At 41.5% G+C, this 144,179-nt stretch overlaps 2 protein-coding genes across 3 annotated transcripts; one reads left to right on the plus strand and one right to left on the minus strand.

The window, feature by feature from the left end:
- Positions 1-232: 232 nt before the first annotated feature.
- Positions 233-51,745, plus strand: NRAP (nebulin related anchoring protein). Of its 2 annotated transcripts, none has more exons than XM_075717388.1 (42): positions 233-304; positions 571-665; positions 1,367-1,454; positions 4,598-4,702; positions 5,246-5,350; positions 6,015-6,122; positions 6,978-7,082; positions 7,699-7,806; positions 9,368-9,472; positions 11,393-11,497; positions 13,408-13,524; positions 15,290-15,394; positions 16,340-16,447; positions 17,141-17,245; positions 19,630-19,728; positions 20,248-20,352; positions 21,942-22,049; positions 22,895-22,996; positions 23,506-23,703; positions 23,928-24,032; positions 26,302-26,400; positions 27,937-28,041; positions 28,508-28,615; positions 29,235-29,546; positions 30,593-30,697; positions 32,860-32,958; positions 34,783-34,887; positions 35,285-35,392; positions 36,186-36,299; positions 37,738-37,935; positions 39,796-39,900; positions 40,941-41,039; positions 41,821-41,925; positions 42,283-42,390; positions 44,044-44,355; positions 46,286-46,390; positions 47,076-47,174; positions 47,291-47,395; positions 48,959-49,066; positions 49,719-50,030; positions 50,251-50,403; positions 51,644-51,745. In XM_075717388.1, exons 1-42 carry the CDS (start codon positions 233-235, stop codon positions 51,743-51,745), a joined length of 5,214 nt encoding a protein of 1,737 aa, XP_075573503.1. The 2 variants fall into 2 exon arrangements, with proteins under 2 accessions (XP_075573503.1, XP_075573504.1); XM_075717389.1 differs by having other exon boundaries at positions 50,251-50,400.
- Positions 51,746-53,350: 1,605 nt separating this feature from the next.
- On the minus strand, positions 53,351-75,291 carry HABP2 (hyaluronan binding protein 2). The gene is made up of 13 exons (XM_075717905.1): positions 75,211-75,291; positions 66,899-66,935; positions 61,777-61,905; positions 60,716-60,826; positions 60,144-60,260; positions 59,640-59,759; positions 58,485-58,656; positions 57,957-58,045; positions 57,575-57,821; positions 56,562-56,704; positions 56,076-56,210; positions 54,427-54,572; positions 53,351-53,524 (listed from the first exon to the last, which is right to left on the minus strand). The coding sequence occupies exons 1-13, from the start codon at positions 75,289-75,291 to the stop codon at positions 53,351-53,353; spliced, it is 1,701 nt and encodes a 566-aa protein (XP_075574020.1).
- Positions 75,292-144,179: the final 68,888 nt, after the last annotated feature.

The raw sequence follows: 144,179 nt of genomic DNA on the forward strand, positions 1-144,179 counted from the left end.
CCACTCTTACTAACTGGCGGCTTTAAAAGCCAGCCTGCAGCTGACTTTGAAACAGAAGGTCAGCAAACGGAGCAAGAGACTTCAATTCAGAGCTTTAATGGGAGCCATTGACCACAGCAAAAGGCCTTGACTGGAGCGTCTAGAGTGTGCTTTGCAGAGGCCAAAAAGTCACTTTCATACTCTTTGAACCTTTTGTATAAACCTATATATTTTTCACTCTGTGGATTTCAAGATGAATGTGCAGCCGTGTGCTAGATGTGGCTATGGGGTTTACCCTGCTGAGAAGATTAACTGTATAGATCAGGTCAGTTGTCTTTCTTTATTATTTTGGACTATAATAAATGTATAGATTAGCACTTTTAACACAGTGCAAATCTCTCAGTTCCAAAAATTCTTTACTCATAACTGGGTTCAGAACTGAAGTGAGTTAATAATAGGCATATATTTGAAGAAGAATTCTTCAAATTCATGAAATGAATGTTAAGGATCAATACTGAGATTTAAAACTCAACAGAATAATAACAAAATACAAATCGTGTCTCTCTGGTTTCTGTTTTGCGGTATTTCCAGACATGGCATAAAGCCTGTTTTCACTGCGAAGTGTGCAAGATGATGTTAACAGTAAACAACTTTGTTAGCCATGAGAAAAAGCCTTACTGTCAAGCGTAAGTGTGTTTCCTTTCATTTTTTTTGAGGCAAAGGTTTAAAATGCCAAGTCATTTTAATGTAATAGAAGATCACCATTTGGACTCAGCCTGGTCCCATGTGTGATGTGAAATTATGTACTGTTAGTGCCTTTGTACATATCTTTGGATTTATATGAATTGCAAATGATGGGAAACTCTTGTTACTGTATATAAAGCTTCCTCATTTGTCCAGTGCATTAAAACATACCAAATTAAGTTCCATTCAGTATTGTGGGAAGAAAATAAACCCAACCATAACATTCAGTGCTTTCCAAGTCAGCAGTTAAGAGTTAACAAGGGTGACCTAATCATCAGGAAAATGTATAAAATGCAGATTTTGGATTTTTTTTTTTTTCTAGGAAGTTTTTATTTTATAATGATCAATTCCTGTCAAATTTGTCAGCAGAAAAAGGAGAGATGACAGTTGTTTTTTATTCTATTATTCTCTTTTGTTATTAGAAACACAGCATTGATATGACGATCATTAAAATTAATTTTGCTCTAGGCACCTACTCCATACAATAATAACTTGAATGTAATCTCAGGTCTGCGTATGAGTGGGGGAAAAGTTATGTATAGAGGTGTGGAGGCTGGTATTGTGTTTTTGAGTGCTCAGAAAGAACCTTTCTGGTGGACTGTCCGGTACATTCCTAATATCCTTTTACACTTTCCTTTTTTAGACATAATCCAAAAAACAATGCGTTCACAAGCATATTTGAGACACCAGTAAATATGAATGCAAAAAAACTGTCGGAAGTGGTAAGTGAGGTAAGAAGCTTGAGGGCCAAATGTATTTAGCTTTGTTTTACATTTTGAGATCATATTCATGTCTTGTTTTAGAAATGTATTCTTTACGTAATGTAGGTATGTATTCTTTACTTACCCTCCTGTGTTCTTTTAGAGCAGTAAAAACTCAGCCTGGGGTTTGAATCATAATTTTTAAAATGCATTCTCTCATAAGAAAGGAAGGTTAGATCTGAATTTGCTTCTACTTTTGGAAAGAAAAATGGGTAGCAGTTTCTCACCTGCCATATCTGACAATCTGCATGGAAACACTGTTCACATAAACTGCAGGAGATACTGCCCAGAGCTATGTAAACTTAGTAACTAAATCAGGGGGGTTTACACAGCCATTTGAAACAAGAATGACCTACTTGCTTTATGATCTCTTCTGAAACTGATACCAAAGGGCACAAAAGAAAAAATAAATTCTATCTCGGTAGGATGTAGGCAAAAGTTCTCATAAATACTTTGTCAAGTACTTCCAACAAACCTGAGATGGTATTTCCCTTCTGCGAGAAAACACGAAGTCCGGGGAGTTTTGCATGGTTTTGCTGAAAATGTTTTGCTACAACTTTAAGGATGGACTAGCTCTCCATGCCCTTTTAACTGCATCCATCCTCTAAAAGGCTGCTGTGCCCCGGCAAACCTCTAGGGGTGCTCAAAGTCGTCTTTTTTTTCAAATGCCATTCTTTTCTGTCTTGCATTGTTTTCCTCCAGATATATTTGTTTCAGATTTGCATTTCTAAGAATTTAATGAAACGAGAAACACAGTAACAGCCAATAATTGATAGCTATCTCATCTCTATGTGTAATACTATTTTCTTGAATGTCATGTCTTTCGATACTCTAAAGTAGTACTATTCTTTGCATGACTATATTTAGTAAGCAAACCAATGTGTTTCCATGTGAGTAGCCGTCACTAAAAGAAGGAAGTTGTGTTTCTTAGATTACAGCGTACTATATTCATTCTGATGTTCTGTAGTAGCTGTACAAAGTTGATGTACATTTAATAGCCTTTATCAGGCTGTAATAGCCTGTATCTTTTCTTTATCATTCTTGTACAGTACTCTTATGCATCAGGATTTGCAATATCATAGGCAGTAACTATTTCAGCAGTGACTATTACACTTACTTGAAAATGCGTATGACAGATCTGGTCAGGAATGAGTTTGGGATTACGGCAGGTTCTATTTCTGTTTTTAGGCAGTGATATGAGACTCTGATACTTCCAGTGCATGTGAATATACACGCCAGACAATTTATAGCTCAAAGATCACTTTCCCTTGTTTTTTACACCTAAAGCACCTTCTGTCCTTTTCAATCACATAATGAGGTTCTGCTTGAGAGAGGAAATTGCTAAGGGTAATAAAGAAGCTGATTCTGCAGTACTTACTTAAAGGGAGTACTTCTGTAGAAATTTTAAGTGTAGGAAAACTTTTTCATTGGTAAATGTATAAAATAATGCTAACTTGAGAAAATTTTTCAATTGCTACTGTAGTTTGTTGGGGTTTTGTTAGGTAAGATTATTTCTTATGTAACAGATGTCACATGTTTCTTTTAATGCTAACATAATATGCTCACATAAGTCTTATGTTGAGACACCAACTTGAATGCAGATAAAATTGAGCTCCCTCCCTCTACACAGAATTTCTGTGTGAACAGACAAATCATTCATGTCTCTGTACTTCTGTACTTAATTTATAAAATGAGGATAATGGTACACATGCTCACTGATTTTTCTGTCCAGCCAGTTTAGACTTTGCACCCTTCAGGACAGGGACTGTTATTTTTTGCATCTGTTAGAGTGAGCTGTAAAACAGAGCTGTGATTTCAGTTGTATTTCTGTGTGCTGTCATGATAAAATTAACAGTAGGAAAATGATGACCCAGGACTAAATATAGTAGTCATTTACATTTACACAGTCATGATACTTCATGGCCACTGTGCAGGGAAATAGGACAGTAAAGTATTACCCACCAGGTAGTTCTTTCATCTAATGCTGCATTGATGTGTTCTGCTTAAAAATTCAGTCCTCATAGATTACTTCCCCCAAAAGTATTATCTAAACACCAAATTATTCTTTCACAACTTCATGCCAGATTTCAGGTCTAATATGCTGCTCCTTTACAGATGTGCAGCTCCAATAATAGCAAAAAAAATCTTAGGGAGAATCTGGGTATGGATTAGAGAGTAGAGTTTTGACCTTAAGGCTAAGCCCAATCTTCTCTTCCATGGAGACTTCTTTTCCAAGAATAGGTGGCATGGAGGAAGTACTTATATAGTCTTTGCATGACATAGAGCTACAGGCTATGTAGCCTTTTTGTACATAAGCAGGTTGTAAGTGCTGTTGGTCTAAAGAGGGAGAAGGAGGAAAAGATGGAGAGTTTTGCAGGCTTTCAGAAGGTAGTCGGTATTTTCTTGTGGGCTGTGGAGATTTGGTGGATCAGGCGTACTTGTCATAGTCCCTTGGATTCTGCATTCATATCTTATATAAATGTGTCTTCAGGGCAAAATTACTAGCTGGCACTGAAAACTAGTCTGGTCTGTAGCAATTAGGGATCTAATGCACAGATGCAGGTAAACATTATGACTAGACAAAATCATCTTAAACCGAGTCGTGTTGATGCTACCACCCAGAGAATTAGTTCTGTGCAGTTACATTGTTCCTCTGCTTCTCTTGTGTTGGTATTGATGATTTTTGCAGTGAGACAGATGAAGGAACTGACATAGCTGAAAGCTAACACAGCAAAAGGCTACATACTAATTCCCTGATATAATTTTGCCAACAGCAGCCTGTCTGATGGTGTCAGTGTGTGAGAGACAAGAAGGGTCACCTAGTAGGGCCAGAGGTGTTTTTGGAAGTAGCCTTCCTTTAGATTGGTTGAAGGTGCAGCCAAAACTAGGAGGCAGTGAAGTGGATTTGTTATGGTGGGAATTGCACTGTTTTTGTTGTTTTGTCTTGCATTCATCTCCTTTTGTTGCTGCAGATGATGCAGACTCCATATCACTGTGGACTAAGAGACTGTGTTCACCTTGTTTGTCTCCCTTCTTGTTCTTCTCCTAAGAAGGGTGTGTTAGTCTGTACTAACAAACTACTAATACCAAGTCTTTTTTTTTTTTTTTTTTAGATAAAATATCGAGAAAGTGCTGAACAATTCAAATCAGTCTTTCAATGGGATGTAAGATCCAGAGAAATTGAAGCTGCCTATAAAGCCCAACAACTGGCCACCCAGGTAAGAAATATCCCTCAAGCCTCCAAGCCGCTAGCCTGCAAAAGACCAAGGATGGGCCTTGGCAGTCCTGATTGTTAGGATTTTACTCACAGTGTTTCAGTGGTAAAAAAGCCATTGCCTCTCATTTGCCTAAACTTTTCAAAGCTGCATAGCTTGATTATCTGATAGGGTGCAAAAATCAGAAGATGAAGAAGGAAGAGTGTATCTATACAGTTAGCTGTTTGGACTGTACATGTGCAGCCGTACGCAATGTGTCTTCTTTCTGCTGACACTGTAGCTTCACAACAAGTGCTCTGATTCCTAGGGGGAATTATTTGAGTCTCACTCCACTCACATCCTGACATCTTGATGTCAGTTCTTGTTATACAAGCTCTGCCCTGGTATTCTGAAGGTATGTGGAGTATAGGCCTTGTGCTGTATGTTTGCAGAGAGTAAATTTCATTTCTACAGCATTTTGTATGTTTACTTTTTTTCTGTCAGATCTGCTGTTTGTGTATTAAAACACAGGTGAAGATTGGTAGTTATTTAACTTTTGTTTTGTAGAATGCTTACTATGCTGCCTATGAGGAGGGAAAATCGTGGTACTCGGGAACCATCCCAGATCCTGACATGGTCAAGATAACACAGGCACAGAAGACTCTGAGTGATGTAAGTGGGCTGATGTTTGGAATAGCTTTATTTTCATGGGCTATCATATTCTGAAGACTTACCAGTGCATCAAAGCCAACCTTTGGTAAGATGTTACCAAAGGAGAGACTGACATGTTTACTTCTGTCAATAACAATATTTAACCATGTAAGTGATTAAAGTCACATAACAATGCTATTGCCCATCCTGGAAATCAAACACTTATATAGTTATGTAATTGAGAAGCACTTCAACTACTGACAAACGATATCTGGGGTGACCTTGGTTATATCCTGATCTAGTGGGCAATGGTGTTTCCCTCAGTAGAGCAGAACTCATGATGGAAAACGTGTCTTATTTTCCACAGAGGAGACCTTTCATTGACTGTATTTCCATGACTGATGAAAATCACTTTTGAATTATGACTGTCTATGCCCATACAATGGGTTAGTGACTCAGTCAACATAGCCAATTAACAGTGGGTAATTGATATGAATGGGGAATGTTTTCTGTTGTATGTAGGTAATATTTCTACCTAACAAACTTAAAAGGTATAAGTTCTTTAACTTGTTTACTTTTAAATAAAGTGATACATACCTTTAGGAAACAGGCATTAAAAGAGGAATCACATTAAACTACAGTGGGTTCTTCTGTAACAACAAAACAAAAAATGTTCTTTTTCTAGTTTCAATATACAGAAGAATATGAGCCGCGGAGAGGCAAAGGCAGCTTTCCTGCTATGATCACTCCAGGTTATCAAGTTGCTAAGAGAGCCACCCAGCTAAGCAGTGATGTAAGTCACAGTATTTTTAATTGTATGCTAGACTGCTGAATTTGGAGAATCCTGGGTTTAGGCCACTCACTTTAGACAGTAGGTTCTATGATGAATATTTGTTGTAGTGTTAATTCTACAAAGTGAGAAAGCTTTAACATGATGCAGGAAACAGTGTTAACAAACTACTTGGCTTGGGAAGAGAATCATATAGGATATAGTTATTTCCTGAAAGCTGTAGCCACTTTTGCTGTAATTTATCACAACTTAAAAGAGATTATAAGTCACTCTAAAAGGTTTATTTAATTCATTACCTGTATTTTCACTTTATGACTTTATGAATCTATTTATTTACATCTGACGTTTTTCGCTTTATTATTTGAAGTTAAATACCATAATATTAAATAAAAATACCATAATATTCGATTTAATTAATATACAAGCTACTTTAAATATATGCACAGAAAATTGCTTGTTTATAAAAATAACAATTTAACTGAAAAAGATCGAGTAAAAATAAATCCTGTAGAAATTATTTTAAAGTATTTTATTGTTTTCTGCTAACACTGTCTGCGTTGTCATTGCGGTATGATCTTAGTGTTTTGGGCCATTAATGACTATTCTCATAATATTTTAATCAAATGTATGGCTCACATAAATCCAATATAATTTGAAAATTTTATTATCTCTGTCCATTTCTGTCTCCTTTTGGCATTCACTTTAAGGAAATTGGGTCTTAAATATACTGACAGCATGACTGTACAATGGAGAGTGTCATGACTGCTGTTGCTCATTTTCTCTTGAAGCCTTCTGATAGAAAATGCGTATTTCCTACTTATTGTTTGTAATATGCATTTTATATGTTTTCTCCCTCAGGTAGAATATAAGCGGGGACATGAAGAGAGAGTTTCGAAGTTCACCTCTGTGGTAGACACTCCAGATATACTTCATGCAAAGGTTGGAGGACAGCTTTCAAGTGACGTGAGTGAAACAAAACAGGTTGACCTGTTTTTGACTCTGCAAGTGGCTTTTAGGACATTCATAAATCACTTAAAAATATGAACATAAAGAAAAGTAAAAAATTAATATCTGAAAGGCAGACTCTTTAAATGTGTATTACCTTAAAATATTCTTGATACATTTTACCATTAAGTATTTAATACTTCCAGTTATAAAGACCATATCCAGTTCTAGGCCATTTTAGGGACTAGCTGGCTGTCAGAACTGAAGGCAGAGAGCTAGTCTGTTCTATACCTAGAAACTGGCTGCCATGCAAAGTAAAGGAGGAAGCTGCCTGACTCTAATATTAATAAAGCCGGCATTGTGCAGACAACTTTGGTATTTTGTTTAAATAACTGTGATCCATCCTATTCCCTGAATGAGACACAGAGGTCCTGCAGAAGATACGTGATCATGTGGTTAAAGACTACATTGTAAAGCATACAGACAAGGAGGTAGATTCAGACTTCATGGTTCGTCTTCCTTTTGGCAGATGACAGCCGTTGAATGCCTGACTTTGCAACTTTAAGAATTGATTATGTGTGTAATTAAGATACATGTGATCTAATTACTGCTGAATTGTCTTGGATTTTTACAGTTGAAATATACAGAAGACTTTGAAGAACGGAAAGGGAAAGGCAGCTTTCCTGCTATGATCACTCCAGCTTATCAAATAGCCAAGAGAGCAAATGAATTAGCCAGTGATGTAAGTGTCCAAAGCAAGGTCTTTTTTTGGGAAGAAAATAATTAATTCTCACACAAAATTTTTATTAAAATGTTTACCAGCAGAAATTCTGTGAGCATTGTGGAATTATGCTAGCAGTGCACTTCATACACAGATTTTCAAGTGATTGTCTTTTGCAGGGACAAAGTTGAGTTTTATGCACAAAAAGAAAATTAGGTGGTTTATTTGTGAATGAACACTGGATTTTTGTGGGCAAAAGTGTCCCCTTTACCCAGCCTCCTGTTGCATACAAATGAGAAGGAAGACAATAAGGAGTCAGCTGGAGGTCTTTGATTTCATTCTGCCCAACCCAGCATGAGTTAGAGCGGGTGAAGTGCAGCTCTAACTTAAACATCCACAATATTTCTGGGTGACCTTGTATCAGGGGAGGGCTGTGTTTGCAGAGCTCTGCTTTGCCATGACTTTCCATGCTCCCGGTGTGCCTTACAGTTCATTCTGCTATTCCTTCTTTTGTGCTTTTGCAAGATGAGGCTTTTATGAAAGTAGCTTCTTGAATAGCAATTATATATGTAAAGTATATACAGACACACACACACACACAAACACATGCATACATTTGACATAGATACAGATTTATAAAATACAGCTTTCTATTCCACTTTTTACTTCCCTTACTGTTGTTGGTTTGTTTTTTTTTTTTTAAACTCTTTGGTATACTGATCCTTATTGGCTTTCTTTTCCTCTCCAAACATAACAAAACCACAACACCCCTGTATTCTTTAAAAAGCATTGTAACAGGACACCAGTATCGCTTCAAAATGTACAGTTAATTGTGTTTTGTCACTGGAGACTGAAAGGAAAGCTCTTTTTGTTGGAGAAGATAACACATTGTGCTAACTCAATGGAAGTGAATTTAAACATTAAGAGTCATTGAGGAAAATAAGAGATCTATAATTTTGAAGGCAAAAGCAACTGACTCTAAAATATTTAAATGTTTTTGTTTACCTTTGATCTGTGGAAAGCCCTTCATTTGTGTCAGCAAACACACATTGTGGTTAAAGGGCAGCATAAGGTTATAGGCATTATTTTGGCTTCAGCAAAGCTAGTGTAAATCTTGGTCTAAACTTGAAGGTTGATTGCCTAAAATTCCCTTGATCATTGAGGATATCAGCATCTTTCAGAAACAAGCCCATTTATTAACAGTGTTCCGATGACCCTGTGGTAAGAAAAGTGCTCTATGGTAACCATGAATTTACATTACACTCAGTTTTATTTTTTAACCTGCTGGAGCATCAGGAATTAGCCACTGACAAGCAGGGGGTGGTGAACACTCTGAACTAATGGTCTGGGTTGAACTGGCAAGTCCTATGTTCCTAGTGCATTATTAAAAAGTACACCACTAGTTTTGTTTTTATATCTTCAAGTGGCATATTTGACTTCTGTAGATTGGTGGCAATGGGAATTTTGACAATCTTTTATTGTCAACATGTGTGTGTCATTGATTATTATTTATTATGCAGCATCTGTGTACCAGACTAAACTCATCCAGATGATTCTTTTCCTTTTCTTTTTTTTCTGTTAGGTAAAGTATCATCAAAGATATGAAAAAGAGATCAAGGGAAAAGCCAGCCATACAGCTGGAACAGATGTTACTTTTGCAAGAGAAAATGTAGATCAATATGGCCAGGTATGCAACATCCGAGAGATACCCATGCTGATGTTGATCATTACTATGGCTGGTTGCTCAAGACTTTAGAAACTGCAGTGAGACCTGTTTTCACTTTGCTTTCCTGTATGAGAAAGCAAGGTCTCAAAGGAAAAGGTAGTATGCAACAGCACCATGCTCTAAATGTGTAATATATTTGGCATTGGCACTTACAAGATGAGACTACAAGGTGCATGCACTGTCACTGCATGAACCTTATGGTGGAGTCATTCCAAAAGGTAAGCCTTACCTTGGCAAATTTGGTCTGTGTACATGTGTGCACTATACATTTCTATGGCGGTGTTGTTACGTATCACACTGAAATGTGTTTACTTGTGGAAACTTTCCCAATCCATGAGCAAGAAAATGTAAATTCAATTGGGAGAAAAAGTGAAAGGGCTGTGAAATGGTAGAAAGTTAGTAGATAGTCAAACATCTTTCCCTGCCAGTATTTTTAGAAATCTTAGAAGCTTTGCAGCTCTAAATATGTGCAAGTGGCACTGAAGATCATACAGGATCTCTTAGATTTCAGCTTTTCTACAAAAGTGGTGTTGTAAGCTTGTCAAGTTGTAGTTCTGCATCTGTGGACCCAAATAATCTTTAGTTCTGTTTTGGTCTGTCACATTCATTTTGCTTTTATTTCATTTTTAAGAGAATGCAATTATTATTGTGGTCTCCCAAAATGCATCCAAAGTTGTATTCCAATTAAGTTAGGGAAATAGTACACCTAAATAGAACTGAATACAGCTAAAGGGAATTTGAAAGGAATTAAATAGTGTGTTTGTATAAACAAAACTGTATGGTTAGTCTTAGGTTTTTCATGCTAGCTCCTCAAGAGACCCATATACTTTGGAGAAATGAAGGAACAGGGAATATATTATCCTAAGACATTTGGGAGTTTTATGTTTCTTCACTTCTTCTGTCCAAACCTACATCTTGTAATGTCTGAAAAGCAAACCATCCTTGAAGAATATGAGTTTAGAATATGTAGCAATGAAGTGTTCAATTAGTTTCTGTCTTTTGAACTACTACAAGTTTCAGTAAGAATAAACAAATAAAATGAATTTGAAAAAGTGCCAATTGCATTTTCAAGCATTGGAATGCTGATATCTTTAGAATTAATTTAAGTTTTTTTCTTTGAAAGTATCTTTGAAACTTCAGTCACAGACTTCAAATTTAATTTGATTTTTAATCTTCATAGATTGAATTCTGATATTTTTATTCAAATAAAATAGAGCCACTGAAATTAATGGATCTTTCTGAGCGAAGCGTGCATTAACATGGGTAAAGGGATTAGATTTCTAACTATTGAGATCATGAGGGTACATCATACAGATATATATATAACATGAGACAATTTAAGGAATCTTACTGTAAAATCCCTGTGTGCTGAACACCTGCTTTGTTCATGTTTAAAAATCTTAGAATTGGCTAAAATTAATTATCTGGAACTTTGACAATGCTGTTTTGTAATATGGGCAATATTAGAAATGAGATAAAAATGTATTTGAGAAAGTTAGAAGAAAAAGAAAATGGCAAGTTAGTCTGAAGAATTCAAACTTATGAATGGGATTTTAAAAAACTAACTCAGCTGATTGGTCAAGGATATTTTTTTATTTTATATAGAATAATTTAGATCCAATAACTGTAACTACATTATATTGTTCACAAAATTATGATATGGCCTATCTTATCATGTGACATTGATGGTGCACAAAATGACCTACACTGGATTGTTTTGCATGAGAAGTCACAGGAGAGATACCCCCAAGTGTTTATAGTCCTTTCTATCTGTACAATGAAGCAATGAATTTTCCTACTAAAAAGGACTACGGGGATTTATGAAATCACCCAAGGCCCCACCTGCTCTTGTACGATGAGTAAACACTGAATTTTCTTCAGGATTATATGGATGAGTATGAAGAACGCAGAGGGAAAGGAAGCTTTCCTGCTATGATCACTCCAGCTTATCAAAATGCCAAGAAAGCAAATGAATTAGCAAGTGATGTAAGTATGAGACCTGAATCAATACAATTCATAAACAATTAAAACCAGCAGTTTGTCAGAGCAGTGCCTAGGAGGATAATGCTAAAATTACACTTGAGAAGTAAACAACAATGACATTTCACTGCATTGCTGGGAACTGGATGGCTCAGGGGATTAATAAATATCCATTAATAGAAGGGGACACAGCTCCAACTTGCATGAGGGAGGAGATGGATGTAGCAACTAATGGGGATCCCTACTGTCAGGTTAACCCTCCTGGCAAATCTGCACCTGTATTATTAATGAAACCTTCAACTGCCTTAATCATCCTGTGGACTACAGTGGTATTCCCAGTAGTGAATAAATGGAGGATGAATGAGCTGAACTGGTTTTGATATTTTGATGTATCATGCCTCTAGCGCAAAGCAAGTTATATGGAGGAAAAGAAACCATAGTGTATGACACTGTCACTTCACAAGAGTGAGCTTATTTCTAGGCTGGGGATTTTTAGGTTTGGGTGGCAAGCTAAAGAATCGGCAAAAAAGGTGGTGATTTGTGATTCTTGCATGCAGCCCATTGATTAAAGAGCCTCAGTCCTATTTGAGGAGACCATTTCTGGTAGTGACAAAAAATGGGTCAGTCTGTGGGTCATTACCCTGTGGCTGCTGTGAAGGGTTCCTGCGAGTGACAACCTTTGTAGTGTGGACACCTGTCCCCCACAGGGCTATCTGAGCTGATGGGCTCAGTCTGTTTTCTGAGGAGCTAACAGATGGTTGAGTCTTTCAGTTTGTACTAGCCTGGACTAGACACTAGCAGTAAACTAGAGTGAAAGGATCAGTCATATTCTGTCACCTGAGCTTATGACTGAGAGAATATAAAAAACCCGAAACCTTCTGTGACCAGTCCCTATTTTGATGACAAACTCAGTGATCCCCTGTTTAAACATGAAATATTTAACCTTTCCAGATGAAGATGGCAGTTTCATAGGTTTTCAAAATGCTAATGGTCAGCAGTTTCCTCATTAATTTGTAATACCTGGAGCAAGGAAAAGCGTTGGTTCATGGCAGTAACCTTAACTCACTAGATTACTTATCAAGCTGCTTCATATCTTTAAAGCCTGAGAAACTGTGTGCAGACTTGGAAAATGAAATAAAAACCACTTTGCACTTCGGCACATTTCAAATAATTTGTTATTTTTTTATATTATGAATCTGATTTTTAAAGCGGTGGCATAAAATGAAGAATAGAAGCGTCTCCTTGTATGCAAGAGATATTGAAATATATTGAAATATATTCCCAACAGGGTTTTTTCTGGACAACATTTGGCAAAAGGCCAATATAAGTATTACCTCTCTTCACCCATCCTAGCTCAATTTAAGTCAATAATCTGAAGTCTAAATTAAATTAACAGATCCCTTATTTCAATATTGATTTGGTAGAGAAATATAATTGTCTTAAAACATTATAAGTGCAAAAGGAGACAGCTCTCTCAAAAAGCTGGTTCCTACAAAAGGAAAAGTTCACAGAGCACTTGATGACTATCTTTACTTCTCTGAGTAGAAGTCTAAAATTAAAGTACTGAGAATTAACTTCAGTAATAGACGAGCACACAAGCTCCAACCAGTCACTAGCCAAGAATCTGCTAGTTATCTGTTCAAGCTATGAACAACAACCAGTGCTGTTCAATCTACATAAAAAATTGATTAAAAAAATGCTGTCTAGTGAAGTGGCTTGGCAGGGATTGTTAGGGCTGTGGTTTTATATGTGGTTTATTTCAGGAAATAACAACTTGCAGTGTTTCAACTTAGCAAGTTCTATTTGCTTATCAAAGCAAGAATAAGAAAAATCTTATCCCAACTCATGAAGCCAGTCTAAATAGCAATGGTGAAAAGGTAGACATCTATTTTATAATTTTCCCTACTTCTTTTCAGATAAAATACAAGAAAGATCTTTCCAAGATGAAAGGTGCAGCTCACTTTCACTCCCTAACGGCTGAAGACAACTTAGTCCTTAAACAAGCCCAAAGTGTTAACAAGCTTGTCAGTGAGGTAAGGGGTTGAATCGATCTGTTAACAAGTTTCAGAGCAGCTCATACAAACATTTGTGTCTGACGGGTAAGGACTACAAATATAAGAAGCTGTTGTTCTTATCAGCCTGTATGTAACAATTATCTGTGTGTAGCACAGTAAGTGGAGAGAAAGGTGCAAGAACAGATCTTCAGGTGCTGTTATCTGGCACTTCCAATGATCTATATGAAAGTATGGGAAATTAACCCCAGAAGAGTAATTCTAATTCTGGCCACATGAAGAATAGAAATCTTAAAGAAAAAAAAACCCTTAATTGTGCTGTTAATGTACTGTGAAGTTATAATCATAAATGCTTTAGGATGACTTGGGTGTGTACCTTAGAGTGTTTCAAAGAAGGTTCTACTGATAGTTAAAAAATAACACCAACAGGCCCAGATTTGTACTGTTCTGTTAATGGAGGTTTCTTTTTGCTTCCATCATGTGAAAGACTGTGAGTTACTGATAATGCATTCTTCTTCTGCTTGGCAAGAGAAGATTGCTACGGAATTCTCAGCAGATTCTGAATTATTAATTTATTTATAGTGTCATATCAGCTATAAAGCTATTAATAAATGTGAGTTTCTAGAGCTTCCCCATGGCAGTTTAAAAACTTAATACTCCTGAGATGTCAAAGTGTAAAACCTTCAATAATGAAAAACCCCTGGAAGTAGGACTGGAAGGGGCCTCCTGGGCCAATGCTTCCGGACTCCTGCTGTTTCGGCACAGTATCATATAATCCTCTTTTTCTAATTTCTAGTTTATTCCTGTCCACTTTATTACTACTGTGTTTTGTGCCGACGTTGCCCTTTAGTTTAAAAAGTTCTTCTCCCTGCATGATTACCTTTCTGAGATGTTTACAAGCAGATATCATTTTCTTCTCTCTGCCTTTGTTTTCCTAGTCTAAGCAAGCCAAATTCTTCTCATCTCTCACAGTTTTCCTTTGCAGCTGTTACAGGCTGAGTGCATATTCCTTAAACAAGAATGACTGTAAGAGTGTGTAAGTTCTTGATAAGGTCTTGCTGGAACCTGGTACATAGCACGCGCACTTCCAAGTGCCTGCTCAAAAGTCTCCTCTTGCTCCTGCCTTGGCCTGCATTTGCCTTTTTCATGGTTGTGTTACTTTGGCATCTTGCCATCTTTCTGTGGTCAGCCTACATGTGAATAGTTTTCTCTTTCTTGGCCTTTGCAGGTGATGAGCTCTTATAGCTGAAATTTTTATGACTACTCCCTATGTATATTAACCCCTATATTGCTGAATTTAGTCCCATTTCTATTACCCCTTTTAATATCACCCCCAAAATTCCTACTTCAGAGCAAAGGTACTTAATGAAAATATTAAACAAATTCTGTGTTTAAACTTACTCTTAAGATTTCTGCTGGTAAACTTCTCCCTGTTCAATCCTGTTGAAAAACACCTATTGCTTTTTCTGCTTTCATTTGCTCCACACTCCCCTTAAAATTCCGTCGTAGATCTTTGTTTTTGCTAATAATTTTCCCCATGGCACTGTCTCATACACTTTGCTGAGGTCCAAATTGATGAAATTGATTGCATTTCTTTTGCCTATAAAATGAGAACAGAGTATATGAAAACCATTTTCACAATAATTTTCATCATATGCCAACTGATGAAAGCCATGTATCAAAATCTCTGAACAGTGGGTCTGGCTAGTAAAAAGTATGTGGAGGACCTTGACAGAGCAGGTTAAGGTTTTACCATATCTTTCCCTTGTGCATTTTTGTCACTAAGGTAGAGTATAAGAAGGATCTTGGAAACAACAGAGGCTACAGCATGAACTACTGTGATACTCCGCAATTCAAGAATGTGAGCAAGATCTCAAAATTCACCAGTGATGTAAGTTTTCAGTACTTCATAAGTAGCTTGCTTAACCTGGTAGCTGCTGGAACCCCAAGTCATCTGTGTATGTGTTTCAGATAAGTGTGCGCTGGGAATTTGATTATAACTGATTTTAACCCATGTCTGTACAGCACCTGGTCTGTCCTTATGGATCAGTGGGGCTCATTTTATACAGGATTATGAAAAGAACATTATGATGTATGGAAGTGAGGTTACTTACAGTGGACTGCTAATCTATACAAGTAGCTAGCAGTTGTTACTGTTATGTATCATAATTATTACTTATTTCATTGTGTATGTCCATTTCCTGACTGGAAGAGTAGGCAGAAGATACTTTACCAGAGTTAATGTCAGAGAGGAACAACTTTACTGTGTGAAAGTAACCAATATTAGTAATGATACTGCTTGTATCTCATGATATTGAAGTATAATTTTGCTTTATACTGCTTGCTATCATTCTCTGAAATCCAGGAGGAGTAAATCTTTTGCCGTACAGATGAGATGGTAGAATTGTTAATTTATCTTGTTGTCGAATTCCCTACTCTGGGCTTGGTGAAAGCTGCACCAAAACAGTCCGGTTTTGGTAGATGATTATGTATTCATTTGTTTAATGTATAAATAATGCTTCCCTGCAACTTCGTTCTAATATTTATTTCTGATGAAATAATACGCAGCAATAGAATACAGAGGTGTCTCCTTTATGTTACATCCAGGTGATCTGAAGAATATGTAAATGACGTCTTTTAAAATAGGAAACTCACAGAGCATTTTAGTTTTTATTTTTTAAAGTACCAAGGTTGTTGTGGACACATGAGTTTCTGTAGTGGTGCAACACTAGTAGACAACAGCTGTAATAATTTGTCTCACTGCTGTAACACATGGGAACTCATAGAAAAACTAAATATATCTTCTATAAGTATTTTTGCTTTTTTTTTTGTACAGCTTAAATACAAAGAAACCTACCAGAACCAGATGAAAGGTCATTATGTAGGTATCGGCATGGACAAGCGAATGCTACATGCTATGAAAGTTGGCAGCTTGGCAAGCAATGTAAGTCTTTTTTAATCACACTTGTATGGTTGTTGCTTTCTTGTCTTTAAGTTTTTCCAGAATTAAGTTGATAGAGAACTTTACATCATATTGTGCTGGGGATAAACATGTTGAGAAGAGGGGAAATTCTGGAAACCCTTTTGTACTGATCTATAGCTCTCTGTCTGGAAGAAGTTAAAATAACCAAATTCAGTGATCTGGCGACATACTGAGCTCCTTCAGTTTTCTCTGACATCAGTAGGATGCTGAAGGTTGCTTGCCACCACCCCCAGGGTCAGACCTTTTCTTAAAAAACAGTCTTTAATGAAGATTTCTGGATTCCAATTTAATTTACTGGGTTAGTCAAGAAGCTATTTTGTTACCTACCATTCCTTCAAGTATATTATTTACAAATCTGTAAGAAGCTTGAGAACTAAGCAGAAAGATAAAAGAGATGTGTCATAGGTGGAAGTTAAGTTAATGCTCCCACTGTTGGCATTGGATTAATTGAGGAGCTGAAAAAGAATCAATTAGTGGCTAAACTATGCAAATAATTTCATTTTCTTTGTCACTCATGACATTGAACTTACTTTGTTTCCTGCATTTAATATTAATATTATTGTTTCTCCTTTCCTCTTGACTGATAATTATTCAAACAAATGACAGCTTAAAAAAAAAAGAATGATTTTTTTTTTTGTTCTCCCTGTGTTTCAGATAGCCTATAAATCTGATTACAAACATGACGGTGTTGACTACAATTACCCAGCTACTGTCACTCCTTCATATCAGACAACAAGGAAGTTGGTCCCTTTGAAAGATGTAAATAATTTTATGTTGGTTTTTTTTTTTTTTCCTATGACTTGCATGGCTCATCATCTCTCTGTAGGAGAGACTGTGATACATTGCATGTGTCAAATGATGATTTAATCATGGGAGCAAACAGCTAGTGATAACAAAGTTAAAGCAAAAAAGAGCAGGGAGTCAAGAGGGCTCAGAGGAATAGAAAGTGCTGCCACCTCCTGTCATTGGCTTCAGTTCAGCACAGATTGTACAGTCATGTGAAATGAATGAGTTCTGCCCTGTCCCTAGTCTGTGTTGCAAAATGTCTCACCATCCTGGGCAGCTTCAACACCAGCATCAAGCACTGAAAGGACAGGGAGACTTAAATAGGCTTCTCATCCTTTGTGAATTCCCTGAAGACAGGGTGTTCACCTTCTTTATGCCTGTGGTCCGTGTGAGAGGTGCCATCTGTGCTTGGGGTTGAGTTACTGATGGAACAATGTGAAGAAGTTTGTGTACTGCTGTGATTATATGTGCTCTGCAGATAAATAGAGGATGTCAGACTGTAGAGGATACTTTCACCTCTCACAAGCATTAAAGGCTTGATTGATCTCCTCTACCATTGGGAACTTAACCTATGCCTTATTTAGGAGCACAGTCACCAGGCATTACTTATAAAATCAACAGAAAGAGAGCAGCACCTCTGCAGGGCATTTCGGACTACTTAAGATGTGTATAACCCCGTCTTTCCATTGAAATTGCAAGAAACCAGGGGCAAGATGCCTTAGAGAGGCCATTAACGTTATATGAGATTTATCTGGGCCTAAATAACTCTTCCAAGAAAAAGACGGTAGCATGAAGAGGTAGAATTGAGAACCCTGATGTTTTTGAGGAAGTACTTGATATACTTCAACTGTAAGATGCACTATTGGATCTTCAGCAGTAATTTCAGCTTTGTCCTTGAAAAAGTTTAAAAAAGTAAAGTTCAGTGTTTGATTGCTTAGTGTGTGAGAGAGTTGTACTCTTAAAGAGTTCCAAGTAAGCATGAATTCATGTCCAAAATGTACAAGTTAGTTCTACCCACTCTAAACATTTCAGTACTACCTGTGGCTGTATGATTCGTAGTCAGCATCTGCGTTTGGAGCACATAAATCAATTGGCCACAGAGACTCAGCTGCACTAGTCATGATTATCATCTAGTAGTTTGAAACAGTCCGAGGACTCATCTGCTCACTGATAACCAATCAGTTACTTTGAACTCTTTAAGAATACAACTGTCTCACACACTAAGCAATCACAAGTAGCAATAAATACACAGTTTCAGTTAAAAAGAAATGATCCCTTTCTGTGGAATTGACATTCTCTCTGTCTCTGCAAAGAAGCAAATGAACTGTTTTAAGTACTTTGATCACTTTGGACCTGTGAGATAATTCAGGCCTTTTTTCCTAGTTTTTGTCATTATGACAGAAAGAACAAGTTTACATGAAGATACCTGAGATAAGAAAGTTTGCATTAAAATAGTTTCAGTAACTCAAAGTCTCTAGAAATATACTCCACTTTACTGGAAAAAAGTGTTCTTAAGAAACTAGTTTTAAGCAATGTGATTTGCAATGTTTGCAAAGTGGTGATTGTCTACAGTGAATGCTAATTAAGGCCTACAGAGAATAATAATTGTGTCCTGCAGTGTAGCACTGAGTCCTTTGGCAGCAACAGGTTTAAAAGAAAGCTTCTCCATGATTTTTTTATCTTGCATAACTTTGAGATATAATATATTTATTTTATAGCCTTTTATTGCTGCTACCATATTAATGTTAGGAATTTAGTGGGCTCCAATCCTATCAATGGCTGACATTAAAATTACTTTTTTTGTACCATAAATATGTACTTTTCTTCTCTCATCATCCACACACACCTCTTACCACACAGGGAAATTCTGTGATTAATTATTACATTAAAACTCATTAAATACAAAGTGTAAGGGAGTTAATTTGCTCTGCACAGCGTTGCGCTGGACAGACCTCTTAATAGACAGTTACAATGTTCCTTTATAAAGATAGTCTGATAAAGATAAAAATAGTCTAAGTGGTGGTTAAGATTATCAGTTCTATTGGAATGCTTTGGGGGACCAGCAGAAACTGCATCTTTTTAAGAATTTGTGGGTTTGAGGGGGAGGAGTTATAAGTGAGTTCATCTTCAAAGTGGAATAAAAACTGTGACCTCAGAAGGAAGGAAATTTTCAGAGCATTAACTCAGATCTCATGCAAGAGATCCTGGCATTTTTCCTTACCTCAGTTTATTATGGTTTAAGTAATGATTTATCCAGAGTATTAGCTAACAAAACTTTGTCTACTCAATCTCTCATTTTCTAATCTGAACGTTTCTTCCTAGATTAAGTCTTTTTTTTTGATTTTATCTTAAATTAGGTAAACTACAGGCAAAGCATAGACAAGCTGAAGTACAGCTCTGTTACCAGCACTCCACAAATTGCTCAAGCCAAAATAAATGCGCAGCAGCTCAGTGATGTAAGTTCTGTTGTCATTAGACACCATTGTTTATTAGAATTATGAAATAATTATATTTCATAGCATTTGTAGCACTTAAGTGTTTTTGTTCTTGATAGTCCATCAGCAGATTTACAACCAAAACAACAATAGAAATTGAATGAAATCACTTCCAAAAATGTGGCAAGCATACCAGTAGATCTAATATTCTCCTCCATTTTTAAGATTTATATAAGTGTGCTTTCTTAGGGATTTATCTTCTGTGTCTTTATTAATGGATGGTTTTAATAATGTATTTTCTTCTTACAGATAATCAGTAACTATTCTATTTATAGAATAACTGTTCTACTTCCTAGTACCTAGGAAAAAGTTATAATTGCCTTATTGCCCTCATATTTATGTCAGCCATACCTATAAGTGTATCTGTAACATATGGTGCTAATAGCCTGAAATTCAACAGCAGTCAATCAGTGTAACGGTCATATTTTTAGTGAGTTAAAAATAACTGAGTTTGTTGTTGACTTTTTCAATATATGGCAGTTGAACTACCGAGCCCAGTACGAGAAGACAAAAACAAATTACACTCTACCTCAGGACGTACCTCAATTAGTCAAGGCAAAAGCCAATGCTGAGTTATACAGTGAGGTAAGCCAAGCAATGTGGAAATATTAGTATTCATGATGCCATTGACAGACAGAAATGAATGTAAAGATGGTGACACTCTTTCTGGAAGCATTTAGCCTTTATCAGCGGTCTTTACTAAACAGCATGAAGATTGGTAACCAGAATAGATAGGGATACAATCTAAAGTACAGTGAAACCACTAGACTTTTTTTTTAAGACCTTTTCAGATGATTTGAATTTGTTTAGTAAATCAGTGTTCACAAAATTAACTGATTTTGAGGCTGTATTTGTATGAAGTACCAACTTTTGCACAGTTCCAATAACTCAAAGCCCACTGGAATCAATGGAAAGAAACACAATGACTTCAGTGAACTTGGATCAAGCCCACTGTTGCTGCCATTCATAATTCATGACAATATGTAGTGATTTACTTAGAGACCTGGGTGTTAAAATCAAACACTTGCAGGAAAAGTTTAACTTCTATTTAATTTTTAAAGTATTTTTCAGGCCTCCATTGTTATAGATAGTTTTGGAGGGAAAAAAGCCCAACAGGACAAATAAATACAAAACCAGAAAAAAACTCCAGACTTATTACTGGTGTGACTGTTACTTTTGAGCCAGTTTCATAATTTTTTATGGTTTTGAGTCGGCATTACTGCAAGTTTTTCCTGGCATATTCATACCTTGTGTTCTTCCCCTAAGTTTTATTTGAGTTGCATTGGTGAAGTGTTGTGGAGCAACACTCTTTGTGACTATAATGTGTTGAGAAGCATGCTCATTGTTAGATATTAGTAAAATATAACCATATGAAAAGCCAAATCCAGAAATCAGGCCTTCATCGATACTTCATTAGGTACATGCTTAGTATGGATGAATACTTGATCCTGCTCTAATGGAATTTCAAGTGGAACCTTGAAAAAGAGCTTAAATGACTAGTACTTCAACTTCCATTAACTTTCAGCAGTTAAGCATGTGATTCTCATGCATTTCATCTACGTTTGTGATCTAGTGTGGCTCGTGAGTGTGCTTTTGAAGCAAATCTCCTGATCATAAGGGTTGCTTCACTGAGCTTTGCTTCACATTGTGGGGTGGTCTCAGAGCACATGAGCTGGGTTTCTTTTGAATGAAGCCAAACTGAAAGATGATCTCCAGCAGCTCAAATAAAGAACTCCAGCTACAAATAGGCATTTGGTGCATGGGACCTGACTAGCTCTAGTTTGGGAGGGGGGTAAGAAAAATTCTGAAATGAGTAGTGCAACGTCTGATTCTGAGCACCAGCTGTTCTGCCCTATAGATCAGCTGCTATTGATCTACACTATTTGCTTATGTAGACGTAACCACAGGCACTTTTGAAAAACCTTCCCTCCCCCATATCTATTTAAAATTGGTGCATGTTCTGGGATTTGAAGTGCCTGTAAACTTCAAGAATAAAATTCTTGACTCAATTCTGGCCAATTAATTAGCTCAAAATGGTAATGAACTGTGACTTAAGAAGGTTCTGGTTTGTGGACTGAGCATATTTATACTTCTGTTTTGCTCTTAGTCATTTTCATGTTTTTCTGAAGATCTTGTGTGTTTATGTGTTAGTGACATGTTGCTGTCTTTCTCAGATAAAGTACAAAGAAGGCTGGGAGAAGAGTAAGGGCCGGGGCTTTGAAATGAAACTTGATTCTCTGCCTTTGCTTGCTGCCAAAGCTTCAAGGGATCTTGCCAGTGATGTATGTTATATTTAATTACCTAGGAATTATTCTTTATAGAAGTTGCTACAGCACAGGGGAATAAAGCTTAGGTCACTTCATCTGGATTTTTAAGTCCTGGATTTGGCTGTCCATCTTTCTCAATGGCTGATGAACAGTTGGAAACTTTCTCAGACTCTGCTATGAAATTTCACTCTCTGAAAATTATTTTTTTAAATACAAGTGTACAGAAGGAAGCAAAATTTGCAGAATAATGATGGTTCAATCCTCCCATAGTAAAATTCAGTGTTTTGAATTGTTTATAGCCTCAAAAATACTGTTATCATCCACTGCAAAGGGAATGCATATTTCTTTAGTCTGCTTCTTTAACATAAATACATGTATATAAAAAATTTCCAGACAAACGCTTTTTAAACGACTTATCTCATGATTCTTAACGTGCAGAGAGGCAGAAAAGGAAGAAACTTTTCCTGCAGCTAGAAAGTGTTCAGCAATGATGGTGATTCCGAAATCCAGCCTCATTAAGAAAATAAAATCTTGAATTTCTTGCTTGGTTTTTACATGATTGATTTCTTATCTTTTGCTTTAAGAACCACATAGTTTAGCTAATCAGAAGACTTTAAGTTTATAAGCATATCCACCTCAGAGGAGTGATCCTTAAAGAATGAGGTTAAAGACCACATAAATGAGAGACCAACCTTGCACCTTTGGGAATTCCTGAGAAAATCTGGGAAATCTGAAGTGACAAAGTGAGAATCAGACTAAGCCCTTGTAAATTTTGGCCATACAAATTGCCAGTGAAAAACATATTGCTTATCTCTTGGGTAATTGGAAATGTGCTTTGACTTAAAATATTTTTTTCACAGATTAAATATAAAGAAGAATATGAAAAAACAAAAGGAAAAGCAATTGGAACCAAGGATTCAAGACTTTTGCACTCTCTGCAGGTGGCCAAGATGAGTAGTGAGGTAAATTATTTATTTCTTTTACTGAAAAGGTGTTTTTCATAATTATGAATCTTTCGGCAACAACATACAATCTACCACTGTTACTGCTTTCACTATACAAAATTCTTGGAAGTGTTTAAAAAAAATTGGTTTCCTTCCTCCATCTGTTAATCTGCAATGATAGCACAGTCTTTTTGTTCTCGTAGGGAATTTTGGGTTGATGGTGTCCTTATTTTGGGGCAGGAAAATAACATCCTATTAAAACTGCAATATAAATACTTCTATATAAAACTTTCAAGCAGATGAAAGTATGTTTAAAAGTAAGAGGTACTGTAAGAGAAAAGATGTCTCTAGAGTCTGCAAAATTCATCCTGCCATCTGTTTTGTGGATCCCTTGTAGGACCTGATCTCTACATGTGTTTTTTGCCTACTCTGCATAATAGGCAGAATGCAAGAGTGGCGATTTAAGATAGCTTTGGCTTTGCAAAACACTGATACAGAAAACTTATTTTCATTCCTTCTATTTCTAGATTGCCTACAAAAAAGATTTTGAGGAGAGTAAGACCCATTTCCATCTACCTATGGATATGATAAACTTGAGACATGCTAAGAAGGCCCAGGCACTTGCTAGTGACTTGGATTATAGAAAGAGACTCCATGAATACACAGTGGTTCCAGAAGACATGAAGACCAAATGGGCAAAGAAGGCCTATGGTCTCCAGAGTGATGTAAGACGCTGTATACTCAGTTTAACTGTTATAAGCAGTATGAGTGTTTATAGCCTTTTTCAGTTTGACATTAATTCTCGTTTCATATGGACAGTGTTTGATTTGCACTATGACTTTTTAAAATGTCTTTGCAATGTCTTTGAAACTGGAAAAGGTGCACACGTTCACATGCAAACATTGTACCTGTGTTCCCCCATGTCAATAAGTGTCATTTTCCTCTACAGCTTCGATATAGGGCAGATCTGATGTGGATGAAAGGAGCTGGGTGTATTACAGAAGGAAGTCTTAATATACAGCAAGCCAAAAAGGCAGGAGATTTGGTCAGTGAGGTAAGTAAAGTGCTCAGGCTTCTGTGTGTTGTTTATTCAAATGTTTATGCACACTTATTCCACTACATTATGTGGAATAGGTAAGGAATTCGGAATTCCTAGTACAGAAAATCTGAGAAATGGAAGAACTGATGGACATCGTTTATTTATTCTGCAGTTCAGGAGATCCTGGGTTAGTGGTTAAAAATATTTTCCTGTTATATGATTATTGTGTCAAGTTTGTGAGGCAGAAGTCCCCATAATTGTGCTTCCACCTCTTTTCATTTGCCTGCCCATTTTGTAGAGTGGCATTGGAAGCAATTAGAATTTCCTATGGTACATGCTACACAAAATACATAGAGTTTTAAGGAACGGTGTTGAAAAATTAGATATTTGTTAGCCATGTCTGGAAATTTCTTTGCTCTTTGGCTAATAAAGGCTGTGACTTCACTGGCAACTTCAGCTTGTGCTGCTTTTCATTGCTTTTGCTTGATTGCATGGTTTTGCACTGCCATTAACCTTATGGAAGTATACTTCCTCAGCTGCTTAGCTATGGTTGAATTGTCTCACTAGTGCTAGGAAAACTAGAGGACAGGTAGAAGAATAAGTTAAGGGAGGTTTGACAAGAAGGATAAAATCCCTCTTAGTGCTGGAGGAAGGAACAGAAGCCAGTTAGTTACTGGAGACCACACTCTCTGATACTTTGGGTCTCTGACATCATCTCGCTGCTCCTTTTAGAAACAAAAGAAGAGCAGCTACTCTCAGATTGGTGTCTTGCTAGGGATAGACTGACATCTGCTGCTGTGTAGTGCAGTAGTAATAATCACTTCCACAAATATTTAATCCATAATGATCTGCCTTTTTATTCCAGCGTTGTGTAAGGCCAAGATATGGCTGACAGTCACTTAAACTGGAGAATGGTGGATATTATTTTAGAGATCTCTATTGCCATACAGAGCCTGGCATTTTGTCATTTCTTTGCAGAATGTCACTACATTGTGTTCCATGGGATGTGACAAAACATGCTGTTTTTAATCTGCCTCCCTTCCTTCCAGGTTCCTAAAATAAAACGATGAGCAACTCTTTGAAGTGCTGCATGCTTTTTTAACTTCTGTTTTGTGTTCCCCTAGCAGAGACACAGTGTAAACTGATCTGTTCACCCATCAGCTCAAACAGAAGGATTTCTCTCCTGAAATGCCAGATAATGAGAAAATGCATTTACACCTTTTCTAGGTGGAATGCCCCACTTCATAGTTGAACTGTTAGAATAAGAATTTGACTAAAATATATAAGAAGTGTTTGCCTGGTCTGCTCTATTATACTGTGGTCTTGTAGGGTGCTGCATTTCCTTGTACTGTCTCAAAGATAGAGATGGTTATCTTGCTCTCCAATGAGTGATGCAAAAGGCTCAGGCAGTGACCTTGATTCAAAATAGGCCTGATCCAAAGCCCATTCACTTCGGTGTGTTTCAGATGTAAAGTGAAAAGTAAGATGGAATAAAAATAAGGGAAGTCATATTTACCAAACTAGAAATGTTAGCCTCTATGCAAATTTGTCCGTTCAAATAGATTTTATATAATACTGGTACCAGAGAACGAATGGAGCACAATGTTTCTTCCCACATCCAAGACTTGAACCTTGCAAAAGGCTCTCATAGCTGCTGCTCCCAGGAAGGCTTGACTGCAATATCTATGCTAAGCTCTGCTTTGAAAAGAACTGGGAGATGGTGGGGGAGATTTTGAATTAAAATTGCTTTCAGGACACTGAAATTGCCCATTCTAATTTAATTGATAATTTAGAAATATCTTAATAATTTAAAAATTTCTCAGTAACACACGTTCAGTGGTTTGAACAACATGCATAAGCTTGAGAAGTCTCATGTAAGAAAATGAGATAGTAATACTGAGTGTGTAGCTCATGAGCTCTCTTGGGCACTGACTTAAGTCATACACAGTTTGTGAAGGACACCCATCAGTTGGTGTGCAACCTAGATCTTGTAAGATATATAGCTAGTACATTTGGCACCAAAGAGTATCTCTGCTTGCTGTGTCAGCAGCAATGCCTTTGGCATACTCTTGCACTACCCTCCTCACCACTGGGGTCCTCCCAGCAGAAAATACTAGGGGTAGTATTTGGAAGCTTATCTTGCTGATACCTGTGCTAAAATTGTCTTGGGAATTTACAGGGGACTTCTGGCTCTGTCAAGTTATGTATTTGTTGAAAGCACTACATTGTTGGAGAAGGTAAATATTGTAGCAACTTTTGTGTAACCTGCTTTAATTTGATCTAGAAAAAGTACAGACAGAAGGCTGATGCTCTGAAGTTCACCAGTGTGGCTGACAGTTCTCAGATCAAACATGCCAAGAAAAGCCAGGAACTGCAAAGTGATGTGAGTCCTTCACTCATTTCTCCATGCAAGTAGTTTACTCATAATGTGGTCATTCCTGATATATGTACAGTGGGAGGGGGCGGTGGTGGTGGTAGAGGACCCAGGCATGAAACATTTCCATATATGAAATTTCTTGAGATTTATTTCTAAGGGTTTTTATTTGTTTGTTTGATGAATTCTCTCATTGAATTCTCTGAACTAGAACAACAACAAAAAAGCAAACCCCAATGGGTATTAGCCTTGTTAGACCACATGTTCTTCAGGTGTTGCTGTCAAGGTACTTCTAGTAAAATGATAAAATAGGCATATTTTCCCAAACTGGGTGACTTCAGAAAGTTTCCTATTCTTCCTCGGGGCTGGGAGACCCTGGCAGATGGTATTTCAGAACTCCCTGGCAGGACTTAGCTGACAGCAACTCACTTTTAGGTTTCCAGGAGAAGGGGAACCTGTTGTTAAAATTGCTGACCAACTAATTTTGGAACAGTAGAGACTTGCCAAGCTTTTTTTAGTTATTTTTAATATGTTGTGCTTTGAACTGAAGATACTGTCAGCTTCTCAGCTGTTACGTGAATGAAGCATTACTGCTTCTTGATTGGTCTTTTTCAGGCAGCTACCATGTTTTCTTTTTTTGCTCCTCTATGTCAATAAAAACCTGTCACTTACTTGGATGAGTGTTGTGTGTCTCAATGATGACACAAGATTGAATCAGAGGATAATGCTGGTCTCCTGACCCCCATTACTTATCTCCTATGTACTGGACAATGCTGCCTTTCTGTATGTGTGTTGAAGTCAGAACAGTAACCATGGATTTAGAGCTTCATAGTAGGGACAATTTTTTTTCTTTTTCTGTGAGACGTAAGAAATGTAAGACTTTCTGAAATGGGACATCTTTCCATAGCTTTTCAACAATTCCTCCAACAGCTTTATGGGCTTCTGAAACAGAGCAGTTCATTTCTCTGTTGATGTTGCCCTGGGGTATAAAATGGAGATGTTTGCTACTTGGATCATAAAAGGTCCTTGATATTTTCATTTAAAGTTGGAATGTTAGTCCTCACTGGAGTATTATGTCAGCAACTGCATTTAGGTCACAAATTTTCTCTGCAGATTCAATTGCTTAGTTTTCTTAATTTCATGCCTAAAATTCACTATTTCTGTGTCCTATTAAAGACTTTCATTCCACCTAAAAAGTAGCTGCAGTTTAATATTGGATGAAATACATTCTTGCATACATTTTGTACTGAACATGAATTAATGTCAGCCAGTTAAGTAGCTAACTTTAGGAAAGAGAAAGTGTCCTGATATGTATGTTGTTTCACTGCTTCTCTGAAATTTAACCATGAGTAATTTGGTCTACCTGACTCTGTGGGTCAGCTTATAAATTCAGATTTGGCAAAAAAAGTCGTGATGCTAAAGATGAACTCACCAAATAAATTAACCCTAACAAATCCTTGAATATTTGGGGTGTCTTAATCAGTATTCCTTCAACATTAAACATGGACTACTGCTTGTTAACCCTGCTTTGCTTTGTGTGGACAGGTTGCCTACAGGTCAGGAAAAGAGCAGTTTCTTCATCAGTACACCATCAGCAAAGATGATCCTGTCTTCATACTGGCCAAAGCAAATGCTGCCAATATCAGTGAGGTACTGTGTGAGACAGAGGTTTGGATTCCCTCACTCCTGTGAATAGTTACAGCTCCTCTTGAAATGTTTGTTCTGTAGGCAAAAGTTAGGTTCTTTCTCTGAGAAGGTCCAAATGTTTTAGATGTAAAAACTTTATATCCAAATTTAATTACTTGTTCTTAATTAAATACTAGTCACATCTGGTGTTCCAAAGACTAGTCACTTTTCAGTGTTTGAAGCTATGTATTTTCCACATGCTTCCAGATGAGTCGCACATTGACAGTTTCACTGGAACCAGTGAGATAATGGGGTTACATTATCCATGGTTACAGTAAGTGAAGACACCAGGATCTGATCCTTAGACATATGGTTGCTGGGCACAGAGTGTATGCTGGTCAGATGTTACTTGAGAGCTTTCACTGTGACTATAAAACAAATAGAATATATTGATAGTAATAAAGAGGCTGTGTTACTGTCATCTTTTTAGAAACTGTACAAGAGTAGCTGGGAGAAGCAGAAGGAAAAAGGATTTGTGCTTCGTCTGGATGCTTTGTCATTCTTGACAGCTACGGCAAAGAGGGATCTGGCAAGTGATGTGAGTATGGACTCCATCAGCCTTCTTTATTCTTGGGATAGCTGACAGTCCAGGTTGCTACCAGAGTGTTGGGCATGTGTCACATATGTCTCGGTGCTCTGAGCCACCCTCACTTGATCCATGCTGAGGAGCAGTGGAAGAGATGTCTGGGTGATTGGCATTCCGTAATTAGTCAGAAGGTTTGCTCTGAGCAATTCAGAGTTTTTCCTGGCATGCTGACTGTGTTCTCCTATTCTCATTTTGACCTGAGGGTGAATTTTAGAACTCAAAATGAAGTGGAAATCACCTGTGAAACATTGTAACTTAATAAACCTATGCCTGGCCAGAAAATTCCTAAAAGAACCTTCTGACCTCAGTGGTTAAAGAATGTTGTTTTTCTAGAGAGAACCAAAAAGAAAAGACTTCTTACAGGTTTTTGTGAACATACTATTATTGAGAAAGAGTTTAAAAAACACTAATTTCTAAGGCATTCCAGTTCTCTGTTGCAAATGGACTTCATACTTGCTTGTATTGAGGACCAAACATGTCAAAACACTGATAGACCATTGCTTTACCACTAGCAGAGCTGTCAGTTTGGCAGCTTAGGTCATTTACTCATGGCCTATTTTTTTCTTCACAGATTAAATATAAGGAAGATTATGAGAAGATGAAGGGTAAGCTGATCGGAGTAAAAGCTGTGGAGGAAGATTTGAAGATGGCTCATTCTCTTCAAATGTCAAAGTTGCAGAGTGATCTGGAGTACAAGAAGGCATTTGAGGATACAAAGAATCAGTTCCAGGTCTCCATGGATATGGTTAACCTTGTCCATGCCAAAAAGGCTCAGAATTTGGCTACAGATAGAGGATACAAGACAGCTCTCCATCACTACACAGCCCTGCCTACTGACATGAAAGTGGCATGGGCCAAGTGGGCCTATGGATTGCAAAGTGATGTAAGTCCAGAGCTTCATGTATTTCAATACACTTGCATTCAACCCCTTCAGACACTTAGGGCTGAGTTTCTTCAGATGTTTATGCTTTTAATGCCATGACATATTTATGCACCTAATTTTTAAACTAATAAACAGTTAATATTAAACCAGTATATATTAACCACTTATTTGCTCAAGAGATATATTTAAGGTGTGCAGTGTTTTTGAGGAGTGTTATAATCCTATTTATGAGCATGGCTTCTTCAAAGCCTACTTCAAATGTTAATAAAACACTAGGATACATTTATTTTTTTTTACCTAATATGCAGAGAGGTTACATAATTTTTGGTGATAAAATTGGTGATAAAATTTGATATGGAGACCACATGCTCAGATGCTGTAACCATCAGATGAACTGTCTGGTGCTGTAAATGGTTACTATAAGTCAGACTTTCCATTCTGAGGTTTTAAGTCAGAACTTTTCAAGGAGACTCAGATACGCGTACAGGTCTTGTTGAGGTATAGGCACTGAAACCCTTCTGGCTTCTTTGAGAAACCCAGATGTAGAACTTGTATAAGCTTTTGGAATTCAGTAGACTGTTGGTAGAGGAGATTTTGTGAGGAAAGTGAGAAGTACTCCTGTACTCTTCCTCCTTAAAGACACAAGGAAAAGACAAAACAAAAGGATAAAACAAAAAGTATAGGGGTTGGGAAATGCTAAGTATCATTTTCTTATCCCTACAAATCATTAATGGTATTTTAAACAGTGCACTATGTACAATAAAACTGAAGTTTTTGCTATGTTAGAGTAAAAACGACAAAGGACAGTAAGGTGTAGACCGCTTCTAAAAATTACCTTGCAAAGCATATTGCACAAGTGCTGGTGAGTCCTGATACTTCTATTTCATTCTGTAATTTTTTTTGCTTTCCTTGCAACTGTGCAATAGTGAATAAAACAAAAGCAGGCACTAATTTCACTTCATTGTTGTTCCTGAGATGTCTGAATCCTTTAATGGCATTTTAAGTGTATGAATACCAACAATAGGACTTTTTTTTTTCTTTGTCAGAACCGATACAGAGCAGATTTGAACTGGATGAAAGGAGTTGGATGGATAGCCACTGGGTCATTAAATGTGGAGCAGGCTAAGAAGGCAGGAGAACTCATTAGTGAGGTGAGATTTCATGACAGCATGTAACAGAATTTGCTGCATAATGCGTGCAAAATGTCTGTATAAAATTAAAATAATTTCCACTCAAAGGGGAAAGAAAAAGGCATATCACATGAAAGCCCTCAAAACCAGGGATAGGACTGGTAATTAGAGGGAAACCAGATACCAAACACGCACCAGTAGGAGTCCATATAGCCTTTGCAAAAACAAAGTAGGTGACAAATGATATTATGAATAATAATGGCAATCAAACAGTGCTCAATTGCTACCCACTAGCCTACCTTTTTAATGAAGCAAAACAGGAGAGGTGATGAAAAGATGCAGTCATTGGACCCAGAACCTTCTTTTGTAACAGATACACATTCCTTCTTGCTCCTTTTTCATATATAGTCACATTAACTATTGAAATTCACATAGATATCTCTGTGGCTATCTATCGGCCCAAGTAGTTTTCATCCTCATTTATCCTTATAACCAGTATCACTTACAGGAGAAGGAGAACTTTAGCATACTTTATGCCAGTTGCATGAGGCCTTCAAAGGAGGTTGTAGTGGAAGTTGTTAAAAGGTTCATAGTATTCTGTGATTTCAGAGGGAGTCCTACTGGCCAAATCTGCTGCAGTTGGAGACTGAATCCTGTGATTTTTTTAGATAAGCACTGATGATGCAGGAATCACCTGTCCATTCACTCAATAAGAATAATAGCATAACCACTGGTGTAGTGTCTCAGAAAAATATGGTCATCCTTTCACTTCTGCCTGATTGCTAACACTATTTTTTCCCATGTAATAATCTACAATGAAGAAGGATGATTTTTTTAGACACAATAAACTACATCCTCAGTTAGTGTAAAGCAAGGTAGCTTCATAAAAGCTAGTACAACAATGCCATCTGGAATAATAACTGTGAATCTGTATAGGTATACAATTTTGATGTTATAGCAGTGAAAACTGCCGACTAGAAATTTGACCTGCTAGGTTGTTCATCTCAACCTTTTTGTGAGTGCTAAATAATTTTAGGTGGCTATGAGCCTCCTCCCTTCTTGCATACACACAGTGACTAGCCCTTGTAATACTGCTAAAAAGCAATTGCCAGAATATAATTTCTAGGAATTTTATGTAGAGATGTTCTGGTCAGCTCTTACTTGTCTCTACAGCTAATCAGGACAAAGTGTAAACCACTTTTGTACCCAGTTAAACTTAGTAAGATTACTCATTTTTAACAGATTTCTTTCTGAAACCAAAACATTGCTCATAAGCTTGTAATACCTTAAAAGAGTTAATGTGTTTTACATTGGTGTTTTGAGTCCCCAAAGAATCAAGATGTTGCCTCAAATAAACTTCTATGGATCACAGCTCAATTTAAAGGAGAGTGACATACCTTTAGACTTGAACACTGAGATAAAAACAATTTCCAGAAGAGCCATGAACATGCTTATTGACTTGGGAGTTCATCACAGGCATCAGGAAGATTTAGTATGCACTACTTGGAGAAGAGATAAGAGTGTTGATGGGTATAGGACAACTTATGCAGGAAGGGAAGATTTTAGTGACCTGGCCATATGGAAGAAGTGTCAATTTGCCATCAAACAGCTTTCATCTTAATTATGTATATATAATAAGATCTCTCAGAAGCTACTACGGGTCCTTTCAAGCAAGCAGAATTAATACCATTATCTAGAAGATATACCATAACAGCTAGGCACAGTGTTAATGGCTGCAAAGATTTGCTATAGGTGTTAGGAGGAAACATAAACCCTGAAACAGTAAGTTAAATGGTTCCCATTATTAACACACTACAATTGTATATCATTTCTTGCTTAAAAAAACCATAAATAAAAAATATAATCAGTCATACTGTACTTGAAGTAATCTGAAAAAGATTTTAAAATCCTGAGTTCTGGAGTATTTAGGTAGGCAGAATCTGATTTTGAAATGTTTTCCTTATATTTAGGGAGAAATACTTTAATATTAATCAGCAAAAGGTTATTGTTAAATTGAAACAAATATTAATCTGAAAGTACCTAGGACATAAAGATGAGGAAAGAGGAATAATAATTATGTTCACAAATTCACTCTAATCTCCAGCAACCTATGATTTTTCTCTTTCAAATAGCATGAAAGAGCAGCACAAAATTCACAGCTTTGATCTTTTTCTGCTCAACAGAAGAAGTACCGTCAGCATCCATATGCTTTGAAGTTTACCAGTATTAAAGACACTCCTGAGATGATCCAGGCTAGAATTAGTTATAACCAGGCTGTGGATGTAAGTTATAATGTATATACATTATGATTATAAGAGTGGTATCCTCTTTGAACGACCTGATTGAAGCACTGGCTTTCTCTCTTTCTTTCTCTGAGATTATCTTTGGGAACCATGAAACTTCTGTGTTCTGGTGTGGTGCATCTCACACAGAGCATGTTTCTAACTTGGAATGAGAAGTCATAGAGATCCCACTGAAGTGAATGGGAGTTTCATGTAAAAATGGCTTTCTGTCCAATTTTTTTTTCAGAAGTAAAATTTAGGAGTAAGACTGACCTTTGACCTTTAGAGACTTTTGGCCTTTTGAGATTCATTGAGGAAGAACACATTTGGGGTTCTTTCCCCTTTTCAAACAGATCTTTCAAATTTTGGTTTCTGCATATTCTTTGGAAACAAAATGTAAGGCAGCATGACAAGGAAGAGAAAATAAATTATTTCAAGCTGTCATCCTGCTGAGAGAGAAATCCAGGAGTGGAAATCTTAAAGGGAAGAATTGAGGCTGTTTGGTGTTTAAACATGTTTATTTTTAATAGAAGAGCGATTTAAAAATATTGTAGACTTAACTGGGATAATACAGAAGTGAATAATAAGCAAAAGTCACTCAAAAAAGACAAGTTTCAAACATGAGAGGGTGTTTTATTGTGAAAATAGATATTTCTAAAGTGAAGAAGAAGATGAAAGACTTTGTGTAAAACACATGCTATTGTAATACTTATAGTGTCTATGCCTTTGGTTTAATTAATAAGATCCAAAAGGCTTACATCTCATGCAGGATAAATATAAGTCATTTTGTTCCACTGAGCCACAGTCAAAATCAGTCTGCTGCTCTACTTCTTTGCACATGGAGTTCTCATTAATTTTCCTCTTACGGAGCTGCAATACAAGTGGGTCTACTTGCTAAAGAAAGTGGCAGCAGGATGAAATTGAGAGGTTCATTCTAATCTAGAGGGTCTCAAACCCTCACACAGAAATAATAGCCTGGGAAAGGCAAGTCGGGTGGTCAAGACATGGGTCATATCTCAGGCAAAAAAAAATGGTGGCTATCTGTACTCATCTGAAAATTATGGTGTCAGTGTAAGAAACTAAACTAGGAAAGAAAAATAATGTGGAAGAGTTGAACTCTGCATAGCCATTGTAGCGGAAGTTCCAGTTAACTGCATGGAATTCCTCTTATCTGTTGGCAGACATCCAAAAGCTAGTCCTGGACCAACCCTATATACTTCCTCCAAGGACTGATATGAGTAGCCCACACAGACACCTGTTTCACTATGGGATCAGTCACCTTCTGAGTGTTTTTTAAACCCTTGCCATTGACTGTTGAGTACCCCCTTGCAACCAGCTCTGGAAAGAAATTTGGAGTAATTGCACAGATAATTGCCATCATATTTATCTGCTAAAAATGAACAACTTTGGAAAGATGTGTTTGGGGAACTTCAACTCCCCAGATTTCTGTGGAATTTCAAAGTGTTGGTGGGCCACTTACGGCTGCACATCCTTAACAAATGCTTATTATTCTTCCTCTCCCTATTCACGTATGTTGGAAGTCTTATCAAATGAATATTCAAATATCTGAATTTTCATATACATGGATTTATACACTCAAAACTTCAAGGAGTTCCTCTCTAGCATACTCTAGCTGATAGGTGTATCAGACTCCTAAAGCTTCTTGAAAACTTTTTGACTGATACAATTGCCTGTATTTATTAATGCTGCTGTCACTTTTCTCTAGCCTTTGCTTTCCGTAAACCTATTTATTAATGTTTTTGACTGAACTAGTGATTGAATGTGTAGTGAGTACTTGCTACTGAAATTCATCTCTATTTGCAGAGGCTGTACAAGGAGCATGGAGAGAGTGTAAAGCACCAGTATACACCAACAACAGATCTTCCTGAAATCCTTCAGGCCAAATTAAATGCTATGAATATCAGTGAGGTATAAATCTGACCTTTAATATTTTAAAGGAAAGTTAAAAAGTTGATAGTGCTTTGCTGTTTGTCCTACACAGGAAATCATGCCAAATTTCTTTCCTTTCCCCAGTATATGATCATTCTATGGTCTAAATGTTTCTGAAGTGTTATGAGAGATCAAACCTCTTATCAAACTTACGCTCCTAAGTTAGAAAGATTAAGAATGAACAAGCAAATATATTTTTATAATGGACATTTGTCATGTGATTATTCCTGTTATGTATTGATAGTTTCATTTACGTTAGCCCTTTGTGTTAGAATAGAATGAAACTAATGTGGTAACATTGCTAGGATAGCAATAATGCTGCAGTGTCAACCCTCTGAACAGCAACTCTACTTTATTCCTGTTCCGTATTTCCTAGATTCGCTATAAGGAGTCCTGGGGAAAGATGAAAGATGGTGGCTATCAACTGAAACTAGATGCAATTCCCTTCCAGGCAGCAAAGGCTTCGGGTGAAATCATAAGTGATGTACGTGAACTTACTGCTGATATTGTCCAGTAGGATACGTCAGTCACTCCAGACTGTTTCTGCTCTACTGAGTGACTCTTGAATGGAAACAGCATGTCCAACCAGCTCTACATCTGGGAGACATCTGGTCTCAGTCTAGTTAGTTGTGCTTTTGGAGGTGCAGACACAATGAAGCATTATTGGTAACTGAGCAAAGGAAGGTTTGCGAAAGCAAACAGCCATTAGCAAAGTTGACCAACTTACCTGCTGAGTGACTGGGCAATCATAGGGATTGTTCAGGAGCTCTCAGCCACTGTTAGCTAGGCAAGCTTTGGAAGAGAGAGCTTATTAAGAAAGTTCTACCCTTCAGGGTTTGTCTTGTGTGTCCTTTACAGGTTGTAGAGATATACAGATTAATTTCAAGCGTAGGAGACTAGTTCTGACTTTGCTAGAGAGCTGATGGAGAGAGGCTCCTTAGAGGTTGATTCTGAGCACCTGCACTAAGTTCTTGTCTTCCACCACCTGTGTAATAGCAGATAACTAACCAAAGCTATTTGTAAGGGTTCATTGGCATATTTTTTTATGTTTTTTTCTCTAAATAGGATAAAATACTAAAATGTTTGCATAGGTGAGGTCTTCCTAGTGTCCACTAAAGGTTCATTCAGATTTAGTATCATATTGAGTATAGCCAGAATTTATTGTCCATAGATCTCTTTCAGTAGTATGAAAACCCTTTTATTCAGATTTTAACAATCTGACTAATACTTACTTCTGTTCACTTCTATTCACATTTCTAGTCTTATTTCCTTTTTAGCACAAGTATAAGGAGGCATTTCAGAAAACGAAAGGACAGATGGTTGGCTCACGTGGCCTGGATGGTGATATTCGTATTGCTCATTCAGTCCATGCAGCATCGCTACAGAGTGATGTAAGTACAAGAAAAAAGATGTGGGCATTTTGGAATTGGTTTCCTAACAGTGAGTAGTTCCTCACGGAAGATGCACTTAGCTGTGGACGAGCTGTGAAATAGATTATGATTTAAAACTTAGGGCTTTCTCTCCCCCTTTCCAGATATTTTGATATAATATTACCATTCTTTTACATTATTTACAGTAACATTAATTTGACAATAAAAGACGACTGTGCATTCTTGCACAATCCCCTGCTGCATGCCACTGTTGTGTAGTGTAGAATATTTTACACTGTAAAAGTATCACTCAGAGACAGGTCCAATTGAGAATTAGTAGTGGTCTTTGTATAGAAGTAAATTAAATTTGGTAGAGATACAAAGTTATTCAGTGATTATTTTTAATTTACAGTTTTCCTGAAAGACTAAAGGATGAATGAGTTTATGGAATTTGGACTTTTTTGGTTGGGGAATGGTTCCCACTTGGTCTTGGGATATGCTAAGAATCACGTCATTTTTTCATTGTCTGTAAGAATTGTAACTGTTCAGTGCATTTTGAACACTGTGGCTTGATCCAAAAAGCAGTGAAATATTTGTCTGACTTTAAGCACATAAATAATCCAAGAACTATTTATCTTCTTACCAAAACTATCCATTGCAAGCCTTATTATGGGTATAGATGGGAGAGTGTTCATGGATTTCAGTGAATACTGGGCTTGTACTAGGATTCTTTCTTGTGTGATGGTATGCTTAGACATACAGGTAATAATGTGTCTGAAGAATTCATCCGTCAGGTTACTCTAAGTCAGTTGGGTGATCATCAATAACTGGATGTTCATTCTCTGGATGAACAGCCTGAACATCTCAATTTTGCATAATCTGCTAGGGAAATGTCATGTGAAAAAAATTCTTTGAAGATTCCTATGGCTTTCTTTTCCTGGACAGAGACGAGAAGTGAAAAAAAATCCAACACTAAAAATAACATTTAAAACTATGAAATGAAACTGGCCAAATCAATAGAGACCAACAGATATTTTGACTGAGGATTTGTACTAATTCTAACATAAATATAACTGTTTGCATTTTATCCTCAGGCAGTAGCTTCACCTTTTTGCTGTGCTTTCTAGAAATGCAGTGAATTAAGAATTCATTTATCAGTTTGTTAATTTTATAGATTCAATGTATCTGGTTTTAACAAAAATAAACAGTATAAATAATATCTCAACTTAAGTGAATATAATGTAGATGGCTACTATTTTGATGAAGAATAGGCTGCCCCATGTTCTAATTTTAAGTATCGATCATTCACAGTATAGTTAAATAAGTTAAAGAACTTACTTTTTAAAAGAATAATTTATACTGGAAATCAGAAGAAATATGGAGATTGTCTCTTCTGATCAAAACCTGAATTCTTATTACTATGTTGTGATATCTATGTGATCTGGTTTTAATTTGATAGGTGAAATATAAGCAAGGTTTTGAGAATACAAAGACTCACTTCCACCTGCCACTGGATATGGTAAACTTGGTACATGCCAGGAAAGCCCAGTCTTTGGTCAGTGAACAAGAATACAGACAGCTGCTACACCAGTACACTTCTTTGACTGATGATGTGAGATTGCGGTGTGCCAAGAATGCATACAAACTACAGAGTGAGGTAATTGCCTGATATTTCCCTGTTGGGTCTGGTGCAAGATAGTTCTTTTCCAACTCATGACAGCTGATGGCATGTATTTGAGCAGCAGCTGAGGGATAAACAATGGCTATTCCCTCTTGATTACATTCAGAAATGAGACATTTATCTTATTGGGCAGTTCTACAACACGAGTGATCTCACCATGCCAAGAGATAAAGTATAGTAGTCTGATGATTGGGCAGAGAAATGTTTGCAAGTAGGGATGATTGCAATGTTGGTGAAATACTCTTTTTGAAGGTCTTGCTGACCATGCAAACTGTTTACCAACTGGTATTTGAGTTGGTTTGCATCTGAGTGAAATTCATGTGTACTGCCGTAAGATAGATGTCTCCTGTTAAAAATAGGATTTGTAAGAGACTTCTAAACTCTGGCCCAAGACATAACCATTGAAATTCTGAGAAGAAAGAGTTTAGCTCCCTACGTAATCTTGAATAAAATTAACTGGATAATGCCTTACGAATTCAAGGTTAGGTTGTGTCTGTAGGCACAGCCCTGAGCAAAGGGCTTTAATAGATTACTTTGCCTCTGGAGACATCAAGAGGGGTTGCATCTTAAAAACAAATCTGGCCCCAAAATGCTACTGTATATCAGTAACACTTTCAGCCAACAGTCTCAAAGATGGCAGACTGTGTTCAAACAAGTGTAAACATCAGATGCCAGCTGTGCTGCCCTAACTCGGGTGAAAACACATGCAATCAGAGATTCTGAGGCAGGTTTCCACTCCTGCCTCTCTTCTGAATTGGGAGTGAAATGCTGGTTGCCAGCAATATGTCTCAGAGTGCAGAATTTAACTGTCTTACCAGCTGGTGCTAATAGGTGGTGCTAATAATAGCTGGCAAGGGGTGAGGACCAAGCTCTAGCACTGGCCTCTCTTAACCTTCCAGCTCACAAAGGGTATTTCCTATACAGAACACTGTCATGCCTTTGAGTCTAGAGATGAGCACTGGACAGACATAGATGGAAGAGGAGCTGGTTCTGTTCCATTTCCATTTCAAGTCGTTGGCTGAACCAAAATACCTCATTAACTAAAGCTAGTTCTTCCCTCAGTAAGCAGTAGCAGTTTCTACATATCCATCAAGTAGGCAAACCTATGCTTTACTAGTTGTTTGGTCTTTATAGCTCTTCTGAAGCAGAAAATAAGATGATCCTCTCCTCCTTCTCACACTTATTATCAAATGAGATAATATTTGTCATAATGTATCTACTGGTAACTTACTGGTAACTTTTGGAAAAGTAATATTTACAATGAGTCACTGCTGGGTTTGGTGGTCTGGAAAATATTTTAATAAGGTCTGTACAGTGGCTTAGTGCTATTTTTCTTTAGTGTTCCCTACTTATATTATGACCATTCAGAACTGTTTAAAAGCAAGGCTATTTTGTCTGCAATTCCACTTATTAAAAAGTTACCAGCTTTCATTTTAAAATATTTTCATAGAGTTTTCTAAACTGGTCTTATTTTATATATATTTATAAATAAATAATATGTAGCTGTGATTTATCTATTATATATGAAGAAAATTATTGTATCTAGGAGAAGGTTTTTCAGGGTTACAAATGGAATTTAGGAACCCAAGACCATTCGGTGTTCATGAGACTTTAGTACTCCTCAGAATCTTACATCTGTGCTTTAGATCTGTCAGTGCTGTATGCGCATGGACACATACATAAAAACAAGAATGTAGGATAATGTAGATGAACTCTCTGTGGTAGATACTAATTTTAATGGATTTATTTGAATACTGTTATTGTGTATTTTTGGATGAATAAATATAGGGCATCTCAGATGCAAACTTGTAATTACTTCTGCTTGGTTTTCCTTAGAATTTATACCGGTCTGACATGAACTTTATGCGAGGAGTTGGATGTATTACTCCAGGGGCCCTAGAGATTGAAGGAAGGAAGAAAGCTTCTGAACTCATCAGCGAGGTAACAAAAGAGGGTTTTGATTTCTCCACTACAAACAAGAGTTTGCCAGATGTCTTTCTATTAAACTGGGCTGGCAAAATGGCTCACTGGATAATGCTAGGCTCCCTCCCCTTGTGTTTGATCATTCCATTTGTGTCCTAACTGCAGATGGGTGAACCTGATGGAATTCAGGGGTTTGCAGACTTTGCTAACTGGTTTTGCCAATCTTTTTTCCTGTGTTTCAGACCCAGGAATTTGTTATTTTATGTTATTTATTTTAAGTTTAAAATGGGCTTTTTCAACTAAAAATAAGGCTGTGCCTGTCTCTAATAAGTAGCTTGTACTATTTCTCCAAAATTAGACTGACCTGGGGAGTGTCCAATACATTACACTGTCCTCAGCTTTGCTCCTGCTGTAGAGTCTTTGTTTTTCACTTGCTGCTTTTGTGTGCTATTATTTTTCCCCCTCTGTAACAAGATTTTTATTTCCTCTGTCATGTTCTCTTCTTAGAGTCTCTCCTAGTTTCAAATCTTGGATCTACTGCCCATATTCACATAGATGTGAAATTAAGAAAAATAAGAGTGCTCTTCCTAGTTATGTTCTAGTGAATGGATCCCTGCTTGCAGTGATCTTGCAGTTATTTTGTTCACAATTCTGACATAGGACCACAGGCCAAGTGGAACCTCATTTTTCTTATAAAAATGTTTAGTGGGCTTGTGCAGACCTTCTCTCTGGATTGGATTGTCTTTACTGTAATTCCACTAGCCAGGGTTAATGACACCAAGGATTGAAATAAAACCTCATTACTGTATTCAGCATAGCAGTGCTTTTTTTTTTTCACCTTATTCCTTATTTACTTTTCGTTTCCCCTGTGAGACTTGAATGCATCAAATTCAGAGTAGCAAAAGGTAAGTTAGTCTAACGGTTAATAGACACATACCCTTGGCAAAGTAGAGTTTTAAGCACAAGAAGCAATACTAGACCACTGGTATTGGAAAAAGTCCCTTATCTGACAAGACAATTTAGTTATTCTGTTCATTTTTCTTTGTGTGTGAACTCAGAGTAAATATCGTCAGCAGCCACATTCCTTCAAGTACACATCGGTGACAGACTCTCCTGGCCTCCTTCATGCAAAATTCAGCAATATGATTGCTAATGAGGTAGGCTCTCCTAACGTGAATCAGAAAATACGCTTTTCAAAATGCAGCAAGCTAGGGATGGAGGAGTGGGAAAGAGAAAAGCCTGTTCTGAAAGCAAAATGCATCAAAAAGAAAGCAAGCATCACTGATTTGTGCTTTTTCACAGAACACATTTTATTATTTCCAAATATTTAATACCATTTTCAATTCAATCTCTTTTAAAAAGCTTAAATAGTACCCATGCAATAGAGTCCTGTTATCAGATTTTTTTACATGAAACAAAGCCTCAGAAGATCAGTTCTGCGGGGTGTTCTTGAGGGAGCTCATTTGCATAGTATGTTCCACTTTAGAGTGCTCCTAAAAAAAGAATCACTTTTCTAATATTTGAAAAACAAGGCAAAACCCATAGGCAAATTATCAAAATCATCTGTAATAACATAAGGAAAAATCCAAGCTAGAAAATATGGCCAGTTTACCAGTAATGCCTCCCCTTTTATTTAACACACATTCATGGTGCCCTTAATGATCTTAGGTCCCCTTTTGGCCTGCTGGGAACATACCAAATCAAGGCTAAGAATGTAGTGGGTTGGCGTCATGATATATGTATAAAAATTAATGTAAAAGTTTTTTATGCCCAGAAAAAAAACCCCATGCAATTGCAATTGCAATGATATATTCTTAGCTGGTTTTTGTCCTGGCTGACTGTAGTTGTCATAATTATAAAAAACTTAAGTACTGCTGTTATGTTATTGAAACAATAGAGAAAATTAATTGCAATTGTCTTTTTTGATCTCTTTCCTAGCGCATATATAAAGCGGCAGGAGAGGACAGTCAGCATCACTATACACCAACACTGGGTCTGCCTGAGTTTACACGGGCAAGAATAAATGCAGCCAACCTCAGCGATGTAAGAATTTGTTCTGTATTTCTTATACTAATTTGGAGGATGAATTGTGCAGTGGCAAGGAAGATGGATAAGTAGAGGACTTTTTAGATCTATTCTATTTATGCTTTCCCTGATTTGATTATAATGATATTTATCTCCATTAGCATGTATAGAGTTGTGAGTAAATTAAATCTACATAAAGAACGAGACATGTTTTGTCTGAGTTAGTAGGATTTCCCAATGATAATTTGAAAAAATCCTTTGATTATGAAGAATGAGACTGTAACGCAGAATAACAAATGAAAGAGGGTTCCTTTGTTTGTTCCTTTGTGCATTTAAAAGTGAAACAGCAATCTACATGTGCCTTTCCTACTTTAGGCAAAATACAGGGAATCTTGGCATAATCTACGTGCTCAAGGCTACAAGCTGACAGCGGAAGCACTCCCATTCCAGACTGCCAGGGCCTCCAGAGAAATTGCCAGTGATGTGAGTTGAATGATTCAACCTTCCTTCTTGCCTAATTTCTGTTAACTTCATGTAAAACAATGTCTAAAGCAGATTTTACTGAATTAAAGCAACTCCATAACCATGTGAGACAAGTGTGAGACAGAATATATTACTTATGAATGAGATTCTTTGTGTGAATTAAAAAAAAAAAAAGAAGAGGAAGAATCACTGCTAATCGGGAACCAAGCTCGGTTAAACATCTTCCAGTGGGAAATAACTAGTGAATTAAAGTATTTGCAGACAGACAAATCCGAGGGATTCTGCTCATTTCCAGGCTTTCAGGTCCTCATATAATAAAGTACCTACTAATTCTGTCCACCCTGCTTTGAGCTTTTGGAACTGCTTAGTGCTCCTGAACTGAAATGAAGTCAGAAGCAGCTGAGCGTTCTTTGAATCTCTGAAAATCTGGAGCTACCTGTCTGATTAGGAAGTGAAAATTAGTGGATGCTCTTGTACATACATGTCCCTTTAATTTCTGAAATAGAGGAAACAAATCTTGCCCTTAAACATATCCTCTCATCTGGCTAGCTGTTTGCAAAACACTCAAACATGATGGGATCCATTTCTCACAAAGCCCAAGTTCATCTCTTCCTCACAATAAATTTAATAAATGATAAGAAAAACTGATGATTAAACTAAATTTAGTTTAAAAAGTCTTCATTTAGTCTAGTATTTAGTTGCATATTTTATCTCTAATGTGATAAAATATGAATATATTTCATGTGTATTTGTTTTATGAAGCAACTATTTCTAGCTGTAATTTATAATGTATACTTAACCATATTTTGCAGAGTGCTTTTGCTTACAGCTTCAGATCTGCTCTAAAGGGTACAAGTCCATAATAGAATTACATCCACTTACAACAGATCTGAATTTGGCCCTTCATCTTGGAAGCACTTTATAAACATTAGCTACTGTAATTTAATCCCCACAACTCTCTTGTGTGGTAGATAAGTGTTATTATCCCATTTCAACTACATTATGAACTCTTCAGGGCCCAGGCCTTCCCTTTAAAGTTCCAAGCACCCTGTTGATGCTGTATAAATAATCATTATCATCATCATCACTATTTCACAGAGAGGATAAATGCGAGATCATAGGGAGAGTCATAGTCCCAGCTAAGATGAGAATGAGGGGTTGCTGGTGCTTATTCTTGTGCTCAGACCACCATCTTAGGCTTCTCAACATAGTTATTGATCCAGGAAAACTGAATTTACTCTTTAAAATAGCTGGGTGGCATTTGCAAATCTGAAGGCTACAGAGTGCATGATGTTTCTCTTTTGTATAGATTTTTTTCTTCTGTCTTTTGTTTGTTTCTCTTATGTTCTCATTCCTAGCAATGGGAATAAAATTCTATGAGATAATAAAAGTACATGATCTGAGGTTAAACATGATCAATGCCATGGGCATATTCAGAGAATATATTGAGATGTGCTTAACTTAAATGTTGCAACTACTGTGGTATTTAAATTTGAGATCAATGAGAGATTTAGACAATTACTTTCTAGTGCTGCATATGTTGGTTGTTTTTATAGACAGAATAGATGTTTCAGTGACTTATCCTAAGTTAATTAGCTAGAGTAGCCAGTCTAAGTTTGGCACTTTTTCACTTTTACCCTTCTCTATTTTTAGTACCAATATAAACACAACTTTGTGATGGAGAGAGGAAAGCATATTGGTGCCAGAAGTGTTCTGGATGACACCAGGTTGCTGCATTGTTTGCATGCTGCCAAATTACAGAGTGAACAGGAGTATAAGAAGGGATCCCAAGAAGTGTGGTCTCAGTACCATCTGCCCATGGACATGGTGAATCTTGTCCATGCCAGGAAAGCCCAGGCCTTAGCAAGCGATCAAGATTACAGAAAGAGGCTCCATGAATTTACAGCACTCCCAGAAGACATGAAGATGAAATGGGCCAAAAGAGCCCACATGCTACAGAGTGAGGTAAAGGCTTTCCTTCAATAACAAAGCTTTGAGTGACTGGCACAAACTGTATGTTGACATTGGGCAGTGTTTTTAGAAAGACCATTTGGGAACTTACGTATGTGTAGCAGCAAGATGTCCCATTGCTCCTCACATATGGAATACATGTGAATCAGAGGTTCTTGTGTTATGAACCTGATGGAAAGTCACTGTGGTCCATGTCACTTATTCTAGAGCTGAGACATACACACAGTCATCTCTCAGCTGTTTGGATCACAGCCAGTCAGTGGTTTGACAGCCACTGCTCTACATGCGGAATACTTTGAGCAGAAGGTTAAATGCTCAGAGGTTGATTTGGGATATGTTAGGTCATTTTGCAAACAGAAATGGTCATATCAAATAATCAGTTCCCCAGATGTGTTTGCAGAAATTGCTCATGCAAATGTAAGTTCAGACAAACTTTGATGACAGAAATGATGGAATCTCAGCATGGGACACGTCCATGCTCACTTTGCCTTAGTGTGTACCTTTTGTTCAGGGACAAGCCATTATCTGTATGTGCTTTCAAACAGATGTAGGTGTTGAGTGCATGCATAAAGCTGCGTGGATGCAGGTAGCTGTATCTTGACGGTTTAGGGTCCAGTGTCATTAGCTGTTCTGTAGCAGGAAGCTCTGTTTGGGCGGTTTTTGTTTTGTAAGAAAAGAATCATTCAGCAGGGAAGTGAAAAAGGTTGTTCAGAAAGTTGTGCTAACTCTTTGTAGGTCTTTAGAGAGCTGATCATTTACTGAGCTCAGGATTTTATTGTGAGACAAAGTGATGGGATATTTGTTGGATTTAGTCAGGTCTGATGAGCACATATTAACAGATATTCCAGCTATGAAAGTCAGAGTGGCAATCAAAGCACCAGAGAGCTTGTATCCTTCTTTCTTACTCAGTGTACTTGCTATCTGGCATCCCAAATGTACTCTTCACTGCCCGAAATTTTTTGGGATGCAACTGGGATGGTACAGAAGCTGTTGCTAGATGCAGCTCTTTGCCTTTCCAACTCCCATTCCTGCCTTCTCCTGTAATGGCTAACAGATGGCATACAGGTAGTTAGATCCAGAAAGGCAGGATTTTTTACTATTTACTGATGTGTGATCGTGGCTCACATGATAGGAAAGTGGCATTAGGGGGACAGTCCTCTGAAGCATGTACTTCAGAGCTTGCCTACAAAGGGACAGGATAGGAGATGAGTAAGAACGTCAGCACTTGGCTCTTTGCCTTTAGACCCCACAGGTTAGGAATCCAGAGAAATGGTTAAGGTAGTTTTGTCTGATACCCTCACTGTCTACTAGAGTAATGTACAACATGCTTGAGCTAGCTGGCTGTTATGTCCTTTTGCATATAGGGGAAAAAAAAAACCTGAAAAAATGGATGATTAGATTAAAGTCACACAGTGAGCCACTGTCATTCTGAAGGAGAAATCAGAATTGTTGGGATTGCGGATACTTTACTGGCTTTCACTTTTTATTGGGTCTGCCTTGTTTTCTTTACTGGATTAGGAGGTAGAGCAAGCCTTTAATGTGAGTAAAGAAAGAGTAATGTGTCCTCCTAGAAATGGGGTTAATGAGGAAGCATGCACCAGATAAAATAATTAGTATTCCTGACTTGAACTCACCTCAGAAAATTATTTCAAAAGGGGTTCTTTTACACCCAGTACAAACAGGTTATTACTTACTGCTTTGAGTCATACTAATTCACTCGTGGGGCCTTCTCTTGTAACTTGCATATGATACATTATTTAATTCCTGGTGGAATGAACAAATGCAAACAGTTTGGCTTTACTATGTGATATGTGCATGGCAAATGAAAAACCTCAAAATGTTAATATGAATCAGGGAGTCTTTTTAAAAAAACTTAATAGCTGTGGATACAAAACTGATAGCTAATGATTTTCATTTTTAACAGCATCGCTATAAATCAGACCTGAACTTCATGAAAGGAGTTGGTTGGATAGCTCTGAGATCTCCGCAGATAGAAAGTGTAAAGAAGGCTGGAGAGCTCATCAGTGAGGTAACTGATAAATCTTTCATGGGATAGCACGTCTGTAGGAATTGTTTACCATCAAGGCTCCTCGTTACATGACACTTACGAATGTAGCTTATCATTTCCTTTTGATGTGGGAGCCTGTTTATACAAGGTGTAAGTTACCAAGAAGCGGTATGGGAGATGCAAGTCCACTGTGTGACACCTGCTGAATATTTTCCATTCCAAATGAAACACAAGAGTATAAACAAAACATGTAGCAATAAATAAATGCAGTAAACTCCATTATGAAATTCTAAGCAGGTGGTTATGGAAGTGATATAGAAAGATACAGCATTGACAACACACTGAAGGGGCATTTGCCTGCTCAGTATCATGCATTAATGGAGAAAAATTATGAGCTGTCAAAAGTGTAGTGTTCGAAAGCTTTTTGCATGTGAGTTTTCAGTGGGAAGTCCTTCTTGCTCACACACAAAAAAAGAAGTTTGGTGCCTGGGCACCACAGCAATGATGCAGCGGCATCCCCATTCCCTAGCTGAAAGAGCAACTGAGGCTAAAGCAGAACAGTATGTTTTTAATACTGTGGCTTCAGGAAGGTGGCTTTTATGTTTTACTCCAAGTATCACACACTTGGAATTGTGATATATCATTAACAGAAATGTCCTGTGGTTTTTTTCCTTTGTTTGTTTTTGTTGCCTCCTCCCCCTCTCAGATAAAGTACCGTCAGAAGCCAGAAAGTTTGAAGTTCACTGCTGTGGTTGACTCTCCAGATCTGATCCATGCTAAGAACAGCTACCTCCAGTGCAGTGACGTAGGTTTCATTTTACTATAAGTGATCTTATCTTTTGTTGTACTATAATGCATAAAAGAATTGATCTCGACATCGCTTCCAGTATCAGTTGCATTCAATGACTTTTGACTCCACAGAGACTGTACAAGGCTGGAGACTCCGAAGCCAGGCACAGGTACACCCTGCCTCCTGATCACCCGGATTTTATCCGAGCCCGCCAGAATGCACTTCACATCAGTGATGTAAATAAGCCTTTTACTTTGGGGAGTTGACCTGGTAACTGTTATCAAGGAAAACAAACTTGCTTGGGAATGAAAAACTTTCATGTATATGTAGAAGCCAGGTTCTCTGAGCCTGACCACAACTGAAAAAGCCAGAGGCTGTGGACAGCCAACATGTTGCTAGGTTTGGGCTGGAGGGATCAGGAAAAGTCTGTTGATTTTTCTTTTGAGAACTGGTTCTGCTTTCTAGGGCAGTAAGCTATTATTAAGGATTTCAGTCTTTCAGTATAGGTATGGTTAGTTACAAATTTAAGTCTACATTTGGGTGGGGAAGGAGGGAGAATTGTCTTTCCTTGACCATATAATCTACCTTCATGAAGCTGCAACACTGTGTTGAACTGATCCCTTAGGCACAGTTGTCATCAGCCTGGATGCAACTGAATCAGTGAGTGGAATTGGTTTAAAGGGATTTTGTTTCCACATTATCCCAGACAGAGGCACTCAGTCTATTCCTAATCTACTGTCCCTGATTAAATAGCTGTTGTCCTTAACTGTAGGGTCAGAGTGACCTTAGTTTATAAGAAGCTTTGAGTTCTTTGTTTGGTGGTAGGTGCTCTGTAGGTGAAAGAAACCATTAGGATTCATATTCTTTGAAGCAATAGAGGAAAAGGTAAAAAGGAAAGTGGCGATTGCACACAAATGAAAGATCAGACCTAGACCTGTTAGCACGGTGTACAGTAATGCTTGCATTGCTTCTACCCGGGCTGTCTTGCAGGATTTCTGGCATCTCAGTTTACCTTCAAATTAAGCACCACCTAGCACTAAATTCACCAGTGAAACAGAAGAATATAGTTTGAAATGTGAAGTGGATTTTGTGCTTTTTTTTCATATGGTCACAAACCCCAGAAAGGATGAATCAAAGTCTTACAGACAGCAAATGAATAAAATCAGAAAGGGACAGCCAAAAGTGTCAGCTAAGACACCATGGCTGTGTAGCACGATGCAGACTGGAAGCTATTTCAAGAAAGCTACTAATGGAAGAAGAACCAAATCTAGAGCAATTCCTCTTCAGAATGTAAATGTATTTCACATCCTCAAAGTCACATTAAATATGTTAGAACTGGCTGTTATTCCATATGAGTTAATGAAGCCACATGTGGCTGGGGATAGAGACAGGGATCAGTTGAAAAGCTTGAAATAACTGGTATTGAAATTATGATGCCATGAAACCCAAGACACTGTAAGTGGATGCATCAAAAGAGAGAATAAGGGCAATATCAATGCAATATTGATGTGACTGATGCATCACAGTTTCTAATAGAAATTAAATCACATCAAAAACAACCACATTCAAGTACAAAAGGAAACCCTGGTGGCACTTTTCAGATGAGGCATTTTATCATTATGGTGAATAGAAAAGAAGTTGAAGTGCTGTAGAACTGGATCAAAACCTTGGGGATGGTATTGATGACTCTTGATACAAATAAACCCAGTAGGATAAAACATTTATTATTGCAGTTATGGGACTGCGTTTAAGAAACTGCAGGGGGAAATGACTGTTTTGTTCTTTTCTTTTCAACACAGAAATTGTATAAAACATCTTGGGAACAGACAAGGGCATCTGGCTATGATTTTAGGATTGATGCCATCCCATTCCAGACAGCAAAGGCTTCAAGAGAGATTGCTAGTGATGTAAGAATTGTTCTGTTTCAAACACTTCCCAACCCTCTTCCCATGCCACCCCCACCCTGTAAAAATGGGTAAGTGAACCTTGTTCTGGTTTGGAAAATTGGTGACCCACTGAAACCAAATGCTCATTAAGTGCCAAGATTTTCAACTAAAGGCTCCCATTAATAATGTCCAATACCACACTGCTCTGTTTCACTTCAAAGAGTTATTCTTGTGAAGGAAGCATATTATGATGTAGTTAAATAAAATAGGTACTAGGCTATGAATAGTTAAAGCATGGTCTAGAATAAAGTGGGTCAACTTTGAACACAGAAGACCACAGTTGGCAAGAAAGCTGAAGATGGAGGAGCTTCATTGCTTGAGCTGTGTATTGGGTGCGCCCAAGAGTGCAACAGTAAAAGGACCTCTGATTGCTTTTGAGAGATGAGTATTTTGGGCTTCCTAAGTCTTTCTACTCCTTTAAAAATTAGCACAAAGGACATTCTTCTAAAGTGTCTTGTTAGATTAGGAGGTGTAGTTTGATATCAAACAAACCTTTGGTCTTTGTGCACTACAGGAAGCATTATTGATAGCTAGAGGTGGGTAAGTTATTTCATAACAGAATTTGAAGGTAATCTGAATGTGAAAATGAGATTTTCCTCTGCACTTCCTGCAGTACAAATACAGAGAAGCCTTCCTGAGAGACAGAGGGCAGCAGATTGGATTCCTCAGTGCAAATGATGATCCCAAAATCAGGCATGTCCTCAGAGTGGGGAAACTCCAGAGTGACAACCAATACAGGAGTGGATATGCCCAAAACAGGGCACAGTTCCAGAGTCACCTCAACCAGCCAGGATTCCTCCATGCTAAGAAAAGCCAGCAGCTTGCAAGCAATGTTAACTACAGGCAACCTTTGCACCAATACACTTGTGATCCTGAGCAGCTAAATGTGAAGCATGCAAAGCAGGCCTACAAACTGCAGAGTGATGTAAGTATAGCTGAGCAACACTGTCCTTCCAAGTGCTAGGAGCTGTCTGCGGCAATGTGCTTCGCAGACCTTAGCTATCAACAAAATCACATTCTTGAAAGAACTATAGTCTGTTTGCTGAAAATGAATAATTTCTTTATTATCGAATCTGTTGCTCTTTATATGCTCTCTCTTGAGCCAAACAAAATAATACACACTGGTGTATGCTTCATTCCCTCAGGTAAAATACAAGTCTGACTTGAACTGGCTCAGAGGCATTGGCTGGACTCCACCAGGTTCTCACAAAGTCGAAATGGCAAGAAGAGCTGCTGAGTTGGCATACATTCAGCAAATGGGATTGCAGGGTGCTTCTGCTCAATATGGACCTGGAGTTGTAAGTAGAGTAAACTGTTCTCACAAATCCCAACAGCAGACAGGCACACATCCTGTTTAATACTTGTGAATGCTGCCTGGAGTCTACAGTTCTCCCCATTATTTGAACAGAATATATATACTTCCCTCACGAAGCTTTGTGGCTTTGTGTACACCTTTAACTTGAAGGAACCTCTCGAGAATTCAGCGCTGTCATGGCTGAGGAATTCCTGCAGGGACGAGGAATTGCCATGGGATAGGATTTACTTATGCTATGGGATGTGTTTCCCTTAACTTGTGGATGTTGTCAGATCTCCAAGTGTCCTGGTACCTCCATGGAAAGCAGAAGTAGGGGTGGAAGGCACTCCCTGTACTACTCCCCTTCTCTTTTCCTAATTTCAGCAAGACACGTCTGTGTTGCCGTGTAATCTCCACAGGCAACTGTATTGACAGGCTCAGTATAGACTCCTAACAGCATAATGTGTGCTGTGCGAGGCTCCCCAATACTGTGGGAGGCTTTTTGCAAAGGGGGAATGCTCCAGCCTCTTCCATCTCTGTCCAGCCCAAGATGCAAAAAATTACAAGCTGGGATCTTCCAGGTTTTCCTTCTCCATACTTCCACAGGGATGACTCCCAATCTACAGTGTCTCAGCATGAGAGAGCAAAAGTCCATACAGGGAATTTGTAGACCCAACAGTTAGGAAGCATTAAGTTACAATAAGAGAAGTTCTGCACTTTAAATACTTGTTTCATCTAGGTTTTAACTTTGGCAACAAGCCAGACAATAAGCCAGCCCAAGAGAAACAGGGCATAGCCATGATTTACATTCCCATCTGAAAAGTTACTCAGGAAAAAAAATATAACTCTGTTTGAGGAATGTAGGCAGTGGGGAATGTAGGCAATATCTTCTTAAGTCCTACATGTGATAATGATCTGATGGTCCCAGGGCAATCTACAGATGTGCAATTGACCTGCAACTCGGGTGTTTGCTGGCTTGCTCTTTATTTAGGGCTCAAATTAGAAATTAGGACTTGAGCACATTCAGGCCTTCGATATATGTAGTATCTAACTTACATGAATGGCCATTTTTTGCACTTTTCCATTGTGGAGATTTGCTCAGCACAGAGCAGTGATTCAGATTTTGCTCATTGGTTTGCCAGTTGAGGTAATTTTTAATATACAAATATTTTTATAGAATAATTGTTGAAACCTTCTCCTGTCCACTGGCTGTCCTCACAATTTAGTTGGGTTTGATTTAACAGGACCAATTGGAGACGGAAGGATCTCAGCAGGTCACAGTCAACCCTGACGCTTCAGAAATTCTGCAAGTCAAGAGAAGAAAAATGCAACTGTACCAGAAATAAACAGATACATGACATAACACAAATAGATTTTCATCCTGTCCTGCAAATCCTGTAGCTTTTCCAGTTTTCAGAGAAGCACAATAGATGGCGTCTAAGAACTTACTGTTTTAAAAAGCAACCTAAACATTGCAATTTATAACATCTATCTATTTTTGTGTGGATATTTTATCACTGTATGTATTACAGAACCTGATATTTATTTAAAGCTGTAAATGAAGTTAGTACTAGGTGACTGGCAGGCTCAGCTTTGTACTACAGATGAATGAACCTGATTGGTAGAATAGAAAGTAATTTGTAATGAATAAATCAGATGAATCTTATTCCATACTTGTAATCTTTGGAAATTTTTATGTTCTTGGATTATTGGCACCGTTGACCTGAGAGAATACAAAAGTGTGATTCAGGTGGCTTCACAGATGAACGAGAAAAAGGCCAGTGGAAGCAAAGTTATCACTGACTGTCCAAGGGCACGACTTTTAGTGAACATCAGAGAATTTGTTCTTGATTAACAGGATGTATTCAGATCATAATTAGTTCTTCAGTCTTTTTTAAATCTTCCAAAGCAAAAAATCAGAATTAGTTTGTTAGAAATTATGGCAATAGGGCTACCCCTATTGATAGATCAGGTAGCTGCTTAGAGAAGGTTGTAAACCCTGGAATTCAGATAAAAGGGACATTACTATTTTCACAAATTGACTCTTCGCAAACATGCCTATTCTTTATATCCTGATTTAATACCAATCCTCTGTTTTTCAAATTTCTGTATAAGGTTGCAGAATCATTGGGCAAAAAAATACACGACTTGCAAAACTTGTGGAAACCCCTGAATTATCCAATAGCTTTAGACCCATTTTTTAATGATATTTAATGTCCCCTGCATCTCACTGGTATGAATTGAAGTTAAGACCATATATACAATTGTAGATCTGTAGCATAATAAGTCATTATCTCTAATCAGGAATAAAGTGGATAATTCTAATAGTGAAAGTTTTTTTGGTTTTTCAATCTGGAATGCATCACTGCTGGAATTTGTGGCTATTTGCCCTACAGAAGTGCTTTTAAAAATAATTCTCCTGACTGATCCTCCCTCCTCAGATAATTGCAGTGGCTGCAGTCTTGCAAACATAGGCATATGATGATTTTTATGTATGTGAAAAACAGCACTGGCGTTAGGAGCACACACCAATAGCTTTGAGGTGTCAGGGGCCGATGAGTGCAGAAAAAACACACCTTAGCCAGGGTCATGAGGGGAAGAGGGAAAGGTTGGCAGCAGCTGAGCCTGCAGAATTTTCAGGGCTTGAAAAGCAAAACTGGAAACATTGGCAACTGTGGCTCTGATTGATTTGGGGAAGAACTGGAGCTGCTTTACTTTCTGATCTGTTTTGGCTACAAAATGTGGGCTTATTTCAAAGCCCCCAACAGGAAAACTGTCACTGACATTCTAGAAAATTCTCTATGGCTATTTTCAAGATGGTGATGAAGGATGTCCCATGTAGGCCATGAGGAAATATCAATAACATTTTTGGTTGAAAAGGAGATATTTGGGGAAATGATAAAAATAGGTAAATATCTCAAGCTTACCATTTGCCATTCCAAAGCTGTCTCCTAATGAAGTGACCTTGACTCAGACCTAATTTTGGATTTAATCCAATTGAGAAATGTTGTCACCTGGGTATAAACTCCTGGCTTCTTTGTCCCGCACTTATCACCCCAGCTCACAAGGCCATATACATAGTAGGAGCCGTTTTCTACACAAGTTAGCGGGCCTCCGGAGTCTCCCTGATGAGAAAAAGTGCACATGTTCAAAACATGAAGCAAAACGTTAACCAAAATACGAATGCTCCTCTCCTATCATAAGACTTTAAAGCTATAATGATGTTTTTCTCCTATCGGATGTACCATCAGATGCTGCTCAGTTCCTGAGTAGGCTTGCAGTTCTGGAACCGGGTCAAATGATACCAGACTTTTTTTGGATGTAAATTTATGTTTGTTCAACTCTGTGACATATATCTGACAAGGTCACATGAAATTTCCCAGGCATGGAAGTACCAGGCATTCAGAGCCTGAGCTTAGAAAGATAAAGATGTGATCCTTCGCATAAATAAAAACACTTGATCCCTCCCACACCCCTCAAAATAACTTTATTCTGAGCTGGTTGGTCTCATTTTTTGTTTTACTGGTGATTTCTATTGCAAAGTATGCTTGCAGTGGTAGTTTGCAGTTCAGGAAGCATTGTTCAGACTCTTCCCTGTCTTATAACAGTATAAATATAAACTTGCTTTACATTTGCACTAGCTGTAATGAAAAGAAATATCAATCCTGACCTTCCCTGCAAGTCTTAGCTCTGACAGTGAAAATCAGATTAGAATTGGTGCTTATAGCAGAGGCCATAATAAAATTGAGAGAAAACCAGCAAGTTTTCAGGTTATGATGACCTAACTGCCTTAGAAGCCAAACTTTCCAAGCTAGTCTCTAGCTTCCATAGATCTGCCTGTGGCTGAAGGGACAACATTAGCTCTAGGGGTATACATCTCAAACTGTGCTGAAGACAGACGATGGCTGTTGAAATACACTGATGGAAGAAACAGATACATATGCAGCACCATGCCAAAGCTATTACTCTGCACAGCCTGACTATTTACACAAAAAATTAGTGTTCAAATACAGAAAAAGCAACAGACCTGACAAGAATCAGCTCTGGGTCTCCGAAGACTTCCTGCACAAAACATGCTTTCATCCAGCATGTGATCATATGCTCCGGGTGCATTGCATTTCCTCTGCAAAATCAGCTTGACATTGGCATCTAACAGCTGATGAGATACTTCATCTATGGGATGTGCACCAAAAAAATTGAGTCACTGTCCTCCCAATCCTGTTACATGTTATCTTTGTTCAAAATAGGAGCTTGCTTGCCATTTGGATGGGAAGGGGGAAGAGCAGAGGGGATGCATGGGCTAGCCTGAGAAGAAAAGAATGATCTGTCTGAAATGATAAGGGTTAGAGTTGGAGCCTGGAAGCTTCACTCAGGATACGGAGTTGTTGCCTGAACAAAAGCAAAGTCAGGTATTCAGAATTTGGCTCTGATCAGCTCCACCCATGTAATCCTGCTTTTCAAAGGTGCTGGTTGTCTGCAGCTCCTGTGGGTCCCAGTGGGACTTTGAGCTGCTCAGCATTTCTCAGACTGGTGCCATTAGATGTTTTAACACGCAGGCTAATGAAACAGATGAAAATTGAAAATCATACAATATTTAAGGGCAATGATTAATTATAGTGAATCTAAAGACATAACTTGACATCTAAAGGCAATAGCCAGAGTTTCAAGGCACTACATCTGTAGATAATTAAAGGTGGTTTATAAGTTTGGTTCTGCTTGAGTTTCAGGAAATATTCCATTTCTGCAGTGATTTCCTGAAATGCTAATAATAGCTCTGCTCAAAGAAGGAGCCAATCTAGTTTGAACACGTACAGGGTACTTGATATTCTTTGTTGGGGGAAAAAAATTTACCTGTACCCTTTTTAAGAGAGACTTTTTATTTGGAACTTTTAAAAAAATGTCCATTAAATTCTGTTGGTGCATTCTGATCAAATGAACACGCTTGTCTCTTGTGGACTTCAATGAGAGTTACATCAGAAGGGAGAATTTGGTCCTATGTATCGTATCAGGCTGTATCAGTCACAAAGCACTAGGACACCTACTGCAGCCTCAGTGACACATTTTCCTTCTGCTGCTTTACAGCAACACATCAATCAGAACATGAGAAAATGCATTTTTCAGAAAATTGCCATTATCTTTTTTTAAGCATAGTAATTTCTCCCCTTAGGATTTACTGCGGGCAAGAAAGGTTTTGGATAGAGCTGGTTGAACTTGAAAAGCTTTGGATTTTTTTTATTTTTCAGCGCATCTGAAGATCCAGATGCTGCTTCTGAAAAGCTTTATCTGACCCAATGGGCTGGAAAACCATGTGAAAATTCCCGTCTTTCTTGGTCCTGTCTTGAAACACACAAACTATACAATAGCCTCTCTCTTGATACCTTCTTGCTTCTATTGCTGGCTTCAGATGAAACCATGACATGGTGTGTCAGATGGCAAGCAAAAAAAAATGCATTGGGGATTTTTTCAGAACTCTGAAAGGTTTGGTTGGCCTAGCAGTTGGAGATTTCTGCTAATGAGTAATTTCCATGGCAGGGTTTAGCTGTCCTTAGTTTTGAATTCCATGTCGTGGTTTCACTAAGTGCCTAGGCCCACATTTGGGTCTGGCAATTGCTACTGAAAGTACCAGCCCACCTTGCCATGGAGGTACCCACCAAAATCCAGCTAGCCCATAAATACCTGTCTCTGTTTCGCCCCATCCAGAAATGAAGCAGTCAGTCCCAACGGGAAAGAAGAAGTTAGGCAGACATGCTGTTTTCACATACTTTGTTTCCACTGCACAGTGACCATTAACTGGCTTCAGTTTAAGTAGGGCTGGAGAGAAGATGAACGACAACAAAAAGTATTTGTAACTAATTTTAATCCCTAGCCATCATTACCAGTCTATAACCCAACCCTCTGCAAAGCTGCATACATCTGATGTGCTATTTGCACAACGTGCTGAACCTGCCCCTCTTTTTTTAGCTTTTCTCCCCCCCAGTGACTTCCGCCTGCCCGTCACAATTCACATCCCAAAGATTCAAATGGGTCTAAACCACAATTTGGCCTGATTATTTCCAGAATATGTTCTCAATGGGAATTTTACATTGACTTTAGTTGGAAGGAGGTACTTCAAACAACTGAGGTTGGAGGTGAGCACATGAATATTCAACAAAAGGGATTTACCAATATCATTGTGTGGGACGCCATCCTTCTCTCTGTATTTGTTATGCACGATGGTCTTCTCCACATCAAATATTTGCTCTTGATGTTCTCTCTTCTTGAGGTCTTGCTTTCCAAGGACTACTTGGAGATTTTCTGCTGGTTGTCTGAAAAAAAAAAGTAAATTACATGCAGACCATTGTCTATCAGTGGTGGACAAAACCTGCATCTTTAGTATCTGGAAGTGAAGATATTGGTTCCTCTTGTAGAGCACGGCCAGAAGATTTCCTAAGATCATTATAGGAGGACTTAGGCAGGGAAGCGGTGGTGTTGGACAATACATGTGATCTTAACTTGTTGCAGTCATGAAATAAAATTATTTAAAGCTGCATGAATACTCTTTGCATTTTGGGGCAGAGTAGCAGTGTGCACACAGTCTATTACTGTGGCTGTGATGATGAGGGGTAACTCATGGAGCCATGGGAGTACAATTGCTTGCCATTGTCTGGGCATACTTAAAATCATCTCTGCTGGAATGATCTCCAGTGTGAAATTTACTGATTTCCAAGGATAGTGTTTTCCAATCTGTTCAACAACAATGTTGAAGGAAACATAATGTTCTGAGCTAGCTGACACATAAACAATTGAAAGCGAAAAGCATATTTTGGCTGTTCTGGAGATCTTAATTATGATGCAATATGTGATGTTGCTTATGGTATCCCAATATCCCCTGAGGTTTTCATGGACTCCTTCTTTCATACATTGCAAAACTTTGTTACATCCCTCTTCTTTTCCTCTCACACAACTATTTTAGCTCAATTTAAGTGAGTGGGGGGTAAGTTTAATTTGTTATTCTAACAAGCACCAATTTTAAGTATACATATATTTTCATGTATGTGTTCATTTTTTCACATTTTCCTTTCAGTTTGATTCCCAGAAATTGATTGGATTGCAAATAATTTGGATTCCAAACTGTCTTTAATAACCATCCTGATTTTTATACGTTTATCTACCCTAGGCATAGGACATGCACCTACTGAATGCAGTGCCCAGCAGTAAGAACCCAGCATGCTTTAATTAGCACTCCACCACAAAAATGTCTGCTCCTTTTTGAAGTCTTAATCTGCAGAGATGCCATCCAGGGATGTTTGCCAGCTGTAGTCTTAGCTCCACCATAGATCTTCTTGAGTGTGCTTTGAACTTCTGGTTGTCCACATGTTTCGAACATTTCATTTGATCCAGGTGGGTCTATTGAGCTGTCTGTTGGCCATGGGCTCTCTTCAACTGCATTATAAGAGACAGCAGATGTATAATACACAGATAATATCAGACTGGAGGAGTTAAGTAACAGGAGGTCACCTGCTGCTCTGGACCACCTACACACTGCCAAACAGCTTACTTCTAATTCTTTACCTGTACCTGAGCAGGGTGAAATGTCACAGAAGTCCCATTCCACTTTGTGATTTTTTCTGATGTAGCACCAGGGTTTCTCATCCTCATCGGGATTCCTGAAGGGAACAGTTGAGAGCATCAGCCAACAGGAATAGGGAGATGTCCACGAAACCAGGAAAGGAGCTGAGGATGCTTAGGGGAGCAGCCTCATGCTCCCATATGAGAGCCAAACTTCCAAAGATATTCTTTCATAAGATTTGGCAAAGAAGGTGCCTGAGATAAAGGAGTGGGGCTTCTGCGATTTTACTATCCCCATACCTATCTTAACCCTGAGAAAAATGAGGAACTGATTGGGGGAAATGAGGGCTGCTTCTGGAAGCCTCACATCAGTACAATGACTTAGGGAATGCGCCTCTAACATCCTGGTACTTTATAGACTGCAGCGTCTAGAAAGATGTGAGATCTTAACACCATCAGTTTGCCAAATTAATGAGCAGTTTGTCCTCAGTGCTCTCTTAGTTCTAGACCTCTACAGTTGCTTCTTCCAAATATTACCTGCAGAAGTTATGTTCACCAATGCCATAAAAGTCAGCATCCTCCATAAAGGAATTAAAAGGGTAGTCCAACAGAACGTGGGAATTCCAATGCAGGCAGGTCTTGCCATTCACTGCTTGGTTCACTCTTCCTCTGTACTCAGAGGAGGCCTTTTCGTAACAATCATCCAGTCCTGTAGGAAGAAATGCTGATATGAAAATGACATTTGTGTTGTTCCTTGCCCAAAGTGGTTCCTCTTCCTTCCCTTCCTTGCCCTATGTTCATTTTATGGAGGATAAGAAGGACCTGCTGGTTCGTGTAATGATATCCTTTATCCTACATAGGCCAGAAATAAGAGTAATGTCCCAACATCTGTCCAGTTTGAAGACTGATTGACTTCAAATGCCTGAAACGTCTTTGCATGGTAAAGACCTGGTAGCTAAGAGGTGTCTTAATGCCAAAGCAGAATCTCTCCATCAGTGGCCTGGGCAAGAAATGGTATTGGCAGAGCTGCTATTGAGCTAGGGCAATGGATATGCCAAAAGGAAGGTTGTGGGGTTGTGAACCTAACCTGTAGGCGAGGTGGAGGAAAGTCACCTGCTATGTGGAGCAGGTAGTGGTACATGGAGTTTGAAGTGCCATCAACTTTTAAAAGAGTAAGAAACAAATCCTTCTCCTTGGAAACCTGTGTGGGGTGTGGTGCCCATGGTGGTGCTGCAGAGGCAGAAGTCTCTCCATGAAGGCTGGGGTAATCCCATGCCCTTAGCCACCCATCCATGCTTCAGTGGCTGTCCCCCCAGCCTGGGTAGTCTCAGGCAACTGGACATGAATCTTCACTATATCAGCTTTTGGGTGTTTAAGGAAAGCCTGATGTTCCTTCTCCATGGGACACGTGCAACCTCTGGGAATTGTGTGTTCACCCATTATATACCAGTGGGACCTTGCTGAAGCACACTTAGAAAACATCAGTATGGGGACTGTTGTGAGCCCTTTTGCTGATGGTGGCTGCAGAAGTCAGCCTCTTCCTCCATCACTCTTCCCAAGGAGGCTGGTGCCCCAGGTACAGTCAGGTACTTGGTGCGATGATGGCATCAATAGGTCTGACTGCAGGGCGAAGCCAACCCTTGGCTGTCTGGAGGCTTCGCCCTTACCCTCTCCCCTGGAGCTGTGACATACCGATCTCACAGAATCTCCCTCTGAAAGGCTCAGGGCACTCGCAGGTGAATTTTGATCTGATTCTGTGCCGTATGCAGATACCTCCATTTTTGCACGGGTTTGGTTTGCATGGTGAAGATGCTGTCAACGTGGAAAACAGAACAGCCTTGTCACTCTGCTGAGCATTATGCAGCCATTCACATGCCCGATGGAAACTGGGGAGAGCTCCCACTTAGCCTGTTGGCTTCAAGTTCTTATGAACTCTTGAAAAACACTTATCATGGGGGGGCTCGCCAGTGAATGAACCACCACCCTGTAAATCAATCATGACTTATCACTGCCCAGCCCCACGGATGGGAGCCATAGCAGACTCAGACTGGACGACCAGGGCAGGACCGGCAGCGGGCTGCATGTGAGGTCCCACTCCTGACCGTCTGTGGTGAGGCGACCTCGCCGTGCCATCCCCACTGCAATTCACTCAGCACCCCGCTAAGCGGGAGCCTTTTCTGATGGGGCTGTGCTCACCTCGTTGGCAGTCAGGTATCTTGTAGGGGTGATTGCAGCTGCACTGAAAATAAGGTGGGGTTAATGTAATCAGGCAGTCTCCCCCGTGGCACCTCTTCTCCAAACACATGTCCTTCACTGTGGAAAACAGAGACATGAGGTACTTCATCAGCATTTGTGTGTGCACGAGAGCTGTGCCCTCGCAGGGATCATGGGAAGACATGCTTTCTCCTGGTGCTCTGAGGAAGCTTTCACCTGTCTGGTGTGGACTTGAGATTTCCCTTCTTGTTCACACTATCTACGGAAAAAAATCTGCAGGACCGACGAACAGTTCACCACTGCCCACCTGGCAGGGGATACAGGAGCGCTTTCTGCACACCTGAAGTTTATTTTACTGGATACCACTTCAGACAGACTTTGGTCTGGACAGGGAGCTAAGGGTGACACCTATGACATGACTGCGGTGGGCTGTCAAAACCCTCACCCCAACAAACTGCGGGTTCATAAAGCCCTGTGTTTGTTTCCCTTGACAGAGCTGTAACAGTAACATAGTTGCCAAAATAAGGAGGGTAAGTTAACAGAAGAGCAATTACCTTCCTCGCATGTAGTCCCAGCATACGGCTTGGGGCAGAGACAGCTGAAGCTGCTTCCTCTGTTTTCACACCTACCGTTGTTCTTGCAGGGGTTGGAGGAGCATGGGTCCGCTAGGGTAAGGATGGAGATCTTTTAGTATAACTTTCAGCTTGTCCACCTCCATCACCTGCTTTTTCTTCTCACATTTTCTGTCTGCAGAAGGCTGCCTTTCTGGCCACAGCATATCGTGTAGCAGGTACCGCATTTACACATCAGCTCATCAGCAGCAGGAGCAGCTATGAATTGCTGCAGAGTCTCTTGAAAGCTGTAACAGCTCGCAGCTTTGGATCTGGAGCTCCTCGGCTCCCTTTGCCATGGCTGGAAAAGCCATCCACCACCATTGTACTCTATAATACCCCTGGGTGGCTATTGCTGCAAGGGAGCAGGCATCTGCTGAGAGTCACCTGAATGCTGCTCCTTACACCACGCTGAACCTCGCTACTCCACTCCAGGCTGCCAGGAGCAATTGGCGTTGGGGCCAGCCACATATCAGCTCTGCTTTCTTTGTACCAGGGGATAACCCAGGGGATGTTACAGGCGACTTCCCTGTCTCTCCTTTTGTGTTCCCTGAGCAATCTCAAGGATCTTTTCCTGCTCTCCAGAAGTTTGGCAAAACAGGAAAAGAAAAGAAAAAACCCTGCAACTGAGAAAAAAGAAAAGAAAAAAAAAGGGAAACCTGCTCTACATTTGGTTCCCAGCATAAATACAGAAAATATATGTCCCATGAAATCAGCAATTACATCTTACAGTGTCTATAGACAAATAAGCCTGTGCTTTTTTCTAGTAGCAATCAGAAATGTTCTGCATGATCAGAATCCATCCTGTGAAACCCAGAGATAAAACACAAGCTCCTTACAAGAGAAATACAAAGGAGAACACTGCAAACAATCTTCCTAACTCATCCCTTTGATGCAGGCATTTCAAGAGCAAGCTGGCAGCCGAGGCCTGCCACGCTCATGCTGCAAGCACAGGGTTGGGATTTTACCCTTTACTCGCCTCCCTGCCCACCCCTCAGAGGTACCTTCTCTGATATCGCTGTAGCCAAAATATGCCTCAAACCAGTCAGGGTCCTCCGAGGACTGCTGCTGGTGGAAGAGGTCTTGCTCCAGTTGCGTGTACTCATCATCATACTCATAGTCGTCAGCCTCGTCTGCAGGGAGGGGTGAGAAGAGGGTGGAAGAACAGAGGAATTGAAAGTGCTAAAAGGAGAGAAGGTATGAAAGAAGTTATTCCCTGGGACAGACAGTCCTCTTCTCCTTCTGCTCATTTGGGATGTCAGTGGGTCTAGAGTGTGCATCATCTTGAGGAGCAAAGGTGCCGTTCAGCTCTTCCTTGGTGTGGGCAGAGCTCACGCAGTGCCCAGCATGGCCAGCCCTGCGCACCGCTGGCCCCAGCTCTGCCCTCGCTGCTGCTCCTGGAGGGAGCTCAGCCGGCTCCTGCGGTGGCAGCTGGGACGCCCCGGAGGGGACACAGGCGGGGGCTCTGCAGGCGTGGGCACGAGCCCCCCGTGCGGCACCACAGCCCGGGGAGATGCTGATGGCTGTTGCCAGCACAGGGACAAAAGGAGATTTGGCTTCCTACAAGAAGGTGCTTTCGTTGTCCGGCTGCTTTGATCAGCAGCATCACCGCTGCTACAGCACGAGGCAAGACCTTCACTGTCGTGTGGGTGCCTGCTGCGCGTTGGGACACAGAAACCCATTTTGAGGGAAATTGGAGGGGAGCGAGGGCCCAAGGCCCCTGCACACCTATGGGGCTCCCCGTGCGCAAAACCCCTTTTGAGGAGCGAGGGCCCAGCGCAGCAGACACGTGCTGAAGAGCCCGTCCTTGCCTCAGGGGAGCCTGCAGCCTCCCAGCAGCCAGTGTCCTCCCCGGGAGCCCGGCACCAGCGGCTCTGCCAGCCCACGCCTTGGGGGGGCCGCTTGATTAAAGTGGGCTGGCAGCTCCTTGCACAGGTATGGCTGCTGCTGGTGGAAGCCACTCCGGTGTTTCAAAGACAAGCTATGGTAATGAGCAAAGCTAAGCTACGTACAGAGACATTTTAAAAAGCTCTCCCCTAGGGCCGGACCGATGGCCCCATGGATAATGCTCTGCCTTGAACTGATTATCGACCGCATTATCTTAGTTTTCTCTCCTCATTCATTTGCTTGCAGCCTTTATCTTTATTCTTTCTTTGCTTCTGGAAAAAAAAAAAAGAAATTCCACTTTTGTACAATGGGTGCTTTATATTTCATATTAAAATAGAACCGTCTTTTTTTCTTCTTTTTTTTCCTACATGCCAACTCTCGCTTCTCACCAAAAAAAAAAAAAAAAAGAGGAAAGTTTCACCTCATTTATTGCTATGTCAAGTCAAGACTCCTTTTCCTGAGCTCATTATTTCCACAGGAGCTGAGTCTCGACAGTGTGCAAGTGTTGCAGAAGTGTGTGCCTTGCTGAGGAACAGAAGGATCTTGCTGGAAGATAAGGACATTGTCTACAGTGAACAAAATTAAATTTAATGTGATGTAGTTAAGAAAGGAAAACAAAAAAAGGGTTTTGCCTGAAATGCAGCCTGCAAGCTCACTTTGTTGAAGGGGAGATTTTGCAAGCGGGCTTGAGTTTGAGGGAATTGTCTGAAGGAGTCTGATTTTATTTCCCCTCTTTATTTTCAAAATCTTAGTGGGGAACATTGGCTTTTATTCCACAGATGCTTTAAAGAAGTATTCTGAGGGATGGGGTAGCCTTTTTTGTGGAAAAATACCTGCTACAAGTTATGAAGGATGAACAGGGGAGTTACAGCTGCCAAAAGCAGACTGCAAACACACCCAGTGTGCTTTACAGAGGCTGGTGAGGAGTCTCTTGAGTTGACAGAGGATAAACAAGTGCTCCAAATGAGCACAAATAGCTAAACCGTTGTAGAAGCATCTACTATGATTTTTAAACCAACTGCTCAGTGTTAAGAAATGACAGTGCTGTAATTTCATTACATTGGCATTATTTCCTAGCAATGGATAAATCATTTATTAACAACACTTATGAAATTACTTGTTGACCCATTATAGACTATTTTAAGTGCATGTCTGTGGTAAAACCTACTTGGCCAAGACACAATTCACGTTTTGCAGGATGTCTGCTTCTGGCAGCTCTGCGAGGTGGAGGAGCACAAACCCCCATTTGCACTGACAGGGAGATGACCCCCCGGGCAGTTTTGGGACAGGCTAATGCACACCTGAGGCCAGGTTGGCACCTGGCAGCCCTCGAGGAGGGGGCGGCACAGAGCAACCCCTCATGGACTAGCAGTTACCATTAAGTGAAACTTTATGACTGAGCCGTGGAGTTAAAGGAAAGGGCTCAGAAAACATCAGCAAACCCTTTTGGGTACCCTAGCCCCCCGTGTGAATAGTGGGAGTCAGGGAGCTGAGCTGCCTGGCCAGGAGACCAGCCAAGGTGATGTGAGAGTGCAGCCGATCTGAGAAATCACCAGTGTCCCTGCTTTCTCCATCGCCATCCCTCTTTATGAAACTGTGAAAAAGAAATAGCTTCTACGGGTCACGTGAGTGATCCTTTCCATCTCCCAGCTACTCCGTGTCCTCCCCAGCTGCATGAAGCAGTGAAAAACAAAGAACAGAAAACCCTGACTTGGGCACATGACATCAAACTAAAAGATGTCTTCTTATTTATCATTGCCTCGACACTAAATATTTGGCTTCCACATCTCTTATTTAAGAAGTGCTCCCATTCCATTTTTTTAATTATTCATAACAAGCCATAGGTTTAGCAAAGCAAAAACAACACTTTTTTTTATCTGAGCACATAATTAATGTACAAAGTCTGATACACCGGTTGATTTAAACATATTACTAAATCAGAGTGTTCATTCTTTGTAAGTGCTGGAAAACCTTAACATGCTTAAAAAAAGCAGTGATCTGACATTTGTCACTGAAATGTGACTATTACATGAAATTAAATTAGACATCCTGCATGCAAATTTTCAAAGAATAACTTTCCTCTGTGTAGTACAAAAAAATCCCCCCATAATTGATAGGCAGAGATTGACTTTTAAAGCTTCAAATCAGCTTTGAGGTCTGGGTGATCTTTTAAACTGCTCAAGCTTTCATCTGCAGTTTTTCACATTGCCAAGAGCCGTCAATCAAGCGATGGATTTCTGATCAATATCCCCTTGTTCATTAGCTTACATGGGCTCTCTGTTACGGAGAGAACAGATATCCCAACGCCGGCAGTCACACTGTTTTCAAAACCTTCACTGGATCAAGTCATGACTAATGTTCCGAGTGGGAAAGTGATGCATTAGGATGCCATCGAGTGACCTGAATTGCGAGGTAACTTTGTTGGACTGCAGTTGTCAAGATGAGTGATGTGCAAAGTTAAAGTCTATTGCCAACACACACCAAGAGCGCCAGAAAGTACCCAGCATTTATTCAAGCTCTCTGAACCTCTGGGGATTGACTGAAATCTGGCCTAATTTAAGCAGGATGAGTTTTCCTGCCACCTTTTTAAATACTTTTTGTCTCTAGCTCTGAGAATAATGTAGTGTTATTTTCATGAGGCTGCAATCCTGACTGTAGTTTAAATAATGAGATGTCCCCCATTTAATTCTGCAGAGATGAGTCCTCACGGTATTTCCTCCTTTCCACGCGGGCTGTGGCTGGGACTATCTGCAGCTTCAGAAAGAAATTGCAAAAGAAGTGAGAGCAGCAAGCCTTTCAAATAGCTTTGGGGCTGTTACTTAAAAGCAGTTTTGCAGTGCCTTTTCCTTAAAGGGATGGGTGCTGGGTGAAGGCAGATGATGATGGGCTGAAGGAGTGGGGACTCGCAGGAGGATGGGGAGTGGGAGATTGCAGGGATGGTGGAGGGACAGAGGTAAGGACCATAAAGTGTAGGGAGAGGGAATGAATTAAGAAGTTGTGAAAGCTCCACCACTGAAACACAAATCAGCCAGTTTGTGCAAGTCTTGTGTGTAAAGCCTGAAGCCAAGTACATGACTCTGTGGTCAAATACTTGCAGAAGCTAAATACTGAGCTCAGATGCATAAATGATTTGGAAATTTGTTTTCCACATACATCGTGTTAGAAGAGCAACATTGATTTGGGGAAAGAAGCAGTGCCATATGAGCTACATGGCTGCTGGACTCGCAGGTTTGACCTGGAAGCCAAAACGCCACTGGAATGAACAGGAATGTGGCCAAATAACGAGTGCATAGTAAAAGCCACACTCTTTTTCTTTTTTCAGGAAAAGGAGCAAAATTAATTTAATATTTTATTAGCCATAAATTATAAACTCAGATCTAAGAGCCACTGAAATCAAGAAAAGGAGGAGCAGGGCTTAACTGCAAAAATACTAAACCTAGCAATAAAACCATAATCCTCTATGTGGACCAAGTAGGCTGCAAAAGGACATAAAAATCCTCACACAATATCTATAGATCCTCACACAACATTCATCACAGCTTTTCTCTTATCAGCATCTTAATGCTACGTCACTTTCAACAACTTTTACTTGCATGAGCTTGTAAACACTTTTTGAACTTTCTTGCACTTTGGACAAAACCTTGCAGAAATAAGTTCCACAGTTAGTTGTATGCTGCAAGGGAAAGTTAGCCTTTGTTTACCTGACCTTCGATTTGCATGCACGGATAGACTCTTTGCTTATCCTTCTGTGAGGTTTGCAGCCCAGCACCATGACTTCTCCTCCCACCCATGACCCACTGTGTCACCCGTGGGTCCCCAAAGCTGTGTTGAGCACATGAGGCCACAGAGCAGCAGAAAAGTCCTGGCTTGAAATAGAGCTGTGAGTTGCAGGTGCAGTCTAGGAGTACCCCATGATCAGCTTCAAATTGGTACCGCTGCTATGCCTCTGTTTTCGGCTCCAGTGTGCCAGACCTGCGCCTGGCTGGGACCTGATGCAGCGTTGTCTCCTGCTCCACTGACACAGAGCACATGTGGAGGTCTGAAAGTGCTCACCATATCATTTGTCCAAAGCCAAAGAGGCTTTCTACTTGATCACAGCCTGTGTTTTAAGCTCAGCAAAGCTGTGCATGAAGTAAAAAAACCTCAGCACTGGGCATAGCTAAGTCTCTTGATGGACCAGGTCACCAGTCTCTTAGTTTTGTATGCAGAAGTTAAAAGGAAGAAATGGAAACCACTTACCATTCAGCAGGTCATCCAGGAAGAAGAAATGGGAAGTCTGCATGAGATAAAAAAGGGTGGAGAGTCAGTTTCTGGGGAAAAAAAAGCCAGCACAAGATTTCTTTTTGCCCCAGTGCTGAACATCCGGATAAGCTTGTTACCCACTTTGGTCCTAACAGGGCTGGATTTTAAGAGCTCTTTCAAAAAATTATCAAAATGTCTTAAAAAGCCCACTGCTCTCAACAGCCCGCGCCAGACCTCTGGTTTTTCTGAGCATCCAGCCCAAGCCGCAGGGCTGGTGTGCTTTGGGAAAAACCTGTCCTGAACGCGTTAAATTGCCTTTTTGTTTATTAAGTGACCGCGCAGTGGCTATTTGTCTAACTCGTCTGAGGTACAGACAGAGGCCACATTCCAGCCAGCTGCCAAAGCCGGAGGCTGGGACATGCTTGGGCAGGGCAGAGCTGAGGTCGGGCAGCTCAGCACAGCCCAGGAGCCTGCGCCTGGTGCAGCCGGCGGGATCTGGACCTCCGAGCTGGAAGGCTGTCAACAGCCTTTGGATGGAAGAGAACATTTCTGGCACTTCCTGTGAGGAAATGCCATGTGTCCGACCTCCGACATGGGGCTCCAGCCTTTCCTGTTTGGCTCATGATCAAGGGCAAGTGACAAAAGGGAACAGAAGAAGAAGGAAAACAGCTCTCAGCCTTTGAAGAGGGTGAGTGAGGCTTGTCTGAAAGGAGATGCACTGACTCCACACCAGGACACATCCCCCCACGTGAAGATTTCAGCTTTCTTTCCCTCTTGCTCTAAATCCCAGCTGCGGACAGGATTACCTGCCTGCGATGAGAATACACGTGCTAACAGCGGGTGTAAAGAAGGAGATTTGGAGCTGCTATTCTTCATCCCTTACATGATTTGTGAGAAGAAAATGTATTTCCAAACAATTAACACACATAATGAAGACAGTATACATACACACGCACTCACGCATGATTATTATGTGCACCTACGCATTGCCACAGATACAATTAACTGTAAATCTACGCCCTGTTCAGTTGTGCGTTATATACAAACGGTACATAGAAGAAAGGCAGCCTCAGCTAACACTGGTTGTGACTAAGAATGAATGAATCAGAAGAAATGAATAAGAAACAGGACAAAAAAGCTCAGAATCTACATTTGCGAATATTATCTGGAATATATAAATGAGTTTTTGCTCCAGGCACGTTTGTGTCCCTCTTGTGTTTGAGCCAGGGAGAACAGACACTCCAGCACTCCCTGCTGACTTTAATGAGAGCGATGTCCCCTGAACCGCTCAGCGGAGCCCCTTTCCAGGTGCACGTGAGCGAGCCACACACATACATAACTAAATGCTTTGCAGCTGCAAGGACACACACACTCACACAATTGCCCCCCCCCCGAATGAGAGCAGAGATGTTGGTAAATGAGAAGGTTGTAAAAGTTCAGCCCTTGGCGTATATGTTTCTAGAGTGCAGGTACAGGGTTCGTCAGACCTTTTGCCAGACCCCGGTGGAGACTGTAGAAGGAAAAGGTCTAATTGCTCCATTTACAATTAGTAGTAGCACTCATCCATAAACACAGACCAAAACAAACCCTGCAAGCGTAGTCCTTTCTTTTGGAGGAATAGATGAAACAAAGAACAAGGAAGCAGCAACGGGAGCAGGATGAAGCAAGAAATATTTCATCTCCCTCCGCAGCTCTCTGCGGTGCCCTGTTGTGCTGTTTGCCTGATGGAGTTGGAAAGGGTTTGGGGGCAGAAGGGTTTGACTTCAGCGAGGGTGCTAAACTTTCCCTGCACTCAGGGCAGCCCTGGGCACCACACAGGAATGCCAGAGGGTTTCAGCCCAGGCTGAGCGAGGTGCAGGATGTGACCGCATCATGCTCTTCTGTGCCTCAGTTTCCCCAGCTGTAGAGCAGAGATGATAGCCTCACAACACCCAAGGGGATGGCTCACACACCAAGAAAAGAAGACAGACGAGAGACCTAGCACTTTGCTGTACTACTTTCTTTTCCAGGTTACCCACCTACCCCTCCCATCCAAGCACCTTCCCGTGGGCAGAGCTGCCTGCAAGAGGGCAAGAGGGCAGAGATGTTAAACTCCCTCTACCAGTAAAGTGGTGCCCTAGAAAATGTGGAGGTTTCCAGTAACATCTTTCAGAGTGGGCAGTAGCCTGTACTCTAGGGTGGCTGAGTCCCAAATTTTGGTTCTCAGTTCCCCGTTACTGGGAACAAAATCTCCTGGAGCACCTGGCATGGAGAGTCCAAGAGTTAAACCCGATCTTTACAGTAAAGCTCTGGTGTCCCGTTTTGTTCTGGGGCTTTTCCCCCTCACGTGCCTGTCACAAGCTGCAGCAGCAGAGCCGTGGGGGACAAAACCCCAGGCAGAGCTGACCTCTTGGTATGGAGACTTTTCTCCTCCCTTCTGAGGTCCACTGCACCACCCACCAGACTACACTGGTTTTGAAGCCTTTTCACCCCCGCTGGTCAGCACAGGGTCAAATTTTAGCCTTTTGGCTCCCTGCATGAAGCTTTCCATGGTGGTGTGCAAGCAGGGGAGGGAGAAGCGCTTGCCTCCTTCCCTCCTGCCCGCTTGAGCCCACCCTTTTCTCCATGCCATGAGGGGCTGTGGGATGCAAGACGCTGGATGTGGGATGTGGGATGCAAGATGCGGGATGTGGGATGCAGAAGGAGGCTGTCAGGAGGGAGGCACAGGCTGGGGGCTGCAGGGTGGGGGATCCAGGAGGGGGCTGCAGGTGTGGGGGGGCTGCAGGATGGGGGCTGCAGGAGGGGGTGCACCAGGGGCAGTGAAGGCAGGGCCTCCTGCCTGCCGTGCCGTATTTGCTCATGGCCAGCAGAGGAGGATCTTGTCCTTCCGACGAGGTGCAATACTGCGCCCAACCAGGAGCAGTATTCAAACAAAAGGGAAGGGGGGGGGGGGGGGGAGGGGGAAGAAATTAGACTGTGGGGCTGGTTTCACCAAACAGTCTCCTTGCTGCAGCTCGACACCGATACTTTGTGTGCTCTCTCAAGAGGGAATAAAATGGCTGGATCCTGTTCGTAGCAAGTCTGCAGAGACGGGAGATGAAGCTGGAAGAATTTGTGGAGAGCAATTTGAAATTGTATTACTTTAGGCTCATAAAAAAGAAACCCTGAAAAAAACCCAAAATCTGGGCGAGACATTTTATATGGGTACCAGTGCATTGCTGAGTGTGGAGCCAATTACATTTATAGGGGTCCTAGAAAAAAATGGAGGAAAAATTACTGAAATTCAAAATATCCTAATTTCACCTGACCTTTGTTGTTGTCATCATCATAATGATTAGCACTTCAACAAAGCTCTTCCTCCAAAGAACCATCAAAACTTTGCTAATTAGGCTTTGTACCAAGGTTAAGCACTGCAGATACATGATACTCTCTATTTTTCCATTTCAGCTCCTCAAGAGAGACTAATGAAATAGAATAGAATTCAAACAGTAATGCCAGAACCATGAGCTTTCTGGTCTCAGGACAGAATCCTACTGCTCTTTCTCAGACCAAAATGTTCAGTTAATCTCCGGCGATTCTTTCTGAATAAAGCCAGGAAGATTTTGACCCCAAATTCAAGGGAAATTATTTACAGCTGCCAAGGGCATTCTGCAGTTGAACTGTTTATTGTGTCTTGGGTACATTTGCTACCCCTTATTACAATCAAAATGAATAATTAAAACACAAAAGCAGGTGGAGAAACAGGCAGCACAAAGGTGACAATCCAGGGTTAGGCTGTGAATTTACATGTGTGCAAAACAGAAGTAATTCCAGAGAAAACAGTGTCGTGTGACAGACTAGCAAGAGGGATGGAAACTACCTCTACACATACACACACTTTGCAACAAAGCACTACAGGAGTTCAAACATTAAACTGCATTGGTAGAAATTGGCCTATTCACTTTATTGCACTAGTTTGTGCAAATTCTCCTGCAACTTGCCACCAAGTGGCCTTCAGGGCAGAAAAACAAATATTACCCCTTTCATTTGTTCTTCTGTGCAGTCACAGCTTTGCAGCCGAGAAGGAGGTGGGATGGGCATGAACTGGAGAATGAGGATGGATATTTGATCAACTTCCATCCACGACTGACATAAGGCATGAAGGAGCCATGAGGGCAGACACAACTACTGCCTTTTCGTAGTGAACCCCTTGATCCCGCTGACAGCTCTCAGTGGGAACCTTTGTCTGGGCTTCTTGCCAAAGGAGGAGGGAATCGACAGTTCTGATGCTCTTACAATCGGCCAGATTTTTGCCTGCAACCATCTTGGGTAGTGACAGTCTTTGAACTTCAAGGGAAAGTGGCTTTTCCAGCAATGACATTGTATTTCTCAGCCAAGGCCATGGTTGCGGTATAATGAAAGCAGGGCACATTATCATCTGGAGCACACATGCAACACATGTTGTATTTTTAGCCTGGGAAATCATTCTCTGAAAGGATTCCACCAAAATGTCTGAGTTCTTCACCTCTCTGCTAGCAAGACATCTCCTGCCTCCACGCTGAACTACAATGTGTGCCTCAGAGTAAATGACAGGTTCCTTATCCACTGATCCCTGGGTACCCAGAGAAGTTTACATTTAAAGCCTTTATTTGGCTGATTATTCAGTTGTGAACCTTTCCCATGGTAGCACCTGATACAAAAACCACGGGCATCCGGGAAAAAAGCAACAGCCCTTAGAGGTGCTGCTGAAACCATCTTGGTTCTCTGCACAGGAGTTACCTGCTCCTGTTTTCCAAGTGACCAAAGTTTCCAAGTTAATCTTTGCACTGTGAGAGATGGCCTGGCAGCAGCTGGCTGTTTTTAAATTTGCTCACTGGTGGATGAGGTGTGCTTGAGCTCCCTGGTGGAAAACAGGGTCAACCTTGGATGCCACAGCAAGGAGAAGCTACAAAATCTGTTTCAAGGAGGCTGCAGGAGCCAGCCTTGTCACACTAACACAAGTGCGCTGCGCTATCAAACGCTTTTGCAGCCAGTGCTGGGAATGCAGGTTATATTGCTAGACTTAGAGCTTATGCAAAGTCATTAAGTCCCTTTAGTTACACGGGATATCAACCTGCATGCTTCAGGGCATAAGCTGATTGCCTTCGGGGGTCAGCGAGGAACGCTTCCCTCTCTGAGAGTACGGTGCACAATTAGCTGGGGGCGCTCCCAAGGCTTTGTTGCTTTCCTGCTGCATCAGGCAAATTTAGGCGAGCGCTGCAGAAGGGCATTACACCTGATGGGCCACAAATCGAGACGGGCTTGACAGCATTTACTTCTCTTTGCAGTGATCGGTTCATGATGCAACAGAGCATAAAGCCCTCACAGGAGTGGTGCGGCACTGGAGAGAGGGTGAGGGGAGCAGAAGTGAGAGTTTAATACAGGAATAGATCCGTTGGTGGGTAGAAAAAGATGTCAGACAGAGTTGACTTTGGGACACCCTAAAATGTTGGTCTCCAAGCACCTGAGGCAAGGAAAGACCTGTACTGCTGGTAAGAGTTTCCTATCTGCTGTGGGCCAGCTAGGAAATAGGCACCGATGATAAGTTTTCTTTGCAATCGTTTGATCTTAATGTGATACTTTAATCCTTCCCTTTCCGCTACTGAGTGTACTTGGTTGTTGGACTGGGCATGGCTGGTGACTTCAAAACACTTTCCATTACAACTAAGCACACATCAGTTTTTTGAAGTTCCAAAATATTCAGCAAAGAGCCACCTTTGCTTTTCTGACTCCTGCATTTCATCCTCTCTGCTGCCAGGGGTGTTGAGTTTGGAGGGATACGATACGGTACACTGATATGAGGAAAAAAGCCTGATCTGAACACCTGTTGATTTAAAAAAAAAAAATCACCTTTTTTTTTCCTGCAAGCATGTGCTGAAGTGCTTCAGAGCGTTGCTAAATGGGAGCTGCAGCCTGGTGTATGAACAGCTCCATAACCACAGTGTTGTAGGACCCAAACTGGTCTCATCCTGTTGCAGATTTCTCTAGTCCAGCTCAGCACAATGTTTAAGCATATCATTTAAATCTATATGTATTTCAGAAAAGTTGGTTCAATAGAAGCCCAAGTCAGGGAGGATAGGCAGCTGAATGGTTGTGTCTGAATGCTGATACAACCTGCTGCAGCAGGGGTCTTTGCATTTCTTTTTGGCAAAGTAACAAACACTTTATAATACAACACTTTATGGCAGGCACATTTCTACTACAGTATCTTGCTGAGCAAAAGTGTATTGATTTCTCTAAAAGTTCCTGTTCATACAACACTGATGTGTGTGTCAGTGAGGACCTACTGTAATTAAAAGCAAAAAAAAAAAACAACCCAAAACCCAACCTGAGAAGACCTGTCATGTCTGAAGACAATCTTTTGTGCAGTTGCATCACCTATGCTAAAATAAAGGACCAAATTTTGTTTTCCCTTGCACTCATCATGCAACTTCCTGCTTTTTATGGAAATAGTTTGGATTCATACAGGTGAAATCAGTTTCTCTTCAGGTAATCTGAAAGAACCAAATGGAATTTTTTTCTTTAGGGTCCTGCTCCAAACCCGCTGGATCCATGAATGTCTGAGTGCTTTCCTGTTCTATTTTGACTGACTCAATATGAGTTACTGCCTAAACCTGCATTTGACTTCTGCTATATTTCACCAATAACATTTATTAATCAGAGCATTACTTATAAAAACTCCTAAACCCAGATTCAAATAAAAATGAGAATGATGAAGATAGATAGTTCTGGGAAAGTATGGAAATAGGAATTTAAGGGTGTTTTCCACGTTTCAGCAAAATGCAAAGTCTATTCTTTTTTCATTCAAGCTACGTCAGTGTAACTTTGGAACAAATCATTAAGGCAAAAATGTCCTCTCACAACATGTTTGTCATGCAATGGTCACGTCACAGCGACTCATTCCCCTATTTTTTTCTGGGATCCATGCCAAGTGCTAAGCCAGAAAACCTTGTTATATTAATTATGAAGAAAAAACATGTTTTATTAAAAACTAGCCTGCTGAATATTCTGTCGTGCTGCTTTTCAGTGACAGTAGAATTGCTTTTGCATTTTAGTAATGTTAATGAATTTTCAGGGGCAGGGGGAGATATACATTACATTTTCCACAGCAATATTTAGAGCAAAGTCAGATTAGGATTGTCAAAGCTAATGAATCAATCTAACACTAAGGACTAGTTGGGAAAAATCTGTGCAAGACTTTGTGTTGTGTAAGACTGCACCTACATCTTCCTCACTGAGTGTGAATTAACACAACCAATTCATTATAAGCTTATTTATATTAGATTGGGTTCCCAAAATGTCTCTAAAACTGGCATTGAACTACCTTAGAACTGATCCCCTCAGTAACCTGCCACATGCACCGGTGGATCAAGTGCACCATATCCACTGCTGTCGGTGGATAGATAATCCTGGTGATACACTAATTAATAAACACCATGTTGTTTTGCGGAAATCACTGATTGCAAATTCACTGAGCTCTTCAAAAAGATCCATAACCCATTAAAACTCCTCACTATATATTTTTCCCAAAGGACTCAATTTAAACATGTCAACATCTGAAATTTTGCGACACATTTCAGTAAATACGAACCTGCACGCATAGGAACCATCATTAAGAAAGCAGAGGTTTGAAGAACCTCAAATTCCTTCATAAGAAAATCTGCTTGATCGCAGTGCTTGGAGGAACAAAAGAAATGTTTTTAAAACTGACTTTTAACTTTGCTTTGGTTACAAGTCATTCTTCAACTTCCTTTAAAGAGGAGATGAATAGATTTGGGCAAGTATATTAAGCTCTGCTGGAGCAGGGCTCTAGCCATCTCTGGCTGCGTTGAATATTTTGCCGTTAACCTTCCTTCAACATTACCGGCAATGATAATTCAGCCATCCAAAACATATGGCTGGGGTAAATTTTACCTTTGACAAAAGAGCTTGCAAAACTGCCAAACCAGTGCATACTCCTGACCTGTTTAATCTGATATCTCGTCCCTTCAGCATGGTGATGAGCAGCCCATGCTGCAGCCCAGTGGTTTGGAGCATCGCTCAGCACCCAGGGCTGGGGGAGCGAGTGCGCTCCCCATTGCACACCCCTGGGAGCTGGGTGGCCACTAAGTGCACCCAGATGGGCCATTCCTTGTCACTGTAGATATCTGCTCCAAAAGACACATGGGGCTTCCTTCTTATGCAGCGTTTACTTGGGCACCTCACTGTCCTGAAATGCGGATACTCAGCTAAATGCTGCAGCTGCCCGGGAAGGGCTCAGCAAGGAACAGAGCTGGTATGTTGCAAGAAAAGTAATATAAAAACATACTCACACACAAATGGGTGTTCGCTAGGAGAATGACCAGTGGAAGAACCTGAAGGGTCAAAGCACTATTAACCATCCTTACACTCATTGTTTCTTGAAATTAGCTTTTTCTTCTTGCCTATGTTTTTTCAGACAAGCCACAGTCATTCGAGGGTGAGCTAATTCAGTGCAAATAATTAACTGTGCTTCAAATATTGTTTAATGTTCAACAGATTGCCCTGATCAAATAAGTGCAGCCTGTCCAGATAATCACTGCATTGAGTGCTGGCAAATGTTTCAAATCAGTAAGTATCAAAGATGGGAATAGTATAAATTAACAATGAAAAAAACCTATTTTCCTTCTATTAGAACTATTTTTTGACAATTATTGTCAATTGAAAAAAAGTGTTAATCAGACTTACCTCTCTCCCTTCCACCTGAAAAAATAGCGAGATCTAGTTATAAAATGAAAGATTTTAAAAAACATCAACACCTGTTTTTTATTATTGTCTAGATTTCAAACATCAAGGTTCATGTTCTCAAGCATTTGTCCACAAATGTGAGAACCTGGAATCCTTTTTTTAATAAAAATTGAAATTTGTGAGTAACTGCCAGCTCCAGAAGCTGAAGCATTTGTAACAACAGTAGCAACTGAGGAAATCACAATATTATTGCAAGAATAAACAACCGTCTATTGTGAAAATGCTGACAAACTTTTACTGGTCAGATCTTGTTTGTGCTACATGTTACGAAAACAAGTGAAAAGACATATTCTTCCTCCCAGACAGTTTAGAGCATGAGTAGGAAGAAGGAAGAGGTTGATAGAAATACAGTGTTTTCAGATCACAGCCCAAATTCACAAGGAAGTCCCTAGCAATATGTTTTCTCTACGGTTGTAAAGCAGTTAAACAGGATAGTGCTGAGCACGTTACACAACACCAGGAGGAAAATTAATATGGTTGTTTGCTCAGGAGGACCTGAATAGCGCACAGTAAACAAAATTGATGGGTGGGGTGTCCACATGTTGAAATATGAGGAAGAAAACAGTGAAATCACAAGGGCCTCATCATTTCCCATCCTGAATGGGATTTTCTGGTGAAAAAGATAAGATGTGAGCACTTGGTTACAGGCTCTGTGACAAGTGCTGGAATCTGGGTGTCGGGGAACCTTATTTCTGATGATTCCTCATTTTGGAGCCTGAACATCCTATAGGAGAGTTCATACATTAAAAAATACACAAAGAACTTAGGTATGCTAATTATGCCACACGTGCATAATTTAAGCAGGTGCCTACAAGCAAGATGTGTTTGAGATTTAGTATGTTGGTGGCCACACATACAAGTTTAAGAGATTCCACTAGTTAGAAAGACAGCAAGATAAAAGGAGTTAGATAATGCACGACTTTATGTAATGTGTCCTTGAGTAAGCTGATTTGCACTGAATTTTAATAGAGCCCTGATTCATCAAATCTCAAACAGAATTAAGGTATGGACTGGATCCTAATAACATCATGCTTTATATCCATGAAAGATAAATTAAAGGATGCAAAACTGCTATTGACAAACATTGATTATATGTACTTTGATGGACTTTGAAGTTGTGCCAGATGTGTCTTGTCAGCCTCCAAAGTTTTCTTTTAAATCTCATTGCATAAGGCTTTTACTTTTTAATTATTTTTTTTCCCTCAGCCTCTTTGATCAAGAAAAAATGTAGATCGTATTTGCGTGATGCTATTTCCTATGCATTTTATTTAGATATGCCCTTGTGCACAGCTCACAATATGTAAAAAACATTACATGGCACATAGTCATCTTACCCTGTTATCCTGGGTGCTATTTAACACTTAATTGACGTTCTCAAGCTGCTGAGTGAAATCTTGCCATGCGCAGAGAGGTAGCACAATGCTCATATCTTTTTGTGCCACATAAATCTACAGAATAAGATGCAAGCAACAAGGTTGCTGGTCTCTCTTTGTTCCCAGGAGAATTTTGACTGGTGAGAATGTTCTATGGATCCATTTCATTCTGCACCTCTGTCTGTGGCAAAGTGGTCCTCATGCCAGACCCTATGGAAAGGCAAACTTGCTTGCAACTTCTGCTGATTTTAGAAGATGGACTAAAGTTTAAACAAGTGAAACTCCTTCTTTCTCTTTCCTATATGTGGAAATGTCTTGTCAGTAGGGAGCTTCAAGAAACTGAATAAAGCTTTGAACCCATTTTGATTCTTAAAAGTTGTGAGCCCACATATACTGTCTTGCTTTCCTTGTCCATCAGGATATGACCAACCCTTTCAGGGCACAGGGGTGCATAAAGTATGTTGCCGTGCATGGCAAAAGGCTTCAAATTTGGTGCAGGATTTCGGTACAGATGTTCTTTTTTGGGAATGGACCCATTCCTTACATCTCCAAGCCCATCTTAATCATGATGGCTTGCTCATCAGACATGAAGCACTTCTCTGTGACAGTCTAGGTGTTTCCAAACAATAGATATGGAGAAAAAAATAGAGAAGAACTATAAAATCCTTTTAAATTAAGACTAAATAGATGAAAGTAACCCTTTTAAGTACTGGATCAGAACTGTGGTGGACCACATGGGGTTCTGCACAGCCATCTATACTGCCTTGAACAAATCACACTCAGAATTCTTTCTCTTCCTACCTGAAAAGTGTGGGTAGTAACATTTCTTCTTTCACTGTGTGTTGCCTGTTTAGATAATAAAGACTTCTGGCTCAGTATTTTTTCCTATATTGATGAGCAGCTCCAGGCACAAGAGGTGCCCCATCTTGGCTGTGATGTCTAGTATAACAGAAGGAAAAGAATAACATAAAATACTAGAGTCTCAATGGTTTATTTGGAATTACTACCAAGTATTGTACTCTATAATGCTTGAGTAGTTTTGGTTGCCAAAATAAACAGCAGAAACATTATTTTGTCCTTTTTTATTTTTTTTTCCCCCTAAAATGGGAATTTCCACTGAAAAAAATATTTCCCTTGGACATTTTTCTGCCACTTGAATTCTGATCCTGGAAAGCATTTCAAGCCCTTCCTGGCTGATAACTCTTCTCCATCCTTCAACACAAATGAAGAATATTCTGTGCTGGATCTACCTACGTGTGTCTGGTGTGTGTGGATTATTACGGTGTTAGATAGGCTAACTGCAGATCTAGTTATTAACACCAGCAGAAACAAATCACCACAGCTGTGAGCAAAGAGAGAAAATTCCTAAGGTAAAAGAAAAATTAAAACATCTACTATGCAACTTTAATAAAAACAGAGGTTCTAGAAATACTTGCATCAGCCATCAGCACCATGCCCACAAGAGCATAAGCCAGCCTCTTTGAGGGTCAGGACATCTTTCTTAAGACCCAACAATGCCATGGAATACACAAAGATCGATCCTTCTACTTTGGCCTTTTCCACTGCTACCATTTTGTGGCTTTCTTTAATTAACCTAATAACTCAAACGCCCTATACATGTTCATGCTTCCTTTTTAGTGTTCCCTCCAGTTCCATTAAATGCAAGCCTTTTTCAAATGGCAAATAAAAATAAGAAAGCAGAAGCCCTATTATTCCTCTTTATACAGAAGGACCGGAGTTGAGTGAGAGTATAGGGAATTGACTTTTAATATAAAATCTGGGAAGAGAAGGAGGGGTATTCTTTTTGTGAAATTCATCTTGGTGCAGAAAGCCAGCATGAGGTCTAGACACCACTTAAATCAACATTTAAAGTGTTGCGGTTGCATTTTGTTTCATAATTCTCTCTAGCAGCACATTCCCAGTGATGGTTTCAATTCTTGGGCTCAGATCAAAAGCACAGTAAAAATTTAAAGACAAGCAAACAAACAAAAACCAGAATAAGTGCAGGCAGCAGAAAGTTCTGTTGGACGTGCAAAAGGACTCTTCCCTCGTTCCTGCTGCTATAACCCAGAAGTAACTCTTCAAAGGATTTATGCAAACTCAAAGCTAGGACAAGAAAAGGCTCAGCTAGTTTGGGAGAGAGGCAATCCCACTCCAGCGGTACACACCAGGACCAGCAACCTCTCTCTGACTCTGATTTGATACCAGACTCTTCCTCTGAAGGTGCATAAACACCACTGAGCCCTTGAAGAACAACCTGCTGTGGTGGAGCTTTGCTCCTGTCCTCAGTCAGAGACCGGTGTATGCCCTGGCCAAAAGGTTTTCTGTCCCCTTCTAGCCTCTTGGGTGTTCTTTTAAATATTTCCCATAACAGCTCCTGATACTTGTTAGCTGTGCAGCTCTCCGAGCCCATTTTTGTGTCTTGAAGCCGCCTGCTAAAAGCATTAAAATTGTGAAGTGGTGGACGAAGGAAGACAGTTTTGCTTTCAAGCTGAAAAACTTGCATCAAAACCCCTGTAGTAAATTATAGAGTATTAAAAACAAACAAAATCTGACCATAGGGTAGCATCATTTTAGGAAAGATGTGATGGCCTACCTCAAAGTCTGCATTTAATGTGCACAGCTCTCACTTAACCTGCCAAGGCTATAAATCCCAAGGGCCAAATTCTGTCCAACCGTACTAAAACAGAGATATTTTCACACTGCAAAGGTAGAGTTAATATAGTGTCTCTGCTCCGGTTACCAAACACCTCCTCCACAGGCTCCTTTGGTCCTTCTCCAGACAAAGTGGAAAGCAGGCAACGTCAGTCTGAAGGAACATGTACAAGCCGTGTCCCCATAAGGTAATCTCTGATGGGGGAGTGAGAGGCGGAGCAGAGTCAGGGGAGAGCTGGCAAGAGCTGACAATGCCATCCTGCTGCTTTGGGGGAAAAGATGGGTGTTCTGAAAGGTGCAGCATTTGGTTTTTAACCTGACAGCAGCAATAAGAGCATAGGAAGGAAAGGAGAAGCTGTAACCACCAAGCCCAGGTGTCGTGGTTTAGCCCCAGCCAGCAACTAAGCACCATGCAGCCGCTCGCTCACCCCCCCTGCCCGGATGGGATGGGGGAGAGAATCGGAGGAGTAAGTGAGAAACACTCCTGGGTTGAGATAACAACAGTTTAATAATTGAAATAAAGTAAAATAGTAATGCTAATAGTAACAGTATAATAATGATAATAATAATATACAAAGCAAGTGATGCACAATGCAATTGCTCACCACCCGCCGACCGATACCCAGACAGTTCCTGAGCAGCGATCGCTGCTCCCTGGCCAACCCTCCCCAGTTTATATACTGAGCATGACGTCATATGGTATGGACTAGCCCTTTGGGCAGTTTGGATCAACTATTCTGGCTGTGCCCCCTCCCAGCTTCTTGTGCACCTGGCAGAGCATGGGAAGCTGAAAAGTCCTTGACCAGCATAAGCAGTACTGAGCAACAACTAAACACATCAGCGTGTTATCAACATTCTTCTCCTACTAAATCCAAAACACAGCACTATGCCTGCTACTAGGAAGAAAATTAACTCTATCCCAGCCGAAACCAGGACACCAGGTGATGCTGCTGGACCTGAAAGAGCCTGACGGTAGGGCCCAGCACCGCATCCATGAGAATTTTCTTCCCCGGGAGCAGCAGCACAAAGGGGTGGCAGGGCTTGGCAGGGCACTAGGCAGCAGCTCGTACAGAGGTGTAAGGACCTACCCTGAGCTGGTTAGGGCCAGGCAGCTTCAAAATACAGCAAATAACAGCTGGCAAGTCAACTGAAAGTAGGCGCCTCTGCCACCATTCTCAAAGGCTGTCCTTGTAGTACAGTGGCACAGACCAGCTGTTGTGGGCTGCGTTCCACAGCCCAGTTTAAGGTGGTCCTTGGCCCAGAGACTCATGAGCTGCTTGGAAACAACAGGAGACAAAATGGGGTTAGACAGAGGTGCATGGACTTCCAGGGAGTCTCCATCTCCTTTCTGTGCTCTGAGAAAGGCACAGACCGCACCGGGCACCCAAGACTGCGACGCTGTAATGGTTGCCACCCCAGAGCTCCTCCAGGAAAAGCTTCTGCAGTCTTCCAGGAGTTGTCACACATCTTGGTGCCACTTCAGCCAGCATCCATGTCTTTTTTCCTCTCACACCGCAGTGTAGATGACACCATTCTCATTACTAATATATTTTTATAATCCCCAAACAAGCTGAATATAATGAACATTATGGCAACTACTTCTTTCCTGCTGCAGAAGAAAAACTATAATGAAGTCTGACCCCCATGCTATTTTGCATGCATTTAAAGGCAAACACAATCTAGGAAATACTTGGATTTAAAAAAAAGTACCTCCAAAATATGTCTTTAAAAAAAATTACTGTAATTTTTTTGATGAATTTTTTTTCTTCCTTATGCACCACAGTGCTGTTACTTTAAACAGAAATCACACATTGTTCAGCATAATATCATCTATTTCCAGGAGGGGAATCCAGCAGGAGGTCATATAGAGTAATGCATCCACTAAATATCTGCGAATCCTTTGGCAGAATAATTTAGCATGTTATTCAGTGAATTGTCTAAATGACTAAAATAACAGAGACAAATAACTTCAGGTGCAACAATGCACAGGTGTTATGAGTACTACTATGCAGTTCTGATAGAGCCAGCAAATCTTACTTGAGTAAGAATTATACACCCACTTTACTCTCTTTAGGTGTTTACTTTTCCTTGTGCAGCACTCTGAGAATGTAAAAAAGGATTTCAATTTTAATTTATTTACTAATGTTCATTGCTACACATTGACAGAGGTAGCCATCTGAACGGCCAGCTGAAAGGATGCACAACTGAAGCAGCACATGGTTGTAGCCCCTGCCTTACCTCCTTAGTTCTCATACGTGGAGGTGATGAAATGTGTAACAGCTCTAGCACTTATGTTATGTTTATCTTGGCTTCATGTTTAACTTGGCTGGCCTAGGGTGATGAGCAGCGCCAATTTGGTTGAGCATAAAGATGTTGATTTCATTTCAAGCCCAGCTTCCCCAGGTTACAATTACTCTTTTTGATCCATCATCTCAGATCTATACTTTGACCCTGCATTTTCTTTCTGAGAAGCAATTTTTCTGTGGACACTGATACAGTATTCAAGCTCATTTTTTACATAGTTGAAGTTGAACAAGTATTTTTTTAATTTAAGCATCTGAAACCTATAGCAGAAGCAGCACAGCACTGTTTACACTTTTCTCCATGGAGCAGTGGCAACCACAAGTAAAATTGATTATGGTTTTTGTAAGACTGTCTGGGATAAGAAATCTGTTGCTTGAGAAGCAATGCTAAATGTGAGCTTCAGATCGATAACTGCAGGGCTAATAGCTTGTAAATTAGTCACTGGAATTGTGAGCAGATCCTAAGGGATTTTATGTCCTGCTCCCACTGAATTCGCCCTTACCTTCCTTTGAAATCCCCAACCACCTTTCCTCTCCTGTGTTCACATGTTCACTGCTTTCAGGTCTATTTGCCTGCTTCCCTCCGGTCCTCTTTAACGGTTCCTTTTTTGACTAAGCTGCTCCCAAATCTCTTTGTTCCCTTCTCCACTCTCCACTTTCTATTCTTCTCATGGCAGTCAAAGCAGTCATCTTGCAGCCTTTAAAGTTACACCGATGGTGGGTACCCGGAACCAGACCCAGTGAAAGCAATGGGAGCAAGATTCTTGCAGCCCAGAGGGTCTTTGTGCCCACACCACCAGCACAGCCTCCAAGAGGCCAGACTGGGAATGGACAGACCTGGCACTGTGAAAAATCAGCCTCTGGGGTTTGTAAAGGGAAATGCTTCCCTCATTAGCAGCCAACAACTGTATCAGCTCACTGGAAAGTCAGTGTGCTTTTCCTGCTTCACAGTCCTAAAACAAAAACTGAATATTTTTAAGGTTGGGAAACTTTGGTATGAGCCTACCACCACACTGTTTCACAGCAGCAGTAGTCAAGGTCCTCCTCCCCTAACCCTCAGCAGTAACATGGACCTCCTGCTTGGCAATTTTCCTGTAATGCATCATAGTCTCCCAAAAAGCAGAGAAGAGGGTAAGAGTCACCATGCTGCTATGAAATGCTTCACAAAAAGGATATTGGTGAATCCTTTTGGCTGTTGTTAAAAAGAACTTTCTGGGAAGAAGTTAAAATTTTGTGTGGAAAGCAGCACTTTTCATACAGTATGTTTAGACAGGCACCTAACTTTTCACTGCAAATTTTGAATGTCAAGGTGCTGGTGTGGGTGGCAGCATGTATCAGTGTTTACATTAAAAGTAATTACAGTGATGTTATAATCATCCCTAAGCCAGACATTGCAAAACTGAATAATTTATTGTTAAACTTAATTCAAACATGCTCCAAAGTGGAACTGATTCCTGAACAGCCTGAGCTCGGCTCTGTAATGACATCCTGAAGCCAGCAAAGCAATAGGGTTACATTATTTTAAAGTCCGTGGTCTGTGCTTAGAGTACACCATTTTTTAAATAGGTATTTATTTCCTCTTTTCCCTTTCCCATGCTACGTCCCATAAGCACAAAGTTTTCTCTACCCTGACACCCATTCCCAAGACGTCGTCTCCTCTCCCCCAACACCCTCCGTGTGCAGCCCTCACCATGCAGCAGACAGCTCTGCTACAGCACCTGCACCTCAGTCCCTCTCCTCTGGGCTTCTCTTCTCCTTGCTCCCGACCATTTCCCCGAAGCTGGCCTTCTCACTGGGCTGGCTCAAGGAATGGCTGAGGGGAGGCAATGGCTCCAGTTCACCTCTCCAGCTCCCAGAGGAAGCCTGTCATGTACTGCCCTTGCCCATGCTTGTGCTCTCACTTGTGCACCTAATTGAGTGGGACTCAGAAAGTCAAAGCAAATGACCCCCCATGAGGGAAGGAGCTTTCACACCATGTACAGGATGCTTTGGGAGAGGAGGCTCCAGGCAGGAGGAGAAGCTGGAAAACCCAGCCGCCCTGGTGCCTGAAGCTGCTCCTGAAGCCAAGGTTCCCATGGGAGAGCTGCCCAACTCCTGGCATCACATCCAGCAAGGGGTCTGACAGACAGGCACCGCACATAAACCCCCTTCACTCTGCATGTCTTTGGGACCGTCCTTCCAGCAACCCACCCCATATACTCAGTGCTAAAATAAATTCCTGGGGAAGGAAAAAGCATGTATGAAGTTACCCCTTCCTTTTCCTTCTCTGCCCTTCCCACCCCAAGCAGATGTACCTGCTCCACGGCCCACATTTGCAAACTTTTTGCTTCTTTGAGCAATTTTCATACGCTGAAACAGCATCATTGAATTTTGCTTAGTTAAGGCAAGACGGCTCATGTCAGAAAATGTTTGCTAGATTGGGTCTCATTTTGTAACATTTCCCCTCAAAGGATCATTCAATGATGCATCTTAGAATCAGATTCCAGAGAGGGATCTAAAAGAAACATCAATAAAAAAAGAAACTGTGAGGAAACTAAATATAGAACAGGCCAATATGAATTAAACAACATCCTAGAAATCTTCACACAATAATTGATTTGCTCATTTGTACTTCTTTCTATTCTTTAATCTTTCAGCAGGGCTTCAATCCTCCCCCCATTGCTTTTTTAATATTCTCTGTTCATCTGTTGTCTACAATATTGTTTCTGATCTCTCTCATCCCATCAATCATCTATAAAAAGAGACTAGTCCACACACTCTGGTCTCCAATCCTAATGACTGTAAAGAACTAATCACCTAAACTGAGTGATGTTCATTGTTGTAAGTGTCTCTTTGATTTATTAAACATCTCTGTATAAATTCCTGCATGTTTTGCAAGTTGTTTCCTAGAACCTGTATGAAGGCACTTTGAAATCCTAAAACGGTCTGCTTATGGGGTTTTTGGTTCACCTAGTAAGTGGATTCTTGTCATGAAAAATGAGGTTTTACTTAACTGAAAGGACCACTCAATTCCAAATTCAGGTCAGATCCTCAGTTTGAGCTTTTCCTAAAAACACAGCAAACTTAAAAAGGCCACTCATATACACTTTATATTAATTTGAAAATACTGTGTGCATCACTTCAGCATGTCTGCCTGCTGATGGAGAGCCACAGACATTAGGAAATACTCCTAATAATGGCATTTTCCCTAGCTATTGTTTCCACATGCTGTTCAGCAAGCTCTTCAGTTGAGCAAGGAGACTTCCAATCTGATTAAATAAAGTTTAAGAACTGACTATGTTCACTCTCTGTCCTAGTCAAAATGACATATTCAGCACCATGCCGTCAGTGTGCAACTATTCCTCATGGTCACGAGGTTTGATTCGAGTGCAGAAGTCAGCCTCTTTGACCGTACGTCAGTGGTGAGGCCACCAAATCCCCACCAAAGGATCTGGGTGTCACCAAATTCAGGGATTCTCAAAGGGGTGCAAGGTCCAGGTTCTGCCAGTCACGTCAAGGACTGCATCCCTATCTATCCTGGTCTCACTTGAAAGAAATACGAGATAGTAAGGACAGAGCAGAATTCAACATGAGCAAGGTGTCTCTGTAGATGGCATGAGGCTTTTGAAATAGACTGACATGATATTCTCACAACCTGACTGCGACAATGGGAACTAGACAAAATATTATAAGGGCACAACTGTTAGTACAACCACACTCAGGGGACAACACTCAGAATGGAGGACCAGACTGACCAACAACTCATCTCTGGGTCTGCCTTAAGACTTGGGCTATTCATCTTTTTTCACCAGCACCTTAGGGTGCAGCACTAGAAAGAAAAGGTATAAAATGTTTGAACGATGTCATTCTGGAAAGGATTCTTTGCCAATGAGATGTTTACAAATTCCGTTCCCCTTTCCCATGCTGGATTTGCACAGAATATCGAGTGCCTGCTAAAAATAAATGTATATTCCTTAATGTTCCCAACACTTCTTTACAGCAGTCCCTGCTAATGAACCAGCTACTGTTACAGGCGGGTGAGTTTCATGCATTGATTACCTTAGTGCCTCATACTAAGTAAAAAAAGATGTTAATAATCTTATTATTACAGAAACATCATGGAAACTCATAAATATAGATTCAACAGTTAACATCACAGGTCTGTGAAAACCCTTTTTTCAGCACAGTATGGGCATAGTTATGCTGGCAGGTAAAAGAAGTGGGGAAAAATTATGTATAATTTATTCTATAGATTTGCCCACTTTTTCTGTTTACAAGATGTGCATTAATACCTTACAGCTTTTGTGTTCTGTAACCATTAGCAAAACAGTCTCCTACTACCCTCTGGTAAGGGTGGATTAAGCCAGGCTGGTAAATCATGGTTGGGTGTATAGAGCTCATACGGCTTTCTTTTTCACTGCCTGATTAGCAGATTGTTGAGTGTTACTCTTAGAATGAGATTTTGTTTCCTTACGTTCACTTTAGCATCCAAAATTTGCTTTCTGCCTGTAGCTCAGGATTTCATGCAAACACCAATGTTTTTGTGATTACGGTCATCAGCTAGAGTAGCCACAGAAAGTGATTAGCTCTCCCACAAGTGCATACACTCAGAAAGGGCTGCAACATAGAAACACAGCAGAAGAGGGGTCTTTCTCTCTTTCTGTCTCTTTCTTTTCAATTTTTTGTCAGGAAAATATGGCAATGATGTTTAGAAAAAAAAAAAAACCCACATTTTTTCCCCCAAATAGCTGAAAAACAAATACAGAGAAAGTAGATTTAGATTTCTGTTCAAGCAAATATTCATGGAACTGATTAGTGAAGTTTAAAATGTCCCCATCATCTGTACTCATATATATAGCATTGCTGTAAAAAGATATTTCTATTAATATCAGGTGAGAGAATTCCATTACCCAGTCATGAGACATAAATAAATAATAACCATCCACAACACTGGTGTCAGCGTCTCTACCGTAGATACTGATTTGGGCTAGATGATTTCCAAACTCTCAGGAAAGGGAGACTCATTTCTATTCTGAGAGGCTCCTGCTCAGAGGACCGTCACGCAAATGGACAGAGATTAGGAACAATTGACAATTTCTACATATGTGAACTTACTGCACTACAAAAAAGGTTGCAGAGAGAAATGTTTTTAAAGAGCTTAAGAAGTAAAGTCCAGGCAGGATAGAGGCTTTATGTTTTGAGAAAAAAAGTACAAACAGGACAGTTGAAAAAACACGAAGAATTTAACCCCCAAGCAATTCCAACCAAAACATTTGCTTAGAGTCGTATCACACCAGTCTGCAGTTGGGTCACCATTAATACTGTACACTCAAAATATCTGCTGATGATAGAGTTCGTCTACGAATTTGGTATCAGTGGTTTCACTGGGAAATGATCTGTGATTTTTCTGTGTGCAACAACACTGACAATTTAAAGTCTATTATCTCACAACCTACCTTGGGCTTAAAAATGAGTTTTTGCTCGCTTCTCAAACAAACGATTCCCTAATCTCTGTGGGATAAATATGGTGATGATTTAACCTGTTTTACAATCTATTGAGCTTTGAAAATGTCAGCTCATCTAAGAATGAATATTATAAATTTTACAGCTCTGGTTTGGGAGAAAATTCTACAGCTTGAAGAAAAGAAACAAAGACTTTCCTTTTCTAATTGGTGGTGGGTTTTTTGTTTTGTTTTGGTTTGGTTTGATTTTGTTTTGTTTTTCCCAGAAAGATGGTTGCTGCTTGTGAGGCACTGAACAGTAAAGAAGGCTGGAAGTAGTTAGTCTTGGTGGAGGTGAACTGTACAGTTAGAGGGCAGAAAAAGAGGTCAGAGGTATATATGATCAATACAATATTGCACAGGAATTGCCACAGAGGACACCTCATACCTACTTTGTGCGTGCACTTATAAATACCTGTCCGTATCACCAATCCCTGGCTCAGCTGAAAAAGGTTCTGTATCTTTGACGTGAGGCAAGAAGATCTCCATCCCCGCAGTTCTACTGAGATTACTCAGCTGTGAACAGATAACTCGATACAAAGAAGAGGAAGAAAAAGCAAGGAAAAAAGTAGCAGCAGACAATTTCAGAGAGCCCAAACCAGACAAGACTCTCTCTGATGACCAAGGGAAAAGCTTTGATAAACGGTAGGGCAGCTCCTCAAATCCAGGTCTCTGAAAGTGGGGGTGGAACACTGCAGGATATAATATGAGAGTCCCTGCTGTGGGAGTCAAGGGAGACAGGGAAAATAGTTCAGGTAATAAAAAAAATGTTAATATTACAAGAGTGGAATGCATCTGAGTATAATTCCAGACTTTTAAGTTCAGTTTTCAAATCTTGGAGAAAGAAAGAGACAGCCTGCTGCCATCTCACTAGTTTGTCACATTGGGTTTAAGGTGTGGAATAAATCAAAACTTTTTTTTTCGGAACATGGTACAAAGAAATGCATTAATAATACATGAAAAATGTTCATCACGTTGGTGTGCATCAGTGGAAATACTATTTTAAAGAAGCTATGAGCAACACATGAAAAGACTTGACCTAGGTTTCACTTCTGATGTGTCGGGGTGGGGGCAAGGCACACATTTCTCTTACCCACTGATGTGCTATATCTGTGACTTCCCGCTTGGGTAGAGAAGTTGGGTTCCCAAAGCAGGGATGATTTTTTTTTCCCACAAGCACGGAAGGAAGTTTGAATCCTCTGAGCCATCCCCTCTAAGTGCATTCAAGAGGAACAGAGAGAGAAATAAAACAAAACCTCCCAGCTAACTGGTAGCTGCCATGCCTTTTCTTCCTCTGCATGCTGAATGTTTAAATGTCTAAAGACTCTGATGTTTGCTGGGAACAGCAGTCATTTTTGTGCTCAGCTCTGCATAGTGTAGTGCACAGGACTGGGACACATGCACATACCCATATCCTGTGTCTTTCTAAATGGTTTTGCTTTCCTTCCCTTCAGCTTCCAGATTTACACTTTAAAAAAACAATAATAAAGGTTTTTCTGATTAAAAGTATACAATTGCTATTTATGGAAGAGCATAGATGCAATAAATATTTGTTCCTAAGCCACCTGAATCTATCAGCAATCAGGGTGTGGGAAAGATCAAAGGGAAGAGAAGATAAACACAAAAATGACATTCGTGATTCGAATTGTGGTAGCGTCCAAACGCTCCACACAAAAATGAGGCCTCCTGCAGTCGCTGCTGTACAGACAAATAGTGGGATTTTCTTGTCTTCTGAAGTGCCAGCAGTCTCAACAGGCAAATTGGACCCGAGGGGGATGAAAACAGATGATTTCTGTTAGTGACCAGAATGAAGAAATGTTCGTTTTGCCAGGGCATCTCTGCTCCTGGGGCTAATTCTGTTTGCAAGAGCTGTGGGCACCCTCTCCTCAGCTGGTGACATAGTGACAGAAGATATTTGCATCCCACTGCCTCTGTGGGGCTGTGAATCCATGCAGGAACCCTTCAGAGACCTTATGCTTCAGGAATGCAAGAGCTTTGGTTCCATCAGCTCTTCCATGAACAATTTGCGCTCTCAGGGTTGGTCAAATACAGTTGAGCTGGACAACTTCCTTTGCTTGGTGGGGGGAGGAGGGGGTAGGAAATGGATGGTCACTTGGCTGTGCAAACCCACGGCTGCAGTCTCTGTCATGCCCTGCTCTCCTACACGTGTTGGAGGACACTTCAGCTGTGCCCAGGCAACCACAGAGGGAAGAAGTGTGGTCTGCATCATGTCCTGCCAGGTGGAGGAACCACAGCTGATGGGCCTTCGCATGGCACTTTGCATGCATTTCATTCCTCTCTTCCCACACCCTGCCTCTGCCTCTGAGGAGCCCAAGGACAAGCCTGGTTGCTGTTGGACCATATCACAGGCCACATGTGGGGATGTGGCCATGAGACCTCTTTGCAGTGACCTGCTGGTGGCCATCACCTCACCGTTGAGCCAGCAGAGCAATCCTCAGCAAACCCATAATCCTGAGCGAGGAGTGGCTCAGCATCCAAAAATTACCCTGTCTTTCCCTGCTGGACCCTCATTTTCCAGTGGAGGGTATAGGAAAGAGAGAATTCACTGCTCCAGCAGACATTCATTGCACTCCTTATATATGCGTTAAGCCTGTTGTCACCATCTTCATTTGTAGTTTTGTGAACTACTTTTACCTTATTTAAGAGACTCTCACAATAGGAAAAAAGACCCTAAGGAAAGAGGAGAAAAACCGTTACTTTGCTAAGACCTTGCCTGGCAAGTTTCAGCTCAGAAACCCCAGAGAATGCAGAAGAGATTAATGAAAATGCTGAGAATCACCATAATAATTCCAACTACCCGCACCAGTGTCAGCAGGCTCAGCAGGGCCTGTCATTAGAAAGCCCCCTTTTAAAGCGGGTGTCCCTCCTATTAGTTAAATTATCTAGACTGTGGCGAAGAATATTCCAAGGTGACAGAAATCCTAACAGTACAGACTGCTAAAAATGAAAATCAGATAATTGCTCATAAATTTCTTCTGGGGTCTTTCAAGATCTTTCAATCTTGCTGACTGAAAGGCAAGTCATTTGGCATGTAATAATTAAAATAAAAGCTGCAACATACAGGAAATGTAGTTGGAAGGAAGATACTAAGAGATATATTGTACCTGCATAAATTATCATCTGGTTTTCAATAGCATCCTGAATTTGCTCTTATTCTCCTTAAAAAGCAGTTAAGGGTGAGAGCCTCAGCAATGGAGACCAACCCTGGCTCTGATTCCCAGTCTCCTCCCTGGACTTCACACATATTCCTTCCAGGTGGAAAAAGGAGCTGGATATTATTGTCCTTCTTCACACTTTTTCCATGGTGCTGTGTCTGGCTAACGCTCAGTGACACCCACCCTTGACACAGGGGACCAGCAGAGCTTCAAGGGTGGCATGGCAGGCCTCAGGTCCCCTCATGGCTTCAGCCCCTCTGGAGGGGGAGACTGCCCTGCTCACATGGGTTCAAGGGACAAACCCAAATGTCCTCCCTTGGGATGGGACCTTCAGGCTTCACCAGGAAATATTTTAAACAGAAGGCCTTTTCTCCTAATTTGCCACATCTGAGGGTAAAATTAATGTCACTTGGTGTTCAGCAGAGCCACCTTCATATTATTTTTTTTCAGTAGTTTTAGATGAAAGCTGCTTAGAGACCGAAGGGGTGCTCTGGTGAGCTGAGGGTCAAGACATAGTCACCTCTTCAACTGTATTCTCTCTTCTTTTTCTGATCATCCCACACAGCTACCAACTGTTTGGAGGATGATAGCAATGCAACTCCAGAAAATGTCTGTTAAAAATCCCTTTGACACTCATTTACTGCTGACCACGTTTGGTCTAAAAACATTAAGAAATTATTTCACCCCTCTTGGCATTTATTGGACTACACAGAGATGTTTTTTCAGCCTTTTTTTTTTTTTTTAAAGCCAGACTATATTTTGTTAGTTGCCCAGAGGATTTCATGCATGGGCTACTCTATAAATAAGACTTATTATCCCCCAGTGACAAATGTGGTTTCTTTCTGAGAAGTTGCATAATAGCTCAAGTGGGATAAACAGGAATTTTCTGATGGTGTTAAGTTTCACAATTAAACAGGGGATAGTTCCCGCTGTAAGAGGGATGGCTAACCAGTTTTTAAACAACCTTTTTATTTTGTACTGCAGCCAGCAAGTCCTCTGTCCTCTGCTGGGCAGTGAGAAGAAGAGGAGACGAGCCACCAACTTGTGATTCTCTGTGGTTCCCCAGAGATAAACTTGGTTGTCCCAACCAAATTTGTAGCTAGGAGGAGGTAAGGGAAGCTGTAAAGTCTACCACTGGGTTGGCACCATTATACTGATCTCAGTAAGGCCAAGGGCCGTACCAGCAGCTGAAACACCCCATGCTGTTCAAGGCGAGGCAGGAGGCAAGCCTGCGGGACAGTGACTCTGCAGCATGAACCACACCATCTGTTTCTGGGAAGGAAAATGGAGGATTTCTGACTTCAGGGCTGCTTCTCTGCACTTTTTGCCAAAACTAAATTAACCCCATGAACATAGAACAAACGTACGTATATTATGGAGCTGCTTTCATGAATAAAGAATGCCAGGTCACCTAACCTCCAACCAAATGAGCCGCACAGGAAAGGAGAGAGGAGAAGTGGAGGTAATTTGAAGTTACAACAGGGAGGAGACAGAGGTTTACTCACAGCTGAATCATCTGACAACCCAATCTGTCGTAAATCAGCAAAGCATCACACAAATTTGCCCAGTTTTTGTCAATCTGTCCCCTGCCCTAGCTCTGCCAGAGTCTCCTCTAGCTGGCTCTCGGAGAACTTGCACGGCAGAGATGCCGCAGCCTCCCAGTACAGCCCCTTGAGTGCTGATTTCCCTGCAACACTGGACCTCAGCACAAAGGATGGATCAGGGATGATTTTTCCAGTTATGACATAATTTGCCCACAAATGATGCTTTGCCCCAATTCCACCACCTAAAGGTCCCTTAACACCCGGTGGCTTAGTACATGTTCAAAATTTCCATTACAGTGAGTCTTTACTGTTCTTCCTGCTCTTTAGACTTAGAAAATACTTTGCATAGGATTCAGGGCATGCAGGTGAGAGTGTTCTTGCAGGCTGACCTTTCTATAATCTGTAATTCTCAGTGGTCATGGTTTCACCTTTATCCGGAAACTTATAGGAAAGATTGTCTTTTGGAACAATGAGAAAAAGGCTGATAAAATAACTGCCTATTGGCTTCTGGGATGTGCGAGAAGAGGAAGGATGGTTATCCCTTAATGAATGCCTGAAATCAGCAGTCAAGAACAGATGAAGAGCTCATACTCCTATTTTATGGCTAGATCTCAGTGTTACATTGAAGTCAGCTATACCGAATGGTACCCTGGGCCCTTCAGAGTTTGACCACAAAGGTACTATGAGGCTGATGCTCAGAGGCACTGCTGAGGTGCGTGTCTCCAGCACGTGTACCCACTTGTAGGCATGTTTAGGGGGACAGGGTTCCTAGCTAAATCCATTCAGACGGACTGCGTGTTGTCATTATATATGAAGTATGTGTAGGTAGCTCAGCGGATATCAAATTCATTTGTACACAGGGGAACTTTGAAGTCTTTCAGTGAGGAAACCCACTAGAGAGCAGAAGGATATCAGGCTGCAGCGTTGGTATTTTATGGCAGCATTGCCAGTCTCAAATGCTCCTCTTAAATTTCCCTGCTCCTTTACCACACTCTTCCTATATTCTTACTATTGAAAAATATTTACATGAAAAATGTTCAAAAGGGAGAGAGGTTAGCAAAACTGTCATCTGGGCTAAAAATATTAAGCAAATCTTTTCCAGCCTCCATGACAATGGATTTCTAGTGCTGCTTACCTGGGACTTCTAGCAGGCTGCTGTACTCACAGGAGGGCACTTTCTTACTTTATTTTATGCATCAGCTTCATGTAGAATAATTGTTTGCTTCTATAAGTGAAGAACACATGTTTTCTGATGGAGATTGCCTACCTCAAGGACAAACTAAATGCAAATCTTCAGCTTGGAGGACATTAATTTTTTTGTGCAATTTAGCTAGCAAATGTAAAAACATGTTTACTCTTGAGGACTTTCTTCAAGCTGGAGCAGATACATCCTGACAAGACTGTGAAAATGCGATGACATTGAGTCTGAACTCAAAGTTGAGTACTTGAACACATACTAGCCCAGGTCTGAGCGCTCCATTCTCATGCATTTTTTGAGAGGTAGACCTTTACATTCATCTCTTTACTCAGACATGGCTTCTTTCTTCCACCAATAGCAGGAACTACTTTCAGATAAGCATCCAGCCACCTAAATCTCTGCATCTAAGACAGACAGACAGTAATATTTGGACTGTTTTGGCTGCCCTCCCACAAGATAGTCCTAAGTTTTCCATCTACTATGCCTCTGCCCAACTGATCAGGACTTATCCGGGCACCCAAATGAACTGGGCCATATTTTTGGTGAAGAAATGGTGAAGATGGAAGAGTGAGTGTCCCGCTGTGCTCGCTAAAGGAGAAGGAATAGAGGGAAGAAGGAGGGAGTGAAGCTGCCAAACACAGCTGCAGCGTGTGACATCGGGACAAACAGCAGAGAGGGGACAAGTACTTGTGGGATGGAGCAAATTATGCAGTTTGTTTACTCTGCAGTGATGAAACAGAAAGGTCAGTTTCTATACGCCCTGGCTTATAGGCTGGCATATATGATTCATATATATGTATTTTAAGTCTTCTATATCTCTCCAGCTCAGGCTGCCACTCGTTTCTAGTCTTCTAACAAGCAGGCTTTTGAACAGCGTTCACGCTCACTTTTTAAGTTTTGAAAGAAGCGTCTCTTGCTGTAGAGGCTGCTGCTAATGAGAGATGAGGCAAAGCGAGGAGACAGCAGTGCTCTAGGTAGTCTCTGTGTTGTGCCATCCTGCACTGTGTGAGCAGATGATAGTGACGCTCACCACCACACTGACTGCACCACCTGGGTCAGAGTCTGTGTTAGTACACAAGTAACCATTAACCTGGCCTTTGCTGCTGGCTTCCAAAAACATTTCTGAGCATTCACCTCTTGTTCTGTAAATAACAGTTGCATTCAGGGAAATGTCAGTGAGCAACAAGATAGGGCTCACTAGAATAGGAGTCACAGAAAAGCAAGGTCATGACAACACAGACTTCACTCCAATCTGGGCAAATAAAGGAACTCTCTCTCACCGGCTTGATCTGTGCAAAGCAAGCTGCTCCAGGACTGGCAGAGCAACGGTGCATCTGCACTTCAACTTACAGCCACAGGAATGGGCTGTGGCCAAAAAGTGCAGCTGCTCATCCCACCACTGGGCACACACTTGACATTTGAGTGGCATGACCTGCAAATTTGCCTGGTCTGCACCAGGAAGACCTATTGAAATGGGTTCTCAGCATCTCTTAGCCCTTGGTCCTTTGGGATTTTATTCACAAAGCAGAGGAGTAACTCCTCTCTCCAGCCACATACACTTCAGACTCAATGCTAGAGGTATTTGAAATATTGAGGTCTGAAAAGAAGGTATCCCAGTACATACATGAAAGGGTATCTCCCCCTGTTTTATGATTCACAAAATACAGGACTGAGAACTATGTGTGTGCAGTATCGTTATTAATGGATGCAACAGAGCTGTCTGGCCAGGCTTGTTGGTCCCGTTAGAAGTTGCCTGCACCTGTGGCCCTATCTGCTCTCCTTCGCCCTCTTCAAAGACCAAATACATTTCTTTTTAACATGGCTGCTAAAGCTCAGGGCTTGCAAAAACAGAAGGACTGACAGTGCTGATTCCTCTCTTCTGACCTGCATCTGTCTAGATCTTTAAGCTGTGGACCCTGACAATGGTCCTCAAGCCTGTTGTTTGACTCCTTCACCAGTTCTGCTCAGCAGCTCCTGCTGCAACAGAGATGGGCGCTGCCAGGCCCTAACCCCCAACCCAGTCTGCATCTCTGCTGTGGCCCCCAAACTCACCAGCAGCTCCCTTGGGGGTCTGTCTCCAGGAGCAAACCAGTCATGCTGTTTTGTGCTTCTGACAGAGAGGAACAAGGTGAGGGTGTTGGCAGGGCTTTGCTCATGACCTTAACCCAAAACCTTGGTTCCTGCATCCTGAGGTGAAAACTCTGCTGACTCCCTCTGAGCAAAAACCTGGCCCATGCTGACCCTGCATAGTCCCAACTTCCAGGACAAGGTGGAAGGGAGATCACCCTTTCCACAGGCGATGACTAGCAGTATAAGTAGTGAGCCTGGCGTATGCTTGTGCGGAGTCACCTTCTCACTGAGCATCACGGCAGAGCAGAGGTGGTGGGGGTCACAAGTACAGGACTGGGGACATCTCCCTCAGTCACCCTGTGAGGAATGGGATTTTTCCCTCGCAGAAGTAGGCAGAAGTGGCAGCTACCTGCAAGTCACTGTTGCTGCCAGGGTACCACCTAAGGATGCCTCCAGCCATGCCTCAGTTCCACAAGCACTTTACAATCCCTAACCAGTAAGAACCAGCACAGACACAGAATCCCAGTACCTATCCTCCTCCTCTTTCCAAGAACAGCTTTGTAATAAATGTCTCAACACCAGGAACATCAGTTCAGTATCAGCAGAATATAAAACCAGTGATACAACATCACCTTATTGGTGAAATTCCCACACCTTTGGGGGACACCAATACCAGAGGAAAAACTCTACCCAGACCTGGTCTGGCTTTGATTTGCTGTGTCCCTCAAAATGAAAAATGATGTCTACACAGTCTCACCGAGACCTGAAAAATAGAGGAAGGAAGGACGACTCTTGCTCAATTAAATTTTTCTAAAAACCAACAAGCGTTCTCTGCCTGCTGTCTCTTTCTCAGCACAAGGCTCGAGGGGCTGGGCAAAGCACAGCTCGGTGAAATGGTTATACTAAACATTGAGCAAAAGTCCTTCTCATTTACAGCTCTCCTACCTTCAGCAGTGTTACAGCAGGGATCGGTTTCACCTGCAATACAGAGCTGTGCAATTTATACACCCTCCTCTGTCTTAAAATTCCCAAGCTGCACCGTACAAGCAATGAAGCAATAAAAGACACAGTGCACAGACAAGACTTACAGCTTGCACTCAGTTCTGATGCTGTAAAAAATGCCTAGCTGAAATGAAGATCTAAGTTTCACATCATTTATTTAACTTTCAAACATCATATGGTTTTATGGTGATGGGCACTACAGAAAACACGATGAGAAATAGATGGGTAATTATGGTGGTGGTTTTGACTTTTACCATCATCTAAAAATATAGTAAAGTCAGAAGATGCAGGTTTATGCTTCTTGAGATATGTGTTTAAATCTAGTTTGTGTCATAAGTGATCTGAATGTAATGGTCACAGCTTGACTCCTAACCAGGCTTACATAACTGACTTCAATTTAGAATTAGATGGGTTTTTCTGTATCAGAGCACGTGTACCACATGTTTTGGTACAAATCAGTGTGACTGGCAGCAGGTTTTGGGACTAGGAGGGAGCAAGAAACTTAATTTCTGAGAGGAAGTTGTAGACAATAATGTGCGTGGGATGGTCCCTGGGCAGCTGCCTGTAACCTGCCCGTTCCTCAGCCCGCAGCCCCTCACACCAGCTCCGAGCACTGCAATGTGTGAGAGGCACTACTTGGTCTGGGAGGAGAGGAAGGGGCAGACAGAAGCAGCTAGTGAAAAAAAAAATGTTAGAAGAGAAAAACAGACAGGATAGATGTTTTAAATGGCATGTATGTATAGATCACAGGGGAACTCTGAAATGCACGATTAAGTATTGAAGTGGCCATCATACAGTCCATAACCCCTGACGTTACAGAAACCCCACGGCGGTGGGTACCGCTCGGGCTGCGGCATCCTTTGATGCCCAGGCACATGAGAAGAGCGCGACTCATCGCAGGGCGAGAGCACGGACAGACCAGAGCCGGTCCAGAAACGGGGTCAACGGCAAGCATCCCCTGCAGACCACGATGACGGTCCACGCTTCGTCCTGGGCAGGTGACGGCGAGGCTCATCCCCACAGCGGGGGCGGCCCCGGCCCCACGGGGATGCCACCCAGGGCACGGGGACGTGTGTGGGGTGACGGCTCACCCCCGGCAGCCTGTGCGGCCCCACGGGGATGGTGGCCGTGCCCACGCCGGGTTGCCGTAGGGTGCTGACGCAACCGGCCCTGCCGAAAGCACGGGAAAGCGACGTGGGGTGGGAGGGGTTCCCAGCCGGGGGGTGCTGCGTGGGGGAATCCCTGGGTGGCAGTGTCCCCGCGTGGGGCCGCCTGTCCCCCGTGTCCCCGCGGCGTGCGAGCCACGAGAGGGCACTGAAACATAACCGAAACGGCGAAGCGCGCTCAGGCGCTGCGCAGAAGGGGGGTCTCCCGGCCGATGCCACTGCCTTCCCCGTAATTATATCTTTAGATAAAATTCCAGAACAAAGGACCGATACAAGGATGTATTAATTGCTGTGTGTTTCAACTGTCCATTATGAGGTCTGAAACAAAACCAGGGTTCATAAATACCCTACAATGAAACGCTTCATGCGTGGGGAGCTCGTACGATGAAACATGACTTTCTGCTGTAGTTGTTTGTCAGGCTAAAACAATAATTGTATTGAAATTCATTTTTAATTAAACTGTTTGCTGTGCTCTGGGAATCTGCACTGGCGTTTATGTAGTGTCCATCATCGCTGTATCGGTGTGCTTTATCTGCACAATCAGTTAAGCTTAGTATATTTTAATTGAAATTCTTTCAGTCTTTCAGCTGTTACTTCCCCCTTCAGATTATCATTCATATTATAGCTGCATTACATGCTTATCCTATCCTGAATGATTACAAGAATTATTGTGCCATTATTTTTAATTCTTCCCTACTTCCCCCTCACTTTCACAATCCCTTTTTAATATAAACTCTTACTATTATGAGGGAATTTGGTGCAAATCAGTTCACACATTTTTTTTTAAACTATAAACCAGCATTAAAAATACACGGCACTGAAAGACCATGATTCTTCAGAACTGCAAATATGCCACTAAGATAATATGAAATACTTTAAAATGCAACTGGAATATGTAAGATGTAAGTACTGAAATAATTTTAATAAAATATATCCTTAAAATTTCCAAGAGACAACCTCATCAAAAAAGGAATGAAAAGAGATCCTGTTACTGTCTTCTTTACACAACATATTTTCTTTTACTTCATGTAAATTTAGTTTCTTTTGAAATTTTTGTTTAAGTGTTCTTAGCTCATCTTACTATAAAAAAAGGAAAAAGAAACCAGGAGATTCATAGACTTTTTTGCATGAAAGAAAAGGTTAAAATCAAAATTATCTGAAGAAGAGAGATTTTGATTCGCATTTGTACAATAATTCCAATCTATTAGCTTAGTTAAAAAATAAGTTCTGCAGGTAGTTATATCAATTAGTACTCTCTTAGTAGTACTTTTTTTACTGAAACCCCTGGAAATATATTTCATTGTCTCTCATCTCACCGGTATGGCACTATTTACAGTTTAAGTGTAACAGTCTTGCTGCTGAAACCCCTGATCCTGAACAGCCTGCATTCCTAACCTACGTTAGAAACAAAAGAGGCAGGATGTAGAGGGAAGCCCAGAAGACGGAATAGCATTGGAGTTTGATTTTACTTCAGTGGGAAGCATCACATAAGTCAGAACAATTTGTGTGAATAAGGTTTCGCAGGACCACAGTCCACATCCGACGTTGGCAAGGGATAGCACTTAACCTAAGAGATTATTTCCACGTCTACCATGAGCCTAAGTAACATCCACCACATTCAGCCTGAATGAGGCATTTATTTCAATTTCTGAGAGCTAAATTCCTCCCGACCGTAACAGCATCGTTCTGGTGTGGACCCGCAGCTTCTGTTAGCATCTGCGAGGGCCCTGGGAGCAAAGCCATACCGAATAACCCACGGACACCCGCTCGGCAGGATTACAGGGAATTTTGCCATTCGTTCATCAGACCTTTAGACCTTGGGAGTTTTTATACGCCTAAGTCCAGAACACTTTTGTGAGTGCGTGTGTGCCAATATGGTAGGGGGAAAAAACCCTTCTCTAAGAATCTGTATTGCCTGATGATGGTTTTCCAAGGAAAAAATAGTTTTTGTCCTAGCTTGTGCTATATTTCAGAAAGCTCATATCAAGGTAAAAATGCAGCAGGGACACCTCTTTGTGGCTTCAACATAAGCTGCAGAAAATTTTTTTCTTGTTCTTCCAAACAGCTGATTTGCATCCACAATGTATCTCAAAATATAGAAGAAATACATAAACACATAGGGACAATACTTGCATATATCAGAGCAGTATATATTATGTATGATTCTACTATATATCCGTATATGTATGCATGCATGGAAATTCTGCCTACCACAGAGGGGGAACAAAACACTGAAAATGCATCCCAGTTTAATCTGGTAAATTCCTGGGTATATTGATTAAGCAGAGTAGAGATTTGTGTGGCTCCTGGGCAGATGACCAGTCTGTAGCACACTCGGTATTTTCCAGCTTTAAATCTCCCATGGCCATAAAAACCTTTGCAAGTATTTCTTATTGTTAAATGTGTATCTCGCAATGCAGGTAGAGCTGATCTCTTGAATGATTTCCTCCCACCGAACTACCCAGCGAAGCAAACCTGACAACAGCACACCCATCTACACACGCATCTCTTTTGCACCACTGGGAAATACACGGAGCGATATTCTGCCTGCCGGGAGCAAACACCAGCCCAACCAGAGACACACTGTCCTTCAGGGGAGGGGGGGGGGAGAAAAAAAAGTCTCTTCAAATTCTCCGGGAAGATTCGGCTTCCTCCCCCACCTTCTTTTTTTCCCCCTCTTCTAAATGTCAGACTCTACACAGTTTCTTTGAAAGTTCGAACAGTTAGTTAGATCAGTCTGGAAGCAAAATAAACCACAGCACATTTCACCTTTTGCAGAACTTTCCAAGAGACAGCATGCATTTCAGAGCGGTGACTATTCAGCATTTAGCTCTCTGGGGCTGGGGTGTAGACCTAAAATTCAAAACATTTTTTTGTACATCTGTGTTGAATCAGGGCTTATTTCTGATTAAGGTGGCTGAATTTTTAATATTAAATTCTTTTTAAACTGATCACTGTTGTATTTAGGGACATCAGATGGAAACGGATAGTTCTGCTGTAGAATTGCTCACTCTGCTTAAGATCCCAGTTGACTGGGTTGGAAGGTTTCTGATTTTTCCTTCAGCTGTGTTTTGCCTGAGGTACAGCCTGTGACAACAGAGCCCAGACTCTTTGACCTACCCGTGGCATTTTCTTTCACTGCGAGTGCTGGGAGATGCTCAGGCTGCTGCACTTTCCCTTGTTCTGATGCTTGATGGGAGGTTCATCTCCTCCACCTCTCCCTGCTCGGGGGAGGCTGGGTGCTGGAGCAACCCAGGCTGATGGTACATGGGGCACAGCTGAGACAGGGCTTCCCAGGCAATACAGTACTATGGGAGGTACCAGTCTGGTTGTGAACCCTGAGCTTTGGAGGGGAGTTGTTTCTGCCTCCAGCTTGCCATGAGATCCCAGCCAGAGCAGCGATCTCACCACCTAAGTACTGGGAAGAGTGAGGGATGCAGTGCAATCACCCCCACCACTCATTGACAAGGGTCTGTAGGGAGCCAAACCCACCCAAAAAAAGGGCATAAAGGAGGGGGGACAGAAGAGAAAAACAGGTTTGAGTCCTAAGTGCACCAGGTAGCAAGAGGATTTTGTGTTTCCCTGTCCTCCATTCCCAAAAGATGAACTAGCAGCTAGCAATCTGCCAAAACCACCTCTGGTGTGCACTGGTTTTGTGTGTGTGTCATCACCCCGGCAGCATCAGCTGCAAGGGTCTCTGACACTTCTGGGGATGCACAAGTGGACATTGCTGTGATAAAGAAAGGTACCTAATGAGCAGCGGTGGATCTGAAGTGCCCAGATAATGATGAGCGGCCGAGGCAGACAACGCTGCCAGCTTGCACATCATACACACAGGCAATGGGAAACGCCCAGTGTGATGCTCCGAGCGCCGTTCGCTAACTGCTGAATGTGGGTTAGCATGTTTATGCTGTATCCAGGAACCAGCAGGATACTCTCTGGGCAGCAGGCAGGGCAGCAGGCTCACACGGTCCATCCCAGGAAAAGAGAGGGCAGCAACACTGTGTGGCCAGTGCGGCCAGTGGAGGGCACAGGGCAGGAAAAGGTCTTGCCTCCCAAGCTAAGTGAAAGCACTCCACTTATGAACGCCTCTGCCCTTCCGTTGCACCTTCACGGCCAGGGTCAGTTTGTGGCTAGAGTTTATGGCACAAATTTAGATGCACTGAAAGGTAAGAGGTTGCTGTACCAACATCAATTTTGCTCATGTCGAGTTTCAACGGCTGAGCTTATGGTTAAGGAGGTGAGGGCATCTGGCAGCAGGTAGGCAGCATGCTGGGGAGCAAAGCTGCCTTTTGGCAGGACCACTCAGATTGCCTGGCATGGTGGGATGGTGGGAGGTGAGTGACAGGGACGTGAAACATGTCTGCACAACATTGGTGATCACGATATACTGCAAGTCACCTTTGGCAGCACTGCTTGCCTGGAGATGGTGGCTGAATCCACAGTATTTTCAGACTGTTCCATGTCTGGTGTTTGACAAGCTGAGATAATGAAGAATTACAATATTTATTTTTTTAAAGGAATGCATCATAAGCCTTAACAACCTAGAAAATACTGTGATTTATCTATCTGCAGTCACTGGATTTGCCCACTCCATGTCAAACTTTGTTATCCCCCGTCATCATCCATCATGCAAGAGGAATGGCGAAGGACACCCTCTTCTTAGCCCCCAAGCCTAAATCCATGGCAGCCTAACATTTCACCTTAACTCTTTGCTCTCCAGACAGAATCCCCTCAGCTCTGAATTAAAGAGATGGCAGAAGCACTAAAAAGAAGGGTCCTTCTGTAACAACTGTGACTTCAGAATAAGTGGCCTCTTCTTCTCAATATTAGCAACACAGAAACACTTTTGCTACCAAGCTCAACCCTGTGTACAGTTTGTGTATAACCTTTTCAACAGCTTTTACTGTAAAACACAAGTCTGTGTTTGCTGTAACAGAAGCATTTCATTCCTCACAGTAGAATAAAAGAGTTTGCTGAAAGAGAAAGGGCATTGCAAGTCCCTGCTTTGTGCTCTGAATTCTTTTCCAGCATCTTCCTTTTAATACATCGCAAAAGGGGGGAGAGAAGAAAAAAACACATTAAAAAAAAGTGTTTTAGAGTGTTTTCCCAAGAAATATCACACACTGAATTGAAACACCTTATCTACAAGGAGGTCCTGGTGGCAAGTGCAGAAGCAACACAGGAAAAAAATCAATACAGCCTGCAGAGATTAAAAACTTGCTGGAAAAACATAAGAAAAATGCAACAATTAATGCCAGTTGTACATATAATACGTGAAAACAAAGCAGAGAGGCATTAGTGTCTACACACAGATCTATTGGATAGGTAATGCTTTTATCTCAACTTGAAAATGGAAGCTTTATTAGACTGCTTCCCATCAGGAGGCATCATACCAAGAACAGTGTAAAGCTCTAACTAGCTAAAAGCCTCTTCCCCCCACACCTTCCATCCCAATCACTTTGCATACGGGTGAAATTCAAATGGCTCAACCTCAGACAGAGGTGGTGTCAAACAAGGGTTCAGATCTACCAGCATGGAGAAAACCACACACTCCCCCTCCAGTGGAAGACATGAACCAGCCAACCAAGATGCCTTGTGATAGGTGGGAGCATTTGCTCTCTGATTTAAAAAGCCCCTCCATGAAGTTACAGCTAGAGATTGTCTTATTGTCACATTGTGTTATGCTGTATCATCTATTAGTATACGCCTGACTTGAATAAAATGTCTTGCACAGGTTTTAGCTGTGGAGAGTTTCATAATAAAAAAAAGATGCTCATACAAAAAGTAAGCAAATATTTAAGGTGTGGCTCAGCGGAATGATTCCTCAAAATTCCCCCCAGCAGCTTTACATCCATACAATAATTAGACCAAATTTTAGCAATTTACCCAGTATCTTGAGTGTAAAGCTCAGGAAAAGGCATCATATCTAACAGCTCGCTCTTACTCCACTGCCTAATGTTAAAGTACATTATGAAGCCTAAGTAGAATATTTGCAACCTTAGTTTTCTGAATCAGGAGCGATAAAGAGGAATACCCCCCTTCTCACAGACACATACCAACACAAATTTCAGTAAGACTACACGAGACACAGCAGGGCTATAGATAAGGATAAACATCGGATAGCTTGGCAATACTGGAAGAATATCACTTTAACCTTTTTTCTGCTACCATCTCATCAAAATAAATCAAGGTTAAAACCTTTCTTTTTAAACCCCAGAAACATGACTTATGGTTTAGTCATCCCCTTCCTGACACCGGCGAGTAGAGAGGCAGGTGCAGTCACACAAGTGCTGGTGGCTTGGATGCTTGGTACTACTTCAAGGCAGTAAAAGAGCTAAGCTGACTAAACCACCTGAGAATCCTCCCAGTGCAGGGACTTTAAGGACTAAGAGAGCATAAACCATCCAGGCCTCTAACTCACGCTTGCTACATTTTATATCCAAATACATCCCCTGTACTCTCAGCGTTGCACAGAGGTTCAGCAACACAGAAGCATCTTTAATGGAGGTCTGTGTGGGACAGACACAAATAGGGACAATACACACAGAGCTGTGGTTATACACTGCTGCAAAGGGAGGGATTTCATGGAGTGAGGAGCTGTGTTTCGCATGGATTTGATGAACGGCTCTCGGAGCTAAGCTCCTATTTTGTCCTTGCTTTTTGTGGCAGGGGCACCTCATGCTTTGGCCAGGCTCCCATTTTAGCATCGTATAAATCCAAATGGATAAAGAACATACTTGGGCACTGGTGTTCCCACTACGGACAGGCTGCTTGCCAGCATGGATAAACAAAAGTACTTTTCATTTATTAGTTACTAGATTTCATTCAAACTCCCAGAGCGCTGATTCTTTTACTTTGGACCACATCCCGTGCTTCCACTGAAGCCAGTTGTAAGATTCTCCTGACCACGTTGAGAGCAGATTCATCTGAAAAGCATTCTAAAGGCTCAGCTCCGCAGTTCTTACACAAGAAGGTGTAAAACGACTTCAGTGGATAATTCCTGAGGATGACTTTGCATAAGCCAAATTTGCAAGATTTTAATGAGCCTTGAATAAGACCACTAGCTTTTTTTTCAGTAATGCTGTCCGCTCTCAGCAATAAGTAATAAACATTCACAACACCCCATGAGGCAAGAAGTCATAGCTGGGCCTACTTTAAGACACATAAGCTGCAGAAAAGCTATTAAGGCTTCATAGCAAGCCAACACTGGAGCCAGCACTCCGAGTACAGGCAGTCCTGTACATATGAACCTGTTAGTGCTAAGGTTCAACTTTGTCCTGTCAGACGTCTCAAGTGTTTACTAAATCCAGATGGCCTGAGGAAATAAATGAGATTAAAAAGAGACTGTTTCATTCTCACACTTCCCAAAGCCCTCTGCAAAGTATTGAGTTGCTACAGATAATGCATGTACGTGTGGGCAATGGTGCAACCATTATGAACATGCTGAGGACTTAATTTAACTTGTCTTCAGCAAAGCTTAAAAGCCTTTAACACTTCCATGCCCGTAAAGAAGAGGAATATGGCATTCTGCCTTCTCGGTTCATTTTGACAAATGCTGCCTAATCTCTGGTTTTCAACTGTACAGCACCTGGGAAACATTTTCACTGACATCTCCAAGAGTCCTTGGTAGCATTTCCCAAAATGGGAAGGATGGGGGGGGATCCTAATGTTCTTGAGGGGCACAGGAAGGACACACAGGGAACACAGGCTCCGCAGTGATAGAGCGGTGGCAGATGGAAGCACTTGAGGTCAGAAACTCCCCACTCACACTCAGGATACACCAGTGTACAGATGGGCTGGAACTCACCAGCCCTGCCTAGAAGCAGAAAAACATGGTTTTGGCTGGGATAGAGTTAATTTTCTTCCTAGTATCTGGCATAGTGCTGTGTTTTGGATTTAGTATGAGAATAATGCTGATAACACACTGATGTTTTAGTTGTTGCTAAGTACTGCTTATGCTAGTCAAGGACTTTTCAGCTTCCCGTGCTCTGCCAGGTGCACAAGAAACTGGGAGGGGGCACAGCCAGGATAGCTGATGCAAACTGCCCAAAGGGCTATTCCATACCATATTGCGTCATGCTCAGTATATAAACTGGGGGGAGCTGGCTGGGGGGCGTGATCACTCCTTGGGAACTGTCTGGGTATTGGTCAGCGGGTGGTGAGTGAGCAATTGCATTGTGCATCACTTGCTTTGTATATTATTATTATTATTATTATATTGTTATTATTACTATTATTACTATTTTACTTTATTCTATTTCAATTATTAAACTGTTCTTATCTCAACCCAGGAGTGTTTCTCACTCTTACTCCTCCGATTCTCTCCCCCATCCCACTGGGGCTGGGGGAGCAAGCGAGCGGCTGCATGGTGCTTAGCTGCTGGCTGGGGCTAAACCACGACATTAGTCTAGTGCAAAAGAAAAAGGTGGAGAGCCAAAATCTTCCACATATGAATGGTTGTTATAAAAGAAGGATGAGTGACAGCCTTCTGTGTTCCCCAGGAAGGTAAAGACAAGTTGAGTTTGGGCCATCAGCCCCCTGGCACAGCAGGAAGCTCAGAAATAGGTCCATGAGGAAGGGCCCAGGAGTGCTTGATCCCACCTCAGTGAGGGGGAAGAACTAAACAGCCTGCTGAGGCTCTCCCACAGAGTATGTGCAGGGATGAAATTAGTCCTGCTGCCCTGTATATGGAGTGCAGAAGGAGTGATGGGGAAATTTGCAGCCACACAGTCTGTAAAACAGCACCTGGCTGTGCTCTGCACTGGCTTCCAGGAGCATGGCGTTCAGACACGTGTCCTTTGGCAGAGAGCAGTACCACATCGGACCGACCACTGCTGTGCTTGTGGGCATAGCTGTATGGAGGTGCATAAACATCAGGAAGGCACTCAGGGTGCTGGAAGAGTGAGGAAGCCGATGCAGTCAGCTCGCTCACTTCCTGCATGGTGTTTGTGGGCACGGGCTGGACAAGGAGGTCATCTTTGTAGCAAAGATGGGCGAGATCTTGATTTTTCACTTTCAATAGCTACCCTTTACTTGTAAGCCCTTCTCAGATCTCCTTCCCTATGACTCTCCTCCTTCTTCATTTTAATCTGATGAAACATTTCTCTTTTTTATAAGAAAAAGGCATCAGGTTGAGAGCTTCATATAGAATGAGAGGAGGGAAATGTGCTCAGGGTAAGGGGTTGCAGCTTGGGGAAGCCCAGATCACTGTTACTAGAGACTTGGACAGGTCTCCTGCTTGCTCCCCACTTCAGCTCACTGCTTACAAGTCAGAGATAACAGACTTCTTTTCTTTCAGCCATTTGTCTGGGAAGATTTGGGGTTACTGCACATCCAGCAAGAGGTGGCCCAGGCCTCAGCGGAGATGCCAGCGCTTTACCATTGTACAAACAATAGCACCTCTGAGGCACAAGCCTTTGCTTTGTATATTTACTTCATTTCTTGTTCAAGCTTTGTTAGGGAACCAAGGCACTTAGGCTGGTTACTAAAATAAAGAAGTGCTATAAAAAGAGATCAGCTCTTGCAAGGAAATCCAAGCTGCAGAAACATGAACAAAGATCCATTGAAAGGCAGGGTTAAATAAATACAAATTAATTTTGCATAGTTCCAAAGTCCTTCGGTCAATACACGCCTGTTCTCATTATTATTCAATAACATTTAACTAATATATTTGGATTTGCAAGGCCAACGTTTTCAAACATTTTTCTAAATTAGCACAAATCTGCTGCTTCGTCTTTTCTTCATCTACTGTCAGCGGAGCAAATAATCAGAGAACAAATAGATACGTACTCCACTTATAAATTCTTCTTGCCAAAGACTCGACCTCTAGAGACTTGACTTCACATTTGCTTTCCTGTAGAATTTAACAAAATTAGTCAAGTGCGATTTGTTGCATGTTTGTTTCTTTTCAAATGATGGCAAAGCTCAGAAATGTCTAGCTCTGGTGATTAAAGGAAGAAGGGAGATTTTATTAATAATGCTTAAGTGGAAGGATATTAGAATGCCAGAAATACTTATTAACATCTTCCACCTTATAAAACTTCATCTTCTGTGCAAGACTGAGGTCATATCCCACTTACTGCCACAAAGTCAAAAAACAAGGGGACAAATCCTAGCCTCGGATACCTCTGCATCTTCCTGGCTGGGCTGTGGGTAGGATAGGCCAAATATTAATTTTCATAACAGAAGAACATGCAAAGAACCTGCATGATGTGGCCCTACCCGGAGGCACAGAAAACCTGAGATGATTATGTATCATCAAAAGAGCATCCCTTCCCCTCTTTCTCATTAGAGCCAGAGGAACGGACTCTGGCTGAACCATTTGCTGCATTCGGTGCAAGAAGGAGGCATCTGCATTTCAATAGGATACTTGTCAGGTTGACAGCAACTGGAGAGCTACTTGTTATAATGCTGTGTACTACAGTTGCCACAGCCCTCCTGTTTACTGCAAGCACACTCACTAGTCATTTGGAGGCCTTTAAAGCATGTGGCAATGGGGGCTCAAACACTGCAGAAAGGGAGGAAAAGCAGAGGACGTGGCCAGCTTCTTGAACATGGTTATACCTTCATTTTTATGAATCAACCTTTCTGGTCTTGAATGATAATAAAGGGAGGGTTTGGAGATCAAAGGTAATTTGATTTCTGAAAGAAAACTAACTGTGATAAACTTACTACCTGGGTACATTTCAAGTCAGCAACATCAGGAAAATTATTCAGTTACTGCACTGATGCTTCCCCTGTAAAAATAAAAAAGTCAGAAACTGGCAGTCCTGCTCTGTTCATTTAGGAAGGGCTGTCCAAGCCATCCCACACTGGCCAAAGTCAGCAGAGCAATGGGGAGAACATCTGGGAAGAGTCCCAGCTGTTGGCACCTGGCAAGAAATGATAGATACCCACCAAGTGATAAAGAGTTATTTGGTTTAATGGAACAGAAAAGATATAAGTATCGAAAATGCGTATCTGTTACAGATCTGGCCCTCTGCACTCTGTGTTCATGGTCCGAGCAAGAATTGTGTATAATAATAAGTATTACTCCCCAACCCAAAGAGATTGACATTTGCAGCCATGCCAGCTCTAACGTGCCACATCTAAATCAAACAGCATTCAGCCAGTATTCTGGTGTTTCCAAGAGAGAAAGTTAGTCTGGAAGCAGAGTTAGTGTCTCTTTTTTGCTGGCCTCTGACGTGGTACTAAAAAGAGCTTCAGCATGGCATGATGACACCCCAGATGAGTGAACCCTCTGAATTTCACTTGAACCAGAGCCACTACAATGGACAACACCACCACTCACTGTCAGATTAGAGTCCAGTGGGATCACATACTATTTTTCTCTATGAAACTGGAAAGTGCTTCATTCAAACCAGCATTAACACTTGTGTTAGGTGAAACCAGTATCTGAAAACAGTGTCCAAGCCAGTAGCTGCAGTCAGTTGTTCTCTGCATAATTGGAGCAGAACAGCTAATAAAGTCTCCTCTGCAAGCACATCCTAGTACCAATCACTTAGTGCCAGCTGCCTGACTATCCATCTTTCTCTTTTCATCTCCATTTCTTCCATCTTCCCACCTACTTACTTCTTATCCTCTTATGCCCTGCCTTTCCTCCTACCACTTGCCTTTGTGTTACTTTTCCATCACTGCCTTTCAACATTCAGCTTATTCCCTTCTAATTCCACTCAGGGAAAAATGTTCATGAACAACATGCCTATATGCTGCTTCAAATATGGCTTCTCTCAGGTGGTCCATTCACCCCTGGGCCATTAAGTAATACCTTCATAAACAAAGCAAGTTCACTCTCTGAAAGATACCTGAGGCAAGAATACAGATACTGCCTACTTAGTGCATGTCAACATCCATGGGCAGTAAACTCAGTAGGGAAGGCTGCCCTGTGGGTAAGCTCGCCAAGGCAGGATGAGCATGGCAATCAACTTTGCTTTTTGCACAGTTTTTTTGTTCCTGTGTCTGACCAAAGGGAAGTCCTTGGACTGCATGGCTTTCCACAGTAGTATTTATAGGTGACCATTCCTTTGTTTGACATCAACCCTTCTTTCTTTATAGAAGTGTTCTTAATTTCCCAAAATTTTATAAAGAAACAACCCCTCGCCTTCTCAAAACACATGGGGAAAAGAGATTTCTTGTTCTCTTCACTGGACAGCGCTGAGCTGCCAAAGGGGCAAACAGTTGGGGTCAGCATTACCCAGGTGGTAACAAGCAAGCTGGCAAAAAAGTATGTCTTTTTACTCTCTACCAAGACAAGCATCTTGTTTGAACAGACTCATGTATTTAAGAGACAAATTATGGGAGCACCTGCTCTTGTGCTATTTGGAGAAGTGTAGAGCTAGATAACTATGTATTGTAGCCAGTTCACTAAAGCCACCAATAAGTCAAAGACTTTCTTTTGAAAGACAGAGCAAAAGACTCACTGTACAGTGAAATGACTCCTCCTGACAGTAATCCAGGAGCCGAGACATGTTAGTTGTTACGTTTCACACTGGCAGCCCAGCCCTCTCCAAAGACGCAAATGCTTGGTGCTGTGCAGCTGGCATCCCAGGTACAGCAGCTTGTGTCACTCCCATGACCAGCAGTGTCCCTGCATGATGGGCCACCTGGAAACACTGTTGGAAGGAAGAAAACGAGTATGGGAGCTCAATGATGGCTTCATTGATCCTCTTTGATACTGGGAAAACTTATTAAAAACAAGAAAAAAGCAACAGAACCTTATAATCATCCAACGAGCAAATCCCTTGGTGCAGACAGAGCTTTTTCAAACATATCTGGGTGTCTCCAAGACAACATATATGGGCCATCCTTAGCCTCTCCTGATGAAGCTCTGGAATTCAGCAGCTGCCATGGCCTAAAATGAGGTCACAGGTTAGCGGAGACCTGCCTTTTGCCAGGTTATGACCTAAATAGCTGGGTCTCCAAGCAAATCCATCACCCTCCTTCTGTGCACTTTGGGAGCATATGGCAGCCCTGCAAAGTGTGTCCCTTCCAGCTTTCCTAGGTCTTCTGATGTTCTTAAAGGCAGCAGCAAACCATCGTGCACTTCCATGGGTGGAAATACCCAACAGTTCTTGGCAAAAAAAGCACCGTGACATGGATAAAATGTTCAAAAACATTTCAATTACCTTCTGCAGCTGGAGACCTAATTCACATTAGTGGTTTCAAGAACTTCACCCTGTGTTTCAGGTAAATTCAGAAGATATTTGATCTAGTTGTACTCAAAACAAAACTTTGAAACTGGGCCTATTTCCACTGGCCTCAGCAGGCCTTGGATCAGACTGACATTTATGTTTGAAATAACATATTTAAGAGCCTGTACTAAGTGAGTCTGCTCTGAATATTACCCTAATCATGTGTTTATATGGAATTATTGGGCTCCTGTTACTTCACTGAGCATCCATTTATGACCCAAGTAGCCACTTTTTATGATTCAAGTTGTCCAACTCCTCATGGTAGATAGAAGTACCTCTTAACCTGAGGGACAGCTACAGATGACTCAGAAAAGATTGAACTATTTTAAATGTTTTTCCTTCAAGGATGAAAATCACTTGTCCTCATCCTTTTAAACACAAGCTTTTTAGTTTTGGGTGGGTTTTTGGGGGGTTTGGGGTTTTTTTTCGGGGTGTTTTTTTAATAGCATGATTGGCCTTCTTCATTCTTATGAAAAAGGTCTTAGAATCAAAACCGAGATGAAATAACCTGCTGTAAGCCTCACCGAGTATGAGAAACACCAGAGGCTCAGTCAGCTGCTCACAAGGAGTTAAGCATATTGCTTGGGAGAAATTGCTAAGCACCTTCCAAAACAAATAAATAGTAAAAATAAACAAATAAAAAGTTTGTCTGTCTTAATCTTTTGTGTTATCACTATGTTTGCCCAGAAAGCTTCTGTAATTTTAATAATGTGAAAAATAATTTCTTTGTCCTTATGGACAAAAAGCCTTTTTCAGCTCATTGTACACTGCAAAAATCTTGACTATAAGGTGCTTTGTAATTTAGTTCTGATATACACCTTGGCTCACAGGTGTAATTAAAAACCCATTATAATCATCCAACGAGCAAATCAGAGCAGTCCCGCAAGGAGCTGAGTTGTGAGAGCCTCTATTTATAAAATCATATTTAATGTAGTCTTATCTCTACACTGAAAAAAACATCTGTTTAACATACTGTAAACAAAAATATTAAGGTTCCCTGGCCTTTTTGTCAGAATGACTTATGACATGATCTGCAACGTATGTAATTAAGGTGTAGCAGAACTGCCTGATTTCTGTGGAAACAACTACAAAAACATTGTACATTTGCTCCTGGTTGATACTTTCAGCTTGGGAGTGAGAAAACAAGGACTGATATGGGGGGGGTGAGGGGACTTAAGGGGGGCTTGGTCAGCAATTTGCAGCCTCTTTTTTTTTTTTTTTATGTCTCAGCCCAGACAAAATAGAGGTGGCAACGATTTTTTTTCTATGATTTTGTCTTGAGACTGCAGGGAAAAAACATGTTGCCTCAAGTGTTAATGAGCTCAAATTAAAAAAAAAAAAAACCACATAAACCAACCACTACCAGCACCATAACAGAGTAATAAGCGTATTTGCATAATCCACTCTCTCCCATGCATTTATAGATAACCATGCCTTATATCCAGAAGATGAGATGTAGTTTGTGCTACCATGAGGATAAAAATGGGAATATAAGCACTTTGTGATTTAAGAAGTTATACTAAAATAGCACAATGAGAACAACAGAAATCAGCCATCAGCCGTTGTCAGTGTCATTCTAAGAAAGTCAAGCATGAAGTTAAAATTTTTTTCGCTGCCCCTGTGAAATCGTGTCCCCCACCAATATAGTGAATTTAAAATTGGTGGATAGGCACTAAGCTGAATGCCAGGATCAGGACAGACATTGATGAGTGGTGCTGTGCTCAGATGCTGCTCTTCCTGGGAGCAGGACAGATCCAAGCAACACCACAGCGCAGGAAAAACCAAGGTCTTCTGCTTGTCTGTGTGAAACGCACCGGCATAGGAAATGGTGCTGCATAGTCAGGTTTCCTCAGGAGCTTCATAAACCAGAGCGGGATATTACACCTGAATTCATGTATGCATTGAAAACCAGAATAAGGGTCAGTGCTGGATCTGGCAATGCTCTGACCAGGTAGACTCCGGAGCTGCTCTCGCCGCAGGAGCCCAGTGCTGCCCGTGCCAGTGCACCCTGCGCCTGCAGCACCTGGTGCTGCTGTCGCAGGCAGGGATGGCTGGAGCTGTGCTGGGAACCCATGCACCCTCAAGCACCCACCGCTTCATGCTAGCCTGGACCAGCTGCCATCCAAACTTGGTGTGTGGGCCTTTCTTCCAGCCCATGTGTAGTGATTATCCTCCTTTTGCTGCATTTTTGTCCCTTTGTTAGGTCAGAGAGTCCCATTGCAACTACACCCCTGGGATGAATTAGCTTCTCTTTAGGGATAAAGCTCCATTTCCCTAGTTTATTGTGGCCAGGCTTTTATGGGGGTGAACATTAAATGCAGCAGTAATTATGGTTTTGAGTAAACAGATAATTGCCTATGATTACATGTTGATAAAGCACAAGATGCAGATGAGCAGCATCCCAAGAACCTGAGGAAATTAGATCAGACAAGCCTTCGCAGCAAGGACATAGCTAAAGACAGAGAAAGGAACAGAGACAACCTACACTGCCTGGTTTGTTTACTTCCATTTTCCACTTGGAGACAATATCAGGTTGTTTGTATGGTTTCTGCTTGCTGGAGACAATCTTTTTTGATATGTTAAAATGCCAGTGTACAAATGGGAAGCCTCTCATATGCAAAATCTGAAGCAAACAGTCAGATGGCACTTCAGGTTCCTTCAGAAGTGCCTGAATATGGTAAATGTGTAAGATATGCAATTGCTTGCCTGGGCAAAAAGATGTCCTTGGATTCCAACGTTCAAGATCACGAAATGCTATATTAAATGACTAGAACAGGAAACCAAAACCAACACAGGGTAAAGCAGCAGCACATATCAGTTCATTGGGAACATGTCCAATTGTAACATTCCCAAAACCCAATAGGAGTAGGTATGCTGTGCTATGGAAGCTCTTCATAAACAGTCTCTTGCTAAGTGCACTCAAAGCCATGGCTGAAACTCTGGGACTACTGAAGTCCATGAAAAATTTCTGACACACATAATGGCAACAGCATCCTGCCCTGTGCGACGCACCTGTGTTAAACAGTCCTCTGCGCAGGGACGTGTAGTTAACTTTCAATATCTGCTCCTGTTGTGAACTGGTGCAGAGGGTATCTTAATTCAGACAGAAGTGATTGATAATTATTGGCTCTGGAGGTCTCATGGCTGATCCACCTACAGCAGCAGAATTACATGCTGTGCGTTTATTTCCAAATGGGTAAGTTGGCAAACAGATGGTATGTGGCTTGCTTGAGATTACATGATTACAGTTAACAGCAAGATATCCCTGGTTAAGAGAAATTACTGGACAATCCAGTTTACAAGTGCCATTTTTCCTTTGAAAACACTTCTAACCGGCTCTAGCTACATAACTGAGCCATTTCCCTGCTCTTCTCAATAGCAGAGGTGAGTGAAAAGGGAAGGATTTCCTGTGATGTTCGCTTGAGCCAAAAAACCAAACCAACCTCAGAGCTGAATTTACCACTCTTTCGCAACCACCAAGTATCAGAAGGGACTGTCTGAGATCACAACCGAGACACAAAGAAATTAATTTGGTGTTGACACTTCGCAGTGCTTTGAGATTGTAAATCAGAGGCTGCTTGGCAGGTAACAAACACCACCTCCCTTAAACACAGGAACACAGCAGCCGAGGAGACCTTTCTGAGTCATCAAGCACAATCTCCCACTATCCTAGACTGCAGCATCTAATATCTCTGCTTCCTTAATAGCCCTCATTATCACAGCAGCTAAGCATCTGGCAAAGTACACAACACTGGCACTGCCCTCCCACAATGATCTGAGCCTGTGTGCGTGCTAAGAGGAAGGAGATATTCGTTCATGCATTTTGATATACCTGTGAACTTCTGAAAACAGACAATAGTCACTTACAGCCCAATGCAAACCTGGCCAGGAAAGATCTTTGAAATATTTCTCAGATGGCTGCGAAACACAGAAATAAAGCAAATTATTCTATCCCACTCTTATACCTGGAAGGATCAGAGTATATTTATGCAACACATTCCTTCCATGCAAAAATTCACTCCCAGACATTAAAAAGAACAAATAAATCTTTCTAGCCTTAAAAAAAGTCTGTGTACCCAGCTTAGATGGGCACATGGCAGTGTCAAGTGGAACATGTTTTCCCTGTGATAATAAATCTCGCAACGGAAATCAAAGCCAAGTTGAACTGCATGTTAGGCATTAAGTGTCCCAAACTGCTCATCTCGCTAAACCTTCATAATAAAATAACATTACAGTCTATAATTACATGGTGTAATGATGCCACAGGAGTAAAGCTCAGGAAAGGCTTAATTTTCCAGGCTTTGCAACAAGTGTGAATTAGTATGAGGCTTAAAAGGCATTCACAATCTGGATCCAAGCCTAGGTGCAAATAGGACTATCATATGTGACATAAGCCAGGCAAATGGTAGGAGTTCATGCTCAGAGTTGCTAAGCAAGCACTACGAAGGGAAGTGCCCGAAAGCCATACAGGTTTATTGGAGCAGCAAGGGCTGCCTGTTGCATCTGCGGTGTTATTTCTGACAGGTCTGAACAGAGGCACCTGGAAAGGCCGGGAGACTTCTTGCACTGTTGCTTCTGGAAAACTGTGAAACAACAGCAGCTAAAACCGGGAAATGAAGAAAGATTTCAAAATTACAAATTTTACTTTTAAAGGGATCCTTTTTTCCTAAAGTCCCCAAATGTGACCATTTCTGTTTTTAAAATGCAGCATGCTCTTCCAAGTTAAGAGAACCTCAAGACTTTTTTGGCCAACACAGATCTGGCACTCAGACACAAAAATGCAGCAAATTACCTGTAATTACCCTGACAGCCCGTGGTGACACTGAGATGTCTCCAGCAGCCAAGGAGCGACCCCAGGTATTGTGCTTGGAGGGCTGCTACTGCTTCAGTAATTCAGCCATCTCCCAGGCAGCACATCCTGCAACGGGATTTGTCTCCCCCTTTTTCTTGCAAAGTGAACAATCACCCAAAGTTTTCAGTGTTGTCACCTGATATTCTCCAAAAAGTCACCTGAACATTGGTTTTAAAGTTTAATGTCATAACATTACACTTCAATTACCTTGCTTAGAAAAGAAATGTGTTTTATATCTACAGAAGGTCTAAATGCAAAGATAAATCTATTATCTCTCATTAAAGTAGCAACCTCAGGGGCAGGATCCCATTTTGGCAATGCAGACTGGCTGCTGAAACAAAGCGTAAGGCTTAAGTCTGCTGAGTAAAACTACAAGAACATGCTCTCTTACAGAATAATTTAGGTTGGACAGGATTTCTGGAAGTCTCTAGTTCAACCTATTTCTCACAGCAGGGTCATCTTCAACAGGTCAGGTCGCTCATGGCTTTGCCTAGTAAAAGTCTCCAAGGGTGGAAATTTCCCAGCCCCTGTTCCAGTGCTTGAACGTGCTCTCTGTGAAAATGGCTTTTCTGCCATCCAGCCCAAAACTTCCCTTCCTCTAAGTATTGCTTCTTGTCCTTTTGTACAAGGCTTCTGATCTAATCAAGTAATTTTTTTTTTTTTTTTTTTTAACCATCAACAAAGATGGAGATAGTCATCTTCATTCCATTGGAGAAAGATAGACCATGCTCAACTGCTTCGGCATAGGACAAACCACCTCCTGGAATGAGGCCTCTTTTTGTCAGTGCCTGCAGAGGTACCCTAGAGGATCTGGGTGAGATATCCAATGTTCAGATCACTAAAGTTTAGTTAAATCAGTCTTTTTGCTCAGCTTTTTGTTCATCATCTCCTGGAACTTCTAACCCATGGGATGTTCCACTGTTGTGAAATCAATGTAAGATGTTGAAATATCATCAAAAAGCTCATGGAACAAATTGTTCAGTAACAAACACAGTCAGAAGTAGTAAAATGTTTAATTTCAATATCTGACTAAAACAACATTTTGGGGATTATGGCAACATTTAATCTTCCTTCTTTCACTGACCTGGAATATTTTATTTTGAATCAAGACATGCCAAAACAAAAACAAAATTAGATCATCGTACTAGGCTGAAATAAAATGTCATATTTAGACTCTCCAGAGAGAATACCAGCATTTAGAAGGAAAGCAAGTTTTTCCCAACCATTTTGATCTTGTAATAGCATCACCTTCCCATTAAAATGATCTTCAGAATTCTCTATCAGGCCCTATGACCATGTGAGATGCTAAAGTTTTAGACACTTCTTCAGATTTTACTTTCATTATACCCATGGATCAGAATTTAACCCTGAAGTCCCACTTGAAATTAAGTACCTGTAAGTATTTCAGTAGCCCACCTTAACCTCAGAAGTTGTTTTTCATGTTTTCTTTTAAACCAGACTTGCTCAAAAAAATTCCTGTTACAAATATAGACTCCATTTTACAGACCTAAAAGATAACAACAGGAACAGATTCAAATAATTAGCCCTTACTTATCTATGACTTAAGAGTGCAGGAATTACACATAAAACAACAGGTCTCATTTGCCATTTAGATGCTTTCTGCGTATTATTTCTATGCACGAAACTTCTACTTGAGGAGTGGCTGCAGAATAACCAGCAGTTCCAAAGGATAGCTGAGATCTGTGTTGCAGATCAGAAAGGATAATTTCAGCCTGCACCACTTAAGGATCACAGCAAGATACCACAGCAAAGAACAGAGCATCAGACCTAAATGTTCTGGGTTTGAACCCAGACTGCAGAGTTGGAGAAGCCATCCTTGCCTTTCCCTCCAGCAAAACCAGGGCAGTATTACTAATCTGCCTCCCTCAGCCTGTTCAAGAATTGTATCAGCAAGAAGGGACAAATTAAATTTTCTATGTTCACCCAATCTGCAAGTTGATAACAATTTGTGTTTCAGAAAAAATTCAGGCAGCTGTAGTTTCGTTAATTGTTTATACAGGGTACAGTGGAAGCTGTATCTCTTATGTATTGACAGATATGTTATACAGCAGCATCTTTGTAAGGCTTTGAATGTTGTACATGCTAATCACTCAAATGATTAAGTCCTGACTTATGACTTAGGTTTGAAAGCAGACAAGGAGTGCACCAAGAATACATATGTATATACATATAATACGTATATGGATGTTTTTAATAGTGATTAGATTCACCATTCCTCAGTTCCTCTACACCGGTTACTATTTTTCCCCATGTTGCATTAAAGGTACAAGCTGATGGATCTCTTAGCTGGATTGGGGTCAGAGCACTCACCTTGGTTCCTTGCTCTGCCCAGTAATGAGTAAAGGCACAGGGGGACAAAATCCTGACCTTAAAAATTCCATTATAAAAAACATCCATTGACTTCAAAAGGGCCAGGATTTCAACTCTTTCTTTCCCGTGGTGTTCAGGTATTGCCGCAAGCACTCTCAGACATATCCAGGGACCTATGTCTCTTGAGTACTAGTAACTATTTTATTTACAGACATGTAAGACCCATAAGGGTCACATAAATAGCAATAGGGGAGTGAAAAGGTCATGGCTGTCCTACAAAAACTCTATCCATTACCAGGCACATGGCGATAGGTCAATCATGGGGTTCCCTGAGCCACGTGGGAGCTGCATCTAGGTGTCTGCACAGCTTCCTCACAAACTCCAGCTCAGTTGGAAAAACTACCCATTATAACACCTCTATAAATGCTTTTCTATACTAGGATGACTATGAAAAGTAAGCCTCTCTACAGACTTCTCTGATACACTCTTCTCTTACCCATTCTTCAGATACTTTTGACAAACACTAGTGAAAACAGACTCTTGAGGTGTGGGGTTAATTGTTCTCCCTTTTCTGTTTACGTAAGTATTCTGCAGACTGAGAATTACTATTTCCAGAAATACACAAATCAATTAAAAGTTTCATATCCCCACCTCATGGATAATTTCAGAGCCTGAATCATCTGGTTTGCAGCAATTAAAACAAAGGACGCTTGTTCTAACGCATTGTTTTTACACTAGAAAGCCCAATCTGCCTTCAGCTGTCTTTACCAACTAGGAATTCAAGAAGAAAGAAGCTATTAAAGTTTCCTCTACCCAGTTTAAATGTGGCACAACACACATTCCCAGCCAACTTTTCAGACTAAACATCTTAGTAAATTCTTCCTGACAATAGTTAGTGACAAGCATGTCAAAACCAACAAACTCAGTCACATATATGGCTTATCAATAATTTAGTCTTTTCCCCCCATGAGGGACTGTGTGTTTTGCAATAATGAAATATATGATTTTAAAAATAAATAATAGGCTGTTGTCAGGCCGATTGTAGCTAGAAGTTATGAATTTGATTGATTGATTGAACATTTGACTTCATTCTCTCTAGCAAGATCAAAGCGAAACTCTTCCATTTGCCCAAGGCCACTTGCAATTTATTTAGAGATTGTGTTCATATCCCAGCAGGTAGCAATATTGGACTGAGGCACACAGAAAATCAGCTCTTTGAGGTTTTTTCTGAGTCCAAGGGATGCAACAAATGAGATTTTTTTAGTTCATTAAATCGTTAACTACTTAATCACTAAAAACCACAACACTAGTTGCATTTTCCCTTAGCTAGGTGTAACAAGGAAGCAGTCATGGTGTTGAAAACCTCTGTTTTAACATCGGTGTCTTTGTCAAATATGACAAGCCTGTATATTTTATTTGTATGGCTATTTGCCCCCTCCCTCCCTTTTTGGTTTAATTAGCATGACAGGAGGCAATGACACCCAAAAGCGACAGGCATATGAATTGCAATGAGAAATCCTTCTAAGAGCAACATGGAAAAGAGACATACATGTGCATAAAAGCACACAGAAGATGTTTGTATAGCAAATATTGCAAATACCCTAGTGTAAAAGAGCCCCAAACAAGTCAGCCCAGACTAATGCGAAACCTTCAGTCACCATGAGACATAGCCAATATCAGCTGCTTTTTTCCCATCCCTCCAGATAGCATTCACATGCTGACTACAAATGTTTGCGAGGTTTTCTCACCAAAAAAAGAATCATTCTTTAGCTGTCCTGTATTTGTCCTACATAAGATTTGGGGATTAGCAGCATTAAAAGAAACAAAACCCAAACCCAACCAAGAAGGGTCAGCACAGGCGGCCGAGCGGCAGCTTGTTGGCAGCGATGCACACGCATGCAAATCAGCAGCGGCTGCACGCGTGGGACCTCAGCAGGGGCTGCCAGCAACAAAGAGCCAGCAGCCCAGAAAGCCTGTACAGACACAAAGATAAGGATGAACAAGTGAGGGAAGGAGGAATTCCAGGAGTCAGGTGAACCCACCTCAGAACGAAGGACAGGGTTCATAGGAACCGTAGCAGATCCAACCTGGGCGATAACTAGCCAAGAGGAATGCAACACTGCAAGTGTTCAGGATGTGTGGTTCAAGTCTGCAACAAATCATGCCACTTGTGGCCTTAATGCCTTTTGCCAATGGACAAGGGGACAAGACCTCTATCTCCCGTTCAATGGCAGAAAGAACCCTGTTGATCTGATGACAACTTGGATGAGGTCTAGATTCAAAGCTCTGGTAAAGTGCAACTTCAATGGTCTTTGTTTACACTAATAAGAACATGGATTGGGAACAGAGACTTAATCCATCCATACGTCAATGAGTGGCAGTGCTTGGGTCTTCTCCAGAGGGCTTGGCACTATCCAGCTAAAGGGCAGAGGGTCTCCATGGCAGCTGGCATATTATACTGTCTCTGTGACAGTGTTCCTTGGATCCCTGAACCTCGGCTAACAGAAGCAGAAACCAGGAATTAGGGATCCAAGTACTGGGTTTTTTTTTAATAAAAGATCTACTTGTAAAAGTGAGCTCACAGTGAGAGCTGGGAACACAACCAAGCAGTGCCAATCCTCCTGGTCCCAGTTCTCCTGCTCATTAGGGAGTGCAAAGTTACTCCAGCTGTGGAGAAATACAATTAGACCAAGTAACACTGGTTGCAGACGGTGCTACTCCAGACCGGGGGAAAATGAAGCATCAAGGTTTATCAGGGAAAAATGACAGCTATTATCTGCTCCTGCTATCTGGAAAAAGAGGGAAGGAAAAGCTGAACAAACACAGCAGTGTCAGAGGGGGTTCTCACATACAGTAGTTTAATATAAGTATGGAGTTAAAAGGAAAGAGTAAAGAGTGAATGTTTTCTCAAAAAACAAACTTCATTAAAGTTTCCCATAACAGACCAGTACCATAAGTGGACAAAGGTCCAGCTAAGTAACACTTCAAGACAGACGTACAAGATGTTTACCAAAGAATACACAGGCTCTACACAAAGTACAGCTCCTTACAGTGATCACCAGTCACTAGAGGGCATTTATGTCCATGAAGCTGTCAGTCCCAATTTTTTCACTGAAGGTATGATTAGATAATGAGGCTTGACAGTTCCTAGAGTTCAGCTAAACAGCTGAACATAATCATATGGAAGCAAACATGTAAGCATAATTAGCAGAGTTCTTCACAGACTTTCAGAAATGTTGACAGTGAGTTACAAGAACAAGTCTGGCTAGTTTTCTTTGTGGTACAGCCTGAAGGCGAGAAAAACCAAAAGGCTTCAAGGTCCCAAAGGAGAATTAGTGAAGATTCAACTCCCCTAGGATAAAGGGATGAGAGCAGAGATGCAATCTGCCTACAAAAATGACCTGAAGGGACAACCAGCCCCTGATTCAGAAACAGGAGCCTAATGTGAAGAATAGAAATAGTCTTTTGGACCTCAATGGGTATGAAACGGTTGATCTGGGCACCTCATCAAGTAGGAAGTTCATCAGGACCTTACATGCGTGTTCCGTGGTGTCATGACTTGGGTATAAATGCTTCCTGTATGAATCAGATTTTATTCCGTAACAGACCAGAAGGAGAAAGCTGCAGGCAAACCCAATAAAAGCTTAAGAACTACTTAAGAACTGCCTTGAATAATATGAAGGAAGCATGACAGAAGCATGCCAAAGCTATTCCTTTTTTGAAATTGTATTACCATTCCATCCAGTCTTAAAGACTAACATTTTTAAAATAAATGCTAATGCCCAGGTGATTAAGAGAAGAAAAGGAATCAAACCATGCCACTGACACCCTCTGGGACATATGAAGAAACTAGATATGTTTAGAATAATTGATAGAGAGCTAGATAATAACATTGTTTTTCTGTTAAAAAACCCTTTTCTCTAAATATTGTCTTCCCACCATTAAGATAAACCATGGTCTGGTTCTAAACTTTGCTGATTTCAGTGACAGATTGCAAAAAGGTGTGAAACACAGGTTGATCTTCTATGCCAACACAGATTGTGAAATGAGTATTTTAAGTCAGAATCTAAGTCACAGAACTGCAGGGATTAATTCAGAAAGTGAGTCTTAAGGCAGTGGGCAGAGCAGATGCTATCCTTTAAAGAGAGGAAAACTATTAACGTAGCCTCACAGAAAGTGATGGAGTGACTGAGAATATCTCTATGGAAGACTCCAGCATTTTTACCTTTTGTGCTGGAAATACAATTGCTTAGGTTAACAAAAACATTAAACAGAATGTTCTTAATATACCAACAGTCTTCAATCGATGTTTTAAATTAGGTCTCATTCTCCTTAAACTTGCTCATCCATTATTTGTTCAACCATGAATAAATATTCTGAGCAGGGAGAAAATCAACCACCGAGTCATGGAGCGAATCTGAGCAAAACCCCTGTAGCCTTCAAAGTCACCTCCTAACTCACGAACAAAATAACTAAGATCTTGCTAATGACAAAGGATTAGCATCATTGTAGTCCTGCTAATCTAAGAACACAAGCAAGTCAGTAGCAGTAAGGAAGGAAGTTACCTTATATTAAGCCAAATGGTTTTGCCTCTCCTTGTAGACCTTGGTTGTATACTTAGGCAGTCATGGCTACAGCATGGAAGGTAAAGTTCATCATTTGAAAGGGTGACTGCCAAACATGAGATAGATTAACAGCAACATCTGCTTTCTAGTTGGTTTACTAAAAAGCTTTAGTTACTCCCACAAACTGTGCCTCATTAGTAACAAACACAATGTCATCTTCCCCAGCTGGGGAGCTTTGCCCCCTTTCAATCCAGCTTTCAGCACACATATCCCATGGCCAAGGCAAAGGAAGGAAATTCTGGGGTTCTGGATTCCCTGTCTGGCCCTGAAGCTGTCTATAAGTGCAAAAAAAAGGATCCAGAGAGAAGATCTGAGAAGGTTTTACCATCATCTAAGAAGAGTTGAAACTACACAAAGGCTGCTCAGCATTCAATGTCCAAAAAGGTGCATGCAAGTGTAAACCAGAACTGAAATCGATGAGACACAATTTCAATCCTGGAAAAAAATTATAGGCTTAAGGCCTGATGAAAGTTCCTGGGTAAAAAGATAATTAGAAGTTTTGTAACTGAGAAAAAAGAGAGAAAAGTCACACTACACATCAGTGAGGTGGAAGAAAGCTCTGGTTATCTACATTGGCAGGGAAATGGTAATTAATGAAAATCACTCACATTCTCTGTCTACTGCCAGCAATGGTTGACAAGCTAAAATTGGCACATAGTGATAGGCCGAAAAATCCTGCATGTATTGGCAGCTCTTGCTTTTCTTCCTGGTATCCCCCAGCTGCTGAATTTATTTTTAGTTTTAGAGATTTTGGATTTCTCCACCGGTCTCCTGTTGTTGTTTTGGTACTACAGCATGGTGGGGTCCTAGCATAAGTTCCCAGGCATTTAAAAAGATGAATAAAGAGAATCACTTGTAGCTGTAGTGGGAGGGTTAATTCAGAGTTAATTCATATTCATCCCCTGACAACAGCTGGACTTGCTTAAGCCAGCATCTTAAGCATGGTGAGACAACTTGGAACTAACTCCACAAAGAAAATTGAGTCTTGGAGCTGCAACTTCTAAATTCTTAACCATCAGCAGTTGGACTCAATGATCTTAATGGTCTTTTCCAACCTAAATCATTCTATGATCCTATGATCTAATGAAGGCAGTAGTCCAGAGTTAAGCCTGCAGGAAACACTACCCACCTGAAAGCATGAACCACAAAAATCAGGACTGTGATCATGAGCCAGTGGCAAGTGCTGTGGAAAGGTATATGAGCCCTATGTAAAACCAATGAGATGCAGTGAGTATTTCACCTTATGTAACTACTGAAGTAGGAGCTTCTGATCAGGACTTGCTTACCCTCCCCATCTGCACACTCTGTATCTTTCCTATTTCTCACCCTACCTACCTATATAGTTTGCTTTCCATGTCACACAGCTTCTGGAGGCTGGTCCTACTAAGAGCATTTGCTGATGTGATAGTACAAAACTTCATTAATTTGTTCGAATCAGAGCCACAAATATAGCTTCCTTGAAGGAAGCCTGTGTAACAGAGCCAAATTTGCCCCTTAACATCCATAAAATGCCCTGGAACATTCAGATAAAAGGCTTTACAGAAGTTGACAGAGTGATAATTAAAGCTGACTGCTCCTATTTCAGCCAAAGACATCCCGACCTTTACGTTCAGGCATGGAAAAGCTGGTAGTCAAAGCATACCTAGATAGGTGCTGTGCTAACCATGAAGCTACAACAAAGTATTACAACAGCAGAGCCCACAGTGGAATTCAAGGGTTTCTCCTTCCACCACGTTGTGCAACGTAAAGCCTGTGGGGCTAGAAAACCAGCCACCGTGCTTGTGCTGAAGACCTGAAAGGTCAGCGACAAATCACCACGTAGGATACAGCTCCTGTCTCTCCACTTTTGTTTTGTTTTCCAGAGCACACTGAAAAGAAATCAGTGAACCTACAAATGTGCTGATATGACCTCTTACATTGTTCCCTTGGGCTTAGACACCAGTGCTGCTACGAAGCAGCTCTGCGCTGGCATGGCATTGCGGCATTGACATGCAAATGAGCAAAGCCGACAGAATATCTTCCCTTCCTTATGAATCCCTGATTTTTGTTATTTTTTTATAGGTAGTATTTAGTTTTTGATGCTTTCATAGATCCCCAGAATAACTTAGATGTATTCCTACTTCAACTGCTACAATTCTTTTCCCCAGCAGACTTAGAGCCTTAGTGTGTGTTTGTTTATATATACATATAGATGTGTGTAAATTCAGCTTACTTTAGGAACAGGAATATTTTAAGCGTTTCAACCACAAGAAAAAGCATATGATGATTCTTTGAAATTCCTTAGTGTAAAACAACTGCAGCTGCCCCTGTCTTGCTTTAAAATCGTCAGAAAATCTGAGACCTAACAACCAGTAATGATTATGCAGCTCCCATGAACTGACAGTCTATGCGCCATTCAGGAGAAAAAAAATACTTTTCCCCCCTCCTCTTTTGGCTCATCATGGATGAGCCAAAAACTCAACAAGTAAAACCTCGACTGAAACTTTTACTGCAAAATTGTTCTAGAAATGCACTTTTTGCATAGTTTAATTGTCTGAGTTTGGATCCCCCAGAGTCAAAAACAACTCCCTTGACCCCTTCTAGCAGACATCTAAAAGAAAAACACAAAATCTTCAGTGGGCTTAACTAACAATGAAGATACAGAGCAGGGTTTAGCCAATCTTCCATATAGTTAAATCCAGTGCTCTGGCTGATATCTGAGGAGACAGTGAAGTTCAGGGTACAGTTTACCTTGGAGATGCACAGTGGATAACCACATCTTTTGCATATAGGCTACAGGAGAATCAGGAACATATTAATCTAGTACGGTTGGGTCAAAAAACTTGAGCGGGTTCCCCCCCCTCCCCCCATGTTAGACATCAGGGGACACTGGAAACAATGAAAGCAATAGCAAGGCTCTTCTGCTGAAACAACTCACTCATTTTTAGATGCCATAGAGATGTAGGTTGATGTAAGATGTGCTGAATGCTGTTGGGTGCTGTTTCAAAGAGAAATGACATTTGTACCCTCCCAGGCACTTGCTCAGTGCCATTTCTACTTTCTTCCACCTATTCCTCCCCAAGTGGTAACTTTTTTACACTTGTCTCAATTATCGAAAGTGAAACCTGACAAACATTGTAATGAACTCTGGGCCAGATTTCTCATGTGATCTATTACTTTGTGCAAAGCTAAGGAAGCATTTTTAGAATCTGGACAGCAAAAGGACCTCATGACTAAGACATGTATTTTAAGGCTTTTCTGTGTGCATTTGTTTTTTAAATGTATATAGCAATAGATATTAAAGTACTCAGAATAGCTGAAAATTCTACCATTACTTAATAATAGCATTTATTTTAACATCCTTGGCTATATATAGGATCTTGAGGTTCATTTCCAGAAGGAGGGTTTGTTTTGTTTGAACCACAAAACTGTGGCACAGTGGTCCAGTCAGTCCTAATTTTATTTAGCTTAGGAAAAAACAGGAGGCAAAATGTTTTCATCTCCAAACGTCTTCAATAAACCCATGGTTTATTGCTAATACCGGACCTCTGTGACTCTCATCCCCAGGCCCAGTATTGCCATTGATTAACCTGAGGTTTTCAACAAGCTGGCTGTCCATGATTCCTCCAGAGGATGAGAACAGACAAAAATGGGTGGGGTAAAGAGGAAGGGGACATTTCAGTTCAGAGGATGCTCTACTAGGCACAAATTGGCCTGAAAGAACAGGAGAGTAAACAACACACCACCCTTGGCAATGAGCAAGTTAAAAACCAAAAATACCCCAGGACTTTTTGTAACAATGCCTGATAAATATCAGAACAGCCCTAGATTTCTTTTAAATGTTAGAACTGAATTTGGATCTGAAAACAAAGGATAAACATATTTCTTCTGACATTTAATGTTGTCTGATGACATGCAATTTCATTGCTTTTTCTTTATGATGTAATTTTTGTAAGTGATACCAGTTGTCATCAAACGTCATAAAAGACATAGTTGCCTCAAGTCATCAATATTTATTGTTCTCTTATAACAGAGCCTGTTTTGAGTTTGGTGCGCATGGCTTTAATTGTTTAATAGAAGAGTTAAGCCCAGCCTTTCCTAGTATAAAAAATCAGGCTGAGATAGATCTGTTGACATGATGCAATTGAGATATTCTGGCAGCTGGTGCAGCAAATGCCCTTTAAGGAAAAAAAAAAAAAAGGGGAAAGAGACAGAGATCTGGCTGGATGACAGGATTAGTAACAGGATACTGAGCCTTTTGCCTCTGGGTCAGTCATTCAAATCCTCCCTGGGTCATGAGCACCCTCCAGCCCCCTGCCACTGCAGGGTCATTGGGGGGCCCCCGCGGGCCAGGCTGGCAGGTGTCCCCAGCATTACACGTGGCATTAATTCACACCACGGTTCACGGGTGAAGCCAGGAGAGACCAGTGGGAAACAAACCTGCCCTGGAGGGGCAAGTGCGTTGAGAGCCGAGACCAGCCTGAGCAACTGCTATGCCTGCGATGGTCAGAGAGACACATCCAGCAGCTCCTGGAAAGAGCAGGCCCTCCAAGCAGATCCCTGCTCCTTCAGCCTCTGCTTTGATCCTGAAATCCTATATGTGATGGGGTCATGGCGAACAAAATCAACAAAAAAACCCCAAACAAACCCCACACCCTCTCTTTGCTACTCCTTGTTCTTCCACTGTTGTCCAAACCTTACCTGTCATAGGATATCATGCCCCATCCTGCAGAGGCACCACAAGGGATGCTGACATGGAGGGACATCTCATCCCACAGGCGCAGGTAGCACCAGCCTCCCACAGACCCAACCGGTCAGTTTATTCTCTCCTTTCAGTCACTTTCTAAATCTTTGTGTCCCCTCTCCTTTTGTCAAAGGGAAGCAGTTTAACTCCATGGCTGTTTCAGGGCTGACTGGAAGAAAAACTTTTGGCTACTTACAGTCACTAAAACACACAAATGAACAGCAAAAGCCCATTTAAAGAGACGGGGACTAGAGCAGTGGAAGTTTGACAAGGAGAGGGATGTAACGGAGAGAGCAAAGACGACATTTTTGGAAGGAGCTCTCTGAGCTTGAGTGTCTCTGGAGAGCTGCATAAAATTCACTGGAGCAGCTGAAAGCAAGGAATAAAATTCACCTGACTTGTATGGAGAACATTGTTCACAAAACCCTGCTAATTTGGCTCTTAAAGCACACAGACTAACTCACATATGCACAGGCTCAGAGAGAGGCACTTCTGCTCGCTTGCCACGTTTAGTTTAGCTGGGTGGGTTTTGTTTCTTTTTTTTTTTTCCCACACAGCTGGTAGAGGGAGCCTGTAGCGGCTTCAGTTCACATTTGTCTTTGTGAATATTTTATGTTACCACCCAGGATATCAGTACTAGATCACCAAACCACAGCGCAGCACAGGCGCTGTACATCTCAGATGTGCCTAGGATGACACATCCTAAAAAACTCATGCTCAAAAAAAAGAAGAAAAATTGAAATTTCAAGACTTTGCTTACACTTTTAATTGGCTCTCCAAGTCTCCTCACACATGGCATGAGGCAGACTGGATTTTGCTCACAGGCCTGCAACACAGGGAGGTTTGGTCAGGATCTATTAAAACCTGTTTTCATCACATGCTTGGCTTCCTTTAGCAGCGCTCTGAGACTGAGTGGTTTTATTTATTTGTTATTTCACATTTATCCACCCTGGGTCCTTCATGCACATTCATTAAGGATATCTCACAGCTTGCTTGTGAAGTGTGTCACTGCTTCTGCTCATTCACATACAGGTAAACCAAGCTGAGCAACAGCTTTGGGTGCTTGGGGAGATTTTTGACAGCGAGCAGAGTGCCTCCAAGGGGCAGATCAGGACATGGTGTGGAGTGCGGCCCTTTGGAGGATGTTTTTGGGAGAACAGAGAGGCTGTGACAGTCACCCATGTGCCACCTTCCTAGCTGTGCTCAGGGTGCTACTGTGCCGGTGGGAACTAATTAAGCCACTGTGTTGCTTATTGTTGGCTCTCCACCTGTTTCTGTAGCTGTAAACCCTATCAGGGTTGTGATGGAGCAGGTCTGTGTTGAACTGAAGTGGGGACCTCAGATGGGGACCGCTGCCAACAGCCAGTCACTGGAAAGGACACAGGGCTGAGCTAGGATGTCAGTGTGCTAACAGGGTGCAGGGTAGACTGTACTCAACTTGATCATAATCATCCCGCTGGCTTCTGTTTGCACAGGCACATGCAGACCAGTTGCTTTCATCAACACAGGGCTGCTCTGTGCAAGGGAAGGAAGTCCAGAGCCCCAGACAATAGCAATGAGGTTGCCAGGCTGATTACTTAAAGCATCAGAGATTATTGCGTGGCTTTACACTTGCATTGATACCTCCTGGGGTTTTGGTAGGCAGCAATGGTCTACTGTAGTCTCACAAAGGCTACCAGCTCAGGGCAGAGAGCACCACAGCCACCCTACTGTAAGGCCCTTAGCAAGGCTTTCCTGCACAGTAAGAACAAGAGACCAACCAAATCCAACAGAAGAAAGAGGAAACATACTCTTCATCAGCTGTGTGCCAGTGCATAATCTGGGGAACTCCCCTTCCTTGCCCAGTTAGGGGCAAGATCTCAGCTCAGGATCTAAGACCACCAGCTTAAGATACAACCTAGGATGATTTCAGCAAAGTCTGCATGAGGAAGTCCTAAACCCCTAACCATTGAGCCCAAACCTCCTTACCCTCAGAAGTGATGCACTCTAAAGCCTTTCTCCAGCAGCAGCTCAGCTTTCTGCCAGGCTCTCCTATGCCTTCTCTGGAGTTGTGCCTCATCCTAGATGAGCAGCACCTGCCTGAGGGTGGGACCCATCCCAGGTGGGGTCTATGTCAGCCCACTGGCTGATGGCATATGAAGAGAGAACCCAGGGGAACCAGCTACTGTTGCCCCTTTCTCTCTTCTGCTCAGGGTGGTCTTTGATCATTTCTATTTGTTTCATGTTATGTATGTTACACCCCTTGGGAAAAATCTTCTATATCTCCATCCTGGTCCCAACTCTGTGATAAGGGCTTGCCTCTAAGAAATTTGCGGGCAGATGAGAACTGCACATGGAGGTGGTGACACTAGCTATGTTGGGACACCAAGCTAACGTAGAGCTTTTGCTCAGCTTGGAGCCTGGGTGCGGTAAGCTTACATCTGCTTTCAAAAATCATACAGTAGCTCCTCTATCTACTCTCATTTCAAATTTTGATCAAGAAGCTGGTGTTCTTCTTACTAAGAAATCCTGCTGCAGAAGGTAAAGCAAAATATATATTTGCCTTGCTGACACTTCAGATCTGCACATTTTGAACAGAAAGAAAAAGGACTGAGTAAAAAACATGGCCTTTGCTAGATCGCCTAGTCCGGAAGATAGTGTACCATTTATTTTAAATGCTAGAAACCTCATGGTTCCTAAGAGGAAAGATACTTCTGTTACAAATTATTTTGAATTTCTGCTAAAATGTTTCAATTTTTTATTTCATTGCCAAACAGAAGTTCTACTAGCCTAGAGGGAGAGAACAAATGGCCCCTTTCTGGTGCATAGGATTTTTCATTTAATTTTCAAACTGCAGACTTCTCTCAGGTGTCTGTTTGTGCGGCTCTGCCACCTTGGACAATGCTCTTTCCATGACACTGGAGGACAGCCCCAGTGGAGAAATTACTTAGTAAATAACATGGAAGAGACCAGATGAGGACTTGGAAACACATGGGATGGCCTTAAATGTAAGTTTGAGTAAAAGCATGAATTAGAAGATGATGTATGTAAGCCTGGGTATGACTGGCTGCTCTTTAATGCAGTGTATTGGTCTGTCCCAATGCCACCACTCAGGCTGGTTCCAATTCAGTATTTCTAATGATGGAAGGTCATTATGCAGATTTCTGGTAGCTACTGAAGCATCATCGAGTAGAGGCAACATCTGGTGATCTCTCATTTGTTATAAAGATCTGGGTGGACTAACCATCTGCACAGAATAGCACATTGAATTTTGGGTGAGTGTTATATGGTGTAAGGACTCCCTGATTTGGTCCGTGAAGATTAATAATGCAGGGACTGGGAAATTGCAGAGCACAAAGGGAAGAAAACTACATTAACTGCTTTTACTTGCCAATGGAAATCAATGTTTCCTTTCCTGTTCAGAAATTGTGGCAGTGTAGGCAATGTAAAGAGATGTTAAATATATATACACCCTGCACCACCACAGATGCGCTCAGTCATTTGGAATGAGGGTGTATGGCAAACCTTTTCTTTGAAAAAAGAGAAGAAGAAAACTCATATTTACACAAACCTATTCTACAAAACACCCTCTGGCAGGTGCAAAGAAACCTGCTTTCAAATAGGTTTTTCTCCTCTTTAAGCAAAATTAGTTGTCACCTGTGTGCGAGGAGACAGGCTGCAGTGTCCACAGGGAGCGGATGCAACACCTTGGGATGATAACTGGCCTTTAAAAAAGCCTTTGCTTGAAAAAATATATTTACCCAACGTCGCTTTAATAATCCTTGGTTAAGAAAGCCTGGGTATGACCAAAGACAGTGGTGCTTAATTGGGCTAAAGAGCTGTTTAAACATACTTGTGACTGGAGCACAGTACAATGTGGCCAGCCAACATGGAGAAGGCAGGGCCGTGCAGTGTGTTAAGCAGCAAACAGCCCCTTCCTCTGCTCTATGCTTGCAGTCTAGGGCTGAGCTGGGGCGCATTTAGCTCCTGATCCAGCAGTGCTTTTGAAACTGAGTTCTGTGGGCTAATTCCCAGCTGAGCACTGGAAATTTTAGTTTGTATTGGCAGATGCTGGCTCCAAAAGGTAAACTGTGTGCCCTGCCTGTGTTAATAAAAACCGACCTGTCTGTATTCACGTAACCCTCCTGGCTTCTTCAGATCCTTCCAGTTCCTTAGATGATGCTGGCTGAATGCCAGACCTCCACCACCCAACGAACCTGTGGCTAAACCCACAGGAGAGGCTGGAGCACCTCTTAGTGTTGATAAAGCCAATTCTGCTGAAACATCCAGAATTTGATCTTTATCCAAAACATCACTGACCTGGGCCAAAAATACCATTAGATATTTCCATCCTTACCCCTAATATGCACACAATAAAAAGAAGTGAATCATGATGCTAAAAAAAGATTTTTTTCAACCATAAGAAAGGATTTATTCTGGGCAGGGCTCACTCTTGTTGGGATACCCATCTTCTGTTTTGATGATTTGGTCCTGCAGATCCCCTGGATCGATGCTTGTCAACACCTTTGGCTGTCAACTTTTAATTATCTAATGAAATAAAAGAAATTCCCAATGTTTCCTTAATCTTAAAGCCATTGCTAACATGCAGTTTGACATTACTTTTGGAAAGATATGGCACTGGAAGGGCACCAGATATGAGCTCAGGAGCTTCCAGCTCTGGCCCAGATGCCCGGTGGGCCACAGCCGCAGTGTTTAGTCTCTCTGCCTTTGTGCCCTGCCAGGGAAGGGGAGAACATTGCACCGTCACAGGCAGCATTTCTCAGGCAGCCATGCAGGGTGGTTAGAGCTTTTGCAGTCTGGTATTAGTGATTGCCACTGTGACCCAGAGCAGCTGCACCTTCAGCAGTGTAACCACCTATTCAGGTGCACAAATGGAGACTTCTAGGTGCATGGCAGAGACGAGTCTGTGTGTGCTCCTGAATGCTAAATGCAAACACAATTCCAACTGAAATGAAAATGAGGAGGGAAAGAAAAGGACAGCAATGTACACAGCTGAAGATGAGAAGGACAAGTCATGAAAAGTCAATGATATCAGGTTGAACAGAGTAATGATTCCAGGCGTTTCAAGTCAACCGGTGTGTGTGGAAGTGAGTGGTGCATCCTGTCAAAAGGGATGCAGGACAGAGTTTATAATGTGAATCCCAGGAGCACACAGTTTACCACTAATCATTAATAATCCCCTTTGTTCCTCCACACAAATGTGTGGGGCATTCCAGCTAAATACACTTTATGGCAATATCCACCTTGGATAAGCAGTACGCAATGTAGTGTAGTGTTCCTGTAAACTCTTTGGCCAAATAATTGCTGTGGCTTCTTGTCAGTAGCCCAAAGAGGGGATGAAAAAGGGCTTCCATGAAGAGAAGTAGGAGACACTGACCTTCATGCAATGAATTCTTTCTTCTGTTTCATTTCCTCCCTCCCATTTTCCAGCAAGTTGGGAATGAAGGTGCTGCATTTTGTTGTGTTTTTTTTGTTTTTTTTTTAAGAAATGCCTATGTAATTTCACAACTAGCCTACAGCAAAAATTAGCCCTTCATGTACATTCACACAAAAAATAGACTGTTTTTGCTGGGACCATAGTAAACACTTCTAAAACAGACGTAGCCTGAGGTGAAGCTATTCTTGTACTTGTGTTTAGAAAGCAGGGGATAAAAAATTATGAAATGAATCATTCCTGAGTGGATTAAAACTGCAAATGCCTGTTAAAAATTCAATCTCTGATCATGTGGGCAGATGGTGCATCCTACTTTATAACATTGCTACCTGACAAAATGAAGTGCAATTTAATTGACAGACATTTTCAAATCCACAGTAATACACCTTACAATGAGTGACTCGGAGCCTGACACTGTAGCCCTTATTCTTGGGAGTAATCTTTACTCACCAGAGTAGTCTACTAGTTTCACCTTTTACCAGCTTTAAACTGGGGGGAAAATAAAGAATATCCATGGATAAGTTTTTATCTTTGTTAAGATGACACATTCTCTTCACCCATTCAAGAAATATCATCCTCTCTTATCACCCTCTCAAGGTCTTCAAGTACCTACATGGGGAAGAGATTTCTGATGGAAGAAGGGTCTTTAATCTAGCAGAAAAAGGCATAATGAGATCCAGTGATTGAAAGCTGAAGTTAGACAAATTCAAACTATCTTATCTAGGAGCTTGGTAGATTCCCCATCACTTTTGAAGTCTTTAAGAAGATATCCAGTCTTGATGTAAAAGATATGCTCTAGATCAAACAGAAGTTATGGGTTTGATGCGAAAATTATTGGGTGAGGTTCTGCAGTCTGTGTTATGCAGGAGGTCAGGCAAGGGAATCATAATAGTCCCTTCTGGCTTTAAAATCTGTGAAGCCCAAACACAACTTCAATAAGGAAAAAGCAAGCCACCCTGACGACCTCTTCTGCCCACAGAACTTTAATTTTGGAAACAGAGGCTGGTTAAAGCAGTTCATCAGCCTTACCTGGACTCTGCTTAGCAGAGTATTCGTAACACCTCAGGTTCTTTCAAAGAAAGAAATTTGAAAACAGTCTAGTTTCTCTTTAATAAAAATAGTCAGAAAATGCTGACTGGTTTCTCAACCGGCATACAGCTATTTCTTTTCAAAGTATAACAACTGTTTTTTAATTTTAAATTTTCACAGCAAGTCTTTTACATTGTTTCTCATCATTTTCAGCATCTATTTATTTGATGCTCCTTATGACATATTCCTGCAAATGAAGAGGAATTGAACTAATTAAGAAAGATTCCTATTTTTAATGACATTTATATAGCTGCTAAGTGGGGAATAATTAATGTCTTATAATTATATTCTTTTTATTGCTTTTCTACTATGTAGATAAGTTGAGAAACAGCTTCCAAACTGAGTCCCAACAATACCAGCTTTCACCACTTTGTCTTGAGTCTTGGATAATTTTCCTTAAATTGTTAGCTCTGTGAGTCATGTGAATATATGAAAATCTTGACATTTCTTTTCCAAAAAATAATCACTCATGGTGGTTGCCAGTAAAGTTTGAAAATGTGATACTCACACCTCAAAAGACCTAAGCAAATAGCTAAGTAAATAAACACCTCAATTTCTTTTTTCATCTTATAATTTTAAAGCAAATCCCCTGATTCTGGAATTTAAACATTCGGGGCTGGCAGTCCCCAGGTGTGTTGAGCCTGAATTTCTCCCATGTGGAAGGAAAATCTGGCTGGAGGAGAAAGGACCACTTCTGTTTGTGTGGCAGTGGTGGGGGCTTAAAAATCCTTATTTTTAGTAAATAAACCCTCAAAATTCAAGTGCCAACAAAGAGCAAAGACCTGAACGTGAGATGAACGCTTGGAGATGTTGATGGCCTGACCTGGGTGCAGGGACTTTGTGTGGCTACTCCCAACCACACCTTTCCCTTCTGTAGCGGTTTGGAGGGTGGCACTCAATTGGCCCTTTGAGCTGTGATGAATATTTGGGCAAGGATGCAGTAACACACACCCCTGCAACACTGGCGGTAAATACTCGCTTCAGTGGCAGCCAGATGATTCCTGCACTGGTGGCGTTAAAGAGCCTAAAACCAGTTTTCTGCAACATAAAGCTGTTTTATGCATGTGGGGCTGCTGCCACGCTCCGTGCAGCTTTTGGGCATGGGGTTTGTCATCTGCACTGCTCCTGGAGGTGCCCATACCCTCACGCACGGGGTGCCCAGAAAGCCCCAGCGCTGCTGGGAGCCTTTGCCAGCTGGGGAGGGAGCTGTGGGGGACAGAAGAGGCTGGATGAGGTGGGAGGGGGTGGGAAGGGCACTGTTCCCCCAGCAGCACTGTGGGGACAGCACCTTGCAGCACACACAGCTGTTGGTGCAGGAAGGCGTGTGTGGGTGCAGGGCTGCAGGGTGGGTGCCGGGGGGCTAAGGGCAGCTGTGGGCAGGGGGGATCAGGCAGCCCACGTGCACTCCCCTCAGCCTGCCGATCCCCCTGTCACCTCGGCCTGACAAGCATCCCTGGCTGGCAGTTTCATAGCCAAACAGGGGTGAGCAAGCCTGTCTGACTTTGCGCTGGGACAGAAGAGGAGCATTCACATCATTACAGCTGAGCATGAGCCTTAAAGCAATCTGACCCTCATCTTTCCTCTGTCTGAGATTTGCTGTCATTCATGCACAGCTCGTGTAGATGGGAGCTCAAGCTTTTTCTGGAGGGATTTCTCTGCTCAGACAAGATCTCAAGCCTTGGACTGTCATACCTTCGTCTGAAGGGTAACAGTATGGATCACCAGCAAGGTGGGCAGAAACTCAGGGCTTAAATATGCTTAAATGACCATGTGGACCCGCTCACACTAGCAGCAGCAGGGTCTGCAAACTGGCTGTGGTGCAGGAGGCGTGTGAAAAATGGCAATAGTATGTAAAAGCCTCTTTTAAAATCTCCAGTCCTTAAAGAGGCATGGACACCCCACAGGCTCTCCGGCTCTTTTCTGTTGTCATCTCACTCCAAACTGTCACAAGATGTCAGTGTTTTCAGATACTCCTGCTATGGCTGAGCAAACAACCTCTCCGCACTGTCTGGCTGACTTTCAAGGGCATAAAATTCATCCATAAAATTGAGCCATAAGGTTCACAGCAGAGTGGCGATACCACAGAGAAACTCGGCGTAGGGACCACATCCGACTTTCAGCCTCTGGCAGTGGGATCAAGGCATAGTCATTGCTTCTCCTTGGCCCTGAGGTAGCTCTAAGGCACCTGGTGCTCAAGCTGAGGCGGGTGATGCTTATTTGGAGCTTGGTATCAGCATGGAAGTCCTCAGAGCATAAATGCAGCAGGGTAAACCAAGAGGAGGAAATGTGGCAAAGCAGCAGACAAAGTTGTCTTTCTGTGTGTGGCTTGACATGTGCTACAGGATCACCCTTTTGGGGCGATCCTAGAGACTCAGAGATGGGCCACGCTCTCATTGCAGCCTGCCTATGCTGATGGTGTGACAGACAGAAGGACACTGCTCTAGGACCCAACTTGTTCCTATCAGGCATGATACAATGAGCAGAAATCATGCAGGTGGGAAAGAAGGTGGCTGAGGCTGTTAATGTGATATTATCTAGCAAGGTGGTGCTTGGGCACATATTGGGGCTAATGCATTAGGGTTAATGCAGCCCTGATTTTGAAGCAGATGTTGGGTTGGTTCCCCCCCCCCCCCCAAAAAAAAAAAAAAAATCCTCTTGGAGTGCTCTGGGATGAGAAGTTTCTTTTAGCTTGTAAATTCATTAATCCCAGGTTTCCCTGCACCCAGCTACAATGACCTTTGGTGGGTAGCTCAATATCCTGCCTATTGGTATTTTCTAAGGTCTTTTTACATCCAAAGACCTTAATCCACACCCCTCTTCACCCATGTACACATAGAAGGATTTGTAGGGACCAAATGTCATTCACTCTTTCCATCAAATATAGAATATGTAAGTTCCTATCCTCCACTGATTCTGCTAATCTGGGGCATGGGGAGTTTAAAAAATGGTGAAGCCTTGTACTGAGAGCCCTGGACTTTATCCTCCCGGTGACTTGTAATGCCTACTAACAGAAAAGTCCACTTTATAGAATTTAAGAGGGGCACCTTAACATGAAATGTGTCTACATTTGTAGAGCTATATTCAAGATCCCTATAAAACCAATACATGGGTTATAAAATCAACATGGGATCCTACTCTGGAAGCTTTGAATTACCCTTTGAAGGAGTCACTCATTGCCATCATCTAAATAAGGTGAATAATATCCTACTAGGTAACCAATAGACTCCACCAGTTGGATAGCACGAACGTCCCCTTGTCCCACCATACCTTCCTGGCAGTATTCAGTCACCCCTCCAATAGGGACAAATGGTGCTGTAGAAGATCTTTTTTCCCATCTTCTTTATGGGAAATTTGTCCTCCTCAAGGCCCAAAGTTTTTTTTGAACAGAGACCTTTGTGCAGTCTGCCTGGGAGGCTATGAATATTAGCATGATTTCAGATGGAGATGTGTTACTGGGAAAAAAACTGGTTCTGCTGCATAGAAAACTCCTAGGAAAAATAAATAGGTTATAGTAATGTTTTTACAAACATTACTCAAACAAATCCATCTGAGTTGGGCCTTTCATGTTAATTCCAAGGTATTTATTTCAGAGAGATGCTCTAGGTTGGATGTTTTTATATGACAGGACACCTGATTTACACTGTGATTGTTTGCCACTGAGCCATCCCACTGCCTTGCAAGCCACACCCTTTGCTGCCATCCCGAGGTTTGGATTTGATTTCCCTTGAGAAAGAAGCTTGTGTTCGCATTCCCCATCCACCTGTGTTGCCTCAATACAGCCTTGTATGTTTCCTGCTTTTTTTTTTCCCCTCCCTGCCACCCCCCTGTGAATTTGCTCTCATTGAGTGGCACGAAGGAAAAAAAAAAATTAAAAAAAAAGCCCACCTCCTACTAAGAGGACTAAGACCTGGGGAGCCAGCAAAGAGGAGAGGCCGTTGCCTCTAAAGTTCAGAAATAAAAAACCCGACTCGTTCTTTTGAGCTTGCTGTTCCCTGATGTGACACTGTGATCAGTATCAAATGCTTGGTGGCAAGGATTTTTGTCAAGCTTTCCCAGCTAAAATAGATTTAACCTACCAGTTGCTCTTTGTGGGTTTAACAATGTGTGTGACAATAAAGGGCCGCTGCCGCTACATTGTTAATACATGAATAGTCCCGGTTCTCTGTATTTACTATTGTGCGCTACAGATTTCCAGGAAGGAGTGTTTGGCTCCGGCTATTGATACAGGTCCTGTTTTGCAGAGGGAGCTGAATCAGCCCCTTGGTGATTAGTCAATGCAGAGGCGCAGTTAGGATTTAATTGAAATTAAGGAAAGTGCCCGATTGCCTTTGAACTGCTGGGCTTTCTCCCCTGCTCAGAGATGGTGCGCCCGGGCTTCACACTTTGCCGTCACTGCCTCTGGATGCGAAGAGTTCACCCTGCAGGCAGAAAACTCACAAAATGCCAAAATCACAGAATAAATCTGCTCCTTGATAGCAGTGTGGTCTGCTCTTGGCTGGGGCTGGCCAACAGCATGATGGACAAGAATAAAAGGCAACGAGAAGGAAACCGATATGCTCTGGCATCCTGGAAAAGCACGGTCAGAAGGGTCTCAATGAGATGGGAGCTGTGAATGCCCCTGCAGAGGCCCATGGGGATCCTGGGCATGTCGTTTATTCTCATTTTATGTCGACCAACACTTTGAGCACCCAGCCAGGACCGGGCTGCCTCGGGCAGAGGAGGATGACGAAGGCAGGACAGCTGGGCAGGGCAAAGCAGGGTGCTGGCAGCATCCTTGTGGGTCCGGTGTGGGGGGTCTGGTCCCACACTGCATTAGACGTGTGCCCCCATCACTGTGCCCTGCTTCACTCACCTGAAATACCCTTGCAGTCTGCATGGGTCAAGGGGGCTGCCCATGAACCTTGGTCAGCCCCATGAATGACCCCCCAGGAGCAAATCTCAGTGATGCCTTTGCTCCACCAAGCCCAGGGAGCCCTTCTGGGCAATGCCCTTCATGGGAGCTGAATCGGGCTCTCCCCTGGACAGCAGGAGCCCCCAGTGGTCTCGGGTGACCTGGATTCAGCCACTCCAGGTGGGAAAGGAAAGTTGCTGCAAAAAAAAGAGGAAAAACCCCAAAGGGTCAAATGCCCCTCCATCCTGGAAGCAGTCTTTGCCAGTGTTTCTCTTGGTTTCATTTCTGTAACAATCAGCCACTTATTATTAAATCAGAGCTGCTGGGGAAATGGAGTTAAATTAAGGGAGATCAGAGGCAGGAACGGAAGCGACGTCTATATAAATATCTGCCTATATTATATAGAGTACTGTAGTTAATCAATCCTGAGAACAAAGAGCTTGGCTTGAACTAAGAAACAGCCCCAGCCAAGTGAAGGAGCCCTGCTGCGGTAAGCAAGCAAACAGTGCTATCGACAAGGAAAATGTTTCTAAAGGCCTCTCTCTCACTGAAGGAGTTGAAAAACAAGGGTTTTCAGCCCCTGGGGCAAGTGCTGGTCCCCTGGCTCTCTGGGCGAGCGCTCCTCTGAAGGTTAGTGAGCACGGGAGCCAGATGAGGGGACAGCAGCTTCTCTTAACTGAGGCAAAAAACTTATTGATTATACGTTCAATAAAAGGTCAAAACTCCCTTTGAGGGTCACCACTGTTGCGGTAAAGCTCTTCGCAGCCCCAGCCCCTCTCCCTGTCTGCTGAGTGTTTCGTGCCAGTCTCTCCAGGTGGACACCTGGGGTAAAAGTGAGCTGCAAATGAGCTAATCATCATTAATGTGTCGGTAGAACCTGCCAGCCTGACATCCCTCCTAATGGCTGACAAATGTCAGGGTGACTTGTATGCTTTTTTTGTTAATTGAATTGGTTAATTAGGTCCCAGAGGCCTGGCTGCTAATTATGAGCTGCAGTGGAATACGGGTTTAAAAAAAAAAAAAAAAACAGAAACGCCACAACAAAAAAACCCAAACCCCCCCATAAAATCCGATGCAAGGAAGTTAAAACAAAAGGGAGCGATGGGAGGAAAAATAGCACCCCCCACTCACTCACTCACACATAGGCACACACAAAACCTCCTTTGTGTTCTTTACAATCTGTACAGTTACCTTCGCTTAATTTCTGACCTGCCACATGCTACTGCCTTCTTGATGTGTTTTTAAAAGGAAGGTTAGAGAAATTCCAAATCTGCCTTTTTTTGACGGGAGCATCTGCTCAGTCAGAAACACAGTCATTAATTTTCTGCCAATTAGCAAAAAAAAAGAGAGAGAGAGAGAAAGAGAAAGAGAGAGAGGGGAAAAAAGAAGAGGGAAAAAACCCCTCCAGATTTGCATCTTAATTTGTTACTTTGTAAAGATGTTGTTTTTTTTAAAAGTTAAATACTCCCTCCGGTTTGCCAGTCATAGAAAGTGAAGAGATGATAGCAACTTCCCACCAAGAAAAGGCAATTAATCATTATATTTTGCACTTCTATAGCAGCTTTCATCCCCTGATCTCAAAGCGCTTTGTGAAATTATTGTATTAAGTCTCCTGCCAAGCCCCGGCGAGGGTGGCAGCGTACCAGCAAACTCCTTGGGGCCAAGGTGGTCTTAATCTGTGTCTGCTGAAATGTGCCAAGGACACTAATAAACTTTATAACAAATAATTACTAGTCTACCTGTTTCAGGGAGGGGTACGCAGGGGTGCAGAGAGCGCTCGGGGTCTTCCTGCAGCAATATGACCCAGGAGCTGGAGGGAATATCTTGAACCACCTTCCTCTAGTCTGGGTGTTCTTGCTCCTTTAATAACAGCCTCAACTGGCAGCTACATGCAGAAAGATCTCTGGCCTTGCAGTAATTAAATGTATTAGAGCTAGAGCTGTTCAAGAACCAGCTTTTCCATTGTGCAGAATACCCCACAGATAGCGAAAACTGCATCCGCTCTGTCCTGAAACAAAAAGCTTGCAAATTCAAACATTTCCTTCCAGGCAAAAGTTGAAAAACAAAGGCCCAATCACTTGAAATATCTTTTTCATAACCATGTCTCAGCATTGTAAACTTCTCCATTCATTTCTGCCTTCCTGGAAGAAAATTTTGCTTCATTTTGCTTCAAAAATCAAAACTATTTCTTCTGAATGAAATAAGGGGTTTTTTGTTGATGGGGTTTGGGGTCTTTTAAATCAGATGCTTCCCTCCAGAACTCGTTTGTGCAATTTTAAAGCAACATGTCAATATCTGTACGTTTCCAAAGAAAAGCAAAAAAGGCCCAATTAATCTAAAATGACCATCGCTACCTACAGCAGCCGCTTCCTGAACTGGTACTGCATGGGAGGCTCAGCCGCTTGCCTGTTTCCATGTGTGGTTTGGATTGCTGGGAATTTTTCTTCCTTCATATAACAGAGGGATCCCACTGAGCCTGAAGTGGAAACCCAGGTGGTTGACCCCTAGTGTTATTTCTGCTGCAGACTTGTTGCAGCAGCACAAGTCATTTTACCTCAGTTTCCCCTTCCTCCCCTTGGCTGGGGATGCGTGGCGCCCTCGGCTGCCTCCCCGCTAGCCGAGCCCATGTCCTCGCTCCCCCTCTCTCTCCTCACCCCAAGCTCTTACGGGCACCGCAGGGCTGTCAGAAGGGGCAATTTGTGGATGCTGGCAATGGACATGCAGCCCTCAGGTGAAGATAAAATATGACAATTATCCTGCTTGCTTCCCCACCCCCCTTCCTGCTGGATAGCAAAGTTGCCTTACGAGTTAAAATAAATTGCCTCGCGCTCCCCACTGAAAGCATTTTGACTTTGTCTTGAATCGCGTATTCCAGTAGTCATTATACTTCAGCTGCTTCTTCTTCTTCTTCTTCTTAGCATATGACATATATAGCAGTTCAAAAGTTGCAGCGAGCTGCTGCCAGGTCACATTCAAAGGAAAGTATCTGGGAAGCTGGCAGCTAAAAGTATCTGATAAGTTGGCACTGTTACTGCTCAGCGGGAGGAGGGAGAAGTGAAGGAAGGAAGGGGAGGGGGAGCCAGGCATAGGGGAGCAGGGAAGGGGAGAGATTCAAAGGGCTTTTGTTTCTGGATCAGATTCTTCCAGACTCTGAAACTTTTGCAGAGATGTATGTGCCAGGGATTTTTTTTTCCCCCTTCTCTTCCTCCTCTCCGTAGTTTAATGCATTAAAATAACCTATTAAAAGGCCTATATTTGCTTTCAAGCAGACTCTGAAAGGCGCTCAAGATGTCACTATTAAAAACGGTGCTGCGCTTTGCAGGCGAGGGTCTGTGGCTAGGAGAATAAAGCAGAATTGATTAGCTGCTCTGACTTTGCCAGCTTACAAAGGCTGCGGTGTGCCACAAGTTGCTAGAGAACAGATCAGCAGCTTCTAACCAGCCCGCCTGTATACAAGGGTGCGTTGCTTCGAAACCCAGCTTAGTTTTGCAAAGCCTGATGCTGGTCCAGCATTCCCACGATGTCCCCACATTTCCCCGTTCTTGATGTCCTATTTTCCTCCTTTTGCGAGTCATTTGGGAAGAGTCAAAATTAAACTGTCATGAAATTCTGTCTGAACCCAGAGAACAAAATACCCCCCTGGGAGGCTACGGAGGGTGTTCGATCCGAGGAGGCCACAGGACCCCAATGCAAACACTGCGGCTGTTGCCCCAAGAGGCTTGTTCCTGGCTACATAATCAACAATGAATATTAGAACAAACAGACTGGAAAATGTCAGCAAATGCTGCAAATGGCCAAAAATATAAAGCCAAGGCACAAAGGTAAAGAGAGGATTGGAGCCCTTACGTTCTGCATAGAAATGATCTACTCCCCACCTTTGAAATTAAGGAATGGAGTTAGTGTCATGCCGTGCATCAATCTGACAATCCACCCTTGAGTAGTCATTGTCATTATACCACGGGTCACATGTGTTACAACTCTATTAATGTGTATGAAGTTACTCCCAGTCTAACACTGGTCTAAGAAAATCAGGCTTAATTAGATTCTCCTTGTAATTAAATGCAATTTATTCTTATGCTTTGTGTTATGCTTCTGGCTTGCCCATACTATTGTCTGCTGATTATTAGAAATGTATTTATGGAAGGTGTAACAACTGTGTAAGAGCCGTGTTTATAGCAAACATACAATTAGCTATGCTTGTACCATTCCCAGCACAGCAGGGGCTTGGTCCCTGAATGCAGCTCGTGATGGGAGTACTCTGCAAATAAATAGTAGGCACAGGCAAGCCTGATCTCATTTGCCTTGGTAGGTTAAGGTTATATTGTATAAAATCAGGCTAAGGCTCTGTGTTCCACGTTTATACCTATAATTCTTCCTGAGAAAAACTCCCACTAGCCCTGACTAGTGACTGACTAACACCTTCGGCTCTGCCTTTTCAGATTTGCACATGATTCACCCAGTGTGTTAAAAACTGGGCCACTGACTTTAACAGAGACTACATCTAGAGCAACAAGATAAGCTTGTGTCAGTCCCTGAAAGACTGGGACCCTGTGTTTTTCATACCTGTGAAACTCAGGTGGAAATCACCCTTTTCTCCCTCACAATTATGCCAACAGCTGCCCAAGGTACAAGCAGAAGATCAGGTCCGAGGAGGGACAAGGCTGCAGGAGTGGGCTCACATCAAGAGCTGCTCCCTGTGCATTCCCTCACCAAAAATTACCATTGGGTTTTCATACTTTGTTTTCAAGGAAGCATTTTCTGAATGGTTCTTCCATGCCTACTGAAGTCAATATGGAAATGTGGAAATGTGGAAAATAATCCAAAACCTCCAGAAATTTCAATTTAAATCAGTGGTAAACTAGGTGTAGAGAGCAAGCCGGGTATTCCTTTTGCTACTTAAAATATTTTATAAGGGGAAACACCTTTGCAGGTGAGCTGGCTCAGGGAGGGTGAGAGTTCAGAGCAGATTGTGGGAACAGTTATTTTCCCCACCACCACGCATGTTCTTGAATAACCTGATTATTCTCATTAGCGCTCCATTCGGATGGCTGCAACTAAATAAAAGAAAGTAGGGGCGGGAGTGGGTAGTAAATCCTCCATATATGAATACGATGAGGAGTTTAGGCAGCTCCCTCCCACTCCTGCTAAAAAAAGTTTTAATCTTGGCCGCTCCATGAATATTGACTGGCTGCATATTGACATGCCACCTGCTGGGGCTGCTTCAGCTATTGATAACCAATGCCATCACGTCTAAAGTTCAAAAACCGACAGGCGGCTTTCATGTTTGTAAACAGTATTGATCTGCATAAATAAGCTTGCCATTAGACTGCCGGATTAAACAAGGACGAAGACAGAACATTTGTGAGATTAAATCCGGAAACAGTTAATTAAAAGCTGAGCAATAAACCCA

The sequence above is a fragment of the Pelecanus crispus genome, chromosome 10 (genome assembly GCF_030463565.1).
Source record: "Pelecanus crispus isolate bPelCri1 chromosome 10, bPelCri1.pri, whole genome shotgun sequence".
NCBI lineage: Eukaryota > Metazoa > Chordata > Aves > Pelecaniformes > Pelecanidae > Pelecanus > Pelecanus crispus.

Bases quoted from the DNA above. Each gene is read 5' to 3' on its own strand.
- HABP2 (XM_075717905.1), bottom strand. From the start codon at position 75,291: ATGAGTGTAAGGATGGTTAATAGTGCTTTGACCCTTCAGGTTCTTCCA. The intron at 60,827-61,776 runs GTACCTCTGAGG...TCCTTACCCTAG, and splicing joins CTACAGCGATATCAGAGAAG to CGGACCCATGCTCCTCCAAC. The intron at 53,525-54,426 runs GTCTGTTGCTTT...TTTTCTCATCAG, and splicing joins CCAGAGCTGATTCTTGTCAG to GGAGACTCCGGAGGCCCGCT.
- NRAP (XM_075717388.1), top strand. From the start codon at position 233: ATGAATGTGCAGCCGTGTGCTAGATGTGGCTATGGGGTTTACCCTGCT. The intron at 9,473-11,392 runs GTATGCAACATC...AATTTTCTTCAG, and splicing joins ATGTAGATCAATATGGCCAG to GATTATATGGATGAGTATGA. The intron at 28,616-29,234 runs GTGAGTATGGAC...TTTTCTTCACAG, and splicing joins AGAGGGATCTGGCAAGTGAT to ATTAAATATAAGGAAGATTA.